This window comes from Myripristis murdjan, chromosome 8, assembly GCF_902150065.1.
Source record: "Myripristis murdjan chromosome 8, fMyrMur1.1, whole genome shotgun sequence".
Classification (NCBI taxonomy): domain Eukaryota; kingdom Metazoa; phylum Chordata; class Actinopteri; order Holocentriformes; family Holocentridae; genus Myripristis; species Myripristis murdjan.
This window is the reverse complement of record NC_043987.1, coordinates 20,640,486-20,784,664: the sequence shown is the minus strand read 5'-3', so window position 1 is coordinate 20,784,664 and position 144,179 is coordinate 20,640,486. Positions and strand designations below refer to the sequence as shown.

General features: G+C 44.1%; 1 protein-coding gene across 1 annotated transcript; it reads left to right on the top strand.

The window, feature by feature from the left end:
- The first annotated feature begins 84,429 nt into the window (after positions 1-84,429).
- Positions 84,430-142,265, top strand: adgrl1a (adhesion G protein-coupled receptor L1a). The gene is made up of 25 exons (XM_030057422.1): positions 84,430-84,520; positions 97,546-97,759; positions 98,938-99,047; positions 106,013-106,027; positions 115,583-115,790; positions 116,028-116,292; positions 117,228-117,555; positions 119,549-119,842; positions 121,355-121,458; positions 122,129-122,314; positions 122,557-122,595; positions 123,794-123,974; positions 124,794-124,916; positions 125,895-126,106; positions 126,219-126,392; positions 126,991-127,200; positions 127,944-128,164; positions 128,442-128,508; positions 128,663-128,754; positions 128,944-129,112; positions 130,664-130,792; positions 133,847-133,943; positions 136,036-136,158; positions 139,708-139,725; positions 139,869-142,265. Exons 1-25 carry the CDS (start codon positions 84,451-84,453, stop codon positions 140,780-140,782), a joined length of 4,563 nt encoding a protein of 1,520 aa, XP_029913282.1. The 5' UTR covers positions 84,430-84,450; the 3' UTR covers positions 140,783-142,265.
- The last annotated feature ends 1,914 nt before the right edge of the window (positions 142,266-144,179 follow it).

The window sequence follows — 144,179 nt, the reverse complement described above, 5'->3', positions numbered from 1 at the left end:
GAGCAGGACAGTAAAATCCTTGATATACACTCAGTGGCCACTTTATTAGGTCCACCTGCACAATCTAATGCAGTTCAATGCAGCAACTCTGCCATAAATTATACCTTTTAAGAAAGTTTTGGTTGACATTTTCAAGAATGTGTAAATTTAATCAAACGATTATTATTGAGGTTGTAGTTTGCAGAGGTCTTGTACTGGGCTACATTATATTTAGAGGTGTTTCTATATTTTGTCCTCCCTATTTATAGACATGATGGCAACAGAATAGTAAAAACACCTCCAGTCCAGTACAACAGCAGCACTGTGAGCTCAATGCCAAACATAGAATTAAACGAACACCTCTATTACTGTGACAAAAAGAAAACCTGAGCATGATAGGTATCAGAAAAACTTTAACTTTAAACTTTAAGGCAGAACAGTTAGATTGGATTGTATTAGATTTTACAGGTGTATAGTAAAGTGGCCACTGAGTATACATATACATGTACATATCTATCTATCTATCTGATACATTACTGATCCATTAATTAGACTATCAATAAAATTATCATACATGGCAATTGTCACATTTATATGCCTTTTATTGGCAAGTCAGTCAAAAATAACTGAGAGAAATAAGAGAAGTAAGAGATCTGGCGATAAGAAAAGTTAGCTTTGCAGTGCACGTAGTGGGTCTTACAGGTTTAGATTAATATTCAACATAATGCTTGTTATATAAGTCAGCAGCATTCTTTGTGTAACCCTTAGTGATTGTATAACTAATTGTGACCCGGTTGTGTGGCAGCGGCTCTTGGTTCTCGTTGGTTCTCGAATAATGCTTTGAGCTTTCTGTACAGAGGTTCTCTGAGGAGTCTGTTTCTTTCACTGATTTCTTGTGAGGAGCTGTAGGTAATTATTATTGTTGTACTTCCAGATAAATTAAATAATTTACATTACAGTTGCATGATCTACCCAAGACCTCCTTACCACCCAGTGTAAACATTTCTAGATGCACCATTGATACCATTACTAGCTAAAGGCTCATATTAGAATGAAGTGCTTTGCTCGCTCTCATCTCCTCTGATATAATGTCAGATTAGTAAAAGATTCCTCAATAAATGGTGGAGATCTATCCAGGAACAGCACAGAATTAAGTGCTAATGAGCTAACAGTTGCTGTTACCGCCATTTTGTCGAACCTAGCGGAGGATGACAGGTGCCACTGAAGAGTCAACCAAATGTGGGTGGGAGGAATAAAAGCTGAAGTCGTGCTGTGATTGGATCACTTCACTCTGCAAAACTCCTCAGGAGAAATCAACCAACAGGGCTTTACCAAAAAAAAAAAAAAAAAACCCTATTTCTCACAATCTCAGAATCTCACAGTTTCGTATTTTTTTCTGCACCCAGTCATTACAATGAATATGTTACCATCCCTTCTACACAAATACTTTTTTGGCTTGAGAACAAGTCTTTTTGACTTTTGTACCTGAAATTTCTTGAGACGCCCCTTGCTTGCTTGCAGCTCCAAGCTCCATCGCTGAACTATGAGCACAAGAAGGAGGGAGATGGGGAGGGTCTTTAAATTCCAGTGCCAATAAGTGAGTTTTGAAAGCCATGTTCTCAGCACCTGGTGGAGTAATTGTTTAGCCAATGATATTGATTAACAGCCCTATCAACCCCCATTGGATATATTATAGTCATGTTGTACCCTGGGCCAGTAAAATCTTCCCTATTGCCTATTTAAAATGTATCAATGCTTAATGCCTCTCACACTGTATTATTTTTTTATTTTTATTTTTTTTTTTTCCAATTTGTGATGTTCGTGTAGGCTAGAAGACATCCTGCATGTTAGGTGGTCAGTACTGCAAGTTGAAAACGGGATATGGCAACATTTTAAGAAACAAATTTTGTGTTCATGGCAGATGGTCAGAGATGCACAATCTCCACTTTCTCTCTCTCTTTCTGTCTTGGTCTCTCTCTCTCACACACACACACACACATTCAATGAGTTATTTTTGCCTGTGCATATTCAAAATTTCAGAGCTTCAGGCATGGAGCACGTGGGGGAGAGCTGGTTGAGTGGATGTAACTTTGTGCGGCAAAGCTGCTAATAAAGCCACTAAAATGCTTCACTTTTCACTCAAAAACATGTCATGTATGATTAACCTATAAACCTCTGTAGCCAAAAAACTATTACTAGGCTCAATATAACTCCACTCTTTAATGCCCATATCTGTTCCAGCAGAGAAACAAAGTTAGTTGATACAATAAACAACTGTGAAGGGACTCATAAGGAGCCTGTCCCATTTAGGCGTTCAACACCTGTTTCTCTTCCCACACTGAAATAATTCCTCAACTAAAATGTCTCTCAAAATTAGGCAAATCCCTCACAAGAGTATAGTATGCTGTTTTCTTTGAATCCCTGCTTCCAGGGAAAATAAACTGGTTACAGCATCTGTTATCAGTGTACTTGGCAAAATTCTGTCACCATTGTCCATATGGTCACTGCCACCCAGAGTCAGCCCCCCTATCACTTTGTTTCTGTTAATTAAAAGGAATATTTTAGCTTCATTTACTGTAATTGTAAGTAAATTGGATAAATGATAGCGGTAGAAGAAATAGCGAGGCAGGGCAGGCAGAGGCAAAAAGTGAAGGCTGGTAATGAAGGAAAAGTGGAACAAGCTGAGAGAGCACTTATTGGGTGGAGTATGGGTAAAAAAATTGAGTCTGAAAGCTTTGTCTGTGGCTGGCAGATGTGTTGAAAGGAAGCTTGTTTGCCATACTAATAGGCTAGTCTGTTTTGGGAGGCTGGAAAAGACAGACACTGAAAAAACTTTTAGGTGAAATGAGCTACAGTGATAATATAGGACCACGCCACAGCTCAAACAAGTAAAACTGTGGATAATACTACCGTTAGATATTGTGATCTTTTGCAGTAGGCACCAACTCACTGCAGGCACACACACAGATTAACACATGCATTTGTGTGTATGCCTGCAGTGCACATTTCCATACCCATGCATGTGTGCAAGTGTGAGCACAGTATTTTTCTCAATATGCTGTGCTGTGCTGTGTGAGTCTGCTTGCCAGTTCTTTGTGCAGGACAAAGAGGTCAGATTAATTTGCCAGGTTTTCAGGGTTAAGTGCTTCCCTTTCCATCCTCTTCTGTGGTAGGTCTATGACAGCTCTGCCAACCCAGGAAAGACATCTCCATTTCCCCTGCTGATATGGACAGTTTTATTTTATTTTATACATTAAGCCAGAAGAGCAGAAAGAAAGAGAAGGGGGAAATGCGCTGACACACAAACTTGGAATGCAGCCAAGAAAAACGTGATCAGACGTCTTCCTCCCGACAGGTGACAGTAGAAAGAAAGGCACTGGATCCACATATGCCATGTATAAATATTTCCTCCGTTTTTTCATTATTAATAATTGCTCTTGGGGATTTTCCATGCATGTTGGTTCCCTGTCAATTAAGTGCACATCAATGGAGACAAGCTCACCTCCATTGGCCCTCTCCTGCGAACATAACTGTTTTTTTTTTTCCCCAAGAATCAATTCTCAATGGTAGACTTTAGTAAGCTCATTAGGCTCTCACAAGGCACCGACTCCATTACGGCTGCATAATTACCATGGTTCTGCCTTCATCCCTCTCTCTGAAAGAAACACCTTCATTCGGGGGCCTGACAGTAATTATTGTTATGATACATCACCTGGGAGCTGAGAGCTGAAAACATTCTCGACGTTGTACGATATCATATCTGCATGTTGTGTGCTTGTGCACTGTATGTTTGCATGAGATTAAGTACCCACACAGAATACATACAGTATAACACGCAAAGCATACATTTTCAAATCTATAATTGTCATTGTTTGCAAGCAGTTCTGCAGTTGTGTTTAAAATAAGCGGCGCAACTCTTCCTCTCACTCTGAGCGCTCTGTGTACATTATGTCCTTGGTCATGATCACAGCATTGAATGCAGCTATCTTTTGTTTATCAGCCCTTGTTTGGTTTTCCGTCATGTGCAAACTACAATGGATATTTATTTGATTTACATATTATGTCTCCTCTGCTCTCAGTGCATGTGCATGATACGCATGTGCACGTGGTTGTACGCTCACGTGCAAGCACGGATGTGTTTGTGTGCCTCCACTGTATGTGTGCATGTGTGCAAAAATGTGCATGTGTGAGTAAATGCACAGATGGGATTTGGGTGGCTGGAGCAGGGAAGGCAGCAGTGGGAGTAGCAGCCACGCATTGCCTCTCTCTTTCCTCTCACAGGCGGTGCAGAGGAAGTGTAACATGACATGAAGATAATTAAAAAAGCAGATCCATATATAATAAAAAATAGCAAAGCCCACGGTGGGAGGACTGGCCCAGGGATCATTAGGATTCTGTCCATAATGTAAACTTAGCCTGAGCCTTAGCTAACCACCCTGAAGGCAGAACAAGCCTCTCAGAGAGCTGATATTTCATTACTCGAGTCGGGAAGGAGTGCTCCAATCCACCCCACCCCCTACACACCCCATTCCTCCTCTCTCTGTACACCCCCAATCCCTCCCCCCTCCCCAGCTCAGTGGTTTGATCTGTACCTGCCTTCTGGAGACTGGACCATTGGGAACACAACCCATACTATGCAGCTAAACACTGCACTCTGACTGGAAGAGGACATTTTCAGTCCAGCCCACACATGTAAAGGTGACTCAACTAGCACTTAGCACTTGATTCCACATCTGCAGATGCCACATCTTCCAAAAACTGTGATATTAAATGTTACTGATAAAACACTGGAGGTGGCTTATTTCTACCCTATATCAGCTGCTGTGACTACTGACAGAAAAAAAAAATCACTAGCAGTTTGATTTGATTAGTGTTGGCCCTTAATTCACATGAGAAAGGAAGAGCTGCGAGTTGTGAAAACAGTATGAAAGCTGACATAGCATAAGTGTAAAGCAACAGGGCACATTATTCTGGTAACATGTCACCACATCTGTGCCTGTCTTACACATCTACTGCTGTGAGCTAGGCTACCATCGCTTTCACATGGCTTTGACACTCCTCTGCCAAAACTGTTATATTTCCTGTTAAATAGGTTAGTGGCTGCAGTGTGCACGCGTATCTTTGCTCTACCGTGCATGCTTCTTGAAGTGGACTGTTTACACGGCAGCTCCTAACCACCCCGAGAGCACAGGTAATGACAGTCAGGATAACAACTGTAACAACAGCAGAATATGATCTAATAGGAACCCAGTTGTTTAGAGGTGAATATATTTCTTGAAAGGATGATTAAATGAGAACATTGCAGAGGAGGTGATAGATGAGAAGAAAGAGAGAGATAGAAATATGCTAGAAGGGAGAGGGAGGCTGCAGATAGTGAGGGAGGGAGAAGTGAAAATTAGCAGGTGGGAGTGGGAAAGCTGAAAGAAAAAGAAAGGAGAGTGAGGCGGGCTGGAGGTGATAGACAGAACATGGAGCAGGAGGAGGAAAAGGAGGAGAGGAGTCTGATTGCTGGGCAGAGAAGCTACAAGAATGTTAGCGGTTGACATTTTTATTACACAGAGTGAGAGAGACTGAATCTTTCTACATAGAAAGGTGTAAGTGTCTCCCATTACAGCACTCCGGGCTGCCAAAATACATCCATCATGCCCCTCATCCATGCCCGCTCACCCAGACCAGAGCTCTGCGATTGCCCCTAATTTTCCCTCCCATTCACTATGAAAGCCGGGGTCGCAGTAGAGCACTGAGCAGTCCTGCCTGTGTGTGTTCAGCAGTCTAGGCGTTTAATGTATGTTTACAGTACATCAGTCTATGTTTAAGAGAAGAGCTGTTCTTTGAGTCAGCCAAAGCTTTAGAAATTGCAAGTGAGATTACAAAAGCATACACATTTTGTGCTCCTCACACATTCTTTGCATGTCTTAGCAAACAAGGCAAAGTAATGTATTTGCAGGGACAGAAGGGGTGTGTACGCTTGAACGTGTGTGTGTCTGTGAGTATATGAGAGAGAGAGGGAGAAAGAGAGAGAGGAGAGAGAGCCGCAGGTGACTTCATCAGTCAGAGAGACGGGTGGGTTCCGTCAGTGTGACGGCCTCGTCAGCGGCCCATATTAAACACATTAAACACTGGGCCGGGCTCCTCATTAATCAGCCCAGAGGGATGACAGCCAGCTCTGCTATCGGCCCCGTACATCCACGCATGCCCAGGGCTGTCTGGGCCCCAGGTAATATACCTCTTCCGCAGATAACACTGTGATAGATCGACTGCAGTCCCTCTGATTGGGGTTTGCCAGTGTAATACCACCTTGTCTGGCTTTATCAGGAGAGCCCACTGAACAGTCATGGCAGATCAGCTTTTCAAGAGCTTAATGATTGAACTGATTTTTGACTGCCTGTGGTGGAACGTGTGTGTCTTGGTATTGATGCTAAAAGGCTGAACAGCTGATTTAGCATCAGAACTCTTGGGCAAGAAAGACATTTAAAAGGTATTGTCTTATTGAAATAATCATCCCTGCTCATGGAGAAGAGGAAGAAAACTGCATCCTCAATGTAACATGAATTTTATTATGATCCTATAACCGCTGGCAAGTGTGAATATTTCACTCATATGCCTCCCTACCGTTCATGTCAAGTTGACTTTTCATTTTGATCCGTCATGTCAACATTCAGCCTGGGATTTTTTACATAACTTGAACCCACTTGCTGACTTCTGTGTTATGAAAATTAAATTAGGGGAACAGACAACTTAATGTTTTGGTGCACTTGTTTTAACTAGGTGATAGTTCACTTTGAGAAAATGGGATAGTCAGCTAGATTTTAACTTTGAGCACAACCACTATTAGGCTGGCTTCTCCAAAAGAAAACAATTTGAAACTAAGTGATTCGTAATTACACCGCCTACCTGAAGGATAGCTTTTAATCATCCTTGGTCAGTAATATGAGTCTCATTCCTCCTATGTGCCACACACTGAGCTGATCAGCCACATATAAAGAGGCTGGCACCTCATCCATAACCAGCTGTTCTCCATTTTGTCCTTAACCACAGAACAAGCCCCCCCATTCAAAAAAAAAAAAAAAAAGTATTCTCTGGAAAGGCATTTGAGGCTGATAGCAGGAGATCTGTGAATTACACCAATAATTGCTGTAGTTAGTGGTTCAATTTGATTAATGCAGCTTCATTAAGGATCCTTTAAGAAAGGAACACGTGCACCGGTGATTTGCAGTGTTTGTCACTGGGGATGGGGAGCACTGTCCAAGTCCAGGAAAGCCGGCTGGTGGTTTACACTGCACCACTAGGTGTCTCTCTTCAGAAGGGCTAGACTTTGGGCTCCGAGCTGACAGAGACGGCTGAGGGGCTGAGAGAGGTCAGGCCCGGAGAAAAGGGGGGAGAGGCGGTGGAAGGAGGAAGGAGCGAGGGCAGCTCTACCAGGCCCTCTGCTTCTCTTTGTGCCCTTGTTTGTACACAGCCCTGACTGTTTTCTCGGCTGCCTGGAAAAACCATAAAGGCTTAGTGCCTAGCTTCCGAACTGTTGTTTGTTGTTTACAGTCTTTTGCCCAAGGTGCACTCCATCCACCTATTTGCCACAGCACATTTGTGATGATGTCAAATGCAGTATGCAGACCTGTGAACAAATTCTGTGGAGATAAGCTCTCCTCTAAATCCTTAAGCCGGCGAATGGAATGCCTCTTTTTTTCATGTATTTATTTATCCAACAAGTACTTTCTGTGCTTGATTCTTCTTTCGCTAAACTCCACACTCTCTACCTTTCTGTCAATGCACATTTCCCTTTCTTTTTCCCCCTGTTGTGCTTTCTCTCTGTGCTCAGTTGTTGCTGGTCTGTGTTTCCATCTCTCTGCCTATCCTCCTCTTCAACAGGAACTCACATATTTCCCTCATTCTCTTTATTCTCTGCTATTCTTTTTGCTTTGTACAAAATGCAGTCCTGTGATACAGGGGTTGTATCGCTGTGTATTGGAGGGTCAAGAGTGCAGCAATACGTTCGCCCACGGGCAGCTTATCTCAGAAATGCCATAGGACTAGATTCCAGCAAATCCCACTGAAACCGCGTAACATATTCGACCTCCGTGAAATACATGCGGAATGAATAGGCAGCAAAAACTACAGCAGGGATATATCCATAGGCTTTCCATTCCTTCTCCCCATCCGTTGCACTATTATATCTGGGCAAAAACAGACAAAAACCATTTCATTCCCTGGTGTGTCTCCGTATGAAAGTGTGCAGGCCCTTCCACAGTGATTCTCTGGAAGGCGTAGGGCTATGGCAGGGCAGCGGGCGTCATGGTGCCGCAGCCTGCCTGTGTTGACGCTGTGCCGGGGTTCAGACATGGAGCCAGTGTAATTACTTTCATTATCACTGCCACACAACACAGAGCGACAGAGCGACTGCAGAAGACAAGAATGGAGGGGTCTCACAATGGGAGATATGAAATCTGCCTTTAACTTGTGGAAACCAGCTCGCTCGCGGTTACAGTCCCACGCTGGCAAAATGAGAGAGAGGCAGTGATAGAGGGAGGCTGGGCGATGAGAGCGAGGAGGATGAGGATGAAGGAAGGAATAAGAAGAGAAAATAGTTTTCATCGACGACATCCTGTGCATCCTGCGGTTGTGTTTGTGTGTATGTGTCTCACTGTGTTTTTGGCTGAGTATGTGTGCCTTTTTCTGTTTGTAAGGAGAGGTGAGCAGTGCAATCCTGCTTCCCTCCCCACTTCTTAATCAGCAAGCATGTCAGTAAACACTGTTAATGGGGGTGGACGCTCTCTCCATTCTCACCCAAGACCCCTGCAGTGGCTAATTGGGATGAATGCAACACCATGCTTCATTTAGCCTCACTCTCCCTCTCTCTCTCTCACTCTCTTTCTCTCTTTCTCTCTCTCTCTCTCTTTCTTTCTGCATTTTCCCACTGCTTTTTCTTTCTTCTCTTCTGCCTTCACTTTATCCTTGTCTCCCCCTCTTTCCTCTCCCTCCTTCTGTTGCTCTGTTTGCTTGTTTTTCTCCACGCCTGTTAATGGCTTCTCGGCTCATTGATGGCCCAGATGTTTTCATAATCAAAACAGGAGAAATGGCAAAGTGGACACGGCGCCGTCTCCTGTCATGGGTGACTTGAATGAGCTGTTTGCTGTATTTAACATGGGCTCAATACAAAAAAGAAAAACAACTTCATTGTGCGGTGAGTCAACTGCGATATTGTGCGAACACCTGCTATTACAAACCATTGTGCTCCACGCGTTTCTGTTGCCTATGATTAGTGCACACCATAAGCCAGCGTTTCGAGAGCTCCTGCATGAATTTGTACTTCATGCACCTCGGAGCAAGGAAAAAACAGCTTAAGTTATTCCAGTTGATTTGTTATTATTCATTATGATTGATTATTTCCTTGCAACATTCATCCCTTGTCCTGTGTATATGATGGTGTAATGTATTCATGTGGCTTGCTGCACCATCATTGCTTTTGTGATGTAATCTCTTTTCCCCTGGCTAGGACCCCACCTGTGGGAGAAGGAGAGAGAGCTGTAAGTGCTGTGTGATGTAAAATGCCTAATTTGGGGGGTGATTGATGGTTTAATATTGCAGCCTGCAACCTTGCTGCCCCCACCTACCCAACGAGGCTGCAGGCAGGCACGAAACCGCAGCACTGTGTGTGTATAATGTCACTTTCCATTCCCACATTTAAACCCGGCTGGTGGAATTAAACCAATTCTGAGTTTGTTTGTTTTGGTCTGTGTGTGTGTGTGTGTGTGTGTGTGTGTGTTGTGGGCGTGCTCAGGCATTTCCCCCATTGTGGCACAGCTAAAATCCACTTAGATATATTGACTGTGCTCCAGAGTCAGTGGTCAGTTATTGCAGCCATTTCTGCTTTCCCCATTTTAACCAATCTTCCCTCCTCTCTCCTGTCTCCTCTGTTTTCCCTGAGACAGAGTGTGAATTTCCAGTGCCACTCATTACCATTCCCTTTGCCTTCATGAATAAGGTTCTCACCCCTCCTTCCTTTGTTGTTTCGTTGTTTCTCTCCCTTTCATGTGCCTGCACGCTTTTCTCCCCACGTTTCATGTGTAGGATGTCAGGATCCAACAAATTTGTATGCACATATTATACGGGGTATAAAAAATTGTAATGGGACATTTCCCTAAAACCTCTCGGCTTCTGCATTTGTTGATGTCTTCATTTGCCAGCCCCCGACAGAGCTGCCTTTTCTGGCTTTGCCTTTCCACTGCCCGACCTTCCCCCTCTCTCCCTCCAATTTTGGTTTCATTTGAAGATGGACGCTACCTGAGGAGTGCACAATGAAAATGATGATCAGTGCCAGTTTCAAAAGGTAGACAGATTGCCTTCAGATCTTGGTAGATCTGTTTATTGCCACATGGATGTTGCTGATCAGTATTCTCTCCAGGACTCAGCAGGGACCTGAAGCGTTCTGCTGTATTGTGGCTCCGAGTAGTCGAGCTATGACAGAGTGGTGTTTTTTTTTTTTTTTTTTTTTTCTCCGCATAATGCTAGGCTATACGGATAAATGTTGAGAAATACACTGAGGACACATTGTTTGAATGGTTGAATTTAAAATGAGTGCATGCAGCATGCACATGCACGCACACACACATACATACACTCACACACTCACAAAATATGTGCACGTGTCTGGACACAGTCTCAAACGGTTGTTGTGCTAATATGTTTTTAATGTCTTTGGGATGCAGTCGACATCTCTAATTTGTTTTTGTCTAAGCTGTGTGCTTATGTGTAAGGGGGACATCAAAGCAGTAAAAATAGCATTTCTCATTAACCAGCCTTTCCCTCTCATTTATTTTCCCCGGCCTCACTTGCCAGTTTGTCCACATGAGTGTTTTTTTAGGCGCTGCTTGTGAAGTTGTGAGGAGGAGCCGGTGGAGGAAAGATAATGGGCTGAGGGTGGGGGTACATCCGCTGCTTGGTATGGTTTCGTCGTCAACAGGCTTTCATTGTGGTTGCAGATTTCATCACCGTGTAAACTATCAACTGTAACAAGTGTTTGTTAAAGCAACTTACATAATGTGATTGAAAAACCAATTTTGTTGTTTGAACTCAAAGTTCCTAGTTTGCAGGGAATAGTGCTTTAGATTGAGTTAAGTGGCTTAACAAATAAGTCTATGTCTGTCAAGTCTAATTTTCCTGACTGTGGCACTAATTTTTACACAGCTTTATTTCCACTGTACTGAATTCATCTCAATTCAGTTCAGTTAAGTTCAGTTCAGGTCAGTACAGTTCAATTCAGTTCAACTCAACTCAATTCAATTCAATTCAATTCAATTCAATTCAATTCAATTCAATCCATGTAGGCAATCTGATTTTGGGCATAAGTAAAAACAGACAGGAAGCAGACCTATGTACTGACAGACAATAACAAGCAAAAGAGCTGTTAGGGACTATGTTGGGATGATAATGCAAATGCATTTAAAAAAATAATAAAGGTTGTAATAAAAAATAAGAGACGCATAAATAAATAAGGAAGGAAACAGGTCACAAATGTCGGATGGGCATATAAGTATTTCATGTGTCGAGCTCCAGACAGAGCACAGAGTTATCCTTTAGTTCCTTGTTCAGACAAACGGCTTCCCGAGCGCTCAGTTTGCGGAGCATCTGGGGAGGCATAAGGCTGTGTCCGACACGTAGCATCCAGAACTGGGGGTGAGGGACATGAGTACTGTCCCACATGATGCCCTTTGTCCTGACCTGCTACTCACAGAACGACACTAGGCTTCAGAGTGGCACTCCAGTGATTTTGGAACAGGCACTCTGATTTGGAGACAGTTTCTATTTTTGGCGATGGACAGAAACCAGCAAATTAAGAGGAAAAACAGAATACTGTTGAAGGAAGTATAGGATGGGTTTTTGAACACTGAGTGAATTCAGTTTCCTGAGGAGGTTCTGACGCTGACATGCTCTCTTGATTGTGGCTCCTGTGTCGTACTGAAACTTCAAGGTTCTGTAGATGACTCCAGCGGGTGGTTTCATTAAACTTTCATTTACTTACATAGCCCTTCATCATGGCCTTGTCTAAAACAAGTGAACGGCTCTGCCCTGGTGGCTCACTGTGCAGAGTTCGTCCCACGTACTACCGAGGGAAACTTAGCCACAGCAGCCTCGGTTCAAATTTGGTCCAGACCCTTTGCTATATTTCATCTCATCTCATCTCTCTGCCCTGTCTTTTCTGACTCTATCCACTGGGTCTGTCTAATAAAGCAGAAATGCTCAAAAAATAATCTTAAAAAAAAAAAGAAAGAAAGAACTGAATGAGTCTACACAGATCCAACTTGTCAAAAGCTGAACACAAAACAGAATAATTTAGCAGGGAAACAAACTGAAACGCGAGACAGACAACAGTCCCAGCAGGACACAGGAAGCCAGGCTATCCTACATAGTGGAGTCTACCTAAAGAGAGTTGTAACAGCTGAGAGAAGTTGAAATATTTGAAGTATTTTAATATTATAAATAACACATAATATTTTCCATTTAATAAAACAACAACAACAACATTAAAGGTGCACTATGTAAAAATGAAGGTTGATTCAAATGTGTAATAATTACGTAATTTATCAGTGCATCAGGGCGACTCAACTTTAAATTTTGCACATTATTCCACTGTTGAGTCTTGACAGTCTTCAGTCAGTCAGTTCAATGTAGTGTTACTTTGTGCAACTTAAAATAACAAAAATAAAAAAATAAACAATAAACAATAAAACTAAATAAATTTGAATAAATGTTAACAAAAAACATATAAACTGAACATGTAAGAATAGCGTGTATGTGTGTGTGTGTGTGTGTGTGTGTGTATGTATGTTATGTATAGTTTTTTTTTTTTAATTCTCTGTGCATTCAGGCGTGAGTGACTTCACATAAAAAATTCTCAAAGCTTTCTGTACCATTAATTTAATGGAAAATTCACAGCAGTGAGGATTAGCTGCATGTGAAAACACCTAGTGAGAATTGCAACGTGTACAGTAATTCAATTTTCAAAGCAGCCACAATGATATATTTAAATTAGTACACACTAATTAGTTCCTACAAAGTCATTGATTCATTATACAATGGTAACTGAGTTACTCTGCCATGGCCTAAACTGTGTTCAATTCATTGCCATTACTGTACATTTATAGATAATGAAATGTGGACCTAGCGTATCACTTCATGTGCAGGCAGATTGGTGAGGATATTTCAGTTTCAGAGTGTCTTTTGATGTTAAACTGCAATGTGTAACTTCCCAGGAAATTGCAGCCTTTGGAAAATGTTTGTTTGTCTTCTCAGGCAACGCTGCTAGAGTCTGTATCCTCTAAATCCTCTTTGTGACAGGAGCATGATGCATGTGCGCAAACCACCCAATCTACATTTTGGTCACATGATCATTATGAGCTTTGTGCCTTTGGGAGAGAAAGTTATGAGCTTCAGCTTCATGTGTTGTTGTGAACTGGACTTGTAAGTTTGTGTGTGTATTAAGGGAGGACCGTAGTCAGTGTTGGGGGAGGTTTCGCAGAGGTGCTTTCCATACATCATTTATCTATTCGTTTCAGTGCACCATAGCATCTTAGAAATATTTCACCGCTTAACAATCCTGCAGCATTAACATCAATACAATCCAATAAAACTTCATTAGTCCCCGAGGTGCAATTTGGCTTATTGGGCATTAAAAAACAAACATGTGCACAGAGACTTGAATTTATATCCAAATAAGTGCAACAAGTGCTTCTTTGGAATTTAAAGGCGGATCACTCGATAAAAAATGTTGGTTAAATTGAAAATTGTTGATTACAAATAAAATTCCCATTATATATTGTGGTATTAACATGGAAACTTGTTACATTCTTAATGGATGCTGTTGCCCCATTGAAAACCACTCCTGTTTCTCTTTGGATAAAGGAAAACATCTGCAGTCTGAAAAGCAACTGCAAAAAGGCAGAGTGCAGATGGAAAAGCTCGGGTGTACAAGTTCATTATTTATTTGAAAAGGCTAATGTCAGCGGTGAACAAAACAATTAAAGAAGCAAGAGCTGCAGATTTTTCTTCTCTCATTACTGTTAACAGTAAAAATGATATATTCCTATTTGACACCATTAACAAACTGACCAACAGAGCGCCCAGTGTCATCTCTCCCCCCTCTCAGCAGGATTGTAAAAAGTCCTGTGCCTTTTTTGTTGACAAATTCAACACCGTGAAAGACAGGAATTTACATCCAAGCTCCCCCAAATTTTCTTAAGGTCTTCTCTCTTATTTTACCCCAATTTCATTGCAGCATCCCTTTGATTTGGTATCTCATGTACATCTGACCACCTGTCCTCTGTACATCATCCAATCCAAATTTCTTTATTACATTGTAGTAGACGTTGCCCCCCTGGCTGTTCACTATCATGAATCTGACCTGTACCTCTCAAAAATCAATCATCAATCAAAAATCAAAATCAAATTTGTTGCTAATGAACTTTTTAGAAAAGACTGAGGGAAACAATATTTTGGATAAATTTAAATCTGGGTTTTGCAAATGGCATGGCACCGAAACCATGGTTTCAAATGCCATCTTAATGCATACTGACAACGGTGAATGTTCTGCCTTGGTTTTAATGGATCTAAGTGCATCTTTTTACACTGTAGGTCACAATACTATGATTGACAGGCTTAGACAATTGGTTCTGGTTCTGCAGTGGATGGGTTCTCCTCCTGTTTGTCGCACAGATCATTTATTGCTCATCCTAACCTGCGGCATACCCCATGGGTCAGTTTGTGGTCCCATTGTGTTCCCTTCGTATATGCTCTACTGGGGCACCTCATCAAGCGTTTTGGCAGTATTTATTTATATATTTATTTTTATTTTGCCATTGCTTTGTTGATGACATGCAGTTGTACCAGTCTGTGAAACCTAATAACATGACAAAACTATTCCTGTTGCGTGACTGTTTGGCTGTCATAAAGGACTGGATGGCTTTTAATGTACTTCTATTAAATTCTGATTTGGAAAGGTTACTTGTCATAGGTATTAATCACTAGACCGGTACAAACCTGGGTCATTTCTTCCCTTATGTAAAGCTGGCCCACAAAAACCTTGGTGCCGTTTTTTGATCCACATTTTAACTTCAATATATATGACAAATCTTTGGTTCAGGCCTGTTCCTTTCAGCTGAAGATCATTGCTGAAATCTAAACATTTGTGTTTTTCCATGATATGGAAATATGCTTTCACACCTTTGCCTCCATCGGCCTTGATTATTTAATGCTGTGTTTACTTGTCTCAGCCAAGCCGCTATCACTCGTCTACTGCTGGTGCAAAAGGCAGCTGCGAGACATCGTGAAGGTCTTACATTAGGCCAGTAATAGCCTCTCTGCACTGACTGCCTGTTAAATACAAAATTGATTTTAAGATTCTATCAATTACCTTCGAGGCCTCGCATGCCTTGGCGCCTAGCTCCATCTGTGACCCATTAACACCTTTAAAAAATGCAAGTTCTCTCAGGTCCTCTGATCAGGGTGTTTTGGCTGTGCCCCGCTGAAATATGACACCCAGAGGAGACTGTGGCTTTGCTGTTAGAGACCCCAAACTCTGGAATAATCTTCCCACAGCAGTCAGATCAGCAACCTCAGTTAAAAGCTTTAAGCAGCGTCTTAAAGCCTATCTTTTTATCCTGGTTTTTCAATGATTTTATTTCTTGTTGTTTTTTTTTTTTTTTGCGTGTGTTTTACTGCTTGTGCCATTGCTTTTATATTGTCTGTATATTTTATGTTTGCCTTGATGTTTATTTTTTGTTTGTTTCTTGTTTTTATTTGTTTTGTTTTTCTTAATGTGATATATTTCTGTCTTTTACAGTGACTTTTAATTGGCGTGAAGCACTTTGTAAGCAGTTTTAAAAGGTGCTATATAAATCTTACTTACTCAGTTAATGTGAAGGACATCAAATCCCCAAATTCCCCCAGAGCTGATCACTGGTTTTATATGGGCAGAGTTTAGCAGGCTGTGGCGGTACAAACATCCTCTGCTCTCCACTCAGCTGAATGATTGAATTCAACTGCTTTTTGTTTGAACTCCTTTTTGAAACATATTTGCATAATCTAATTGCGAGAGGTACTGTGTATGTATAGCTGTGGAAAACTGTCACAGCATCCAGTCGTTGCTGCCAGGACTGAAAACTGTTAATAAATATTTTACAAGAATGCATGCCCCTTTAATGGGTTAAAATTTCAATGAAAAAATATGATGTGTGCCAATGATGTTTCGTTTAGGTAAAATTGACATGAATCAGATAAAAACACAACGTGAATTGTGAACGGCTTGAAATTATGTTAAGCTGCTGATTTACTTTGCAATTGTAAAGTGTGAGAAAACACTTTTTTTTAATTTCTGATTTGCTGTTGGAAAACAGCCGGTTCTGGAAAATATGATCTGGTTGCCCTAAATTTCTAAATTGGATTGAGTTTGGTTTCCATAGTAATGGCGACAGACTAGTGTACACCCGTTGAATGCAGTCAGAGGACGAGCATTTCTATGAGAACTCACCCAGTCTCAACAGTGTTGCATCCCCTCCCTCTCACACCACTACCCAAGCATAATTGTTGCTTTCTATCTGCAGCTAACCTAGTGACTGCTCTGCCATTACTTCTCTGAGCGGGTTAAAATGCTCCCGTGCTTTTGCTAAAACGGCGGTGTGGGATGAGCAGTCTAACGCCGGTGTTGAAAAAGAACATGGTAATGAAAATCATGCTCAGCCATAACGGAATACATTATTCTTAGCCACTTCATGTTGCTGTGGAAACTGTTTTAGAGTCAGTAGGTCTGCCAAGGGTGTGCAGATAAACCTGTTATTGTATGTGTGCATGTGTGTACTTTTATGTATGTGTGTGTGTGTGTGTGTGTGTGAGTAGCTGTGTGTGCACGGCTGTGTGGATAAGCGCACGTGTTTTATCAATCCAAATGTTGCACAACCCTGGAGCTATACGTGTTTGACGGGTTAATTTGAAAAACAGATGAACAGATTCAGAAAGATTCATGGTGGGTGAGAAAGAAATGAAAAAGTAATGGTGATGGGGAAAGAAACCGACAGATGATCGGGGGGAAGAAAGACACAGAAGGAGGGAAGGAGAGAGGAGGGGAGGGGTGGGGGGTTGAATGTGACAAGACAGTGACACAAAAGAAGGCAGATAAATGGATAGAGAGAGAGAGAGAGAGAGAGAGAGAGAGAGGGAGGGACAGCAGTTTTGTATGTACTTTATATAGATTGTTATGGGGGCGTGCATTAAGCTGCTTGTGTGAGGTGCGATGAATTGATCTATTAATGAAAGTCTGAGCTGCTGTGTGGTCATGGACACAGGGCACACACACATACAGCCACACACATTCACACAAGCTGTGCTCCCTCTCCAGGCTCATATCATTACCCATCATTACACCCCCCATTTGGCATCAGCCGGCCAGATCGATCACGGCCGATAACTCTGTCTCACTCCAGGCCGGCCTATCTATCTCTATCTCTCCCCTTCTCATATCTTGCTTTTGCTGTATCTTTTTTTTTCACGCCGTAGCGCCTATCTCCCTGTTTCAACCCCCTCACACAACTCCCCGCTGCCTACAAACTGTATCAATTTCTAAATTACTTAAATTGCCTACCCACCCCATCTTTGTTTGCTTTTTAGGCTCACTCTCTCCGAAGTATCTCATCATCTCCTTTATACCCAATCTCACTATCTAACGCTCAGTCGTCTCCCACTGACTCCTTTCTGGGTTCTTTACCATATTTCCCTAACTCTACAAGTGTGACAGGCATATCAATCACCTCGTATTTCCATTTCTCACTGACCTGCTTTCAGCTTCACTATAATATGCCTCTTCCTCTTGCACTGCACCCTCGCATAGCCTTTCATCCCTCTCTGTCTCTGTCACCCGTCTCCCTCGCACTCGTGCAACCCAGTCACACCAGCTGTGCCTCCTCCTCTTTGCACATGACTCACCCTTGCTTCTTCCTCTCCCCATCCTTTTCCTCTTCTTCCTCCTCCTCCAGTCTTCTGAGAAAAAGTGGTAGCTACACCCAGACATGGAGGCTCAAGGCTGGGCTCAACTCTTGCTCAGTAAAGTGGTCAGCACAAAGACAGCCCGAGTTTGTGTGTGTGTGTGTGTGTGTGTGAGAGAGAGAGAGAGAGAGAAATAAAACAGACAAGAAAAGAGACAAAGGAACAACAGTGACAGAGAGAAATGAACATTTGAGCAACCGAGAAAAGAAAGACGAGAGAATATCATTTATGATGATCTCATTTGAAGCCTGGAGAGCACGGCCTGAAAATTTTTGAGATCAATCAGTTGCTTTCCCTCACTATTATTCTCCTCCTCCTCTACTGTCCCGCTCTTTGTTTATGTGTATTTATCTAACGAGGCTCTTATTTGTGTATGTTCCCCATTGATTCTAATTGAATTTGGATGGAGCGGGCCCTTCAGACAATTGTCTGCAGCAAGGGCCCCTGATGGATTTTCAGCTTCTTCTGCAGGCATTAGAGATTAATGGGAGGAAGGCCACACTGGACAGAGGAGGGGAGCGATCAATTCCTCAATAATTCCATATTTACACATTCTCATGTGAAGAGGGAGATGAAGAAGGGAGAGGAGGAAGGAGATTGAGAGGAAATAAGTACCACATTGTATTGCAGAGGGAGGTATCTGCATCTCCTCAGAGGGGAAAAAAAAATAATTATGGCAGTGAGAAATAAACGCAAGATTGCACGACGATTTGGTGCTTGTATATTAATGACATGCCTTTCTGTGTTGAGCAACTGGTGCTGTTGCATGAAACATGGGCAGAGGGCTCTGATGAATTAATATTCATAGGTGACTTACTACAACTCAGTAGTGCATAGCCTCACTTTAAGCACTGTGCAAGCCAGCCGCTGCAGAGATGGAGCTGTGGCTCTGGTTTCATTTGAACCCTATCATGCAGTGACACACAGCCTTTGCAGATTCGGTCTGACACAGTCTGTTCTCATGCCCACTGTTGTGACACCATGGCCACAGGGAAGTTACGGCGCGTGTTTGCCTTTGTGTGCATGTGTGCTCGTGTGTATCAGTATACTGCACTCCTCTCACATCAAAACACTGGTGACGTGCCAGACGTGAGCTGTGTAGTGATGTCATATAAAGCAGCCTACAGCAACCTGTGCTTATCCAGGCACAGGCCTAACAGAGTAGCATCCCGGGCCCCATAATATCTCCGACTGTCTGTGGCGGCTATTGTTTCAAGGCCCAGCTCTTTGAGCGTCTGGCTGAGATGGTCTCTTGGGGCTCTGCTCTAAGCCCCCAACTCACTCCCTGCAGGCTCTCTCACTGACAGGAGATCAGGCTACATCAGTATGTGTGAGAGGTACAGTGGGATCTGAGGGATGGATCCTATTTCAGCTGATCCAGCACACTGAGAGGTGGCTGCCAAAGACTTTCAAAAAAAAAACCTTACTTTGTACACCACTCTGTGTGTGTGTGTGTGTGTTTGTGTGTGTGCGCGAGTGCATGCATGTGCCTACTTGTGCGTGATGTGTGTGGGTTTTAGAGAAAGACAGCAGTAAAAGAGAAAACAAGAAAGAGAAAGCAGGGAGAGAGAGAGAGAGAGAGAGAGAGAGGGAGAGAAAGAGAGAGAGAGAGAGAGAGAGAGAGAGAGAGAGAGATGGAAAATATGTTTGCCCTGCTCACACCGATCTGTTTGTGTGGGAGTGCATTAACATCTATGTGGGCTGGAAGGGAGGCTGAATATGCAAAACAGTTGGAACAAAGGCTAATAACTCTAGAGCTGCCATGCAAAAGATGGTGCCTTTCCTTGACTTTTGCGGAAGCCAAACAGGCTTTTCTATTGTTTGGAGGAGGAACACAGGTTTATTTTATGCTCTAAGTAGTTTAGATAGCTTGTATAAACCATAGGGAGTGGTTTTCAGTCTCAGTGGCAAACTGACAGGGGTGAATCTAAAACTACTTAGCCTCAACACTTTTAGATTTCTTCTGTGCTCACCTCAGCAAGACCTTTTCAGATCGCTGAGGGGGAAGAAGAGAAGGACACGCTGTTGATATTAGCTGTATAGAGAAACTGTTGTGGAATATTGCACTTGTTTGCGCTATTGTGGATGCTGCATCTCAGTCCATTCTGAGTCTCTACGGCAATATCAATATATTGCACAATGTATTGCAGTGAATGAATGTACAACAGCAGTGTGAGTTGGACTTCAACCATCTTTTTCTTGTTTTTCTTCCAAGACAAAAATGAACTGTCGATACAGTGTTGGACACAAAATATGTCCTTGTTCATGGCCTTGTTCACTTGCAATTTATTGTGACAGTGTTTTCACACCAAGGCATGAAGCCCTTATTGTCTCTGTTCAAATCACTATTTTTGGTGGTGACTCCTCCAAGCTTCATTCTGCGGTGGAATACTCTTGTGGTTGATGCCAACCCACCAATGCTCAGATACACACATTGGATGGGTTAAATTTTTTGACCACAGTGTGCATGGAAAGAATGAGTGCCTCAAATCATCGGCTTGTTTTCATACTTGAAAATATAAGTTATTACTGAAGTATTTTTTCAATCAAGGAATGTGAAAAGCATTAGCTTTCCGTTTGTGTATTTGTGTGTGTTTGTGTTTTTGTGTGGGCACGTGTGTATGTGCCTGTGTGTGAAGGTTTTGTATGCTGAAAATGACACAGTTACCCTGCATTGTGATCTGTGTGTTTGTGTTTGTTAGAAGACAGATTCGGGGTGTGATAGTGTGCCGGCGTCTATGGGCAAGTGTGTATCCTTTATTCCAGTAGAGGAAGGGTGCTGGCAGTAAAGGGATTTGAAAAGCAAGATTTTGAACTTCTTCATGTTAGAAGTCAGTTTGATCAATGTCTGCTGCAGCTCTCACTTGCTTCAGGGCACAGTGAACCACTGATAGATGAATTCCTCTGTGTGAGCCCATGGACTGATGTGTAGGTGTGTAGTGAGGAAAAGAGAAGTGAATCAGAGAGTCTAAATGTAAGTGTGTGTGTGTGTATGTGCGTGCACTCATGCATTTGTGTGCATGTGCATGCATTTGAGCATGGGGAAATGTATTTGTGTGTGTGTGTGTGTGTCTGTGTGTGTCTGTGTCTGTGTTTGTGTGTGTGCATTCCATAAGCATACATGTGTACACGTCTTCCATTTCTGAATAAATATGGGTATTGTATATGTATGAGCTCCCGTACCAGTGAGTGAGTGTGTGTGTGGGTGTAGTATTCACTGATCGAATCACATATTCAAAGCCTCTAATTAGTATCTTCTTACTCGTGGGCTCATAGCGGCTAACGAGGACAGCGGCGCACTGAGTCACTGGACTCTATCAGCCAGTCCAGCCATGGAGGCGGGGCAGCAGTCAGGCCTCAGTGCACAGCCATGGCTCTGGCTCCGGAGCCCAGTGGCCTGGCGAAGACCTCATGTGCAGAAAACCTTTTAAGAGCTCCAGCAATCCGATTAAAGCAGCCCTCTCTCTCCTGCACTGTTGATGCTCAGATAAGTGTTCGAGTGGGCTCCTCAGAGCAACACTAAAAGCTCTATTTCATTAGGCCAAGAACTCAGATTTCTGAGTGGATCATTTTGTATTTCTTCAGATTTTTTTTTTTTTTTTTTTTTTTTTTTTTTTTGAGCAGAAGAGAGAGTAGTGAAGCCTGTACACACACAAGCACACACTGGCAGCCATCAAGATATGAAATAATGATGCTGGATAAAAGGCGATGAAGCCGCCACTGGCACAGTAAGCGGCGATTGATGAATAGCCTGCAAAGTGAGGTTTTATACGTTTGATTTGAAGAAATAGATGGAAATTACGAGTCTCTCTCTCTCTGTGTGTAGGCCTACTGAATATGTGTTTATGTTCATGTGGTATTTCAAAGACAGGTAGAGCTTGTAAAGCCTCCATATTCATCTCCCAGCGTCTTGGCAGTGTGTCAGTGGGATGATTGATGATGTCTTCATCAGTGGCCAATTCTGTGAAGCTGTGGTTTGAGCATTGGACTACAGAACAAGATTACATTTAATGGACATTCACTTCCAGCCAGAATTAACTGCAGCCTAAACACATACAGCTGCGCATAACCTGACTTTCAAGAAACAAATACAGTGTTCAATATTTAAAGAGCTTCAAATGGTTAAGAAACACCAAGATTAAACTGACTTACAGTTTCATGTATGCCATTTAGCACTAAATAAAAAATATACATGTGTTATGTTATGCATAACATTCTATACAAAAAGCATTGGCTATTTATTCTTCATTCAGTTATTTTCTGTGAAAAAGGATCTCATATCATTTTTGGAATACAAGGAGGAAGATGCTAAATACCGTGGGTGGACACTTGATGAATCAGATAGATGTCATTTTTGTTCAGAGGAAACTGAATCACCAAGTCAAGCTATTTTGGTGTTGTCATGCTGCAACCTTTTTTAAAACTGAAGGGCAAAAAATGCTCTCCAGAATTAATTTCTGCTTCAAAGAATTTTTTTTTTTATTGTAATGCTGTGACAACAGGAAAAATGAAAGTAAAATTTCACTGTAAGGGTACATGAATTATCATGAATTTGTGAATGACTTAATACATGCAAAAAGCATTAATTAATGCATGTAAAACATTAATAATTGGGAACATATAAGAATTAACAGCATCTCATGCATGCATACATGCAAGGATAGTACATTAAGTGATGCAAGAATGTATGTATTTCATGATCTCTGAGTTATTAAGCATTAAGACTGCAGGTAAAAGGAGTGACCATCGTGTTTGTGGGCCCTCAACTAATTAAGTAATTAACTTATTAATGAACTAACACTGATGAACTATGAGTTATATACATAATAATATAGTTATATATTATTATATGTTGTAATAATATGTTATATATTGTTATATGAGTTACATACAATATATATATATATATATATATATATATATATATATATATATATATATATATTATTTTGATTGACCTCATATTGTTGCAATTTCATAATGTTTTTTTTTTTTTTTTACATCCAATAACAATAAAAATCATTTGAATGAGAAATTACATATTTAGTTTACCACCCCTTTAATATGTTCAAACATTTGTCAAAACATCAGTTCCCATTGAAAGATGCATAACAGAATTATGCTGGTAAATGGACAAATATGAATGAGTTCAAAGGCTCATTTGTGTCAGAAATGCCTTCATAATGCAACAAAACCAGTTAATGGGCAATGAATGACCGATAATTATTAGGTTTTGCATTCATACAGGGAGCTAGTGTACGTCGAATGTATTGTATTTTGCTGCAATATATAAACAACCCTTCACATAATGTTGTATTGTTATGTTTGTGTACAGTATGCTGTTCTCCTTCCTTGATTTTCCATTGTTGACTCAGAAATGTGTACCTATGAATACAAAGCTCATACTAATACAAAGCAGTTGGAAGTCAAGTTGTTGAACAATTACTTGTCCACCATTGTGCTGAAATGAGCCTGGAGCATGAGGACATGGATGGATTTAGTGATAAGGTTGGCAATGAGTTAAGACAGTGATTCCTAATCCTGAAGGTAAATAGGTATGCTGATCCAGCCCCGGCTCCCTATCTCCATCAGAGGGTGACCTTTAGCACGGCCTGCTCCTGTATAGCTTTCCTCAGGGCGCGGGGACGTGGGCAGAGCTTGGCTATATACAGTAGGAGCACTCAGTAGGATCAATACCTCTCTCTAAAGCTGTTCCCAGACACACCTGCAGTGCCCGGGGTGGCCTTTGTGACACAGAGATAAAGAGAAAACACTCCCCAGGCTGTTAGTGTCTGGCCATCTCCTCCTGTCCCCCTCATCCCTCCTCCTCCTCAGCCACAACAGTGGAAGATGGATAAATCAAACTCGCATAGCAGGGAGGGAAGAATTGCTAATATTTTCGTGATCGACAACAATATTGTCATGACTTAACCTTTTCGTAAAGGAAGGAAAAATCCTCTGATCCACCCACGCTGGGCTGTGCTGAGGCAGCTGAAAGAGCTGGAGGGCGGGGCCCATGTATATTTACTAACTCTGCTCTCCATCCATCAAAAGACACAGCGTGTTGGCACCCACCTGTCCGTCAGTGTTCGCTCAAATTTCCTGGCCACTTCCTCTCCCCCGGCCTGGCCGGCGTCTCCTTCACTTGATATGTGCATGTTTAAGGAGAAATCTCCCCCTCTTTGTCTTCCCCTACTCCTATCTGTCCCGAGTTTTTTTGCTGCTGACTCCAGTCTCCCCTCTTCATCCTCCTCTGCATATCTGCCTTTCCTGTCCTCTGTGTGTGCAATACATATGTGCTCCTCTAGCACGTTGGAAAAGGTAATTTGAGCCTGTAAGGGTGCCAAGGGGCTCGGATGTAGAGGTGCGGCTAGTTTTGGATGGTGTGCTAAAAAGTCAGTAATTCAGCACTGATCACACCAAAGTTGCACAGATCGGTAACACCTTGTTAGGGAGCGGCAAAGTGTAAATGAGTTAAGGAGAGAGCACGGGGGAAAGGAGTGATTGCCGCTTTATCCACACAGACAGAGTCGACAGAGATGTCACTTTCCACCGAGGGCCATGTTTGCTTTTGAGGTGAAGTCCATTTGCACCTGACACGGTGTGGGAGAGACAGAGTTTTCTGCCTGAATCCACACGTGGGCTGCAGGAAGGAAGGGTGTATTCTTTGTGCTGTGTGCTGTGCATGTAGGTGAAGATGTGCATATTTGTATTTTAGGGAGATTAGGTTGGGTGTGATCCCATATTTTGGCGTATTTGCAGAGAGAAAAGTATGTGTCTGCACTGTTCAAGCAGGGGCTATTCAAGAGTGTGCACCGAGAGCCATACTTTCGCATACATTGAAAGGAAAACGCGCGAGCGAGAGAAAGTGTGTGTGTGTGTGTGTGTGTGTGTGTGTGTGTGTGTGTGTATGTGTGAGTGTATGTAATAGAGAGAGAGAGAGAGAGAGAGAGAGAGAGAGAGAGAGAGATTTGGAGCCGGAGTTGGAGTTAGAGTGAAGTAGACAAGCCGCTGGTATAGAGGCAGTTTTAATATGTTAGCCTGTCTCCCTGCTGGCTTCCCCTCCCCCTTTCAGGGACGGCACTAATGCCATTAACTGTGGGACAGATCTGTTCCATGTCTGCAGGCCTGCCAGTCTACTGGTCTGCCCCGAGACCACTCTCCATCTAATCCTATCCTCTCTCTCCCTCTATCCTCCGCCTTTCCTCCACGCCAGAGACAGGAAGAGGCGGCTGGGAGAAAAATCTAATAAATAAATGAGAGGATGCAAGAGGAAAAAAATATATAAATTAAGTTCTCCGTTCTCGTAAATCATGTTGCCAACTTCCAGTAGACAGGAGGGCGGAGCTTAGGAGAGAAAGGGAGATCATAGGAGGGCGAGGGAGGGAGAGGCAGAGAGCAAAGGAAAGAGAGAGAAAGTGAGAGAGGGGGAGAGAGAGAGTGAGAGAGGGAGAGAGAGAGAGAGTGCGGGAAGCGTTTCTGTTCCACCCTCAACCTAGGCTTGGCTCTGGAGACTTGGCGGCGAGGTGTTTTTAATTGATTTTTGATTAGATAGACATGGGGGGGGGGGGGGGTTGTCCATTAGCATGAGGGGAATGAACCTCTGAGAGGAAGTGAGTGAGAGAGAAAGGTTCAGTGAAGGAGAGAGAGAAAAGAGAGGGAGAGAGAGAAAAAGAGGATGAGATAAAGAATTGTCAAAGACACTGTGAAGCGAATGACAAGGAAATAAATGCATATGCATATTCGACATGCGCCACTGGGATAGAACACATTTTTTTCCTCTCAAATTCAAACTACTTTGCAACTTAATTGACTAAAATATTTGCTTTAATTAGGCCCTATTATTCCTGTGTGCGAGAAAGAAATGGGAACAAGTCACACATATACAAGTAAGTCTCAAGTCTAATTGAAAATGAGGCAAGTCAAGTCGGGTCCCTGCTAAGCATGAAGCAAGAAGTAAGTCAAACTGTTGCTCAGTCAAAAAAATTCATGAGAAGTTTAGAATGAATTAGCCCATAGTTTCCATATTCCAGTTTGCACATGTAATGTAGTCCCTAATTCTGACAGTAGGTGTCACTTTATGAGTTTCGAATGGCACAAGCCTAATAATAAACATATAATCACAAATTGAGATTGTCACGCTTTTTGATTTCACAGATTGATTGGGTATTATGCAAAAATGGACACTCCCATTTGTACTTACCATTTTTTTTATTTTTTTTTTAGATCTTTCAGATGGGCTCTACCTGTAAGCATCATTATTCTGAAAGCACCTGCAATTTGGAAAATTGTGCGGGAAAATTGTGCAGAATGTGGGAGGAAAATATTGGATTTTTGGATGCACAGTGGCGGTGTTTGGCTTCAAAACGCATCGATTCACTTGATCATTATTGTGCCTATAGACAAGCAAACTTCACCTGTGTTTCCACTTACTGTTGAGACTATGGGTGAGTAGCTAATAATCAAATTTTCGTATTATGGTTAGTTAATGATTCAACTCAGATTTTCTATGCATATCAGAGGAGTAGGCCAATGATGTTCAACTTGTAATCAGGTCAGTGGCCTAATTAAGTTTATGTGTGGCTAACTAGCTTGCCTGCCATGACTTTTCTAATACCATTAATATTAAATTAGTGATGTCAGAAGTCACTGGCCTTATTTATGGCTGTTCCTTGTTCTTATGTTGCTCAGTCAACAAAATAGTCTTTCGATACAAATTGCATGATTTTAGCCTCACACTTACGTGTTGGCTAGTCTGCTGTTTTGTTGTCAACGTCTATGTCCCAACATTAACGTAACATCAACGAGTGAAGATGGAAGCTTTTCTTTTCATACAGTTAACAAGTACAGCTCAAGGGGGGAAAAAAAAACTTAAATATTTAATTAAAAACGTCAAGTCAGGTCATTTATTAATCAAGCAAGTGATTTGGGATTCAAGTCAAGTCATGTTTCTTGAGTTCAGGGTATTAGAGGTATTCTCTGATAAGGAATATTTTCAAACATTAAGATGCAGTTATACAAGACAGGCTTTACTGCAGGCCTGAAAACTTTGAGAACTCAGGGTCTTTGATCTTTTAACACCATCCAGCCCCTCCTGATTGGATATATGCTCGCAACAATGCACACGGACTGTGTTATAGTCACATAGTCAGGCTCCAGAGCAGTGTGTTGGATGAGGAACAAGACACTGACACGACAAGGTGCTACACTGAGACCTTCCTTGTTTACTCTCTGGCCCTCAAACTGCAGATTCAGTTCTGTAGTCTCTTAAACCCTCGTTAAGCACAACAGACTTGTGTACTTGTGTAATTTACTTTCCCTGTTGTTCTTGAAAAAGCATGAAAAAACTAGACCACACTCCGCACAACGTAACTCTGCAAACAGCGTGCAGATGTCAAGGTATGCCATTTCCACAACTCAGATTTAAACATACAGTAAAAGATAATTCTCTCTCCACTGCCCCTAACAACTCAGGAAGTAAACACATTTTAATGACTGTACCTAGATATGCCTGGGCAGATTCTACCCTCTTTTAAGCATTCTAGCCACTAACCACAACACCATGGCCAATCAGCACTGTGCTTGTTAAGTGTCCAACAAGGGCGTCCTTCCACCACTGGACCAAGTTTTGGAAGAAGTGGCAGGGATGTTACATCCGAATCAGATTCAGAAATGCATCTTGTAATCCATAAGTTGCATCTGTTTCTGTAAGATGCCTATGCCCTCTTCCAAGCCCTCGTCTGGCCAATCAGCGTGAAAATCAGCTATTCCTTGCCCTGTGACCAACCTTTTCTCAAAGTTTTGTGGTGTTGTGTGAATCTGTTTCTCTTTTACGAGAAAACATAACCAGCATGCCCCTCTTTGGCTAATTAGTATGAAAAGTTAATAATTTCTTCCTTTCCCCATGATCAACATTTCTTCAAAGTTTACTGCCAATCCATTCATGCCTCTGAGACAGGTAAATAGACAGAATGGGACAAAAACATTACCCCCATTACTTCCATCTGTTACTCTGATAAGGTGAATGGGTAATATATCACATTTGCACCTCTGCACACATTTATGTCTACACTCAGTGGCCACTTTATTAGGTACACCTGCACAATCCAATACAACTGTTGTGCCATATAGTTTACTTTTATGATGCCTATAATGCTCAGGTTTTCTTTTTGTCACAGTAAAAGAGGTGTTCATTCAATTCTATGTTTGAGCTCACAGTGAGTGGTGCTGTTGTGCTGGACTGCATTTGATTGAGAGGTGTTTCCACTATTTTGTCCCCCCTCATGTATATAAATAGCGAGGACAAAAAAACAGAAACACCTCTCAATATAATGTAGTCCAGTACAAGGCATTTGCAAACTACAATCTCAATAATAAACATATAATTAAGTTTACACATTCTCCATAATGTCAATACAAACTGAACATTATAAACTTTCTTAAAGGGTAGAATTTATGGCAGAATATTTGGATTGTATTGTATTAGACTGTGCAGATGTACCTAATAAAGTGGCCACTGTGTATGTCACTACCACTGGTCAGTCTGATAGTGTGGATATTTACTCATGCACATTTCCTCATCTGTTCGTTAAATCTGCCAATGTGAGTACCCAGTAAAGCAAATTCTGTGTAAGTGACATTGTAATGCATGATAAATTTATAAATCTCTAGACTGAAAACTTATATAACTCTTGTCAAAGACCAGCATAGAGTATCTACCCCCTAGAAATTTGCTGTATATTGAGCATAATGAGGACACTATATGTGATTGTATTTTTTATTTATTGCAGTTCTGTCATATTCTTTGCAGCTGCAATGACCCAGTTTCCCGCAGGATCAGTTAGTTTTAACTTATGTTAAGAAAATGTACTAATCTGTGTATGCACTCATACCCAGAACCTGCTCGAATATAAGAAAACAAGAGGGACTTTACCATAATTGCAAGAAATCCTATATAGGAGAGCTGTGCTCCCATTAGAAAATATATGAAATATCCTCACACAGAAAAAGACATTGACAAACGACCTCTCACATATTGATTGCTGTTCACCCAGAGCCTCATGCACAGCATAATAACAACCAACAGTGAGCGCAATGGCGTTGATATTTTTTATTATTTTTATTTATTTATTATTTTTTTTGTATTTCCTATTTGTCCTCAGGTTTAGTTTTAATGGCTGAGTGAATCAAGGAGAGAAACACAACACAGTATTCTCCAACCATAAATTAGATTTGCACCTCCAGCAAACTTTCACTTTGCTACTTGGTAAGTTATCTCAGTTCTCATAAGTTTTCTAGTCTCCAGACACCCTCCCCTCCCCTACCCAACTCTCATCCTCCTGGTCAGTGAAACCGGTCCCAGCTGCACTTAAACACAAACCCAGAGCTGCGGACGTAGACACATTCACACACCCTCCCACTCCCTGACGGATCCCCTCTGAGGCACGCAGGGTTAGAGTAATATCCAAAGTGCAGGTGGGACCTCACTTTCTCACCGAGGCTGAACAAAGCAGGGCGAGAGGATGAGCCGAGTAATGGAGTGATGATCACTGCAGAGATTGAACAATCAAAGCGGGGAGGCCGGCGGTGGGGGCACTCATGGACTTAGGGAACTTGCACACTAATTGTATCTTATGACTAATTGGTAAATTAGTGAAACCTATTTCAAGGCGCCAGGCTTAGCTTTGGGGGACACCCACAGCTCATTATAGACTCATATTCTGGGCAGAGGAGGAGAAAAATAAAGGAAATTATACAATTGCTCAGGTGAGAATGGCAATTAAGCGAGTGCTTAAGAAGAGGAGGAAATGAAGCCTCATACACGCATAATTTACTATACTCTCTGGTGTCTGGCTTTAAATCACCACCGATCCAGGGCAGATATTTATGGCACAGAGCGGGAATGCGGGGTGTGTGTGTTTTTGCTTGCATTTGTATTTACATGCAGATGTGTGTTTGTGCACAGGCATGCATGCATATGTGATTTTCTTTATGGTGATATGCATGATAATATGCATATGTACACGTACATGATCCATTTGCACTGCTAGTGTTAATAAGGTATTAAAATAGAGCTTATTTATATCACTGTGAGGTCTTTAAGCTCTGAGTGTGCTCACCCTGTGAAACCACGAAGCTCTTTATTGGACAGAATTCATACAAGGTGATATTATGATTTTGAGCAGTGCATGTCTGATTCTGTGAAAATGATTTTTTCTTTAGGAGCTAAGATCCTTTCTCTGATGTCATCATCAAGGACCAAATCCTGGTCGATTTCAGGGGCGAAGATACCAACTTTGTTTACACAGCTAAAGGTATTTTACCAGTGACATGGACACATTTTTTTTTTTTGGTTCATGACAATTTTCACAATAGCAAATAAAACTAATTTGAGTATAATAGGCTCTAAGTATGGTTTCAGTGGCCTGATAGATGAGGTTTTCTTGCTTTAAGAGATAGTTGTTCATTTTCTCAAATATTGATTCAGCTGTCGAAGATCACACAAATAAAACAGTGGATTCTGGTTAAGGGTAGTTCTTCACCGCTCCGGAGAGTTCCACTCCTGAGAGAACTGTGAGCCAAGTAATATCCAAAAATACATACAAGACGATGAGGCTATGAGAGTTCAGCTATCGGAAGGGAACGTTTGCACTGTTAAGAGGCAGATGGAACAATAAAGGGGGGAGATATGTGTAATACAGTCATCTATATTTTGCCTGTGTCTTTCATCCACAGTGCACAGTTCACACTATCACAAACAGAGCATGCCTCCAAAAGCTGTCGAGGTGAGACAAATAGCTGGTATGAAAAATTCACTGTGAGTTCTCACCTGCAGTTTTGCTCAACTTATCCCTTCCGTTCCCTTCTGGTGTCATAGCATTTCCTTAACGCACTGCCACTATATCTTGAGTCACCTGGCCCTGCCTCCTCTCAAGTTTTTTTTTTTTTTTTTTTCTGTCCCTTCATCACCATTTGGAGGACATTTAGGATATTTCCACAAGGACACCATCGATCCCTCTAAAACTGCCTCACCCACCCTCCCCAACCAATTTGCCAGCAGTAAAACTAATATTGTCTTTAATCAGATGCAATTAGGACTTCAAGTTAAGATCTCCTCCCAATTAAAACTCATTAGGCCCATAATATCATTAGGGGAGTCTTGGGTAACCACCGCTTGCATGGGCAGCCCACTCGCCACCAACAACAGAGCAAGTCAATAGCTCTGACCCACGTAGACTGTGTCTTAAAGTGCTGTGCACTGAGGAGGGAAGTTTCAGAATTGAAATGTCTTCATCCTATTCAGGCAGTTTTACTGATCAAATCTTTTCCTTAATGTATTACCAAAAAACAGAGAGGAGTGAATGTCCTGTCTCTGAATTTCTGATGCAGCCCACGGAGAATAACCTGGAGAAGATGGAAATGTTGGCTAAGCATTGTTGCCAAGTCCACTTATTATCAGCATCTTTGGGTTTGTTCTCCTGTAAAGTCACTTACAATTATTGGTAGTCATGAGTTGCAGTTTTTTTGGAGTGTAGTTGCTTATTTGGGCATGCTCCCTCTATGTCTAATGGTCAATAAAGATTAACCAAGCTCCATTTAAGCTCTCAAGTATTGCTGCCTGCTGTCTCAGCTATACATACACTTACCGACATTGAAATCCCTTTGTTATGTTAGTTAAACCCTTTATAGTTCGTCCTGTTGCAGGATCCGTCCACTACCATCGTCCCCCCATACATGCAGGTGACAGCCAGTGAGTCAGACATTTTTAATTAAAACAGCTTTTAAAATCTATCAATCAATTTTATGATCGTTTAACAGTGCAGGATTGCATAGGGGAAAAATCCCAACAAGATATTTTTGAAATAATTACTTGGCCAGTTTGTTAGACACAACTTCTTAATTTTAATTTTCACTCATTCATTTATTCATTCTTTAGAACTTCTTTAGGGTTAAAAAGAAAAACGTGAAATGTAAAAATACAACTTATAGTATTTTTGAAATGGTTTCTCATGAATTGTTCATAAGCAATGTTCATATAAATTGAGCAGGTGGCCACTCCATCTCACATGGAGGTATTTTTTTTTTTTTTTTTTTTTTTTCCCTCTTGGATAGCCAAGTCACTTCGTTTCTCACAAGATCTGGCAACACTGTGTCTAAGGCAGAAATGAGGATGATATTCTAGGCACAAGTGTACAGTATTTTGGCTTATTCTGTGAGTGATAGTACAACTACAGTGTTCAGTGTATTTACATGCAAACGTTCAAATGCTGTATGAGTCCACATACTCATCGTGTCATTCACTGTTAATGGAGAAGCTGCAGGATTTACTCTGGTAGCTATATCACATAATAATCATAGCTCTGTGCTGATGTCTACTAACACATAATGGACTATCTTAAGTAACATTCATATGGCTTCATTTAAATTGAATGATATAACCCTTTTCACATACCCACACGCACAGATACACACACACACACACACACACACACACACACACACCAAGAGCAGGAATATGAACATTCATCGATCAGTGAATATATCAAGGTGTAAGCCTTTTAAATTTTTATTGTCTATGCTTTCACCTTATACTGTCCAAATATACTGTGTATGGCTATAGGTTGTGATGATGCATTAATAAAGCCAATATGTTAAATTTGCTGATGGAACAAACATATCAATAAGACAGAAAAGACCATGGCACTTGAAAAGAGCATCTCAAAACAAAGCAGCGGCAAGGTAAATTTTTACACTTTCATTCTTTGTTGGGGGTTAAAAAAAAATCAAATATATGTGTTTACTTTATACAAGCCCTAATAAAACATACAATAACCTCCAAAGCAGAACAAAATGAAAATGTATGAGGTAACTGATTCTCTATTTTGCCTCGCCTACCATAAAACTATCCTGAAATAATGTTGAACAAACCCAGACAGCACAGCTGCTAGAAGAATATTGAATTTGTGGAGCACACTGTCGCGCTTAGAAGCAGCTCATCATTGATTCTTATGCCTACTGCTGAGGACTTCTACGAAAGCCTTGAGACTAGGCTACCTTGAAGCTAAAGCACTAAAGGCACACGGGCACAACAATCTGGGCGGATGGAAGACTCTTTTTAATTTTTTTTTTCTAGAGAAATCTTTGAGTATGTCACTCCATAACTGTAGCAGCCTAATCCTGCCAGAGCAAGCTTTAAATGTACAACGTGTTGATGATAGGGGCTGGAATGCCTGAGTGGGGAAAAGTATGTTTATCGATACAAGGGTTTCAGTCGTGCAGATACTGCCCATGAAACGTCTGTGACACCAATCAGCAGTAATTACCGTGGGGGTTTGAGTTTTCCTCCTGCCTCTAATTGGCTCTTGCTGTCAATCAACAAGTCATCTCTGTTCACAATTGAACTTAGGGGGATGATACAAGCAAGGGTAGTGGGATAATTGAAAATAATTGAGCAAATTGCAGATTCAAGAAGTTGTCTTCATCAGCACTCCGGGGGCGGAATATGAGCATGTGGAGAGAAGAAAGGTGAACAGAGGAAAAGCCAGATCAGGGTGATAATGAACAAAACACTCAGCTCCATTCTGCCTCCACCCTCGGGGATAGATCTTCTGCTTATCTGAATAATCAGCTGATACATGTCTCAGTGTCACTTGCTTGGTAGCAAACGAGCGCCTTTTGATCTCTGCACTCTGAGCTCCGGCAACTATTCACCAGCCTCGGGGCTTACATCCTGGCCCTAGCCTGAAAGGCCCCAGAAGCGCAGAGGAAGTGCACCTCTGTGGGCAACAGTGCTTGAGCCCGTGCATATAATTAACAATATGAGTTCAGCACTGGGCATGTAAAAGCCTGAGAGTGTGTGTGCTCATGTATGTAGAAATATTTTTACATGTTAATTTTGGTTGTATGTTACTTAAAAAAAAATAAAAAAATTCTGGCTGAGAGGGTGTCCAACATCCATCCACTTTCATCTGTTACTGTACAATATTGTTGTTAATACATGCACTTTATACACAAAGCATATGTGGGCTCCATCCTGGGTTTGTGTGAAGCAGCATAAATCAACATATAGTATGTCTGCAAAATTTTCAGCAGTGGGTGTTTTAGAGTTCTATCTGACAAAGTAGCAATACTGACAAGCTATTGAGACTAAAGACAGTCCCTCAATTTCAGTTGTTTGTCATCTCTCCGTTTCTTCCTCCTACTCTTCCCATCCTCAAGAGCTGCTTACCTTCCACAGCTATGAAAAAACCCCATCTCACTCTGCAATTTACATTTCCATATGCTGCCAGTGGCGCCAGAGAGAGTGGATAATTGGGTTGAATGTGGTGACGGTGAGAGCAGGATAGAGAGGGATACAGAGAAGGCCAACTAACAAAAAAAAAAAAAAAAAAAAAAAAAAAAAAACAAGCCATTACAGGATGGTTTTATTTTTTTCCCCTCTACTCGTCATTTTGCCATGCTGCTCTCAACCACTTGTGTAGCTGAAAAGATTTACCTTGGCCTCCCGTTCTCTCTCACTCCCGCAGAATCACTCTGTACTTGCCTCCCCCAGAGCCTTGCTCCCTCCCTGTTTCTGCCTCATCCATATTCATCCGGCGTCTCTCTCTCCCCCCCCCTCTCTCTCCCTCTCTCTCTCTCTCGCTCCCTCTCTCTCTCTCTCTCTCTCCCTGTGTCACCCACAGCACGGCGTTAATACACCAATTAGCCCTGAGAGCAGATAATGGACTATTTCATATTGCAAAAGGGAGAGAGAGACACAGAGACACAGTCAGCGAGAAAGAAGAAAAGAGAGCAGAGTGCATGAGAGAGAGAGAGAGAAAGAGAAAAAGAGAGAGAGAGAGAGAGAGAGAGAGAGAGAGAGAGACAGTGAGGTGGCGGAGGTATCTTTATGGATGTGGACTCTGAAAATGTTGAAATGCTGCGTTTGCTGTGAACATCCATCCAATGGACAGTGCATGATGGGAAGAGCGCTTCAGCGGTCACAGGGTTGCTATATAAAAGCTGAGGTGTCACACCAACGCTTTGCTGGCGTGGAAACCCACTGTCTGTTTGGCTTTGTTAGACTCTTCAACTCTTTTCACTGGTCTCCATCTCTTTCACTAGTTGAAATGCCATGCGCTTTTTCCCTGCAGCCACAGTATTCATATCTACGCCTACAGGCCAACTACTCTACTACAGCATCTGTACAGGGTACGGATGAAAGACCATAAACACTTCCTCCAGTGATGGTGGTTCTGTCATGATGTGAGTGTGATATGAACGTCAGCACTCATCACAAGCGGCATGATGATTCTCAGTGATGCAAATCTATATTTATGCATGTTTTAACAACTTTAGCAGCTTTCCGACAACACAAATTTTGTTGATAAATTCTTCACAATACACACTGCCACGCACAAACATTTCACAATGCATTGCTGATTAGATGCTGTTTGAAGCAAAAGAATATTGATTTTGTCATTAGCACTAAATTGTTCACACATTCTTCAGTCTCTACAGACTGCAACATTATTTTGGAAAAGAAATGATAACCTACATAAGATTTGTTTCACATGTCTAATTTATCCCTTCACTTAATAAAGAATCATCTCCTGTTATTACAACCAAGACATGCCATTTTTAACCTGGTCTCCTGATTATTTCACGCAGTTCATTGCAAAACCTGATAGGTGCTGTATTAAGTGATGTGACAAGAAATATACTGTTTTGTGTTGTGGTATACAGGAGATAATTTGACAATAATTGCAAAGTGAGTAGCCATATTACTGTGAAATGGCAGTGATTTACAAACTGGAAATCTACATAAGATGCTATGTAAATTAAGGTGCCACAAAAACAAAAGCTCTAACTAAGAATAATTGGCAATAATCAAACATGAGCCTGAACAAATTAAAACAGCTCCTGTACAATTCCCCATATTTTTTTTTTCTTATTTTTTCCAATAACACCAGAAACATTCAAACAAATGGGACTACCCATGCTGTGTTAATAATGGTTTTGTCATCCTGGAAGGAAATGCAATATAGCATTTAAGTGATCAAAAAGAATCATTATTTGCAATGATGCAGACTTTCCTAGCCTTTTTAAACTTGACAGGGTTTTATTCTAAGCTGGAAAATGGACCCACACACCAGAATAAAACCACCGTGCTATAGCATTGCAGTACAATATGTTTCATTTTGACCTCTCCCTGTGTATTTTAGCCACTGCAACCATCTCACCTTTCACCACATACACCTGCATTGTCATTTTATATGGACGAAAATTGGGGAGAAATTGTGCTTTGGCATCTTGTGGATGACGTGTTTGAGCTTGTGATTCATGATAACAATCAAATGAACAGACGCACTGAACAGTTTTCTGTGGGTATTACTTGAACGTGTCTATTTATTTGATTCATAAGAACATTCACGCTTTGAATGTAAGTATGAATATAACTCGGCCAACCTGCAACATGAAAATCACAGAGATCATCTATATAGAAATCATCATGGAAATGTTTTTTTTTTTTTAATGATTTTAGGATATTGAACTTTGTGTTCTAAATGTTTTATAAGTGACTGTATAAATACTGTTCTGTATTTATAGAGGGTGGTAATATTCTGAACAATTTATGCAATTACAACAGTATTAATTCAAATATTTTCATGAATTAGTTATTGGGCTATTTCATACTGCATGGACAGTGCAGAGGGTCTGGCTTGAGCTTTTACTGTGTTCTGTATTTTAAGAGCTTTGTGCTGCCTTGGACACACATTGTACATTTTTATCCAGCATTAACAGAAAATACATTTTGACCTACAAAATCTCACACCATCTAAGTGATAAAGCAGTGAGAGCTGCAGTGTTTGTAATAGAGTAACACGGCTGGAGCCTGGGAAGCCAATCAGCACCTAATCATTTGTAGTCACCATTGTAGTTGCTAAGAGACTGTTGTAGGATGTATGACTGCTCCAACTGTGCAAAGCATGACCTGATGCTGTGAATCTAAAAAGATCAATTTCTCAGTGTATTACTGGACCACCATGTACAGTATGCGATGAAGTTTGCCTACAACCTTTTTCCTGATTACACAGCACTGTGACTTTGCATAAATGACATTTGATCTTAAAAAAAAAAAATAAAAAATCCTGATGGAGCGTGTGACTGCCATGCAGCACAAACTACATAATGCTGGCTGTTTATTGGCCCAGTGAGTCAGACGGCCCATGAAGGTCAATTGAATGGATTTGAGAGCAGCATAACTAGGTACCATGTGACAGAAGGCTAAGTGGTGAAGGCGTAGAGAGCCCATTAAGTAGAGCCCAATGTTAGCTGCCATGATAGAAACTGACAAAAGTATTTTCAGGGGAGGCCAAAAACTAAAATGTGCACCATGTACTGGTGGAATTTTTGAGTGTGTTCACTAGGTAACCAAAGCCAGAATTATTAGCACTATTGGTAAAGATGAGTTATAAATAAATAAATAAATAAATATATAAACACACACACACACACACACACACACACACACACACACACACACACATATATAGATAGATAGATATACATATATATGTTGGTATATATGTTGGTTGAAAAGCAGCTGTGCGGTGAAGTATGACTTATTTCGTAAAAGATTGGCATGATTATTTAAGTCTTTGTTGCAAAGCTTACAGCAATTCTCAAAGACTGCTTGTGTGCTAAATTTCCACCTTTATATTCAATAACATTGCTTTAAAAAAAAAAAAAAAAAAAAAAAAAAAAACCTCAGCTGCATTATGAGACTTGGATTCTTCACTTGGGGTGCAATTTTAAGTCTTTACTTCACCCTCTTGCATTTCAATGCATCTCAGTGGGCTTTTCATTCTTTTTCATTTAGTCCAGACACGACTACATGTCTGATTAATGTCAAAGAACTGAAACTCAGAGGGAACAAAATCCCCATAAAGTAACAATCTGCATCCTTTGTGCACAAAGACACAACTGATTATTTTTAATTAGAGATAATTTTGCCTAGCCTCTCTGCTGAGAGACAATATATAGGGAAAGAGACTGAAGGGATGACACACAACAAAGGTTGTGAGCTGAATTTGAACCCAAGGCATTGCAGGCACATGCTGCTCTTCAGCCTGCTGAGCCACCAGCTTGGCCCACAGATGGATACTTAATACTTAGTTTCTCACTTGCAATTTTCCCCTGGAGGTAAATGGAAAAATAGCCAGAGGATGCTTCTCCACAAAGGCCAGCTCTGTGTTAAAATACAGTGCCAGGACAGGTCAGTGCCATAGTGGGCTATCTGTCGATTGATTAATTATTCATTTAACCTGTAGTGTTTATATTTTGAAAAGAACAATTGAGTGAAAAAATCCCCTGCATCTCCACTATATGAAGAGTGTATGTGTCTATATAAATTTTGCTTCATATCTATCTAGATCTAAGTATACATACATGCATATATTCAGGCATATGTTTTGGGGGAAAAAACTGTATAAGGAATATAAGAATTCCTTACAACTATTATTCAACAACTAATTCTCTGTTGTAATCTTTTGTTTTGTACTGAACTTTAATTAGGCTTATACACATTATTAAGATGCATTGTCCCAAATGCTGCACAATCCGACGCTCATGACTTAGAGTCTTTGGCTCTAAATGATAACTGTAAGAGCTCACCCAGCTGTGTTCAGTGTGGTGCTGATGACACGCCATCACGTGGAGAAGAAACTGAAAAAACAATATATTTGGGAAGTGGTGGAGATGATGCATACTTGAGACTATATAGGCTATGTGTGTATATATATATATATATATATATATATATATATATATATATATATATATATATATATAAACTTCTTTTTGTGAAGCCCCCACTTTAAAGTGAACGCATTAAAGGCACAGATGTCTGAAGCCATCTGGTGAATCACTCAGTGGGTTAGACCAGAAGTTTTTTTTTTTTTTTTTCTTTTTTTCCCCATTTTAAGGTCCTCCCAAAACTAGGCAATAGACTATGGCCCCCATTCCATAACATTTTGAATTGTTTTGTTGTATCACTTTTTACCGAATTACATAACTGTCTCCACTACGGAGTGGATAACAGTAGGGGCAGTGAATTAATGAACAAGATGGTCATCCTCATTGTGTCACTGTGCTAAACAAATGTCTGCAATTAAATAATACCTTATTCTGCAGGATGACCACCCAGGACAATCTTAAAGACCTTTGGAAGTTCCCGGATCCGACCTTGAGAAACCACATGGGCTAGTCATCGTCAAAAAATGTTTGTGTTATACGAGAAGCGGTTTTCGTAGTGGGCGGGTAGCAGTAGCATTCCGCTTACAGTCACATAAATCAGGCGTGGTTAAAAAACAAACAATCTGTGTCTGCAAACTGTCTTTCAGTGGTGGGCTACCAAACCCTGTGCGAAGCAAAGATGAATGCGCTAGGTTGTTACAGGCCTGATACAGAGCTGCAATGGTTGAAAATACCTCCTGAATGGTCCTGGTGAGAGTGTGCGCTGCCTGCCGACGAAGAAGGAAACTAGAGACGAGTGATCCGCTCGGTGCGTCAGGACGCACAGGAGAACCGCAGATGGCCTGTTTAGACTATTCCAACTCGGACGGGTGATTTAAAATTGTAGTGTTTTGCTTTTTTGGCTAGTAGAGTGCAGGCAGGTGAAGGGGGGTATAGCTTGAAAATACAAAACGTCCCGTGAGCAGCTTATTCATTAGACATTAAAGAGTCCGATTTGCCTTACGCAGACGTTTTGCGGCGGTGGCACATTGCTCACAATCACCATCACATCACCAACGGACGGACATCACGATTACAAGTTAACATTTGTTAATATCCCACCACCTACTTCCGTCATCATCTGACGTTTGAGTAACTCGCGTATTATTCTTATTTTTAAGCAAGACAATGGTGGCGTCGCTGTTATTTATTTTGATGCCCATACGGGCGCTTTTTGGCGAGAGCCTACACTATCCGTGAGGATTTTTTGCCCCGCTGCCTTCATCATTTTTTAGTCGGGAGAATTTTCCTCTCCTGTTTCTCGTGGGTTTGTCTTCAAGATAGCAGGTTATTAATTTTTAATTCTTATGCATCCGCACGAAGACGGGACAAGAGAGGAGAAAACGAGTGATAACCAGAGGGGGGAAGAAGGAGAAGGAGACAAGTGAGGAGGGAAGCGAGATGAATGAGATACACTGAGCACCGAAGGAAAAGGAGATTGGAGGAATCAAGGTAGGACCGAGGCACAGTTTACATGTTATGTTTTTGTTACATATGTGGTATCACTGCGACCATGATACCGTGTAATGTGCACCACCCAGGCTTCCCGTGTCCAGGCTGCGTGAGGTGTAGAGGCGTGTAAGCCGATTTATTTATTGATATTTTATGCTGTGACAGATAACGGAGTTCATGTTTACGGTGCGTCAACAGCGGTCGCTTCGTATTTAAAAATGCGTGGTGGATGCTCTAAATTTGGCGATTTAACATGCGTATTTGAGAGTAGTCCCTTTTGCGGGCCTATTCATTGCATCATGGCCTATAGTGTATAGATTTTGGAAATGTTAATTCACAAATATATTCTGAGAACTAGCGAAGAGGGGGAGTTAAAAATAAGTGTTATCACATTTCTTTGAGGTCGTGCCTATAATTTATAATTACTCGTCATCTCCTATTAAACCAAAGCAGAGAGGGAATGTCCAGTTTTCTTTTGGGCTATATGTGGTCAGGTGACATATAGGGAAAAGACTGAGGCAGTTCATGAGGCTGTTAAATAGCTCACAGTATATATAGCCTGTAAATGAGTGAGTGGTGGACTGACAAGATAATTCTCGCCTGGATGGATTGTTTTGTACCAGCTTTGCCACACAGGGGCAAAAGAAAACTGTGATAAGGAGGAGAATAGGTAGCATGGGATGTTGGCTGTATGCGATTCAGCCAGCATCCCTCCATCTGTCTTTCTTTTTTTCATACAACACACGTTCCCCCATGGAGAGAAAGAGCTTATTTAACATCAAGTGACTCATCCAGTGTTTTACAGCACAGGAATATCTGCACCAGGGCACAATTGAGCTCCAGAGTGAACTGCTCATCCCAGTCCCCCTTGTCCCACACTAAACCATTAATCCTACACCATGTCAAATCATAACTTATTGGCCAGTTGTGCTCAGAGGGCTCCTTCAGGACTAGGAGTCCCAGCAAAATGAAGTATAGTTTAATATTCCTCAAATTTAATTCAACAGAATACAGTCGCAATCTCCATTAGATGACGTATAAGAATGACAGCTGTGGTTGTGAGTGTTAATGTTGCCCGTGTTAACTCCCAGCATGTGCGCTACAATTCATCTCCAAGTCAACAAAAACAGAAACCATCCGGAATCTGCAAACCTTTCCCCATCAGCAGAGGGCCTGTGGTGTAACGTGTGTCTGTTTGAGGATCCACGACATCAAATATCTGACAACCGCTCCATAACCTATGTTGAGATATTTCCCAGTGTAAAATTAACATGTGATAATAAAAAACAACAACAAGACAACGATATCAGTAGAGCCCTTTATTGTAGTTGTGATGGAAGAAATTAAAGTACTTTGTTTAGTCTTTGTCTATTATTATGATAAAATAGGACTTGGGGCAGCGTATAAGAAAGACATTGAAAGTTGTTATTTTCTGCTGGTAAGCCTTTCCCTCATTTCAGTTGGGTGCACTGTGTTTGTCCTACCAATTCTTGGGAAAAATTGGCATGTCTACTATTCTGAAGGGGCTGAATGAAATTCAAATTCTTCAGGTGGTAAAACAGCAATATTGCAACTGTCTGATTGCGTTATCTGGGCATTCAAGAAGCCAGACTTGGAATTGGTTTACTGCCAAACACTCTCCCCGGGAAGACAGAGGGATTTATATCCCCCCTGTCTGTGTGTCACATCACCATCAGAAAAATTATTCTTGGCTTTCAACAGATGAATAATAGTCATACATTAGCATGGTATTAATGATTATCACACTTTTAATAACCCACTAATCATGATTAGATTTATTTTATTGTCATTTCAACATTTTGGGTAGTTATGCAATGCTCTGGTCAGGTTTCAGCAACCCCATTATTCTGTTGATGGTACTGAGTGTGAAAGATTAACAAAATAAACAGAATTAATTTGACATTCTACATCCGACTTAAAAATGCATCTGTATCGTGTTTGCATACAGTGCATTTATGTGTGCTGTATGTGCATACATGAAAATTCATGACAAATACATACTCACACTATCATATTGACACATGTTTGTACGCGCGCGCACACACACACACACACACACACACACACACACTTGTTTGTGAATAAGAATAATAGGGCTATTTCCTCAAATTGAGCAGTCTTTCTATGTGTCCTTTGCATATTTTTTTCCACTCTGTGAAGTGTGTGAGATGTTTTTATCCCCTGCAGCTCTTTTAGAGGGGCTGACTAAATGGATATGTTAATACAAAATAACTAGGAAGATGGATCAGTGGTATGAATTTCAGAAAATGACCAAGGATGTCTCACAACAGCCTTAGGAGAGCTAAATGTATAGCACTCAAGCTGATTCAAAGAATAGTGTTAGGCATCAGATCACCAGATTTCAAAAAGCTCTGCTGAAAGCCGCTTAAAGTCTGGGGAAATGACATTTCCCAGTTTTTTGCACCGACATAGCTATTAATTACAGCACAGGATACATATTGAGTGCAACATGTCAATAAAGGATTCTTGATTTTGACATTGCTTGGAGGTTTATCCTTAACCTATGAAGGACACCGACACGGTGCATAGAATGATGCGAAATGAAAATGAGCATGGCTTTTAAGAGTCGCAAATCATTCTTCAGTTGCCATGGGCTCTAGTGTAAGAAATATGTCATCCAGATGCTTTAGCGAAATTGGCTCAGATTTAGAACACACACCACCTCGCACGCACACACACACACACACACACACACACACACACACACACACAAATGTACGTATATTTATATATCTGTATTTATATATCTGTCTGCTTATTTATTTGTCAATCTAGCTCTTGTTATGTTGTTATGTATTTATTTATCTGTATATACAGACACACACACACACACACACACACACACACCCGTATATATTTTAAATTATGTTATTTGCTAAGCAATTCATGGATTAATCACAATAAATCACATATTGAGTATTGAATGACTTGCTTACTTACCTTTTCACTGTTGTATAGTGAATTTTGGAAACAATTGTTTTTTTGCAGAGTTTATATGATGGAATCCAAGACACAATCTGTGTTTTTCAGCCCATTGTTTTCAACGGCGCTTTTGGGCCAACAGTCCATGGAAATCCATTTAGCAGCGGCATCGCTCAGTTCTGCTGTGTTGACAGATTTGCCCCTTATGCACTCCACAAGTGTACTTAGTAGTAGGCTACTAACATTACTACTAGAACTGGAAACGCTAGCAGAAACAAGTTTGGCATTTAGATGATATTTTAAAATCGTTGTGCACTGACTGAACAACATTTCAGTGGTGCAGTATGTCCATATGATTTTATTTCTGACCAGAGAGCCACTGGGAAGGGTCTTGAAAAAAAACCTACCATTCGGTGGGCCTCGGGTTTGCTTGTCATGACAGTGGCTTCCTGCTGGATGCATGCACTGTGTCAGCTGTGATGGTGTGTGAGGTTGAGAGTCAAAACTGGGTCAAAAGTTCAACATTGCCTTAATTTGCCTTCATTATGTTTACATTTTAAACGTGTTTACATTTTTAAATGTGTTTTGATATATCTATATCTATATATCTACAAATCTATATTTATATATAGATATAGATATATAGATATAAAACTAAAGTGTGTGTGTGTGTGTGTGTGTGTGTGTGTGTGTGTGGATACTGTATTTTGGATAGTCCTTTTCTCAACCTGTACTGATTTTTATCATAATTTTGAAAATGACATGCAGTTGTAATTTATCGTGAACAGCCTCTTACCTGGATGTCAGTTTTTGACCTTTTTTTCTCCAAATGTCATATTTGAATGGAACACTCAAAATCATGTTGATAACAGGACCTGGTTGCGACCTTTATCGTAACATATTTCGAACAGCATTTGCTGCCCCAGTGTCAAATATTTACTGAAAAGGAGACATTCATGACAAAATGGATAGGCAGACATGGATGTGTACATTACCAGTTTGGGTTGACTGCCGTAAGTGTAGACTGTAAATGTGTGTTGTATCTTTGCTGTGAAGGCTGATCAGTGACTCTCCTCAGACTGTTTCATCACGTCGGGATGGAGGTGTCCACTGATGGATGTAGCCAGGCTGGGATGCATGTATTTTTCATAGTGTGCTGCGCCGTTCTGCCATGCACCTACCTTGCACGTGCATAGGCACAGAGTAGTCTTTTATGCATTTTGAATTACGTCAAAACAGCATGTCTCTGTGGACCAGTTTTTTCACTGGTCTAACCTAGAAATTGTGTATTGTTAAAGGGAGGGTAACATTTCCCCACTCCCATCCTACACCTCCACCCCTCCCCCTCACCCCTCCACAAGCAAAGCTGTTTACCTGGCAGTGGCAGCTCGGGGGTTGTCACCAGGCTGATAAGACTTATCCTGACAGGAAAGCCATTATGATTATAATGGCAGTTATTGTGGTTTTATGTTTTACCACCTTCAACAAAACACACAGAAAATGGTTTTAAGCAGCTGTTGTTGGACTAATTATTGCAATCAAACATACCCAATTATGCTCTCTAAGACTATTTGTAATGTGTTGGCTGTATCCCTTTTTATGCCAGATTACATTTTGGGAGCATGGACATGCAATGATGGATTAGAAAGAGAGGGGAAGCAGAGGACAAGAGAGGCATGGAAAATAGAAGAGGAAGGAAAATAGAGAGCAAGACAGCATAATGGGCAACAAGCAGAAATTGTTTTAGTTGTGAAAAGGCACAAAGGCAACGGGCAGCGTGGCACTTTTCAGTGCGGAAGCTCAGTCACTGTCTTTGTGTTGTGGCTCTGTGAATGTGGCCATGAATGCAGCATTCTGTAACTGCAGGCTCCCAGCTCTTTGGCCTTCTTCTGCATCCAAGTCACAAATACTGCTTTAGCTTCAGCAAGAACCAGGTTGGAGGTGTGGGGTTTGGGGAGCCTATCTTACAGTATACCCCACCGCAGACGCTGATTTAATTCAAAATGCCGCCGGCCTTCAGCACATAGAGGCGCCGGTATGGCGAAAACGAACAGCAGCAACAAGAGCACAAGAACAGAGAAAATCAATGAGGACTCTTTTTCATAAATGGAGTGGGTGTTAAATTAGCTGGATGGGCCCATGTAGCAACACATTCAATTGAGTGCCTGGTGTATTTGGGTTGTGTCTATCGACTGAGAGACAACTTGGTTTACAACGATGAAAAAGACTCAGCAGTGCTCAATAAGTTTGACCAGTCAACCTCACCAACAGTTCATTTGGTTGTGCCCATATTCGTGAGGCTGAAGGGGGCTCTGAATTGGTGTTTTGTGGGTAAGTCACAATCAAACACTAACCACGGCTAGTAACAGCCAGCTTTGATTGCCCTTTTCAGTCTGACTGAATTTCCTATTCATGTTGAAAAAGGCAACTTTCAGCAGCAGTTATCAGCTCACCCTGTGTTTGTCATCTCTCATTTCCTAACATGTATTTAATGGGTATTCGAGGCCCTCTACTACGATACAATTTTGAAGACACTTGAGAATAATGATAGTACACAAATCAATGTGGGCCTTCCTTGCTGGTTGCCTTAACGACAAGTGGCATTTAAAGAATTCTGTTGTGGCTGCTTCTCCTCGGTTGAGCTGGACCACTTCTTCCGATGGTTAAACGGCAATGTTATATTTACAAAGTGAGAGTGATTCTGATGCTTTCGAGCCTCAAGAAGAGCATCCACCTACATTAGGGGTGGAACAGCTCAATAAACCCTTGGTTCGGTTTGTATTGCGGCTTTTGCAACACGATTTTGGTTTCAGTTCGAGAGAAAAAAAAAATACTATCTGTAATTTGTTCTCTGTATTTTGTCTTGTTTGCTAAAATAACTTTTTTTCATTTAGCGATTTGGGATAACAACATGAGATCAACAAATATTCGTCCAAAGGCAAAAATCTCCTTAGATAATTTAAAACAAACAGAAAAATACTCAGTATATTCATTAATTCATTAGCTAAGTGTGGGGTTAGACGGCTCTCATGCAGTGAATGTGTTTGTGACACTCCACTTTGCTGGTGTATTGTGTATTGAATGGTTCGCTTTTTTATGGTTCAGTTTTACACCCCTAATCCACAAATACACACTCTCTAACAAAGTGATTCATAAACACGCGTGTGTGCATGCATGCACATGCCTTCAGAAATACTACTGTCGCTTGGCTTCTTTGGAATTACGATGTCTTTTGACACAAATCTTACACTTGATTTATCAGGTTCAGTGAAACATTCAGTGCAACACTTCAAAAAAAGTGAGCAATCATTGAAGAGTGGAGGAGAGAAAAAAGAGGCTGAGACACATCAGGAGAAAGATGGAGAGGAGGTCCATTAGGCCGACTTAGCTATGCTCTCGTCCTTAGTTAATTGGAAGAGCTCTCTCCGTTCAACCTGTCCATCTGAAAAAGGAGGAGCACGCAGATGAAAGGAAACAGGGATCAATTGACCTAATAGCTCGTCCAATCAATCCTTATGTTTTTCTGATAGCTTAACGGAGGGTGCGGGCCGGAGTGGTGAAGGAGCTTCTGTAATTGGCTCGCTCGGAGCAAGCGGAGCGGGAGGCTGAGTGGTAATGGCAGAAGAAGTCGTTCCTCCTCACACCTGGCGCTCTCACTCTACCACTGTCAATACTGACACCTCTGTCCTCATTACCTTCAGCTTAGTGCCACATACAGACCCTTTATCTATCTGCTGGGCTTCGATGTACCTTCATTACACTTCCGTTTACATGGTCCACTTCTCACTCTCTGCCACTTACCATTCACACTCACTGACTAATGCAAGGGTTACTCAACATTGCCTTCGCTGTCAGTACGCCTGATCAGGCAGCAGAATCAGGAGAGACATTTATATAAACAGAATGTCTGTCTGTGTGCGCTCACATTTTTGTATGTTTGTATAAATAACCCTGTGTGTGTACGTATGTATGTATGTATGTGTGGATGAGTCTCTGTGTGCTCGTGTGTGTGTGTGTGTGTGTGTGTGTGTGTGTGTGTGTGTGTGTTTGGATTATGCTGTCTGCTGTCTTACAAGCAGTGACGCTCACCTGAGACTCACCTGAGTCATTCCACAGAGGACTGCTCTGGCGGGCTGTTATTTGTGTCAGCAAGACTCCCTTTGGAGTATATGGTGTTGGACTGGTGTGAGCATGTTTTTGTGTGTTATTTGTGTGTGTGTGTATGTTTGTGTCAGGTCTGGGAGCTGTGAGAAGAGGCACTGCAAGGAAACAACACGGGACCAAAGGCAGCTGTTTATTTGCCTGTCTGCCAAGATGGGATTTGGAGGGGGAAGTAGGGAGAGAAAAGAGAGAGAGAGAGAAGTAGAGGAGGAGGAGGAGGCGGAGGGGAGATGGAGCTCCTAGAAAGAGGTGTGAAAGGGCACATATATTCATAAACAACAGCAAAAACACCTAGAGCATAATACATACGGTAAGCAGATGCCAGATGAGACAGAGAGGGGGGAGATGCAACATGATGGAAAACAGGACTTGAATACCTAGAGCAATAAACTTGGGGAGAGAGAGAGAGTGAGAGAGAAGGAGAGAGAGAGAGGGAGAGAGAGAGAGACCATCCGGAGTGGATTAATTAAGGATTATAATTACGTTGGGACTATGTATGTCTCACCTGAGACTGCCCCTGTGCCGCTCCTCTCTCCAATCCTCTTGCCCTCTGCTCCTCTGCACATATGGATACAAACCACAGGAAAATATTACCCACATTTGTGGTATTATAGGTTCACTTCTCTGACACTGTGCACAGAAGTAAATAAGTACAACCATGTGTGATCTACATCTGTTTTTTTTTTTTCCAAATTGTTTTTCTCCCCCGTACATTACAGTATTATTCACATTGCACTGTGGGTTGCAATAGGTTACAAAAGGTCTTGTGACTAGAGTGGCACTGGTTTGAATCACTGTATGCTGGAAGTCTGGGTCAGGAAATTGAACAAGTAATGATCTCTCCAGCAGCTGTCATTAAACCTGCACATTCAGAACCTGGTAACAATCCCGAAACTGTGTGCTTTGTGGAGACTTTTTGAGACTTAATGATATAAACCAACACAAACTCCTGCAGATCAGCCATGTGCCTGTTTATCAGCTGTTTTCTCCTCTGCAAAGTTCTTTTTTTTTTTTTGTCAAACTCTGCACTGGACTAATGATAAGAGACGACACTCCACAGTTGGTTTGGTTTAGCTACTAGCCTGCAGGCACAGAGCTTAGCAAAGTTTGTCTGGTCATCTTTGAAAAAATAAGTGACACAGGCATCATACATCTACAGTATTTCACTGTGTTGAAAAAGCAGTGCACTTGTAGACATCCATGGTGAAGAGAGCTTATGTGAAACTAAAAATGGCAATTTTTTTTTAACATAGCTTTGGAACATATCAAAAGCTACCGCAACTAATCTAGAAATCAATAAGGAAGCAGAGTCAGTGTTAAAGCTGGACATTGTTTTATGCCCCGATTTAACTTAAGCTTTAGACTCTGTTTTCGAATTGCATTGGAAACTGGATGGATATCAAATCCCTTCTTTGATTAGAAAATTTGCATCACCCTTTCCAGGTTGATGCTGACCTGAAGGTGGAGAGACGCAGAGGATGGATTGAGAGCCGTGGCTTTTCAAAGAGTTTACGTACATAAGACATAAGAGTTTGCACATTTAAGGTGCCCTTTAGCAATTGAGCTGCTCCCTGGAAAACAACTGGGCTGCAACCAATGTAAAATAAGGTGGGCTACTTCTAAAAAAAAATAACATGGATGCTCAGCAAATCTTCATTGGTAATACAATTTCATTATTATTTTGTTTTGTTTATTTCTTGAAACTACAGAGCAACGCAGTGCAATAACCCTTAGCAGTATTGTGGTTTGGTACTTTTATTTGAAACAGGAATGGAAATTGGGGAGCATTTCATGTACAAGTCAGCAAAATGTGAAGAGGCTACGTGGTTGATAGTAAGAAATGTATTGTCTTGGAGTCCAGAGCCCTGTCTATCAGGATATTAATCCGCCTATGATCCAATAACAATATCACACCACTTCTACTGCCATACTGTGGTGCTGTTAGAGTATAAACATGAACCACATGTCATACGTCATCTGACCACAGATGACACTGGCCAGACCACAGCTTAACCTCTGGTCACCTCATAGCCATAAACACACACACACACACACACACACACACACACATCATGAACCCACCCCCAAATGCACTTACACTTGGCTCACAACCACAGACACGGGGCATTTAGAGAACCGAGTGGGATAGGATTTAATTGAGCAGGGGCGTTTGGTCTATTAAGGGTGCTGGGGCACTGCCCCTCCTGCAAATCCAACTGAGAAATACATTTTAATGAAAAATCATTTTTATTATTGTTCTGTTGTCTCTGTGTAAATTTGTGTTGTTTCATTCACATAAGCCACATTATTACAGAAATGTGCAATGACTAATGAAAAAGCACTGCCTACAATCTAAAGCTGGGTTTCCATTAAAAATGTGTTGCATATTTTATGTGCATTTCGAAAATTCCGTAAGAGAAAATGCAAATTAATGTTTGCATTAATTAGGTGTGCATCAACTATGTTGTATGAGTTATCCTGAAAAATAGAAGTTCAGGTTCAGGTTTATTAAGAGCCCAAAATCACTCCTTTCCTTGCCGCAGCACAATGCATACTGATGTTACAAATCGTCGATCCGTGTTGCCAGAACAATTATTGTGGTAAATTAATAGGCTAGCGATTACTGATGGAAGGAAGGTGCTCTCTGTCAGGTGATCCACGACACCACACCGGCTCAAAGCAGTTCACAGTTCAGCCTTTCACTGAGCAGCATAGTGCCTCCTATATTCATTCCTTGTCATTGTTGTCTGACTGAGGAATCGCTCCCTGGCTCCCCGATATGTCATTGTTATGCAAGTGAAGTGTTTCCATCTCCATTTAGTGCATTAACTCTTTATCGAAAAAGGCAATAGCGACCTCTAGTGTAAACGCTTTCGCGAAATTGAGGATTTAAATTTTTTTTTACTGTTTCCATTAGCTTTTTGGATTGCGATACTTCAAAATGCACATAAAAATACATTGATGGAAAATTGTCTGTGTGCTGAAGGGTGTATTTTTCTGTGGTGTGTGTAAAATACACTCGGCTGTCCTTGTGGGCCCCGACTGGTTGAATCTGAGGCTTGCTTGCATGTAATTTTTTCTGTCCAATCAATGCTGCCAGATTATGCAAATTTTCTGCTCAGTTGATCATTAACACTGGACGACTACAGGGAATATGATCATACTGGCATCTTTTTATTTATTGTTTTAGGTGTTGATTAATGTCCTGTATTAAGGTTGTGGTACTGTGCTGATAATTGTTAAGTGAAAGCAGTTGCTAAGTTGCCACCAAAAGATACGTTTTAAAAACGTTTTGAACCTTAGCCACCAGCCACGCACAGCTACATTGTACGTCGCATGCACACGGCCAAAATACACAGAGCCATCTAGTGCCATAGCCCCACCTACTGGTCAAGTCACGCCACACCACTGTAATTGAGTCTTTGATCATTATAGAATTACCACGTGCCTTCTTGGAACCCTGGTAATTGTCTCATGGATTAATCATTTTCATTCCACAAATTGAGGATTCCACATAGCAACTCATTGCGCTGGCTGCTTGACATAGATATGCAGTTGGAACAAGAGAATCTTAATGTGTTTTTGCCCTCCAATTGGCTCTAGCCGTCCATGCGACTTGATTTATTTGAAAGATTGGTTTTATTGATTTACTGAATTAATGTGGTGCCAGTTTAATCAGTGTATTATGGAACTATGCAGAATTTGACATCTCTGTGAACTCAAATGAATTGAGTGTACAATATTGATCTGGTTATCCACAGTATTTATTCAGCTATTTGTCTAAGGGCTGATTAATTCAGTTTGTACGAAAGACTGTAGGTATGTGTTTATTGGTGTGTATGTGTGTGTGTGTGTGTGCACCCTTCTCCCTGTGTATTTGCACAAGTGGTAATTGCATCTGTTATGGACTGCAGGTTTCACCCCTTTATTGGATTTGCAGCATTTAGGATTTATACCCTCTTTTGTGTACATGCAAAAGCAAAAAACATGCTGCTACTGTATATTATATTATATTATATGATGATGCACTCTCTGATATAGGGCAACACCTTGATCCTGATATTGAGACAATATTGCAGGGATGGCTTCTGTTGCTTTCACAAAATATTCACACAATGAAGTTTTTGCCAAGCAGTCATTAGTAATGTTGATAGTGACGACCGAGCCGGCAGAGGAAAATAATAGTACAGCTAACAGGCTAATGACTCAAGAAAACTGCACCCCTTTGCTGTAATGCAGCCTTTCAAGCCAGGAGGAGACACTTACGCTATTCCAGCGATATTATGATATCCAAAATCCCAATCGATATCTAGTCTTATATCATGATGTAATATCAATATATTGCCTAGCCCTACTCTCAAACGCAGGCGCTCAAGTATATGTGTGTATGAGCACTGTTCTTGGAGTGTGTGAGGTGTCATTGCATAACAGCACCAGTGTTCAGCACTGGGTGTTGTGATTGAGCAGTATCTGTCAAAGAGGGCTGGAGGAGGGAGAGTAGTTCTCTAACTAATTAGAGCTAACTCAGGATGGATATGGATTCTTTCTGACAGCTGTCTCATCTGATGCGGCTGCATGTGGAAGAGGAACATTTGTTAAGAGATGTTTGTTTAGGCTCATTATGGATAAAAGTAGAGACTTCACTTGCCTCCTATTCCATGTTATGGAGGACCACCCATGCTGATACTAAAGACGGAAACTGTGACTGAATCTATAGAGCTGTATCTATAGAGCTAGTTACATTTATGAGTCATTCTGCAGCTCCAGCTGTAATCCCACATGGTCATTTGAGTACACTGAGGTAAAAAAAAAAAAAAATAAACAATTGACTAGATAAGAGAGTACATTAGTAGGGAACTGGATGAATTGCTGAGGCTACTACAGTAGTATCTCATTATGGTATGCTACTGTTGATCCCAGCCTAACATCAAATGCGAGCATAAGTGTGATGTAAAAGAGGCTGCACTGTTCCTAAATTCAAGTTCCTGAGCAAAGTCCACTGAGAGAAGTAAGTTGCAAGTCTATTGTAGGGTAAAGGCAGCCATGTAAGGAAGCAGTAGTAGAATACAGCAGAAATTTAAATTTCCTTCATGTATTTATTTAATCAGTAGGTAAGGGCCACAGCCCAGGTCATGATTACCATATGAGTTCAAATAAATACAAAGGGAAACACTCTATGCTGTACAGGCATTACTGAAGTACTTAAGATTACACTTTATTTAATGCATGAGGCAAATGGTTCATGTTGGGAATGATCCTTAGGCTTATACTGGCATATAAGTGTTCATCTAAAGATTACTGGGACATTATTGCACTAGATCCATTTTTTAAAGGAAACATTACTGACTATAATTTATAAATACATGCACTGTGAGGTATTTTCCATGGGGAACTGCATGGCAAGCTATAACTGTTGTGGATCTCGGCCCCAGTGAAGCAAGGCCTATTTGTTTATTTGATAACTTTCATTATCCTCCAGTATTCCTGCCGCATGATTTTTATGCTTAATGCTAATGTCAAAGTACCACACTTGTACAAATACACAAAATATCTCGTGGGTCTCTGCTAACCTACGCCTTTAATTTCTTCTTTCTGCATTAACCCGCATGTTCCTCTCGCTACGAACATTCTGAAAATATCTACATTAACCTCTTTGCCCATGCTCTTTCTGTTACCCTCTAAACAATTTGTTTTGCCCTCACGGATTCTATTTGTCGACTAGCCTAAATAATTACAGTGCCTCTGCCCACTGCGCAAACATATGTACCTGTTTGCTCATCTACCCTGTGCAGTTTACACACCTAAATGTCTATGTGCTCACTAGTTCTCCTAATATGTGCCTGTTTACACTGTCGTGCTGTGCACTTACATGCACCTGGGTGGATTCCCCTTCCTCTATGTGTGTGCAAGCATTTGCCCTACACTCACCTTCTCTCCTGCACATATGCCCCCTCACTCACCTTTCCATGTTAGCAGATATGGATGGAAATACAAATGACCTCTGATGAACCCAGATATTGAGCTGTTTTAAAGCTGGAGGCTTTAGACAATATCCCTCGCTTGCTCCATCGTGCTGGACGGGGGGGACACGCAGTTCCTTACTACATCGGGGCTTTATGGGATTTATGACCCCCTCCCCTCTCCTCCCCCAGCGGCTATCTCTCCCTCCACTGGCACTTCTCCCACTGGCTAGAATTAGCAGGCGAGGAAAACAAACAAATTACAAGGAAACAAACACAACGGCTAATAAGCATGTAGTGACATGAGGAGAACGCTTTCAGTGGGATGCGGACCGGGGGAGTGTGAGGGAAGGAGGGGCAGGGTATAATCTTCTCTTCCCCCCTCCACCGTCTTCCCATTCTCCATTTCCTTCTAATTCTTCCTCGCCCTGCTGTCCCCTCCACCCTCTGCTCCTCACTGGTGGGGCTCTCTGAGGAGATCATCTCTGAGCATGGGCAGTGTGAGACAGATGGGCGGATGATGGATCTGACGTGATAGACAGCGGGGTGATGGATGGCTGGCTGGCTGATAGGGGATTAATGCAGTGCTGAGGCCGCTGCAGCACAGCGGATGGCTTAGTGATAGATAGATAAAACTGACGAGCAGATAAACAAGAGAGCGCTAATCCACGCCCCCTTGATGGACAGAAAATCAAAGCCAGGGAAAAGAGCACAGAGGGAGAGGTGGACCTTTTTATATTGCCATTGCGGGGCGTAGAGTTGTCTTGGGATGGGATGTGAGTGGATGCAAGGTGAGATGAGGTAGGGGACTGAGGAGAGTTTAAGGAGGAACATCATGTTGCAGTTCTGTGTAGGCGTGGGCCACTGTCTCACGCCATGATGACGTCTGGGTTGGCACTGGCATGATGAATGAAGCGGGGGTTTTGGTGATAGGGCGTAGTGGGTGAGACGAAGGGCTGGTGAGATTCTGTTTTGAGTGATGGTGAGCAGTTTGGCTGCGGAGGAGAGATTGGGCATCGTGGCAAATTGGCCATAGTGGGATATGATTGGATGATTGGATGACGGAGAGCGCGCCAGTTGAGAATTGGAGATTGGAGCGATTGTTGTCTCTGCTGGTATTTTTAATGCTCTTCCTCCAGTGCAGCAGCTTAACCTCAGATGTACTGTACGAATATGAAGGTTTTGGGTGTCTGTGTTTATGCAATTGCACCAACTGTCGAGTTGAAAAGGCCTGTCGTGATGAGAGCAAGGGAAAAAAAAAAGAGCGAGGGGAGCGGAGGACAAGCCCGGGGAGAGATGCTCTGAAAATCAAGTGCTAAGCTTTGTCTCTGTTCGCCGTTTCAGGGGACCCCAGGGGTGCTGGCATCGATCTGGTGTACTCAGAATGCACTTCGGTGTCACCTATTTAAACGCAGTGAGCCGCTAGCCAACAGAGACAAGCCTTTATTTATCAAGCCTCTGATTTTGGCTGCATGGATGACAACCTGATTAGCTCTTAAAGGAGCTCTTAAATCTTTTATTGGAATGGGAGGAGGCAATCTATATAAAGAGGGAGACGGCAGTCTTAGCCAGCGAGAGTTATGGAGGATGAATTGAGAGGCAAGGTGAGGGATTGTGTCACTCAGTGGGTTAATGAAGGGGAGGGACAGACCTGATGAGAGCGAGAGGGAGGGAGAAAGAAAGAGAGAGAGAGTGTGTGACTGAGAAGAACAATAAGCGAGAAGTGCAAGGAGTGAGTTGGTGAGAGTGACAGCAAGCATGTGATGGAGGAGTGGTGGCAGAGATTGGGGGAACAGATGAAAGCACAAGTGGCTGGGACAATGAAAGAATGCGGAATGAGTGGGTGAGAATAGTGCAAACACGTAAAAGGGCTAAGCAAATGAACAAGCTGTTTAACAAACAAGTGGCTGATAGCTGTGAGTGCGTATGTGCGTGTGGTTGCGAGTGCCTGTGCACGTGCACGTGCACGTGCGCATGCGCGGGTAAATGAATGAGTGAGGCATGATAGAGGAGACTAAGTGAGCGAGTAATGGGGGTTAGTGATGGGTGTGTTGACAGAAAGTGTCAGCTTTAACCACACTGACCCATGAATCCAGGCTGCATGCACAAGTGGCTGAATTTGAGTGCCAGCTTGGACGTGAACTGACTGTAAAATTGGATGTGAATTTCGGGTTGGATGTGAAATGAATGCAAATAGGAAAAGTAGGTGGATGGTGTTTGTGCATCTATCTCTATGTGTCAGTCTCCTGTCGTTTCCACAGTGTTTTTCAATGAGCGCGGGAGATGAGCGTCTCTCCACTCTCTTTGGCACATAAATGTAGCTACATTTGAACATCTCATTTCATCTTCCGTGCAATTTATGCAAGGAGGATTGATCTGTGTGTTTATTCCTTCGGGGAGGGCCCTTCATCCTTGCTTCTGGGTAAAAGTCATCATCAGGGTGCCAGAGCTACAGTTTTGGACCTTTAGCTGACTGATTAAACACCACTGAATGTTGATTCTAATGATAATACGAGCATCCTTGGCATACCATTTTGTTTCATGTACGCTAATAGATGAGCATATTTACTCTCGTAGGGAGAGGAACAGTAGCTGTGCCAGTGCTCGATTAGAGAGGAGCTGTTACCACAGAGCAAGATAATTTATTCTTGCTCTCTTTCCCTTGGGATGCCAATGGCCGCTTCACTTCTGATGCCCAGGTGTATGTGTGTAACAGAGCTGGCATGTTGATGTAGGAATGCTTGGGACAAGGCTATTGCCTCTCCTGCAGCCCGTGCTACCATCCTTCCCTCTCTCTCGCCACTTTTCCCTCAGCGAAGGCTGCAGCGAGACAATAATACCGGTGAACTGTCAAGAGATTTAGCACAATATAAACGCATGCACACTGTTTACTGTCCTCTCCACTCTTCCAGACTTTCTCTCTGTCTGCTAGCTTGACTCTCCCACCCTCTTCTGCCTCTCACCCTCCTGTCTGCCATGGCTCAGTCTGATGCCCTCTCTACCACCCTTGGCTGCAGCACGCTGGTCTGACCCTGTCGTAGTCTCCTTCAAGCCCTATTTCTTAGTGATCAAGCTCCATTATTTATGCTGTATCGTGTTTCACCATCAATTCATGCAATGGAACAATTGAGACAGATCTGCCTGACTGTCACAATAGCAGTGAGACCCAGCAGAGGTTGGAAATGGGATTAGCCCTAAATGGAATTTAATTTCACCGTCGCTGTCTCCGAAGCCTGTCTACCACCCAGACACCATGACGCTCTTGTAGAGTGCTTGCACGACTGTGTGCGTGTGTGTGTGTGTGTGTGTGTGTGTGTGTTTGTACTTCAGTATTGTGCAATAGCAGATGTAGCATTTGTAATGTGATGCAGTTGTGCAATGGTCTCTCATTGTTTTTTTAAAAGCACATTAGACTGCCTTGGCCCGCTGTAATGCAATTGTGCTGCAGTCTCACCCTGTTTTATTCAAGAGAGTCCATAGTAAAGGTTGTAAAACATCAGTGCCTCAGTCCATAATGCAGGTGAGAAGGACAGAATCTGTTCTGCTTGATAGAAAAAGAAAGTTTTTGTCTGGTGAGTTATATATATATATATATATATACATTTATGTGTGTGTGTGTGTGTGTGTGTGTGTATGTATATGTACATATGAGAATCTTCAAGAGTTAATCAATCACCAGTCTTCAACCATAGCAGCTGGCACTGCTTTGAGGTGAAATGGATAAACGAATGAATGAGTAAATAGATAAATGAATAAGTGCTGTCGAAGTGTGAATCAATGTTTATGGATCGGGATCCAAAGACCTGCTGTGCTGCAGATGAAATGAATGTGGTGGTGGCACTGTGTGTGTGTGTGTGTGTGTGTGTGTGTGTGTGTGTGTGTGTATTGGATGGTGGAGAAGTAGTTGTGTGTGCATGTGTGTGTGTTGGGGGTGTGTGCTAGGTTTGGGGGCAGCTGTGATACTTTGAATCCAACTCCAGTTGTATAAGTGTGCAAGTGTATGCATGTGTTTGTCCTTGGGGTTGGAGGGGGGTGTGCCTGTGTGTGCGTGCATGTGTGTGTCTTTCTCTCCCTGCCCATGTGTGTATATTACAGCAGTGTTTTTGTTTCCTGAAGAGCAGCGGCAGCGGGTGTTATTTCTGATGAATTCTGTTGGGTGTTTTTCTGACTTCCCTGCTCTCTTTTTCCTTGCACTTACACAAACATGATCAATACTTGAATTAATGGGCAAGTAAAAAGGCAAAACATGTCGCACTGGCCTTGGCACAGCCTGCCGACCCACTCCTACTCACCCCTCCCCCTCAACCCTGCTGGCTTGAAAGAAATCGAGAGGGGAGAGAGAAAGGAGACAGAGAGAGCAACAGAGCGTGTGGAAGACAAGAAATAAGAGTGTTCATTTATAATGAATACATTATGGAGGCAAATTGGAATGCTTTCAGATTTTAGAATCTTTCATTTTTTGGTGCTGTATTAATTATAGTAATTATTAGTTGATAGGTAATTACGTCTAGCTGCATGGGTGACGCCTCTTGTCAAGAAAGGCAGCGGTGTGGGGAATGAGGTGTGTGTTGGTGTGTTGGCGGTAGTGTTGTATGTTAGGTATGAAAAGCAGTGACTACAGAATGGCTAGACAGACCACAGGTGTGGGTGTTGGCTCAGGGGAGGGAGGCAGATGTAGTGTGTGTGTGGGTGGGTGTGTGTGTGTGTGTGTGTGTGATGTGACGTTTGTGATGTGAGTTTTTGTGTGTTTGTGTGCGATTGACAGGGTGTGAGGCTCAGGAGGCAGAATGGTGATTTGTGAGTATTGTACTCCTGTAATCTGCTCAGATCAGATCAACCAGAGCCAATAATGCAACACCGAGCCAAATACCACACTGCTCTTTCTTCATCTCACACTTCTCTCTCTCTTTCTCTCCCTCTCTCTCTCTCTCTCTCTCTGCCTTTTTTCTTTTCACTGCAGTGGGGAGCCAGCTTTGCTGCAGAGGGAAAGATGGAGTAAAGATGGAGAGAGAGGCAGCGAGAGAGAGTAGAAAGAGTCAGGAAGATGGATGGAGAGAAGTGGAGATAGGGGCTGAGAGAGAGGGGGACCAAAAAAAACAGGAGGAGAGAGATGGAAGGTGAATGGGATTGAACAATAAACAATGACTAGGCTGCGAGTGTGTGTTCTTAGTGGAGCCTGATGGCGAATCACACAGTGCTCTCTCTGTTTCGCACACACATACCCCCACTCGCACACACGCACTGGCCACAAGCATTTGAGTTTGTTTTTGGCCAGTGCAGGGTGGTGCTTGGCAGAAGAAATTAAGCCTAACAACCGTGGCATCTGTCTCAGCAGCAGGAGAGTCCCGCCTCCCCGCCCACACGTGACCTGCCCTGCTTTCATTCACTGAGCCGCCTGCTGCCAGCCTCAGGATGGGCCACTGCCACTGCCACTGCCCGCCACCCCCCTCCATCACGCCTCTCTGCACTGCCAACCACTCTGCGCCTGTGCCCGCTCCCGATCCCACGCCCATGTTTCCCCCCTTGAGCAACAACCAGGAGCCCAGCGATATGGCTGCTTCAAATATTCATAACAGCCACGCTGCAACACACAGCCCTCAGCTCCCCTCCATTTTGAGAGGCATTTCTTGTGCTGTAGCCGCCGCTAGTGCATACATGTGTACACGATATCCCCTGCCCTGAGTCATCTACTCTGCGGTTAGTGTGTATTAATGCAGTGCCTACTGTAAGTATTTAGCGGCGCTTTGAATCTTAGGTGAAACCAGTCCGGCCTCCCAACCGATTGTGCAATGAGCTAAATATAAACACCGATCCTTTCTCTTTGCCTTGTGCCCTCCATCCTTTTGTCCCTCCCCCCTCTCTCCAACCCTCCCCCTCTCCCAGGGCTAAGCACAGCCACCAGCCTGCTAAAGGGGTCGTGCTGCTCTGCACTGAGCTGAAACCCAACCGGAGACGGAGGAGAGCCAGCAGGCACACACGCTAACAGACACTCACGCTATACTTAGACGCACACACTCACACTCCACAGGCACACTTACCGAGCCAGCGTGTAACACGTGCAGGAGCTATTATGTGTAAAAAATTTTTTAGATTGTATTGCAAGGGGGAAAAAAAGAAGACAGCAAAGTATCTTGACTGTTATTTCCTCTTTATCTACTCTTTCTCTGTGCAGACAGAAACACAGACATGTTCTCTCTCTCTCTCTCTCACACACACACACACACACACACACACACATACATGCCGAGAGTCGGATGTGAGAGGCGGCTTCTGGGGAGAGAAGCTCTACTATGCGTCTCCCAGGAAGCCACAGGCTGGATAAACATCCATGTGGAGCAGCAGCAGATGCCTCCGTCTCCCTCTAATGCCCGCTCCTCCCTTCCTCTCCGCTCTCATCCCCACACATCCTACCTCCGACTCGCTCCCCACGTCTCCCCTCCCTCCCCTTCTCCTTTTTGCCTCCTCTAATGATGACTCTTCCCCCCTTATCTTGCTCTATCCTTCCCCCTCAGTCCTTCTGGTCCTCCCTTTCATTCACCGACCCTCCCTTCTTTTCCTTACTCCCTGCGTTGTCTCCCACTTTCTCTCTTGTCTCGGTCTCTCACTTCCTTTCATTCCCTTCCTCTTCTCATCATGCAGGCCGCCTGCTAGCCTTGGTCCCTGCTCCTTATCCTCCCTATTTGCTTTTTGTATCTCCCGATTATTTCTCTGGGGCTCATACTGTGTGTGCGCTTTCAAATACCATGTTATCTCTCTCATCAAGTGGGTTGGAGTGGATGAGGATGGGTGGGTGTCAGGGCTGATGCTCTGGCTTGTGGCGAACAGGTGGCCCATAGAGACTTGCACTAACAAAGATAAGGATGAAGGCGCGGGAGGATGATAGTGTTACTATAGAAATCTTCTCCGAACTCGCTTAGTTTCTAAACAACGAGTCATATTTGTTGAGGCGTGCTCGCAATATCATGAAGTTACAAAGCCACGCAGTCGGTCCACCAACTGCTAGTGAGCTACGAGATGGATGGGGCGGCTGCCGGAACTAATGTGGCAGCCGAGTCTCGAGCCGTGAGCCCGAATAAAATCTGGCTTAGCGGTTCAGTTCTGGAGTACGCTTTTATGCGATTATTTTAACTGCACCGGGGCACCTGCAAATGCATTGATGGCATTGATCACTGTCGGTTGACTGGCTTCTAATGGCTTCGCCGGTGTTTAATGTTTGTGTCAGAGAGGGGACATTATGTGGCCCTTTTCTCCTGCCTCCTGTCCTCATACCTGCTAAATGGCAAGCCATATCGAAAAAAAGAGACACAGAGCATGAGAACAGGGGGAGTGATGCAGCACGACACAGAGCCCTTATTAAAGCTGTCCTCCAAGGCTGCCCTCTGACTGATTCCCCCTGTAAATCTCCCCTTTAATTGGAGAGGGCACAGAGAGAGAGGTGCAGCCTCACTTACAAATGTATTCCATGCCTCTAAAGATGGATAGGGGAGAGAGAGAAAGAGAGAGAGAGAGGCGGACAGACAGACAGAGGGGGTGAGGGAGAGGGGGTCCACAGGATGTGTGGGTGGAGACCAAGAAAAAGTGAGAGATACAAACATGATGAGGGTTTGAGAAGTGAGCTGACATATTTACATTCGCCTGGCAAGTGGGAGGCAGTAGGTGAGAAGATGAAAAGGCAGTGCAGTAATGGAAGGAGACGGAAAGAGAGGTGCATCAAGGGTGGCGCAAGGAGAGGAGGGGAAGGACAAGGGCTGATGGAGAGAAAGTAATGGAGGGCGACAAATAGAAATGGCTGGTAGTGAAAGAAAAGGAAGGTGTGCGTGAGAGAGAGAGAGAGAGAGAGAGATAGAGATAGAAGAGAGACGGGCTGATTTCACCAGAGTTGCAGCCTGAGTGTCCTTCCTTAATGGGGTTGCCATGACAACAGTGTATAAGGGAGTCAGGCTCCAGCAGAGTGTGTGGTGCGCGAGTGTGTCTATGTGTGTGTACACACTGTGCTCCTCAAGTGTGTGAGACAGTCAACTGTTTGTGAGACATTATATAGCTGCCTCCAATACCATAACACAAGCACAGCTGAAGCATTTTTTTTTTTTTTTTTTTGAGAAAAATGGTAGGAGGGAGTTTATTTTGTTTTCACTATTTGTTTGGCGGCGTGTCCTTGTATGAATGACAAATGAAGAAATGGAGGGAGGGAAGGAGGGGGAAGGAAGGCAGCAGCTTCTGTCTCTGTGTCATTGACCTGTTCCTGGCAGAGCTGAGTTGGATGAGCAGTAGCTGTTGTGAGCCAGCCGTCATGTCCCCCCTGTGCCACGGGCGGCCATGTTGCACGAGGTTAGGTGATGTCATGCTGGTCAGGTGACGTTGTTTTCGGGGGCCCAGCTGTCACGGAGCAGAGGCAGTCCCACCGGAGCGCCAATCTGTCATCATTATATTAATGACACGCATAGCACTGCTAGCAATGTCATCTCTTGTGTGTGCCAAAGCTAACGAGCAGCCCTTAATTGTAAAATTAATTGAAAAACATTTTGATTAAAGACCACCCTCCCCACCCCGGGCCTCCTCCATCTTCATCAGCTCCCCTTTCACTCGGCACCCACATTTTTCCACACCCCCCCATCGTCCTTTTAAGTTTTCTCTCAGGCCCTTCACTCTCTCATTCCAACCCGATTCTTGCTTTCTTTTCCGTGTCTTGTCCTCCATTTGCATCTCTGACCTTCCTCCGCTCTCAGTTGCGCTCTGTTTCTCCTTCAACCTTTTCTAACTCATCACGCACTCCCAAACCCATCATTTTCTCCTCCCCTCAGCATACTCATTTTCTACTATCTGTCACTCTCTCCTTTCGTTAGGCCAATTACAACTCTTTTATGTGCTCGATCTCCCTCCTCACCCCTCCTTTCCCTCCTCCTCGTCTTTTCCCATCTGGCTCCCCCCTGTGCTGCTGTCTCTCTCGTCTTTTCTCCTCATGTCTCCATTACTGTCTGTTTTCCCTTTTTCTCCCTCAGTTTGTGTGTGGATCTTCCTCCCTGCGGGGGTGGGCTGATACAGGGTGCAGGGTTGCGGAGGTGGTCCTCTTGGGCAGTGCCCCTGGGGCCTTACCCAGCCTTGCCTTTTCAAGCCCTCCTTCTCCTCTCTCTCTCTCTCCTCCTCCTCTTCCCCGTAGCTGTTCTTTAGCAGAGCCTCAAGACAGGTCAGCCTCTAGTCTCTGGCTCTTGTTCACTCTCACTCTTTCCCCTTCCCTTTGCTTCCCTTCTCTCCAGATGAGCTGCAGAGCCAGAGGGAGAGAGGGAGTGATATGGCTAGTGTACATCTCCACTGCTCTGTCATTCTCCAGCTTCCCCTCTCATCTTCCCTCTCCCTCTCTTGCTCTCCATCTCATCCCTTTGTGGAGTGAGGCCCAGTTTATCATTCAGCTACAGACACCATGAGATGGTTTATATCTTTTGTGCAGATGTGTGTGTGTGTGTGTGTGTGTGTGTGTGTGTGTTTGCAAACATGTGTTCATTTGTAGGAGTGTGCACCACTGTGTGCCTATGTCGAGATCTAATTAAGTGAATTGCACATTAGGTTGACATAATATAGCTCTGGAATATACATTATGTGTGTGTGCAATACACACACACACACACACACACACACACACACACACACACACACACACACACACACACACACTATATGGACAAAAGTATTCAGGTGTTTCATTCAGTCACAGGTATATAAAATCAAGCATCTAGCCATGCAGTCTGCCTTTACAAACATTTGTGAAAGAATGGGTCGTTCTAAAGAGCTCACTGAATTCTGTAATAGTAATGTAATGTAATGCAAATATATTATTGTAAAGTGGAAGGAGGAGGAGTGTAGTGCATAAAAGTGGCCAGCGCTCAGCTGACTCAGTAACTGCAGAGCTCCAAACCTCCTCTGGCATTAACATCAAGACAAAAACGGTACGCTGTGAGCTTCATGGCATGGGTTTCCATGGCCGAGCAGCCGCATGCAAGCCTTACATCACCAAGCACAACACCAAGCGTCGGATGGACTGGTGTAAAGCACGCCGCCGCTGGACTCTGGAGCGGTGGAAACCTGGTGAATGCCAGGAGAACGTTCCCTGCCTGATGGAGTAGGGATAACGCTATGGGCTTGTTTTTCTGTGGTCAGCCTCGGCCTCTTAGTTCCAGTGAAGGGAAATCTTAAAGCTTCAGCTTACCAAGACATTTTGGGCCATTCTATGTTTCCAACTTTGTGGGAACAGTTTGGGGAAGGCCCTTTTCTTTCCCAGAATGACTGAGCCCCAGTGCACAAAGCAGCTCCATAAAGGCATGGCTGGCTGAGTTTGGTGTGGAAGAACTTGACTGTCCCGCACAGAGACCTGACCTCAACCCCATCCAACACCTTTGGGATGAATTAGTGAATGAATGAATGGGTATTATGAGCCAGGCCCTCTCATCCAACATCAGTGTCTGACCTCACAAGTGCTCCTCTGGATGAACGGGCAAAAATTCCCTTGTAGAAAGCCTACAAGCCTAATATGGGGGACCAACTCCATATTAATGCCTATGGATTTAGAATGGGATCTCATAAAAGCTCCTGTGTAATGTATAGGTGGTCCAGTAATTTTGTCCATATAGTGTATATGTATATATGTGTGTGTTTGTGTGTGTGTGTTTGTGTGTGTATGTGTGTAGATAGATAGATAGATAGATAGATAGGCTGAGATGATGGGAGCACCAGGGCTCATTAATGCCACTCTTTCAGTAATGACACAGACAATGGGGAGACATTGATCATCAGCGAATGATCAATAATGAACCGTATTGATAGGAAAAACTGTTTGCCACCACGCAGATCGAAATCCCTGCAGGACACCAGGATGCCAAGGGGAGGGCGTCACTGACTCACCACAGGCTTCTATGTTTATTTATTCAAGAGGAAACATGGGCTCAAACAAATGGCTTTCTGATGAATGTCTCTGTGCATAATTAGGTAAACATAGCTGTTAGTCAATAACAGAATGGATTCATGAGTTAACTTTTCCTTCATAGATAGCAAGCTGAGAACATGGGTATGGAAAACTGCAGGAGCATCCCCAATTTTTTTTCCCCTTTTTTATGAGACTAAATGGCTACAAAGAGAGAGAGAAAACAAAGAATTAGAAAGTAGAAAGCTGCATCCACACCTCGTTTAGGATACACTGACCTGCCCCATGTTCCTGTCCCAAACGCCGGACGGTGAACTCTCCTCTACCTTTAGCAGGACCCAATCCCGTAGCATACATGGCAGAGGAGGGAAAAAGACAGCGCAAAGGACTGGAACACAGGGTGGAGGTGTTGCCATGGAAACGCAGCGTCACAGCTCCTGAGCAGATTACAGATTCAGCACTGTTCCCCCGCTTGCGATTCCCACATTCAAGGATGGAGCTGGAACAGGTGTGATCAACACCTTCCTCAAATATTAGAGGGGAGGGGGCGGAGAAGTGTTTGGCACCCAGAGGAATGGTTTCTCTCTGAATTTAGAGCAAAGTTTGTCCTTTGCAACGACGACCTTGGGGACGAGAGTGGGAGACTGGTCTGTAGCCTCGCCAGCTGACTGTCGAAGTCATTTGGGATACACAGCATAGGTGGGCGCAATGGAGGCACAGTTGCAAAGCATTATGGCGAGCAGCTTCAATTCCATTTCTATGAGAACTTGCTATGCTATAGTCATGGTCATTATAGGAACATACCCTTTTATTAGCATTTAAATTGAGTCAAAGCTGGAATTCAATGATTTTACCGAGCCGAGTCTATGTCACTCTGCTGCTGTCACTTCCTACATACTACAGTGAGCCAACCTTCATGCCGACATGTGCACCTGCACTTGAAGCACTTTAGCAGATGGCACATTTTGTTTCTATAGTAGTTACCACTGTCTGTATAATTATAAGTGCTTGTAGCAATTCATAATTTCATCCCACCCTCTCCTCGTTTTTTTTTTTTCTCTTTCATAGAGTGGAAGAGAAAAAGAGGAAGGTGTAATCGTGATGTTTTGTGTGTGTGTGTGTGTGTATATATGCGTGCGCGCATGTGTGTGCACGTGGTGTGTGTGTGTGTGTGTGTGTGTGTGTGTGTGTGTGTGTTTGTGGCTGGCTCAAAGGCAGATCACCAAACAGCTGTGTATTAGTGCCAGTGAGTAGACATTTGGTCCACTCGACCCGTAACGCTGGCACGCGGGGTGGGGAACTGTGTCCAAGTCCTCCTCTCAAATCCTCGGTCCATCCGTCCATCCCCTCTCATTGTCCCCGGGGCAGCGGGAGGCCCCAGCTAAATACTGATCTGCCTGGACGAGCCACAGGTGCAGCAGGGGGTCTGTCCTGCTGCCAAATGTTGGGCTTCTGTTCCCTATGGGCCTGTGAGTCGGGCTGTGCATTTCACTCTGTCACTTATGCAGGGGCCAAGTGAGCTGCAGATGCAAATGTTTGATCAGCACTGCCACAACGGGAAATGGTGCTGAGAGGGGGAACAGTGCAGAAAGGAGACAGAAAGGGTAATGAAACAATGGAGAAGTACAATCCTGATGAGGATTTTGTAGGACTGCGGGACATGGCAGCAGTGATGCTACTGTTTCAAAAGTGTTTTGCAGCTCTGGGACATGCCAGAGATGGAGTGGAGGGCTGGTTGTGGGGATGGACACTGCAGCATGCCTGCAGCTGTCCTCAGGGAACTGTGTTTGGTGCGGATGTGTGTGCCAGGGGTATCTTTAGAGAAGCGTGCTGCAGGCATCCCTTTGGGAATGCGGAAAAGAGGAAGGAATAGAGCAGTGTTCTGGTTTCATGTCTCAATCAGGAAAGCTTCAGGAGTGCCTCTCAAGGCTCAAGTAGGAGTTAGCTTCCATTTGTAATATATTTAAAAGAGAATGCTTGCACTTAAGAGCTACTTATTGCCTCCCGTGCCACGACAACAGACAAGCAGAGACAGGGAGAGAAAATGGATACATGCGTAAAAGTCTCAGGTACAGTTAAAGAGAGACTGACACAACACAGCAAAGCGTTCTCTCTCTCTCTCTCTCTCCCTATCTGTCTTCAATGCCCTTGCTTTCTCATTCACTTTATGTCTCCCAGGACAGTGCTCAGATATGTTGAAATGGGGCCTAACCCACGAAGCAAAGAGTGAGAGTCGTTTAAGCTAAGTTAAACAAGGGCACTTAGATTTTAAAGGGCCATAATCTTCAAAAAGAGGCGCTTTAAAATCAATTGACAAGACATATAAAAGGTGAAGAGAGATTGAGAAGAAGAGGGCGTGGCTGTTGGCAGTTAAGAGACTTCTTTTTATGGACGAGCATGTTTAAGCAAGTGTCCCTGATTGTCATGCAGTGCATACATGAATCTATGTTTGAGTGCATGTGTCCATGTCTGCGTGTGTGTGTGTTCTGTGTGTGGTTTACTGTGCAGCGCAGGTGGGCTGGAGCAGTATCCAGGCCATCACTGAGCTACTGATTCAACTTGCAGAGTTTGGGCCAGAATCCAATCAGGGCGGCCATCTGGTGACCAATCAGGGCCTTGGTTGTGATGTCACAGCGACAGAGCTTGGGGTTTCATGGGAGCTGGGAGGGGTTAGCGCCATGAATCACATTGGACTCCTGCACTGATAAAGCTGGCTTACTGGGCTGCAGAGCAACCTGTCAGGCTGCAACTGTGGGGTGTGAGCGGATTGGATTGCAGGGAGTGAGGGGGCGGACCATGCTGCTGACCAGAATGCTGGGTCACTGAAACAAGGCCGGGGTGATTTGTGAGCATGTTTGTGGGAACGGCTCGGTTTGTGTCCATTCACTGAGTAGAAGCCACCTATGGCCTGTATAGCAGCCTCTGATTTTTATACATAGCTGTGCACGGTCTAATGCAGATCTTTGCTCTTTTGGGCAAATTACGTTCAACATCTAACATAGGTGATTATTTATTATTACTCCTTGTTGAAGGTGGTGTGATTATGCTCAATTGATTGACTGATTAATTGACTGATTGACCGAGTTTTTATTCAAGTGTACTGGACCAAGATGCCCAGCCCATAAAGCCTTACACAGCACTGAAATTAGAAATCATCTATGTACAAATACGTGTTGTCTTGTTAGGATACATAGAACACAAATATCACACCAACATAGACATCTCTGTGCATCCTCAAATGCATATAGCCTACATGCATACCCAGCAAAAAATACACATTAGATGATTACTATATGTACATAGCAACTCATTACGTCACTTTATATTACTTTCAGCTATGTGACAAACAATTGGTTGCAAGTATGTGCTACAGATTATCATACATACAGACACAGAATAATATTGCAATATTGTAGGGTTGACTACTGGTGCTTTCATATGATGTTTATATACACGATTTTTTGATTAACAATATTAGACATTTGGATAGACGACCAAGCAGGTAGAGAGAAAATTAGAACGTCTAGAACAGTCTGATGAGTTCAGAAAACTGCATCCATTTACTGTAATGCAGCCTTTAAAACCAGGAAAGGCAACACTTCACGATATCACGATATTGTGATATCTAAAGTCCCAGACAGTATCTAGGCTCAAATCATGATATTGATGTAATATTGATATATTTCATCATCATAATTATAACAAAAAAGAAAAAAAGAAATATTTTGGGTTCAGGTAGCATATTGCCCATGAGTTTACAACAGAAACTCTTGAAAAACACAATATTGATGTTTATAAAGCTGCCTCTTAAAACACTAGCCATAATTAAATTAATTACTGACCTTCAATGAGGCTGAAATGTCTTGTAGTTCAAGTAGTGCTTAAACATCATAATGAACAGGCCTCGGTGCTCCAGTGTTAATTTCATCAACGAAGATGATGACCAAAAATGTTCCTCAACGACCTTTTTTTCCATGAGTAAGACGAGCTAAAAATCGACCATAAGTAATAACAGCTATGATGACTTGTATGTTTGATTTTTGTTGACAAGATGAGACGGGACAAAAATGTTATTAGTGGACTATCAGACATTTTAAAAAAAATCCCTCCTCTTGTGCGTCTTTCAAAATATAACCTTACAGTATGCTGCCCTGTCATTGGTTGAAGCTCAGTGTGGGTCCTGTCATTGGTTGAACTGGTTGAATGAGGGCAGTGCCACCGACTCTGATCCACAGCCACACAGGTACGCAGAGTTCGCTATTTTCCCAGCACCGCAATTCAAACAGCACTCCAATCAAGCTCAATGGCTTGGTCAAAAAAAAAAAAAAAAAAAAAAAAAAAAACAGAATAGATCTATGGACCCACTTATAATGCTGCAGAAAATAAGACACGATGCACAATAGTAATAGTAATAGACCAATATGACCAACCTCAAGAGACAACCCGCTGTTTAGTTCAGACTGGAGTGCATTTAAAATCATCTGTGTGTGCTTGATAAACTTCTATAGATTTTGTTGTCTAAAACTGGACTAAAACTAACAATAATCCAGTTGACTAAAATGTGACTAAAACTAATATGCATTTTAGTCAACAGACTAAATCAAAATCAGCTGCCAAATTTAACACTGTCGTGCTCAGAAATAGTCAACAGAAAGTTTTAGCTTACATTAAGGATGAATAGTAATAATAGTAGGATAGTACTGATGTTTTGGTTGTATCTCATTGTATGTAACGGTGACCATAATAACATTACTAGATTTTAAACAGTAACACCACTCCTTTCCACAGATAACTAATAATATTACACAAGTTAACTTGCATTACTTGTTACCCACAGCACTGCCTCTCAGTGTGTGTGCTGTTGATGTACTGTGGACCAAGTTTGTGCTCCTGCCTTTGATTCAGCCCGCACATGACCACAATGACACCGGACCCCAGCCAGTTTCAGCATACAAACGATGCACTGTACGGCTGTGATTGACAGCTTTGCTAATTCTAATGCGATTAATATTTCAAGGCCGTCGTCAGAGTGAATGCCACTGTAATGTAAAGCAGTCTCAGAGAGCGCCAGTCAGGTCTCCGAGCCCGTGGCCCACTAGCCCCCTGATCGCGATGAGTCACCCTGACCCAGGCCCACAGTGGAAATCTACCCAGCTCTCCTACCACTTGCGGTTAGCAGGCCAGAGGGTGGGTGGGGATGGGGGAGGGGGGGGGGGGGGGGGGGGGGGGGGGCAGGGGGGGGGTGTTGGCTGGGTGACAGAGAGATGGAGGGTGCGGAGAACGGCTGTCAGCAACTAAGAAAGGCCCTCTGCAGGGCATCAGAGGGGGGAACAGGAGAGGCAGTCGGGAGATGATCCCGGTGAAACTTGACCTTAAAAGCTTCACAGCTCCAGATAATGCTGTAACACTCAGGTATGTGAATATTTCATCAGCCTCTTACAGCGGTGTGGAATATAGTAGGTTGTAGTAGTGGTGTTACAGCCCTAAATTTTAAGGCTTGTCTTAGGCTTTATAGAAAAAGGGCTATTAAATAACAGTTATTTTTGCTACATTAATACTGCAGCAGAATCTAAACTAGCCTACAGTATTAATGCAAATCCTCCAGCAGGGATGTACAGTAGCGTGAATGGGGTTGTGATTACTAAGACCAGTTAAATCCATTTGGCTTCTCCTCCAGTGCTTATCTGATCACTGGAGCAACCAGCTAGCCCACAGTGTGGGATTTAATATCAAACGCAGGCCATAAGCCGTGTTCAATAGGCATGACAAGGATAAAGATCAGTGGAAACATGCGACCTGTCGCTGGCCGCGCCTCCATATACAGGCAGCAGGGGTGAGATGAGTGGAGCATCTTGACATCATTGCAGACGTAAGTGAACAGGGAGTGCCCACGCATTGGGACCTCACATACAGTTCACACAGAGAGTGTGAGGGCACCAGAGAGAGAGAGAGTAAAATTTAGAGAAAGAGTGAGAGAGATGAGTGAGGGAGGGAGGCATCGAGGCAGAGAGATGTGTGTGTATGAGTGTGTGGCTGCTTGCGTACTTGTGTGTGTGCCTGCCCGCCCTGCCACCCTGGTGACTTCAGGTGTTATCTTCTTAGCCTCCAGACGTGACAGGGAGATAATTAGAAATGTTAACAGTCACTGGAGCTTGTACTTCTATGAATTCTCAGTTTCTCTTTCTCTTTCTCCCCCGCTCTCTCTTTCTCTCTCTCTCTCTCTCTGCTGTCTCTTTCTTTCACACATACGCACGCACACACACACACACACTCTCGAATTCCATTATCTCCCTCAATCCGTGTTATGAATCACACACTTAGAGCCTCGGAAGACTCAGCGATGTGGCACCAGATCACAATTAACGTAACACTACATCTGTGGAAATAATTTGTCATGGATTGATTTTGATGTGTTGGTGGAATCTATTTTTATATGGAGCTGCTCAGTTTTTCACTGAATTTGGAATTTAAGGACAGTTGGTTTTGTATTACGGCGTCTCCAAAGAAGGGAAAGAAAAAGGAAAAGTGAAAATTGAATGGAGAGGTGTGAAATTAATTACACTCGGAGGTGGAGTAATGAGACTCAAATCAGAAATCAAGCCAATAAATACCAATAACGTTTTATTAAAGCTAATGGATAGTCATTTGTTTTGATACCAACCAACAAAGTAGGCCCAGTTACTGAAGCAGTGGGAGGACAAATGCCAATTGGCTCAAGGAGAGAGAGAAAGAGAGAGGGAGAAAGAGAGAGAGAAAGAGAGATGCTCACTGGAGTGTTTCGCTTGGAAAAATGAAAAGTGACAGAAAGCTGACGGAGGGATGAGAACCTTGTTTGTCCTTTACTGGATGATCAACATGTGTTACGCAGATACGGGTCCCCAAGGTGGACATGGGGCGGCTGATACGGAGGGTTCCACGCTCCACTGGAATTCCCTTGCCTTTAAATTAGCATCCCAACTCCGCTTACTCAGCTAGCGGCGCGAGTTGTGGAACAGTGTGTGAACACTGGCGATAATGAAACTGCACACCGTCGACATCATTAAAGATAATCTTAGCTCATTTTGTGCTGGGACACATAATCGTAAGAAGATGCCGCTAACAACAGGAAGAGCTTATTTTACAAGAGGAGGGCGCATAAACAGTTTCCTACAATCCTCTCTCTTGCTCTCTGCAGTACTCTCTACACCTCTGAATCCTGGCTGGAGGGGTGCACAAGTGCCCTGGGTTGGTTTGGAGGGAAACAGATCCCAGGTCAAGGGAAAGGCTTGTCTGAGGGCGTCTGCAGCGTGTGTCTAATTGAGCGCTGTGTAGTTAATTGTTTGTGCGTGGGAGGGGAGAAATCAATCTGTTTTCTCACTGCTGTGACTTCTAGGCCCTGGGTGATAGACTGAAGCTGGCAGACACACACATTCATGCACACACACACACACACACTACTCTGGCTCTGCCAAAAAAGCAAACAAAAAAAAAAGACAAATCCAAAAGCTTGCCTTGTAACTACATACTCACTAATGCACACGCATATCCTCCCCCTGCTGGCACACACACTCAGACACACTCACACACACACTCCTCAGAGGAAGAGGATGTGCATGAGGGGTTATTGAGTCAGGGTAAAGTCAGATCCATCTATCGATTGGCCGCTTGCTGAGAGAGGAGTCAGGAACGTGAGACCTGCACAGGTCAGAGGGCCAAGAGACAGAGGGGATGAGAGATAGAGAGGGGGAGAGAGAGAAAGCGAGAAACCCTTGGAGCTTAAACAAGCAGCGCTCCCTTTTTACACCCCGCCACATACACACACACACACACACACACACTCGTAGCTCATAGTCTTTGCGAATGCAGAGCCAGCATTCTGCATTGATGAGAATATTCAGAGAAGATCTGCTCGGCTTCATGAACGTTAGAGTGAGCTTTCTTCAATTTGTAAATTAGGCCTGTGCCATATTTACAAATCAATGGGATAGAAACAGAAACTAATAATTATTTTTTAATCTTTTTATCTGTATTCTTTACTATAGCTCATTGTATACCAAATCTATATTATATGCATTTAATCTACACAGAGCCATGTCAATTTACATATAAATGCCTGGTATATAAATAATGAATTAAGCGGAGCACTGCGCTCAGTCGAGTGCCGATCTCCACCAGGCGTGTCTGTGTTATCACGCCAAGTGTTAAGTTAACCGACAAAGGCATTTCAGCAGCTGCCTGACACTGAATGATTTCAAACGACCACAATGCTGTAATGTTTGTTGAATGAATACAAGCCGCAATTTTCCTGTCTAGATTTACCTCGGCGTGTAAATCTGGACTGGCACATTTCTAAAAGACCAGCGATGTAAAATATTATAAAGTCAAAACGCCAACAAAAGTTTCTGCCAACAGCGTGCCCTGCCGCGCGAGTTAACTTTTGAATCTCTGGCAAGAAGACACGATTGTTGATCTGTGTTTTGATATGTTGCATGATTGGTTGTCCCTAGTGGAAAGAAATTAAAAAAGAAAAAAAAAAAAAGATTCCAAACTGAAAGAGTTGTTGATCATTTGCAGAGAAACGAGTTAGCACTCAGCCGTGCTATAAAACAGGCCTTTCAAATGTTTGAATCACCTAAACCAGGAGGGGTCCTTGATCATACAGTCATAACTGTGCACAAAAAACATCAGGTTGATAAGTTAGTTGTGGACAGATACACACACACACACACACACACACACACACACAGATACACATGACTAAACGCATGGCCTGGCGGAGATAACGCACGTATTTAGCCATCAGCTCATTTGCATTTAAGGGTTTTTCAAATAATGACTGAGTACTGCTGTTAGTGAATGCCTTTTTGCATTTTATATCTTTTACAGGGAGAAAAAAAGTAAAATGTTTCTTTTAGAGCACTGATCTCCCCCACAGAGCAAAAATCGTGTGATGGTTTAGGGAGAATTTGCAGTCAAAGAGTGTCATCTAAATAATTTACTCTGCCTTTAAATGGGATCAGAGCGCCAACTCACTTCTGATCTCATTTGAGCCCCCCCAAAGTCCTTTCCTATTGGCTGACAGAAGCTGCTGGAATGGGTGTAACCCCCCCTTCAATTGGCGGAGACTTATTTATTTTCGCCCAGTCAAAAACTGTTCCATTATTGATGGGAATGAAGCATACTGGGATATGATGATGAGGAGATGAGAAAATAGGATGGAAACTGCAGGCGGGGAGTGTGTGTGTGTGTGTGTGTGTGTGTGTGTGTGTGTGTCAGGGGGGCAGCGACATGAGGGTGCAGAGATATGTTAAGGGGGAGGGTGATAAGGTGGAGGAGGAGTACAAACAGTAGCATCCTCCACTTGGATAACAGCAGGCACCATGAGATGTCTGTTGATTCATTTCCTTTATGTGCTCGGTTCCTTTTCTCTGCCGAACCTTTATACCCGAACAAAGGCAGACGGAGGGAGTGATTCAGAGTGACCAGACGCCCGAGACTCCCGGAACGGAGGGGGCGGGGGGTCACATGAGACAGGAGGCTCCGTGGAGACTGCCGACCAGAAAGAATGTGTCGATGAACTGATGTACTCAGGCCTCCGGGGACAGGAGGAGATGAAGGAAAAAATGAGTCGTTGAAAAGAAAGAAAAAGGACAGAGGGGAGGTAGAAGTGGAGCTGGATGTGTAAAATGTGTGTGTGTATGTATGTGCACATAAGAAAGTGTTGATTTGGCGTGTATTTGGGTGCACACACTACATCTTCAGGCGTAATCATTAAGCCAGCACATAAATATATAAATCCAGACATATTGTGCATGCTTGTACGTGTGTTTTTCAGCGTGTATTTGTATTTAGCTTCAGTGTGTGAGCATTGGTGGCAGAGGCGGCCGGCGCAGACCCTCTGGATCCTCTCCATGCACTAATGGGTGCTCACCTGGTATGGGTCCCGGCAAAGTGTTTCCAGCACTGCACTGTTGGTAATTAACAGAAGCAGGCAGTGGAAAGCAGCACCTGTTACGGCGTGACTGACTGGGGCTCTGGGCTCTGGGCTGTGTCTCCCACCGCTCCTCTCTAATAACCAGACCACCACCGACCATCCGTCCTCTGGGACCACACAGCATGCATGTATGTATGCGTGTGATTACGCGTATGTTGTTCAAAGTGAGGGGGAAGTAGGTGGAGGAGGAGGCGGGGCGCTTCGATGGTAATTTTAGTGGTAACGGTGGCTTCCCGCGCTGCCCGAGGCTCTCTAAAGCGTTTCCTGTATATGTGCGTGCGCTTTATATGTCGAGCATGTATGACGGGGTTACATGCACACCTGTCAGCACCTGCAGGGCTGCACAGTGGACACATGCGCAGACTGCTGTGTGTGGGCTTAACTATCACTGTTATTGTGCTCCATGGAGCCTGGCTTTTAGGCCACATTATTCTCCTTGCTGTGTATCAGCAGGCCATTTTCCGCATTGTTATTCAGATTTTTTTTACAAGAGAGAGTAATTTCTCCATGACTGATTCAGTGGTTATGGATACAACAAATGAATAACTGAGGCTGGCTGCATTTAGCATTAAGTTGAGATTCGACAGAGAGATAAATACAGGCGTGTGTGTATTCTTGTGTGTGCTTTTCTGTCTCTTCGGTTATTCCTGAGTGATAGTCACGATGGCTGCCACTATGCCGTATGTGGGACAGTGTCGGTGTGCCTTGATATATGTGTGCATGTTTGTGAGAGACAGAGAGGGAGAGGGACATGGAAAGACAGAGACAGAGAGAGAGAGACTGACAGCCATGTTTGAGAACTGGGGCATGTCAGCCAGGCCTGCTGTGTCAGAATCTCCTGATGCCCATCCTGCCCATCCCGGAGTTGGATAACCTTTGCAGGCAGATTGGGGTCACTACTATCTAACTAGATACATCACACAGACACACACACACATACACACTACAACACAAATCATTGGGACATGTGCATTTGGCAGAGGTAGACATGCACATCCACGTAAACAGATGAACACCCACGCAGCGCTCCTGCTGAGCAAAACAACGGCTCCCGTGTGACTTCAGAGATGCGGATACGGAGGGTGGGACTCTAAAGTGGCACGTTGAAGATGTGACAGAATAATTAGTTGATAGTAGTATTGACACAAAAGATGGTTAGCTCCATTGTATGGGTCTAGCAATGGGATGAAAAGAATGTCAACCTATTTTTAAATGTCACTGTCTCTTTTTGTTCTGGATCCCTGCTCCACTTTGTGCCACAGATCTAAACTGGGTCAACATCACATGTGGCGCCCCGGTGGGCTCCTCTGTGTGTGTGGATATGTGTGTATGTGTGTGTGTGTGTGTGTGATCTGTGAATGCTTCAAGCCATGATGTATTCATGTGCGTCTGCCGTCTGCCATGCACCAACACCAACACTCAGAGGGTGGTAACAACTAGACTTAAATGAATCCCAGCGCTGGCTAAACAGTTGCAAGTTTAATTTCACACACCGTTATTGTGTTGTTATCTTCAGATCGGAGTGAGCATGCACTGTCTGCAAATTCTTAAAGCCTGAAGCCCCGCTCATTATTGGAGAGGAAGGTGGAGCCAAGCATAGAGGGGACTCTAAGACAATTGTGTGTTTGTGTGTGTTGAGCAAGCTTGTATGTCTTCATTTGCGCCTACAAATCTGTGTTTATGTGGAGTGTGTCTGGCTACAGTGTACTGTGTCAGGACTGAGGTGGGGGTTGCCCTGTTGGAGCTTTCAGATTAATAGACACTGATGATAACACACACAACTCACAGCTCTTCTGTCCTTAATGAAGATGGATCTAGCCGGGCCTGGCGGTGCACAGCCACTCAGGGTGGCAGCATGCCAGTCACAGCCAGTGACATCTGGGAACAGCTCAATGCACAGGGCAGGAGGGAACAAGAATTACTGCAGAGTACAATTTCATAACATTATCATGTTATGTCATAATCCATCGTTGGTGGCTCATAAGATTAATGTCAGGGACGGCAGTTATCACTCTTGTTGTTTAGACTTAATGGTCACAGTGAATTATTCATTTCCTCCTATTGATTTGCCACACGACTCATGCTGACAAAGTAGACTGTGCAGGTTGAGGGATATAAAGTATATCAAATTTGACGGTGGCGTTGGGAAGAGAAGGAAAAAGAAATGAAGCGGAAAATGTGAGGGAAAGAGTCAAAGGCCAGAAACTAGCAGATGTCAGATGTCAGGCCACAGACGGAGACAGCTCTTAATCTACGGGAATGTTGCGCCAACCAATTTCTCTTTTCCTTCTCTTTGTTTCCCTTTGTAGTTTTTTCTTGAAATACATCAGAGTCCAGGCTCCTCGCTCTTATCATCGCAAATTAGCAATTTTGAGACTAAGCTAGTGTAAAATTATCCTCAGTGAGCAAATTCTGAATGGTAGCTATTGGCTTGGAAATGGTTTGGAGATGGCTGCCAAATTGGGTCAGAAGTTCCATTCCTGCATAATATTACAGCCCATTAGAGCGGGGTTAGGGCCACTGTTTGTGTGAGAAGACAGGTGGGTGCTGAGGTCACTTCCTCTGGCAGCTGTGGCGTGCATCACAGGGCAGGCATTGATGGGTGGTGGCATGGCCTCCTGTTGCATCAGTAATAATGAACAGTGACAAGCTCTCCCCCGCCACAATAAATCATAGGCCACACTGGAGACACAAAATACCAACCCAGGGAGCATGCTCTCTCTGCTGCATGGTGTCAGTGCTGACTAACTGACTGACTGGCTGGTTGGCTGGGGGCAGACTATCTCTATCACTCATTCACAGATGCAGAGTGCTGCTGTTATTACACACAATGGGCCACCCTCAGGTTGTGGGCTGCACGCTCTGATTAGCATGCACAACTGTCACTCAGAAATGTCTGACTCCCACTGGCTGCTAAGGCAGTGAGAAGTTTTTTTTTTATTATTATTATTGTAATCATCAATATTATTATATTTATTTTATTATTATTATTTTTTGAGAACTACTGCTGCTCCAGAAACATATAATAGTTAAAGTGTAGACTCTAGAGATGAGGAGGCGTGTGGGTTGGGGTTTGTCGAGAGCTGCAGCCGATGCTGAAGCAGTAAAAAGTGGTTGGTACAGGAGCATCTATTGAGTAAAGTGAGCAGGTCTCTCTCCCTCCCTCCCTCTCTCTCTCTCTCTCTCTCTCTCTCTCTCTCGCTCTCTCTCACTCTTTCCCCCTCTCTCTCTTCCCCCTTCCCTCTGCCTCTACCTTTTTGACAGCCACACTAGCCCTGTTTGATATCGCTCCACTGTGTTCTGCAGCTCTGCAGATTCCCTCGTCTCATTTGCATTCTCTTAAAGCACACTTCCATTAAAGTCTCTCCCTGTTTTTTTGTCTTCCCTCTCTTTCCTTCTGTTTCTTCAAATAGGTCTTTTTTCCCTGGGTTGCTGTTTTGGAGGGAGCCGTATTCCCTGTTGACTACACAGCCTATCCCCATTCTCCCGGAGTCAGTAATCAAACACATTGGCCCTAATACACGGGCCATTACAAGAGCTCTGATGTTCCATCTGCACATAGCCGGCACAATGGTGTCATTATATAAACAGCCCTGCTGCTGCAGCCAGCAAGCTACAGCACACCACACCAGAGCTCCGGCCTTAACTGACCCGCCCCAGTAAATGGAGGAGTGTTAGGATGATCTGACCTGAATGTGCTTGTGTAGTCGCTGTTAGCATAACAACATTATCCATCCTGAATGAATGCTCTACTGTTAGCATTACAGTAGGCTATCAGTTCTCACTATGGACAGGGCCGCGTGGGCTGCTGAACATCAATGCAAATGTAATAGAATCAGGTTGTTGTGAAGGAATAATATCTAATGCTATTATGTTGTCTTACTAGCGATAGCCTCACCAAAAAGGATTAGAGAGATTAGCGATAGGCCCTACCAGAGGGAAAGCAATGTGGGGGGGATTGGAAGGGGGGAGGGGGGATATTACGGTGTTGCACAAGCGGGTCTCATTTTTGTTTTTTGTTTTTTTTTTCTTTCGTGGATGATAATGATCTTATTTTGGCGATTGCTTGAGTACCAAGATGTGAGTGTTTGTGCAAAAGTGTGCTTAAGCTTTGCTATATTTTTTTAAGCATGTGGTTGTAGGGCGAAAAAAAAATGGCAAAATAGCAAAAGGGCATACTTTCCTGTTGTTTTGAATTTCATAGATAATGGTGTCAGATAGTGCCATGCCTTGCCCTTGATGTCACTTTTAGCATAGCGATAGAAGCGAACACTCTCATTATGAAAGTAATCCGATTCCAAGCGCTCAGGTAATGGGGGATTTTGACACACTGCAAGTGGAAAGTGTGTCCAAATCGTCACTTTGGCTAATTTGAATAATCATTGAATTAAATTCGACTGTCATACCTCAGCGTCCTGGAAGGCAGGCTTGACAGTAAAAACACAGCCTCCCACTCAGCAAAGCTCAAACGCAGATGGTGATGGTAATGATATTTCATGGTATGTCTGTTACGTTTCGAAAGGAAAAGTAGGATAATTATATTCATTTTGGCGAGTGATTAGTTTTATGGAGGTGAAGGAGTAATTAATGAATTCTATCTCATCTACATTTATTGTTACACTTCCTAGTATTGCTCCCTCTTGCCTAACTCTGGTGACAAAAGGGTATGGAGTGTGACAAAGCTGCAGCAACGATGAGTCAGAGGGAGAATTACTTAGAGGCCCCCAGGCAGAGCATACATTTTGTCATTCTCTGCAGTCTCATCAAACTCTAATACTACATGGCTAGCCTTCACTGAGCCTAGTGATACTTTCCTCTGAAATAAAGTGCCTGTCTTAGACCTGGAGTGAGACCTAATCCTAATAGCACTGTGTCGGGGAAAAAAAAGAAAAAAAAAAACAACAAAAACATTAGTTGTTTCAATTTATTCCAGCTAAAGTGACGTTAAAAGTTACTTTGAGCTGACATTTTATTCGACTTCAAATATTTAATGCAGCTGCTTGCATCATTTACCGATTTGTAAGTGAGATTTGATTGCCGATGCATTTTGTGTATTAGGCTATGCTGGTTGCTGGGAGGCAATCATTTACTTTATAGTGTAAGCTTTGCTACTGAACCAACTAGGCTGCTGTTTGTTGTTGAAGCATCTGAGGCATAAACATCAATCCTAATAGCATGGGAGATGCCAGTGCTTCATCTTAAGACACAAAGATTTTGCTTTGCATAAAGCAACTGGCCGTCATAATATATGGCTGTCAAATTTCTAAACTCTAAATCAATCAGGAGTGTTTTCCCACACGAATAAATTTGTTTGTTTATATTCCCTGTTCCCTGCTCTACCCCCTATTGCCCTGCATGATTTCCACTTGTTCATACAACATACCTCATCTTGAAAGTTATTGAAATGCTAATTAAGTTGTTAGCGTTTGCCAGAGCACTTTACGTGCGTGAGGCTTCTTTGGCAAGCGTTCAGAAGGAAATTTACTTTTGAAGATGCAGTGTTAGTCCAATCACCTGTGTGGATCTATAATACCTTACCGCAGGCTTCCCAGCCGCCACTCAGCAATACCCCCGCACACACACGCGCGCGCATGCATGCGCACACACTCGCAAAGTCCACTCACACTCATCATGCTTGTCTCTTCCACCTCGATACCAGATTCCCCTCATTGGGGAAAAAAACAGGAGAAGAAGGCCTAAACTGTACAGCCGCTTTCAGAGCTCCGCCGGCTCTTGTAATTATGCAAGAAAAAGTGTCTACGTAAACTCTTTGTTCTCCGTCCTTTTGATGCCAGTTTGGTAATGTTCATAAATGCTTCTCTTCCACAGAAATGGCTGGGGTAGTGGGAAAAAAACATGAATAGTTCCCATGACAGAAGTGTGCAGCCATGAACAGTCGCTGGTAGATGAAAAGTCCCTGCCCCCCTGTATTAAAAAGACTTATGGTGCCCCATTCTTGATGAGCATGTCTTCTAAAGCAAATACATCGTAATGATCATGGTGATTATCGTAATGATCCAATAGACATGGATAATGAGGTTATTTGCCTTGGATCAAGGCAGGCTGTAAATTAATAGCCAAAGAAACAGAGGGTAGCATTAGAAACAAGATGACAGAGCTGTGTACTTAACCGTAGCTCCGCCGCCACCGCTTTGTTTTGAGAGCGGCGTGTCTGTCTTTGTGTCTGTGTATTGGAGTGTCTTTTGCCCTGCCTCCCTCTCGCTTTGCCTCCTCCTCGCCCTCCTCACCTTTCCACCAGTTCAGTGAAATTGCTGTCTATTCTCCCATTTTGCAGTCTCCAGTGTCATAGGGATATGATGTTCCGCTCTATTAGAAGAGAAACAGTGATGATAATAATGGTGGATATGATCAGAGCAAAAGGTCACTCTCTGGCCCCAGGCATGTAACATCCTCCGAGTGAGGAGAGTGCAGAGGGTGAAGACACCCATCTCACACCCTCCGAAGACTTCTAACCTTCCTCCACCCAGAGGCAGACTGACTCATACAGTACATACAAGCAGGCAGGCAGGCAGAAGAAATACTTTGCAAACGCTCAACCCATTCGTCCCTGCTGTCTCACGATTCCTTTGCTTTTCTCACTTAGCTATTTTCAGTAGTTTCCACTCCCACTCTCTTTTCGTCCTGCTGCAGAATGTCATCCCTCCTTCCTTCCTTCCTTTATCCCTTCCTTCCTTTGCTCCTCCTTGCCTTTGTTCATTAGTTACCCGAGCTTTTTTTGAATCTTCATTTGCTCCTTCCTTCCTTCATTCCTTCCTTCCTTTCTTCTAAAAACCAATTTGGGAAAAAAAAAGTGATGTGTAAAACTATCATTTTTTTTTTTAGGCACAAAATGAAAATCAATCAATTTCTCCACCTCCCACCTTTCTGCTTCTTTCCTTTTCTCCTATCTTTCTGTCTCTCTCTGTGTTACTCTCTCTGGCCTCCTTCATCTATTGAGACCACAGGAGAGCTATTGTTGAGAGCACAGACAGAGGCACAGTCAAAAGAGACAAGAGGAAAGACAGATTTTTCTTATTAAAACCGCAAAAGCCCCAGAAAAATAGAAAGACCCGTCACCACACAGAGGGGGATCAGTTTTTGACCATTAATAATACAGCGAGATCGGGTGGGAGGGGGGGATGGAGGGAGGGGGCGGGGGGATGGAGGGAGCGATGCAGGAAGGCAGCGAGAGTGCGGAGCAGTCAAGGCTTCTACTGTACCTCGCCACATCTCCATTGCTGTTTGTTTACCACTCTTCTACTCTTTCTTTGTCTTTCCTGCCCTCCCTCTGAGCGTGTCCTTTTCTCCCGGCCGTTGGTCATGGAGGATGGTTGCAAACAAACTGAAATTAAGGTCGAGGCTCGACTGATGCAGAGGTTATGTGTGCTTGTATTGTGCGTACAATAAAAAATAGACGCTGGTTTGAAGAATAGCTTGTGATGAACTCCGTGTTCTGCTCTCTCTCCCTCCCTCCCTCCCTCCCTCTCTCTCTATCTCTCTCTCACTCTCTCTCTCTGGCACTTGCTCTTCCTCTTCAACATCCAACATACTAATCCACACAGCGTCACCCAGGCAGGTTGGTGGTTGTGGGCTGGGCCTTGCCACCGGGGAGGAGGGTAAATATCAGAGAAGGTCAGGGGGAGGAGGGGCTGGAAGGGGCGGGAGGGATGGGGCGAGGGTGGGGGGGCGTAAGTCGAATTACTGATGACGAAGAGAGGAGGTGAAGCCACCCAGTCACTCAGAACCTGCCATCTTGGCTGCAAGTGGAAAAGAGCTTGCCCTTACCTGCATGTTGTTGTGTATGTTTGTGCTTTTTCTTTGTGTTTGTGTGTATGTGTCTGCACACTGGAGAAATGTCTTTTTGCCAGTTCTCACTTTTTCATTGGTGAGGTTTCGGGGTATGGTTCAGATTTGGGATGAAGTTTACATTTTGGAGATTAGGATGAAGTATGGGCTGATGTTTAAATTGTAGAGTTAGATCACAAGTTATATTGATTTTTATTTTGGGACAATGATTTGATACGTGCAGCTATCACAAAGTCATGATGCAATTTTCATTCTGTTCAATTCAATTGAGGAGCCTACAATCGATATGAGACAATATCGTGCCCATTTCACACGATCAGTTACATTTCTATTACCCTACAAAAAAAAAAAAAAAAAAAAAAGACTAATCTATGATATGGAATTATTCATTTTGAGCACTTGCAGACATTTTAAATTAAAAAAAGTCTTCTTTTTCACAGAAAAAAAATAGACCTTTGAAAAACAAATTATTCTCTTTAATAGAAAGAGTAAAAATCAACCTTTTGTAAAATGCCACATTTTCAGTACAAATGTTCAGTCAACTTAAAGAACCCTTGATGGCCATTCAGTAATGAACATAAACAGTGCAGCTCTATGCTTCATCACCTTGGATTCACAAAACAACAACATACCAATATTTTATCTCATAATGATTTTGTTTGTAAATAGCATGTGTTTTGTCTGTCGCTGCTTTTTTTCTGAAAGCTGGAATATTTCCAAACTGTTGGATTTATTCCTGAGAGTGGAGTAAGTTTCCTAATTTTTTATTGTTGGATCGCTCATCATTTAATCAGTCCATCAGTCCAGATTCATGGATCATTACACCCCTATTAAATAGCGACCAATGCAATTTAAAACCTTGGTTTGGCAATTAACATTGCATTTTGGATGCCTTTTTGTCATTTGATGTTGTGTTTTTGTTATTGTGGGGCTAACTAGCCAAAAATGACTCCAGTATGAGATATTCAAAGCACAGCGTTTAACGGGGGGGAAAAAAAACCTTCAGCGATGTAAACCAGAAGCCTCAGCTGTCAGGTTTCAGTGTCAATTTGAAAAATAAATCAACAAGGGCCTCTTGTAGACTCGCCAATTTGCAGCAATGTTAAACAAACATACAGAGAGAAATCCAGTATAGAAGAGGGAGAGCTCACGTCCTTCTCCCATTAAGCTCCACGGTAGCTGCAGCTGCTCTCTGTGTGCAGCACATTTGATTTGTTTATCAAGGCAAAAGAATTACACTTTGAAACAACAAATTATGGAAACAGTGTTAATGTGTTTTAGGCTAGATTTTTAGTGGAAGGTTAGTCATTTAGTTGAGATGGTAAACTGTTGGACAGTGTTATGAGTGAGGGAATGAATTTAGTCAATGGAAAGTCCTATAGCCCCATTTCTATTCTATGCACAACCTATATTTCCCTCCTATGAGTAGGTAGGATAAATCAGATAAAGGGGTTTGAGAGATCAAAATAAATCCTCTCAGCTCTACCATCCCACCCCCACCCCAAACACACACACAGAAACATAGACGCACACTCAGACACACAAACACACACACAGCCCAATCTGTCTGTTTCATCAGCAGGCTCAGCAGGACGATTAGCTCTAACAATACCGCCTCTACCGTTTTCTGTGAGGAGCAGGCTTTGCGTCTGCCGGTCAAAACCACAGCGAAAGTTGCAGATTGTGATAGATTTCATCAGGCAAGAGAGAGATGTGCGAGCCCCTTGGCACTCCTGACTTAGTCAACACAATTCACTGTCTCGCAGATGTGCGTCATGCGTGAACACACACACACACACACACACACACAAACACACATGCACGTGCATACATGAAAGCAATGTATTTTTCACATGTTGACTATAGTGCCGTTAACAGCCCCAAAACATATGTAGCATGTCTGATGCAATCAAGCATCGAAACGCTGCAGAGTGATGAGCTGGTAGCGGGAACATCTGTTGCCATGCCAGCCTGCACAAAATGGCCTCAGATCTCCCTGCCTGATCATTCACCTAACCACCACAGGGGGAGTCTCTCCTCTCCACTCCACTCCTCTCCTCCCTCCTCTCCTCTCCTCGCCTCTCCTCTCCTGTTTAATATGCTATAGCCGTATCATACAGCTCTGTGGAGAGTTATTATCACACACCCCAATACTAAATGCATAATGAATTAGTCAGCACTGTCGTCTTCAAATGACACATTGACAGGGGAAAGAATGGAAAATAGGATAGGAGCATAATTCATCCATACAGACGTTCAGTAACAGATTGTTCTGAGTCACTTAGCCACCTATTATCTCTCTGCCCTTTTCTGCCTACAGGATCACCCTCTGAGAGGGTGTAAGTGGAGGAACTACTGACCACTCACCTGTGCCTGCTGACTGCATCTGTGTCACCTTAGCACCACCCATAGCCCCACCCCCTTGGTCAGTCTTCAGGATGGCTCTCGCAGTCTGGCTCATCTTCACCTGTGCTGTGGTTTTCAGCAACATTGCTCCGTCGTCTCAAGGTAGGTGTTCAATGTTTAACGTCGTCACAAATCACAAAACGCGTGTATTTCAGTTCACAATATTTACGGCCTACTGCCAACATGCCTATATACAGTCTCCTGTATATTGCATCACTTAACCTGTCTTTAATGGTGCATGTTAGCTATTGTGTTTCTTTCACTGTGCCTCTTATGTGGCCTGACCAGGTTATTGGAAATGAGGATGTAATATTTATATCCTGGGTGATGAAGGTTGTAAGTGTATTGACTTGCTGACCAGGCTAGAAATGCTGCACTTGATTAACCATTAGACCAAACTGTCTCTGCAGGAGACAGAAAGAGAGAGAGGGAGAGAGAGAGAGAAAGTGAGAAAGAGAGAGGGAGAGAGAGAGAGGCTGAGACTGTATGTGTGAATGTCAATAAAATTTCTTGTCATCTTGATGTTTGTTGGAGCGTGGCAACAGTATAAGGGGGAATCCGTGCATGTAATGGTGCCATATGTGTGACCTCTTTAAATGTGCCATGTACCATGACATATTTCATTCTCTCTGTATGTGTGTGGCTGTGCGTGGGTGTGTGTGCACGTGTGCTTGGGTGTGTATGTGTGTCAGTGCACGCGAGCTGGTGTAATCCTGGCAGCAGGTGACCTGGTTGCGCGAAAGAAGTGATGCTAGAGGGAAGTGTGTGTGTGTGTGTGTGTGTGTGTGTGTGGGCAGGGATTGCGGGGGAGGCTGAGGGCTGAGGCGGAGGAAGAGGAGGGGCTGTTGGGTGTCCTGCTAGTGGCCTGCAATACAGACAGCAGCGCACCATCTGCTGTGTGCTCTCAGTCAGCTCTGTGCCAAGCAGCCAGCCGCTGGGTGATGGACAGGGAGGAAGAGGAGGAGGATGAGGCAGAAGAGAGGGAGGACTGGCAGACGAGAGGAACCGTATTGACAGGGAGGTTCTAGTGATGAAGTAGGAGGGGTCAAAGGAACGAGTAGAGGTGGAGAAAAGTTAGGGAAGAGAAGGGGAGTAATGCGTTTGTGTATATCTGCGTCAGCATCGGTTCTAGCGTTCCCTGTGTGTAAGCTCTGATTGGCCAGGTGTGGTTCTAATTTGAGTAGGTGCTGTTTTTTCCAGCTTAATTTGGCTGGCTTTGCAACATTGGATTTGTGTAACGTGCTCGCTGTCCCATTGGACACATTTGGCCTCCGGCACTAAGTTGCCTTGTGTGTATGTGTGTGTGTGTGTGTGTGTGTGTGTGTGTTTTTGTATTTGTGTGAGAATGAGCCTGCAGCTGTCTGTGTGGCTTGGTACTTGAGGAGTATTAATAATGCATTAATAATCAATTGACTGTTATCTGTATTCAGCCCCAAAGCAGAGGCGTAACATTTGGTTTGGTGAAATTAAGAAAACCTTTTCTAATGGATTCATGCACATATGCTTGCATGCACGCACGCACGCACCCCCTCACACACACACACATGCACGCACACCGGCATGCACCATTTTGGCAGCTGTATTTGAGCTGAGATGGGTTCTCTCAGTCGTACTGTGACCAGAGGAACATGAGGGGGGGAAAGGAAAGAGATCCAGAAAGGTAGAATTTAAAGGAGTGCAGGGTTTTGATGTTACCTGAGCAGGGTGCTTGACTCTGAGAGCTGCTGAAATCACTCTAAGGCTAATCAGAGCTCATTTGGAAACCTGCAGGATCATCACACATGGCTTCACAGTCTAATGTGTACCCCTGCTCCTCCTCAGTGTTCTCAGTAATCTGCCACGCTTTAACCTCACGCTACTCCTGGCGGCTCCTTCCAATATTTACCCCTGACACTCGCACATTTTTTCCCTCCCGAGGAACCCACAAATCTTTAACACAAATGTTCCCAACCAGCATGTGGTTGGAACACACTGCTTTTATCTGTGGCACTTCATTCCCCCGTCACACACCATATTCATCTCTCACTGTAAATATACATCGTAATAAATCACTTTGCAATTCTCAGCTGCCATTCCTGTTCTCCACTCTAACGGTTGTTGCAGTGGCGGTGTGAAACAAGGAACTATATTGTCCTTTGAGTATGTAAACTCATACCAACCTCGGCAAATACAGCCATGCTCGTAGTGGTATGTACAAAGCGCATTGTTCCCGGCATCCTGGCAGACTCCATGTAAACAGACTGACATGCGTACCCTGACAAACAGACTGTTCCACTGATTCCAGAGAACGCTCGAGAATGTACAGCCCTTCGTGAACAGCGTTGTTGCTCTGAAAGCCCATTAGGCCTGCTTAATGTGGCAGGCATTGCAGGCAGCTGCATCGTACGTGATGAAGCCCTGACACAAAGCTTTCATTTAGCACAGAGCGAGCCATGGCGTTTGCATGTGTGTATGTATGAGTAGTGTCTGTATTTATGTGCACCGGTGACAGAAGCAGGACCATTACAAGGCCATTTGTGAGGCTTTCAGTTTATAATGTATGCCTGTAGGTTTGTATGTTTGTACGTATTGCGTGTGTTCTCATGTGTGTATGTCTGGAAATGCACTGATTTGTCCATGTCAGAGTTTTTTTTTTTTATGTGTGTGTGTGTGTGTGCGCGCGCTCACGTCACCCATCGCGGGATGCCAGGGCCAGCTGACTGGTGGAATCTGTTCTCATCTTCCCTGTATTTAAGCCTTTGCTCTCAGCTCACTCGCGTGGAAAGGCCCCTGGTCCTTTGGTGCATGCGCTTATATTTTTATCTGTCTTTGTCTCCTCTCCCCTGCTTCTTTCTTCTCGTCCTTTTCCCTGAGTGCTACACGTTAGTTTAGGATGGTGAACCAGCTGTTTTTACACATCTTTTGAACAAAGTACTTCAGCCTCTCTTTTCTGTCCTTGGATTGTCACAGAATGACTGAATGGGGATTAAGCTTTATGCAACATTTTTCATTCCATAACGCAGCAGTGGGCAGTTATTTTTCATGGAGGGCCACAGGAAAAATTCACAATGCTTTTGTAGGCCAGATGTTTTTTTTTTTTTTTTTTTTTTTTTTTTTTTATGACTGAATTAACACTTATTTTGTGTAGAGCAGTTCAACCCCAGATTTTAAATTCTGAGTGAAGATCTTAAACAAATACTTGACTGAAGACCACATCCGATATTGAATTTTTTGGCAGCGGGAGAGTGGAGACCCACGGTCTCGCAATATTGTAATATTAAAATGATAATTTCCAAACTGCAGCCTACTCACTCATTCATAAGAGCTGATTCTCTGACGGGCGTGTAGCAATAATATCTCAAGAGGAGGCAATAAAGTTGGGGAGCCACTAACCTTGCTGCATGCATTTGGCTTCTTGCTGTTGCCTCATTTGTTGAGCAATGTATTGTATTACCTAGAAAGACAGATAGACATATAGACATAGATAGATAGATAGATAGATAGACAGATAGAAAGGAAACCACTTACTTGACACTGTAGTTTTATTTTGAAAATGCAAGACTATGTTGACATCTTCCATTCAAAGTATATAACAGCTTTAAGTTTTTTTCTGTACTTAGACCAGTGAGCGCTAACTGCCTATATACTGTGTTTATAGAGAGAAGACTAAGACTTCTCATTTTGTGTGAGAATGACCTTTGAATATGTTTTACCATGTTTTCACTCTGCCATAAAACTGAAATCCATAGTCTTCTCTGACACTAATTGCTAATCTAGTGGCTCGTGAATATTGCTGTGTATCATCTGGATTTTGCAATAAAAGACTGCCATAAAGCCTGTTTTTTCCCTGTTCCTCTGTCTCTGCCTCTTGTGTGTGTTTTCAAGCTTTTGTCCCACCAACCCCCCCCCAACCTCCCACCCCCCGCCTTATTAGCAACAGCCCCAGCTCCTCAGTTCTCTCACTCCCAACACTCCCTTCTCATTTCCATCCAATCTCTGCTTCCTCGGCTCTAGCCCCTAATCTATTACTCCTTTCCCCTATCTTCTCCTCTCTCTGCACCATGATCCCAGCCCTACTGCTTCCCTCATACCTCGTCTCCTCTCCACCTTTTCTCCGCCCTTACCACCTCCCTACCCTCTTTCCCCATCCACTGCCTCCCTCCTGTTCCTCCCTTTGCGTTGCCCGATTTTCTCCTCCACCTCCCTCCACATTATCCACTTTTTCTGACTTCTGTTCTCCCCACCTCTCCTCTCGTCTTTACTCCCTACACCTCACCAGCATATCACACTCTTTTCATTCTCTCTCTCCTTTTCCTTTTACTTTCACTCTCTTTTTCTACCTGCCTCTATCTATCTATCTATCACTCTCTCCTCTCTTTTTCCTCTGCCTCCCTCCCTGGTGCCGAGGTTGCTGTGCTCTTCAAAGCCCTTGGCTGAGAGCAGAAGATCACAGAGAGGCTCGTGTGAGTGAAAGGTTAATGGATGGCCTTTGAACATATATTGGGAGTCGGGGGCGGGGGGTGGAGGAGGGGGAGGAGGAGGGAGAGGCCGGGGCGTAGTGGCAGTGTGTTCTTTCAAATCTCCCTTTGAAGATGGCGCAGGCCACTCTCATGTGCCTGCGCCTGTATACAGGGGCTGCGCTTTCTTGTTTATTCATCTGCGTTTGTGTACGTGTGCGTGTATGTGTGTGTGTGGCCATTTGTGCTTATGTGTTTGTGTTTGCTTGTAGTAGTGTGCGTGTGGCTATGTTAGCTTGTGTACAGTGACTTGTGTACCGTAAACAAGCTCCAACGTAAAGGATGGGGGGCTGTGTTCCTGTTTGTGCAGTGGTGTGATAGCTGCTTCTTTTCTCCCAGGGCCTGGCTGTGTAACTTTGAGGCTTTGTAGCCGTGAAGGACTGTGTATGTGTGTGTGTGTGTGAGTGTGTATTTGTGTGTGTGTGTGTGCGCGCGCGCTTGAGATTGTGTGCACTTGCTCCTAAAGGGTTTTGTGTACTAGAGATTGATAATTACCAGCAGCAGCTTACGGCTGCCAGCCAAGGGCAGCAAAAGAGAGAGAGTGAGAGAGAGGGAGCAAGCGACAGAGAGACGTAGAGAGATGGATGACTTGTAGAGACTGGTAAGCAGCGCGAGAGAGGGAAGAGAAAGAGAGGGGAAGGGAGGAGGGGAAGACTGGAGGTGAAGGGTCAGGACTAGAGGGAGAAATGAAGACGCAAGGAGAACGAGGATAGAGGGTGCAGAGAAGGGGATTGGGGACAAATGAGAGAGTGTTTCCGGATGGATGAAATTGGACGGGGGATCCAGGGATGGAGCTGAGGTGAACAAGAAAGAACACAGAGGGGGAAGTGTATATGTTCACTGCACTGTACGTAAACAAGTTGCATGTGATTATTAGATGGGTTTAGTAGGGCTTAATGGCAAAATGCATCTACCACCTATTCAAATCTGCTGCAGCCATGGGTGGGTTTGTTATTGCTGCACAGCAGAGCGTTGCTTGGCCACAGAATTTTCCCTTAAATTCTAGTGGAAAGGTAATGGTGCAGCAATGAAAAAAAAAAAAAAAAACGGCATCTTGGGTTTGAATATTTCACTCATATGAGTGTGATGTAGTTTCAATGAAGTGTTGCAACCAGCAGATACTATGATACTCGCAGATACTTGCATACTATGGAAAATTTTAAGCTGTTTAAGGGGAAATTTAAGGGAAATTGAAGAGGTTAATGCATAGCTATACATATGATGCAATCTTTAGGGTGCCCCCAAAATGTCATATATGGTAGCTGCTGAGGTAAATCCAGTGACTCAGCAACACGCATGTGGACATGTACATGAACAAACAGAAAACACACACACACACACACACACACACACACCGAATGTTCACACCTCCAAGCCTTAGTGTACAAAGAGGTTAATTAAGTGTCCACTGCAGTGGCAGGGCAATGGTTTGACACTCATCCTTCCTAACAGGTCTCTGGATGCAGCTCACAACTCTTACAAACACACACCTTTCTGACAGCAGGCCTCGATTTATCCTCGGTCAGTCTCTCTCTCTCTCTCTCTCTCTCTCTCTCTCTCTCCCTCTCTCTCTCTCTCAATTCCACATATTCTCTCTCACTTTCCCCCTTTTTTTGTCACTTCCTTTTCCTCAGCTTCTCAGCATGTTTCACGCTTTTCCTTACTTTCGTCCACTTTGCCCACATCCCCATGGCTGTTTCCCTACAGTACCTGCACTTTTACTCCACCACGGTGTTTATATGAATCTAGGTCTGACTCACTGTCTGCCGGCCTGCCTGTTGTGTTGTGTGCTGAAAACAGAGAACAGAATAGCTGGGCCTGTAGCACAGCTCCCCTCCCTGGGGAGATGGAGGATATTTTGCACCGGGTGAATCTCCTACTTTTTAGGCCGGCTGATTTTTATTTTGGGCTACACTGTTTCCCCCCGCTGAGGCGCTTTTATTGCATAATTAGGTGCCAAGGCTGGCAATGACGTGGTTTGACAGTATGAGCACGTCCCGTCTCGCCTCTCTCCTCAAGACTGTGTGTATGGGTGTATGTGTGTGTGTGTGTGTGTGTACGTGTAGCTGTGTGTCTCAGTGGCTTCTTAACCGCCTATCTTAATCTCTCTGCTATGCCTTCAAGTTTCCCCCGCAGCAGAGTTTGTCAACACACTGTGCGAGTTCTTGGGGTTGAGGATGGATGAGGGTGAGGATGGTTTGTGTGGTTGTGTGTGAGTGAGTGCCTGAATTTTGGGGTGTGTATGTGCGTGCATCTTTACAAATACACAAGTTTGTGTATCCCGTCTACAGCGGGGGCGCATGTTATTCTCTTATGAATGATGTAATGTTATGGTCTATGTTGTAATTTGGTTCATTTAGAGGACTGAGCCGCTGAATAGAGGCTGCAAATCAGAACAATAACAAATCCTCCCTTATGAATCTCTTTCTCATGCTCCCTTTATGTCGGTGACCTTGTGGCTCAACAATGAATGATCATCATATTCTTCTTCTGCCAGCATCCAGTTTGATGTTTCTGTCTTTTTTTTCCCCTATTGTTACCCTGTCTCATTCATCCATTCTCTTTCATCCACCAACCTATTTCTCGCCCCTGGTCTGTTTTGTTGCCTCCATCACAGCGGATATGTGTCACTTTGCCACTGCTTTGTGTGCTGACCTTATAGCGTGGCTGGTGACTCCCAATACAGTCTCTTCTCATTTCATTTCCTTTGTCCCATCCGCTTGTCTCTTGCAGGCCTTGTAGCTGTGAGGCCAGTACCCCCCTGCATTGCCCCACAAGCTCACACCCCCACTCCAGCCCTGTGCCCTCATGCCAGGCCCGTAGGTTTGTCTCAGCATGTCACTTTGTCACAACTCCTCAGCTTGAAGACTGTCTGGATGTGACAGTCCTGGCCGCGGTGCCTCAGCTTGTCTGTAGTGACAGGCCGGGCTCCAGCAAATCGTTACGCTAACTCACAGCGCTAAGTGAGTCACTAAGATGCAGCGCTAAGCTGATAAACTACTAAAGAAATTGGTGGGGATGACTCTCTGCTAGAGAGGGATTTCCCACGACTGAGATTTCTTCAGCTATGGCTTCTGACTCTAACGTTCCTTGTTCCCCTGCAGCAGCTTCAAGGAACTGAACTCTCTTGGCCCATAGTGAAGCTGAGGGCACACAATATTGACAAAATCAAATATCTCTGTATCTTTGAGCAAACTCCTCAATATCAATATTGTGACAATACTGTAGAGATGGCTATTGATGCTTTCGTAAGATATTTAAACACATTTTAATGTAGCCTAAAATGATTAGCAATGCAGATATGATGGCCAAAAGGTCGAGGCAAATTACCGAACAACTAGAACACTCAAGTGTGTTCAGAATGTTGCATCACTTTACTGTAACACAGCATTTAAAACCAGGAAGAGAGAACATTTATGACATGTCACGATATTATGATATCCAAAATCCCAGACATATCTAGTTTCATATTATAATATTGAGTATCATTATATTCTCCATCCTTACTGTATAATGTACTTGTATTTACTTCTTCAACACCACTCCTGGCAAAAATGTGTATATTCACCTATTGCAGGGCCACTGAAAACAAGTTTTAAGGGTGCTGGAGTAACAAGAATCCCATTTCATCAGCAGTATGCCAAGTTTCGCAACTAGCAACACCACTTGGCTAAGAATGTTCTCTGGCACTATGCTTCAGCACTATGCTAATGAGTAGCATTAGGAGATGACCGCTGGAACAGACAGAAGGGCTAAGAGGGCCTGATCACATTTCGGACCCCAAAAGACAGTTAGCCAGCCAGCTAGCTTGTCAGCCTTGGGGCCATATAGCTCCACAAGTATAATCTCCTAGTGAGGCTCCATTGCAGAGTCGCTATCACAGCGCGTGGCTGCCTGCAAGGCCAAACCTCCTCACTCAATTATTTCTGAAAAAGCACTACAGAATGTCTGTGGCAACACAGTCCAAGGTCAAACTGTGGCTGACTCTGAATTGGAATCAAAGTGCTTTTATGTTTGACTTTGAAAGCGCACTGCTGATGATGGAAAGTTGATGTTACAGTATAGACGGATGAAGTCAGAAAGTTTTGTCTATTCAGTTTGTAAACATTTTAGTCTCTGAGTTGGTGGTAGCATACCAAAGTATGTTTATGCATGGACTGAATGAAATGTTTTCTTTTTCTCCAGCATTGATCATGACCCTTTGCGGATTGCAGATCCTCTCCTCTCCAAATTATTTTCTATTTTTCCCTGACATTCATGCCCACTTGTGTCTGCTTGTTTGCCGCTGCTTGTTTGTGTGTCTCCGTGTTTTACATACCATGTCTTACCTGTCTACCTGTTTGAATGAATGCATGTTTTCTGTGCATGTGCATATGGTGTGTGTGTGTGTGTGTGAGAGAGAGAGAGAGAGACAGGGGGAGGGGGGGGTGAATGAATGAGGCAGATAAAGGAGTCGATGGAGACACCAAAAGAATTAGAAAGAAAGTGAGTTTGTGTGTGTGTGTGTGTGTGCGTGTGTGTGTGTGTGTGTGTGTGTGTGTGTGTGTGAAGACCGTGCCTTCGTTGTGTGCTATTGTCTTGTCTGAGGGCCCTAGCCTCTAACCACCCTCAGGCTTTAATTACTGTGTGAGGATAATGAGTCAAATCCAATCAGTCCTCTCCCTTGCTCTTAATTTGTATAGAGCCTCCATTATGAAGCCACCCGCTTCTGCCCCTCACACCAGCTGCCCTAGGGTGACACCAGACCACTGTCCATTACGTGTGTGCATGTGTGTATGTGTGTGTGTGTGTGTGGGTGGGTGTGTGTAATCCCTGTCAGTTACACACTGGCGTGTGGATGTGAATGGGATCATATAATTATCTCATTATCAGCACGTGTAGCAATGGGTAACCATTTCTTGGGGATGACAGGCATTAACACAGCTTTATATACCACAGGAGATGAGTCATAGTCTCAATGTGAGACGTAAGGACCTGCCTACATATGGCTGCTGCTGAGACAGACACTGTCCCATCCAGCAATTATGAGTCTGACAGACAAGTCTAAATTGCCACGTGTGTGTGTATGTGTGTCTCAGTGTGTGTACATGTGTGCGTTGGCTTAAGAGACCCTGAAACCTTGATGGATTCCTGCAGAGTGAAGGACAATTGTAGCCCATGGCCAGTCCAACCTTATCCCCAGCTCATCTCATCTCATCTCAGCTCAGAGCCAGCCACATCCACAGCTAGGCCTCAGGCCATCTGGCTGACTCACTGCCACGGTATACAGTAGACAGACTTGCCCACACACACCCACACACACACACACACACACACACACACACACACATGCACATGCACACAAAGACAGTACAAATTCCTGCACTTGGAATTCACACTTGTTTTGTTTTGTGTGAGCAGGCCATTCAAAAACATGTTCTCCACATCAACCTGAACGTGAAGTGGTGAAATCCACTTTAAAACTGGCACATGTCAAACTGTGGGAACGTGGGTCATGAAATACGATAGGCAGAAATAGAGACTTGGCAGTTGCGCCAGAAATTCCCTAGCAACCAACGGCTGGCACCATCGTGGAGGTCTGCTGCAGAATCGCCTGTACACAAATAATGTCTACATTTACATGCAGCTGTAGTCGAAAAAAGAGCTGTGGTGTTGATGTTGTCGGATCATACGTGGCTTAATGTGGACCGATGAACTGGTATATTTTCAAAGACCTTATTGTGACGGTGCTTTGCTGTAGCTTAAGAGTCAGCTCCGTCATCCTACAGTAAGTAAACAGTTTTGGCTAACATGCTTTGAAATTAACACCTGCCAACCTGCCAAATGCTGATAAAAATTAACTCTGGGCTTAACGTTGTGATAGTATGTGTTGTAATAATATTTATTGGATTAGATACAGTGGGTCTCAATCTTTTATTTATTTAAAGAAAATAATTTTACCTCACGGAAATTCCAACAAGCTGGTAATTTCGAAATCCAGATGCCACATTGGCTGGTGATACAAAAAAAAAGTTAATTAGCCTGTAAGCTAATATGGCAAACCTACTTGTTATGTTAATGTTAACATGCGGCCAGTAGTCAGCGCTAATGCTAGCTCTGTAATGTTTGATAGCAAATCACATCAAATGATCAGTATCAACCAAATCAGTGATCAGTATCAGTGATAAAATCACAAGTTCCCAATCAAAAACAGCAAGCTGAGAAATTATTTTTAATATCATTGAGACAATCTGCACTGTCTGACATGGGTAGGTTGTATACTTGTAACGCAAGGAATTCGCTCTGCCATGCCATAAAAACTGTGTTGTGTAGTATGTAAAGTGAGTGTAGCAGTAGGCTGTGATCTGCCCCCCTCCAGAGAGGTCTAATATTCCTGGTGTGTAGACCCACAGTGTGAGTGACTCGGGTATAGGCGCTCCTGGTGGTCCCTTTCAGTTGTACTCCTCTCGGCTCACTGTGATGATCTAATCGCTGGCCAGCTGTATGCTGCTCTGTACTTACACCACAGGGGAGTTAAGAGAACAAGGCCACACACTGACACTATATACTATAATCCCACTGAGGCTAGGACTGTGAACCAGGACTGTGTGTGTGTGTGTGTGTGTGTGTGTGTGTGTGTGTGTGTGTGTGTGTGGGTGGATGGTTGTGTGGCTGTGTGGGTGGTTGTTTCTTTGAATGTGTGTGCGTGTGTGTGTGTGTGTGTGTGTGTGTGTGGGGTTTGTGTAATTCTTTCAGCGTTTGTGCTCACGTATGAACGTGCACGCACATCGGCCCAATACATCTGCACGACTCTGTCTGCGTACGCGCTAATTTGTCCGTGTGAGTTTTTGCATTTTGTGTGTGGACTTGTCTGGCCTTGCATGCTGTTTGCATCTCCGTGTGCTTTAATTAGTATGCACTTTTGCATCTAGGCCTTTGTGATTTGGCACTGGCGCTGCATACTGGCGAGGCATAAAAGATTTGAAGTCTGTCTGTGCTAGTCATTCAGCCTTAATGGCGTTAGTTACACAACTGAACTCAAGTCCCCGCTGCATAAATGGGTGGCATTTAGAAATATGAGCAAGTCCGATGGCAGTGAATCATGTAGCACACTGCTGCAGAGCATGTCTGGGATGACTGACATTGACATTGACCCAGATGGGCACTCCTCCTGAATGGACAGTGGCTGAAATCCAAGCAGTGCTAGTTCAGTCTCTGGCAGGGAGAACAGCTCCACTCTGTGGGTTTCAGCGCTAACAGTGTGGGGGGAGGGGGGTGGGAGTAGGGGGGGGCACTGTTTGACTTAGTGTCCTCATCTACCGCTAAGCCCGTCTGGCAGGGAGGGGGTCGTGGTGAGCAGTGAGGACTCAGAGAGCTTCTGCTCGCTAAAGAACGTCTAAATTCCAGCCTGCTTCAGCGGAGCCGGGACCGCTCTGCTGAGAGATTTGACAATATGCCCACCATCAGCTTAATGTGCACCGCAGCCTCCCCACTGACAGCACAGAGGAGAGTTCTGTCAGACTTTGCTGCTCCTTCAGGACCACGGACAGCTCCACACCTACCAGTTCAGCAGTCTGTGATGCAGCTCCAGCCCTTTGGATTTCACTCTTCCAATAGAAGCTCAGTAGATGCCCACTGCTGTCAGTCCAGCACCATGGACAGCTCTCTCCCATCTCTCCCAGTAGCTGGCAGTGCTTTCAACACTGGGACGGCCCCTCTTCTTAATACGGGCTGTCCTTCAGCACCATGGAGCAGTTCATTGCAAGTTCATCCTCTGTCTTTCTCTCCCTCTCTCCCTCTCTCTACCCCACTCCCCCACATCCACCTGGGCCGTGAAGAAACCCGGCAGCCATTTTGTTTTTTTTGTGGGAGACTGTTGGGAAGTTATGTAGTTATGGAGAGAGCTGGAGAGACAGAGAGTGTCTCTCTCAGTGCCTCTCTGCAGCCCTCTTTCATGCCTCTCAGCCTGGCACAGCGATTAACCCTGCGTGCCCCGCCGTCCCTGCTGACCCCTCTCCACGCAGAACCCTGCTGCTGGCTGCAGTACACTGACATGCCTCTCAGACAGCTGATTAACAGGAGTGGGTGTGTAAATGGTTTGCGCGCCACAGGTGAAGGGGTACACACACTCTCTCTCTCTCTCTTTTTCTTTCTTTTTTTTTTTTTACCGTTCCTCTTTCTCTTCTTCAGAGTGAATCCGAAGGTGCTCCTCTGACACCCAGCAGAGGTGGGATAGTCTGAAGGATGCTGGGAAGGACACACACACACACACTTTCTGTTGCGAGGATGAGCAAGAGAAGCTGCTGCCTGCTTATGTGTCTGTGTGTAGGAGTTTGTTAACATTAGGAACTCTCACAGTTTGTTTCGCAAGTGGTGAAATGTCTCACTGGAGAAGCTGGTGGGGCTGCTAAGCCTTAACGTCAACATGTGACAGATAGAAAACTCCATTGCCAGGCTGTGCATTAGCAGTATTGAACAGCTACTACTCCAGTGGCTTTGTGTTTTACATGAGGACTATAGCAACCATTCTCATTCCTCTTGTGCTTTTCAAGTACTGTACATCATATTTACAATGTGGTTGAATAATAAAATGGGCTCTAAAAGTTCATTGAATTATCAATAACGTTCCCTCTCTCCCTCTCCCCGCTCTAGCCCTGAGTCGGTCAGCAATGCCCTTTGGCTTGATGCGTCGAGAGCTGGCATGCGAGGGTTACCCAATCGAGCTTCGCTGCCCAGGAAGTGATGTCATCATGATTGAGACGGCCAACTACGGCCGCACTGATGACAAGATCTGCGACGCAGACCCCTTCCAGATGGAGAATGTGCAGTGTTACCTGCCTGATGCCTTCAAGATCATGTCACAGAGGTAAGTATTGATCTGTTTGGATACTGCGTATGTGTTCATAGAGTGTCTGGGCCTGATATTGGCTAGGGAAACATGATGCTATTGCACAACATAATTTGTGAAGTGTTGATGCGCTGTGTGGAATACTGAAGTTTGCACCTCTGTGCCGTGCAAAAGCGCCACTGTGTACTGGCAAAAAAAAATGCCTATGTGTGTACATGCATGCACAAGTGTGACTGCGTGTATGGGTATGTGTATGCTTCGGATTGGTGAGAGAGTATTTGTAAGGCTCCGTACAGCTGCGCTCTGTGTCTGTGCTCAGCGTCTGCTTCCTCTGTGCTCAGATCAATGGAAGCCCTCTCCCAGCTATCCATCACGCATGTAATGGAAGCACAGGGTGCTAGCTTGGGGAGAGAGGGGGAGAGGGAGCAAAAGAGAGAAGCGGGAGGAGGCGGAGGAGAGAATTGAGGTGGTAAAGGAGGAAGAGAGACTGCTCAAGATGATGGGATGATAGAGTGAGTGCAGCAGAGGCGTGAGATATGAGGGGAGGGAGGGAGAGCACAGGGGAGAAATGCTAAAAGCTGGGATAGAGGAGAGGGATTATGTGGTGAGAATGAGCGAGTATGTGCACGTGCAGATGTGTATCTTTGTGTCTCTGTGTGTATGTGTGAATGTGTGTGTGCCGATCTGTTTCTCAAGCGTGCACAAACGTGAGGAGGCATGCATAGATGCAGCTTAGATGTAGGTATTGTGCATATGAATGTTTTCCCTGTGCGTGTGGTGTAGAGTATTTGCCTTAGCCCCCTCGTCCTTCTCTGTTCTCTCACCTCTAATTGCTCCCACTCACAATCCCCCAGGAGAGGGACCTCTTACGTCACTCGCCCTCTCTCTGCCTCCCTGTACCCCTCCTTCCCTCTTTCTATCCTTCAACACCCCCCCCCCCCCCCCCCCACCTGCCCCACCCTCCCTCCCACTTTCCCGCCTCCCCTCGGGTGCAGCTGTCACATGATCTAGTCTAGTGTGAAATTACTCCCTTCCCAACCGTTCTCTTCGTCTTTCATAGCCCAGAGGTGTTTTTTTTTTTTTTTTTTTTTTTTTTCCTTTGGCCCCTTCTCCTTTTGTCTCTCTTACAACGGTGCTTGTTTTTGTGGCAAATTTTTTTTTATCTCTCTCTTTGCTTGCTCTGTCTCTTCTCACAGGTGTAACAACCGCACCCAGTGTGTGGTGGTGGCGGGGTCGGATGTGTTCCCGGACCCCTGCCCAGGGACCTACAAGTACCTGGAGATCCAGTATGAGTGTGTCCCCTACAGTGAGTACTGAGACGCCCCCCTCACCCCTGTCCCATTTCCCCACTCCTCACCCTCCTTACCCCTCAACCTGTTCACTGCTCCTCCCATCCCTCCCTCTGCCCCTCCCCACCTGAACCTCCTATTCCCCAAGCTCCCAAAAACCCTTGACGAATAACGTTCACACACACACACACACACACACACACACACACACACACACACACACAAACACACAGACACATGCTCTCTCTGGCATACTTCAACACAAACAAGCAATCAAGACAAACAGCCATCCTCTCCCTCTCTCTATCTCTCTCTCTTTCTCGCTTTTACACACATACACATACACACACACACACATACATACACACACATCCACATACTCACACACAGCGCTAAACCCTTTTTCTCCATCGACAGAGCGACGCACCAGCGGCTGAGAGGGATTTTCACATGGGGGAAGGTGCTCTACAAACACGGTGTCCGATAAACACTTCACACATGTGCCCGACGCAACCGTGGGGTCAGTCCTTATTGGCAATCACAGCGGTGTAACACACACACCGCGCTCACACACTGATTGACCGAGGGGCACGGTGCTGCCTTTATCTGGTACCAAACACCTTTGCTGTCCCTCTGATTTCCAATAAAAATTAAAATTGGCCACAGTGAGACTGACTCGCAGGGGGTGTTGTGTGTACGGTGTTCCTCACAATAGGACGGCAAAGGGCTTATTTTAGACCACATGACCCTGGAACACCACAGATTTCAATATTCCCATGGTAACAGCTGATTTCCTCAGGGCGCTGCTCACAGCTCCGTGGCAGGTGTGACACACACACACACACACACATACACACAATGGCAGTGTACCTCACACTCACGGAAAGGACACGCACAGTGTCTCTCTCACTCTCTCTCTCTGTCTCTCTCTCTCTCTCTCTCTCTCTCTCTGGCACTTCGCACACGTGATCACTCATGAACAAATGCGCACACACACAGCCAAAGGAGCAGACACAGCAAGGATTATGTGGTGTTGTGTTGAGCCTCACTCATGTGAAAATCTCTGCTCAGACAGTCTCCCCTCCTCCCTCTCATGTATTATTACTCTCAGCATTGATCCCCTCACTGTGCAGGAGCACCTGGCTGGAGGGGAGGGGCAGCCTCACTCCCCTCCGCCGGGCAGAAGCAGAGGTGTGGTGCAGGAAGGGAAGGAGGGACGGGTGAGGGTGGGCGTGGGAGTTGATGTGGGTCTGTTTCGGGAGGGACGCAGGGGCTGTTTGGTTTGCTTTGATTGATGGGAGCGGGCGGGCGGGATGGGGTTGGGCGAGTCACAGAGTGGAGATTTGGGGTGAATCTCTCTGCTTTTTCCTCAGGTCCAGATGGCGAAGGCTCAGCCGCAGGTGACGGGTCGACATCTAAGCCACTAACCTCCTTTGCTCTCTTTTTTCCTCCTCTCCTCCCCATCTCTTCTCCTCACTGAGGTCTCGCGTGCTCATCCTCTCTTCACTAAATATCTCTCGCCGTGGATACCACTTCTTCTTTTCTCTCATAACTCCTCCGCTTTCTGTCTTCATTTCATGCTTCTCTCTCTCTTTCACTTCGCATCTATGCTGCGAGGTCTTTAATCTTCATCCATTGCCCTATTTCTCTCACTATTTCTCTATTTCTCCTTTATTCACTCTCCGTCCATCAATCTGTCACAATATATTACCATTACATTCTCTCTCTTCCACTGTCTCTTTCTTTTTTTTCCTTGCAGGTGGGGTAGATATCCAAGTATCTGTCTCTGATATAGAGGTTCCAGGAACCTTCTAGCATCCCCTTCAGACTTTGTCCTTCCTCTGCTCAGCGCTTTCGTGCCCTCGGCTTACCTTTTTGAGAGAGGTTGTTTATCAAGTTGCAGCCACAATCACAGATAAGGAGTTAACTGGGGTCCTTACAGTCTGGGATTATTCTCCGGTCTAAACCTTTTCTCCACAGCTTTCCAAATGGCACAAGTTCTTCTCTAGTCTCCTCTGCCCTCTCTTTGCCTGCTTTTCAGTTGTCCCTAGCTGAGGTCAGTGGTGGGACTCTTTGTTGGTCCCTTGGTGATCCTTTGGTGTTGTAGCGGGGCGTCATCCATCAAGGTTCAAGGTAGTGTCACTCTCCAGCTCTTACCTGCCTCCTGCTTCCTCCTCCTCATGCATTCTAACCCTGTCTTTTTCCCTCTGACTGCACACGGGAGCTCGTTCTCTCTCCTAGAGGCAATCAAAGGGATGATTAAATAGCTGCTGACTTGCATTTTTCCTCCCCCTATTTTGAAAAAGTTTGTTGATTGCGTCTGAAGGATGGCGAGGCTTAGAAAATTGGAAGCTGATCCCTCTATGATGAAAAGTTCCGCCTGTCTAAGGTGACAAAGAAGAGCCAATTACCCCCGTCCTCTGCCACTCTCCTCTGCTGGAGGAACACAGCCACACTCCCTCACACACCTGTTTGGAAATAGAAACAAGTACGCTTGCACAGACACAAACATGCACACACATGCAGGCACATATACACACGTTAAAACACACACACACTGCAAGCCGCTCCACATGTTTGTGCCCGACTGACAAACTAAATATGACCTGACACATTCAGACTTGGAGCTGGAGCTGTTCATCCAAAAACGTAGTCACCGTCGCACCACACGCCACTCAACTCGGCCACTTTTAATTACCAGGAGAGGGGGGTGCGCCGCCTGCTTCAGCTCTGCCTCAGCAGAGATTTGTCAAGATTAATTGAATTTGCTGCTGCTAATCGCTCTGGTAATGCCCCATCGTTCACGTCTGGCTGGGAATGCGAGGCATTCTGGCATCTACAGCTGACACGCATTTTTTTTTTTGTTGGTTGTCTCAACATGAAAAGGTGAGCAATAGAGAGATGATATGTAAAGGTTGGCTGTTATGGCAGTTGAAATGGTGTGTGCAGCCATGTTCATGTATCTCCGTGTGTGCGTGTGTGTGTGTGTGTGTGTGTGTGTGTGTGTGTGTGTGTGTGTGTGTATGTGTTATGTTTGCATCTGACAGGGTCCTCTGTGTGCGTGTCACACAGGCACCATGTTACCACTCACCTGAAACGCCAAGGTGACAGCCGGAGCCGAGTTGACACACACCGCTGTCGGCTGAGCTCAGACAAGGGGCCGGAACGCGCGTGTTGCTGTGTGTGTGTGTGTGTGTGTGATCACCTCGGCAAAATACAACAGCCGCCAACAAGTCAAATCATATCTCACCGAGCCAAAAAGCCCTGCGAGGCCTCCCAGCGACACAGCTTTGTTTTCAGCAGCCAGAACAGAGCAAGACAAAATGGCTCGCCCGAACTCTCATTTCACACTGTCACAGCCTGCTTTAGCCTGCTGGATCCCATTAAGACATCACAGATCCACACACACAGCTACAGCTTGTATTTACTGCAGTGGAAGCCCCACACTGCAGTGTTAACTTAGACGTATACAGAGTCAAAGTAAATCTACCCTGCGAGGGAACTCTACCTGTCCCCCCCCCCTCCTCCTCCTCCTCCAGGACACAGTGCTACATCATTATTGATTCCTAATGCTCTCCGTTGGGGCGGCCCATGCTAGCCATGCCAGAGCCATTAGGCCCAGTCCTGAGCCTCTGCTATTTCATCGCTTGTGATTTATCTTGTTAATATGCACAGTGCAGGTAGCTAAAGAACTGGCTTTTAAAAGGGCCTCCTCAGACTGTATCGTGCGGATTCTGCAGTGCTTCCGAGGTAACTCCATATTCCCCTATTTTACATTCACACTCTGTCGTTCTGCCACTGTTTCACTTTATAAAATTGATTCCCTCCCCCTCCCCCACACACAAATGTATTCAGGACAGCCTATTCATTACGAGACATCGCTTTTTGGACACAAAGCCGCTGGAAGTGATAGTTGACTTGTCGGGAAGAGTTTGTCAGTAGAAGGAATAATGGCGTTGTAATATGACAAGTTTTCAGGGGAGGAGAGGAAACACTTTGATGTAGCTGAAAAGGAAATTCCATTAATATGTATAGGGGCACCATTAGACGTGGGGCTCATAAATGTTTGGCGAATGACAAGCTGGATGCTTTGCTCAGGCCCTGGATGGGATGCCTCTTTACTGTGAAAAAATGTAAAATAAGTGAGAGAAGGAGGAAGAGAGGACAGAAGGAGGAGCAAATAGGGACTAAAGCGGACACGCTATCTCTCAATGTAGTGAAAGAGACAGAGGAGGCTAAGTTGTCTTGCTAGTGCTCCAATAATGTGTGTGTGTGGTTGTATGGGGTGTGTATCTATTGAGTGTGTGTGTGTGTGTGTGTGTTGCGAGCTGGACTCATTAGTGTGGGAGTAATTGATAGGGTTGTAGAGAGCGCTGAGCAGAGTGAGCAAGGGGAGCGAGGGCAGTGGCTTATTTCTCAAAAGGGCCCTGAAAGAGAAATGCTGAATGAATCAAACAAACAGCCAAGGTGGCCTTACACTAACCTCTTGTTCATTTTGAGCACAACTGGATGAGTGTGTGTCTCTCTTCTCTCTCTCTGTGTGTGTTTGCGTATGTGTGTGTCTGCTTGATGTCTGTTTTTCAGGACAATGAAGATCAGAGGAGCGCACGGATCCAATGGAAGTCTTCCACTCTTCCTCGTCCTCCTCTTCTTCTTCTCCTTCTATTTCTTCTTCTTCTTCTCGTCCTTCTTCTTCTTCCTCCTCCTCTGCTTCTTCTCTGCAGCATCAAAGGAGCACTAGTGCATCCCTTTCACTCTGCACCCACTCTATCTCTCTTTCTCACCACATACCACTGCAGTGCATCACACCCCCCACCCCAAAAAAAAAAAGGAGGAAAAAAAATTACACACTCCCTGTGGTAGGTCAAACAGGCTCAGTGGTACATTTGCAACATTGCAGATGGAACCCCCACCTGTGAAGATAGGAGCCTCCCTCTTTTCTGATGGGGAAGGAGATTGGCGTCCCTCTCCCTCTCCTCTGTTAGCGGCCCCATCTTCAGAAAAGTCTCCATGTTTGTGTTTGTGCTTCCCCGTGTGTCACCGTGCTGTTATTTCAGCGACGGTGCTCCGGACACCCTGTCCCTTCCCTCGCCTTGGCGGTAATGACTGTACGAGCGGTGGAGGTGGAGGTGGGGGTGGGAGGGTTATGTCATCTCGCCCCCTGCAATGTTTACCCATCCCGGTTTGAAAATGGTTGCCATTCCCTGGGTCCTGGTGGAGGTTGTTTGTCCAGTTTGATCTTGGCACCAGATGATCAGTGTTGCTGCTGATGATACTAAGTGCCGCTTCTCCTGTACTGCTGCCAAAAGGCAAGGCTGCACCCCCCGCGCCCCCCCGCACACATCAGGCTACTGCTGCTAACATTCCCCTTTTTCTTTTCATTTTCTGTTCCATTTCTCTTGTTACATCTCGCTCTCACTCGTCACCCTCTGGGGCAATACTGTGTGAGGAGTCTTGACGACTTCACAGGCCTCCCTGGGGAGGTCCGTCTCTCCACGACACGCACACACACACATACACACACACACACACACACACACACATGACAGCCTCGCTCATCGGGACTCACTAACCCTGTGCCTTTTGACACGTCTGCTCCCGCGAGACACGATGATACACACATACAACACTCGCTCCACAGCCACCACAGAGGAGTCGCATGTGCCTGTTGTGCTATAATGCGAAAGGCAGACATGGGATATCCTCGCTCACGCCGCCTTCGAATCTCCAGCTGCTCCTGTGCCTCCCAGACATGCCATTATGCCGGCGACATGCGCAGGCACCAAACAGTCTGTGGAATCACACCTTTCCTGCTCGTGTCAGCCAAGGCCTTGGTGTGACTCCACACACCAACCCTATTGATTCCTGTGTGATGAGCCTGCTGTAGACATCACTCTCATCTCTTTTGTTTCTTCCCTGTTTTTTTTCCCGACAAACTCACCCGCCCCGCCACTCCACCACCACTCCACCTCCCCCCCCGGCCCCCGTTTCTCGCTCTCCGTCTGTCTTTCCGAGGCGTTCCACTCTGTCAAGCCCTCCCTTTTTCCCTGTTGTTTGTTCTCCCTTCCTTTGATGAGCCAGCCTTGGCCAGGCAAGCCGGCAGCTCCCCATTGATTGGACGGTCGATGGGTTGAGTGTTTTTGTGCTGGCTTCAATAGCGAGCATCCTGACTCTGTAAATTGAGCAAAGTCAAAATCACCGCTTTCTTCAGATTAAGGTACCGCTCTAATGTTGACACTGACTGTATTTGGAGAGAGAGAGAGAGAGAAAGAGAGAGAGAGAGAGGAAGCGAGAGGGATGCAGGGATCCCGCACAAGGCAGCGCCCCACAGATACAGACATCTTCAGCACCAGCACGCTCCCATTCCCTCCGACCTCGCCACCATCCCCCCATCTCTCCTTTCTCTATCTTTTCCACTCTTTGTTTACTTCCGCAGCTGAAGAGGACCACAGTAGGAAGATGCACTTTCTCTCCGTCTCTCTCCCCAGCAGGTCCCCGGAGCTGGAATTTGAATGGAGAGAAAGAGGGAGGGAGAGAGGGAGGGAGGGATGTCGCGATAAGAGAGTAAATGGGTGGAGGCGGGGGTCGAGAGTGTGTGGTTGGGGGGGGTGGAGTGTGTTGTTGGGGGATTATTGATAAAGCTGAAATGAAATGGAAATGGACTTAAACCCAGGTCAGGCCATTTTCCCTCCTCATTTTCCATTTGAACCATCCTTTCTCTGAGTAGCCAACCATAACACAGACAGATAACATGCTTTAAAAAAAAAAAAAAAAAAAAAAAAAAACAGAGAGAAAGGACAGCATTTTATTTAATCTCAATTTTCTCTTTTTTCCTGCACCTGTTTTTTCTTTCGTTCTCTTTACTTTCTCTTTCTCTTCCTTACCCTGTCTCTCTTTCTTCCTTTCTTTCTTTCTCTCTCTCTTTCTCTCTCTCTGTTATCTCCCTTTCTCTTTCTTTCTCCTTTTTCCGGTGCTTGAATAGAAGTGGATCAAAAAGGTAAAGACCACAATGAACATAAAAACCACAGCTCGCCCCTTCCTCCCTCTTCCTCCTCCTCCTCCTCCTCCTCCTCCTCCTCCCTTGTCTCCCTTCCTCCCCTCATATCCCCTCCTAACCCAGCACCTTGTGTAGTGGTCATGTTTGATGTTGATATCCCTCCCTTTTCTCTCTCTCTCTCTCCCCACTTCCTCTGCCCCTTTCTCCCTCTCTCTCTCCCTCTCCCTCTCTCTCACTCTCTCTCTCTCTATTGATCTTTGACTTATAACCAAAACTCTAAGATCCTTCTAGATTTCTTCCTTCGTTCTGATGACACCAGCCTGACCTGCACGCACGCACACACACACACACACACACACACACACACACACACACACACACACACACACACACCACACAGTCACATCTGCATATATTCTCATGTACATACGAGCATGCACAATCATTTGCACGCACAGTGGCATCATGGGAGGTCAGTCCAGTATCTGTGAGAGATAAACGAGAGATTAACTTCATTCCTTCTCCTGTACAAAGTAGCTGTACACATTTCAGACTTACAAACAGACAACATGCATTCATATCACCTCATGGATGGTAATCTCTCTTTTCTTCTTCCATCCCGTCCTCTACTGTACAAACATCTTCTCTCCTCACTCCGCTGCCTCACGCACAGCTGATGATCCATTATCTCTCATTGATTTCTCTCATTTCTTTATTGTGTTGTTTACAATTTATTTGTCCAAATCGGTAACCTGTCCCTCCAGATCCAAGTGATTCCTCTCCTCTCTCTTCCTCACATTTCCTCACCAGCTCCCTCTCTCTCTCCATGCTGTATCTTCTCTCCCTATGTTATTATTTCTTTGTTTACTTTTATTTTTTATCAGGACCAATTCAAAGTTTGTTGTTGTTTGTAATCTCAAAAACAGAAACACTGTGTTTAGGTTAATACAGTAACTGGCCAAAGGTGCAGATCATTTTACAGTATCCCATTTCCAGGTGCTTCAGTGTCCACTCTCTCTTCTTCTCTCTTTCCGTTTCTGTCTCTCTCTCCCTCTCAATCTGTCACCCACCCAGCTAACTCTTCTCTTCTCTCATTCTGTCTCTTTCCTTATTTTCCTCTCTCCATCTCTTTCTCCCTTTCCTTTTCTATTTGCTTCTCTCTGATTGGTTTATCTCTCAGATCACATCTGGCCATCACAAGCAGCCGCAGGCTCTTTTGAGCATCTCCTACACTTCCTCTTCCTCTCTTTGCTGTCTCTCTCTCTCTCTCTCTCTCTCTCTCTCTCTCTCTCTCTCTCTCTCTCGCTCTCTCTTTCTACAGTTTGTCACTGCCATCCCTCTCTTTTTTATTGCACATGCACTGTGACCTTGTGCCCCCTTTCCCCTTCCATATCAGCCAATCCCTCCCGGTTGTCGATGTTGTTACAAGAGGCTCCAGAGGGGGAGGAGAGGGGAGGGGACGGGGAAGAGGTGTATCTCCAGCTCCTCTCCCAGTAATGGCCTCTCTGATGCAGCGGGACCTCGGCACTAGCTTTCTAAAAAGCCCCAATCAGCAATCACAAGCCCCTCAAACAGCTCCGCAAAGGACCCGGGCCACGTCCAAGGTCGTGACTGGAGTAGTGGCGATCAGCTCCCCAAGAGCCTTAACTCCCCCTCTCAGGTCCCGACCCTCTTCACCTCTCTCGGAAACCCCCCATTCACATCTGCCATCTCCCCATCCGGCCCCATGGCTGGATCCATATGTCGGAGGAATTAACTCCTGTAGAGACCGCCATTAACTGGTTTATGGACCACTCTGTCTGTCTGTGTGTCCATGGCTTCTCATTGACATCGTTCATTGTCTGACATTTTTTTCCTCCCACCGTGCACAGCCATTTTGGTTCTCCCTGCTTGTGGTGGAGTAGCAAGCAACAATTCTTAACCCTTTTCCTCCTTCTCCTCCTCCTCCTCCTCCACCACCTCCCTCCCTCTACTGCCTCACTCGACTGGTTATTTTTATTTACTGCTCTTCCTCCCACTAACATCAAGATGAACAAGCCCTTCCTCTGTCTGCACTTCTCCCCTTAATCCACCTCGATCCATCCCTCCACTGCTGCTAAACACACTTCCTCTCTCCGTTTGTGGCTGAACTCACATTTCAGACTCTGTGTTGCCCGTGTCTCTGTTGTTAAATTAATCCTCACTGATTTATGGATTGATCAGCGGATCGACAGATTGTGACTGTGATGACGCATGTGGCACGGGCGGTGGTGTCACGTGCGGGAGATCCTGTACGATGATTGTCCAACCTACCTACCTACCTACCGTCAGGCTATTTTAAGACCACATTGGCTGCAACGGTGTCTCCTTCCTTCTTCCTCTCCTCTTTTTCCCTGCCCCCCTTGCGCTTTCTGTCCCTTTTCTCACCCTTTCGCTGACAGTCTAGCAGAGTGCGCTCCCCACATCATTATTTCCTTTATCACTGCTGACAGGATCGAATAAGCGTCCATGATATTTCTCTCTCACCTCCAGCCTTTTTTTTTTTTTTGTTCCTGAAGGGAAGGAAAGGAGGCAAGGAAAGGAAGCGATGCTAGACTGCTGGTGCACCTCTCTTGATATTTCAGTGGAGGGGGGTGAAGGAGAGAGAAGGGGTGCCAGGATGAAATCATCTTTCACACTTACAGCAGTGAGACAAACAGCTCTCTAACTGTGATTAAGAAGAAAAACAAGGAAAGAGAGAGAGAGAAAGAAAAAAATAGAGAGAGAGAGAGAGAGAGAGAGACCACTGCATCCTGTGACAGGAAGACACAAAGAAAGACTGCGTATCGAGATAGAGAAGAGAGGGAGAACGGGAGAGCGGTCGCTATAGAGACGGAACGAGTCAGGCAGCAGAGCCTCATTAGGAATGACCCACCACACACAAGCCTGGTCACGTGACTTGAGGCAGCGCAGACATCCTATTCAATGGCGTAGGGAGATAGGGAAGAGAGTGGGGACTGACTGTATATTGAGAAGTCACAGCATTGTTAAAGCTAAAGCGAGGTGTGCAGGACGGCAGGTGGTGATGAATATAAATCATGGGGTGTCCTGGGCTGTCTTAAGGACCTTTATGGACAGACAGCACCGCTGGGAGGCCTGACTCACTCACTGGGGAGGACAGATAGATGGATAGAGAGAGATGGAAGGAGGGAGGAGGGGGAGAGAGGGGCAGGCAGGGTGGCAGCAGGCTAGGCTAGGCCAATGTTATTGTTGCCCAAACCGATGAAGCCTCAGTCAGTCAGCGTAGAGCACTCCTGCCTGTCTGTCGTCCGCTGTATCAGCAGCCTGTGGCCTCTGTCGCCGTGTCCGACCAACTTCCCTGTCACTCAGTGTCAGCTCCCCTCTAAGACAGATAAGACTTTTCTTTCACTGGACGCTATCTCTAGCCATTGCCAGCTTTTGGTCTCAGTGAAGGGTATTCTCTGGGGTGAATGTTTGGGTTGATAAAGGTGCCAGGATGACACCTGCCTCTTTCACTGTCTGGGCAGTGTGTGTGTTTCTGTGTGTAGATGTGTGCACTGCAAAAAATGTCCATCTTTACGAGCCATTTAGTCTCATATTGAGTCCTGAAATCTTGTTTTTTCCCACGGTGCGTGCAGCACTGCTGCCGTCGACTCTATGTGGCCAATCGTGCTCACTGACTCACTCTCTCGCTCATGAATGAACGGCATGTGAGAGATGGTTGGCGACGGACATTTAGTGGGACACAGTATGGGTAGCAAATATGTGGCGCTGCAGCCTGTCAAGGTGGACACTGTCTGTGCACAACCAGTAAATGCCAAGGCAACACTCATCAAACATGTATCATAGTTGATAATCTGATCAGAATCTCTGAAGTAGATCTCTTAGTATTGTTCATGTGAAGCAGCCATTTTGCGAAGGCCTGCTGATTTTTTAAAAAAAAAAAATAAAACACTTGTGTGGGGGCCTGGAACAGAAGGGAAGAAAAACTACTCAACACATCCACAAGTGACAAGTATGACTTCACCGTGAGGGGGTACTATCTGCTGCAAAAAAAACAGCATTAGTAGGATGTGCGCAGGTGTGCCGTGGGTCTGCACAGTTTCATGCTTGTTCTTAAAACAAGTAAAAAAAAAATCTACCATCGGGATGAGATAATCCCACTTTTTTCCGATGCTGCTCAACATGTTTCCCAATTTTCTTGAATTTCGAACCATTTTCTCGATGTTAGTTGGCTGATCTACCTTACTCTGCGTTGTTTCAACATATTTATACGTGTTCCTAAACTCCTAAAACGAGTAAAGCTGTTTTGAAAACAAGGGATTATCAAATCCCAGTGGCAGATTTTTTTTAATTGTGTTTTGGAAAAAAAAAAAAAAAAAAAAAAAAAAGATTTCAAGACTGAATATGAGTCTAAATTGAGTGTTAGAATGGAGATTTTTTTTTGCAGTGAGTGTGTGTGTGTGAGTTTGTGCGGGTGTGTTTGTGTGTGTGCGTTCTGTGTAAGTCGGTGTGTGCCAGTGGCATATGTTTGTGTGTCTGCATTTGTGTGGATGTCTGTGTGTGTGCGTTAGTGTAAAATCAGTATTGTGTTTTTGCTCCCATTCCTTGACCCCCCCCTCCCCTTGCGGTTAAAGAGGATGCGGACACACAATGGGAACTCCTCCCTTATCCCTCAATACTGTATTTCTCTCTCCCCCTCTCTGTCGCTATGTCTCCCTCACTCCTCGGCAGATTAACTCACTCCTAATTCTCATTTCACAGGAAATAACCTATTTACTCTCTCTTTCTCCACTTCTCTCTCTCTCTCCTTGTTTGCACACATGGTACACGCTCACATCCTCCTTCACGCTCTCCTCTCTTTCTCCCTTTCTCTCTCTCTCCCTCACTCTCTCTCTCTCTCTATCTCTGAACCGCACACATGCACGCCCACACCAACATATGAACCCACACGTACCCAAACAGACACATCACAAAACACACACACACAAACACTCACAGGCTGATGAATGCAGATCAAGACACCATTGTGGTGACATACTGTACACTCATGCACACACACTCTTACCCTTACAGTCCATTAACTGTCCAAGCAAGGACAAGGGGTTCCATGCCATGCTCCATTCTGCCCCCTGCTGCCTGTGTGCTGCACCTGCCAGTAACAGGTGTGGGATTCAATTAGAGCAGCATGTTCTCAGCAGTCAGTCCAGTAGGCAGGCCATGACCGTAGGCTAGGCTGCGGTCTGGGCCAGCAAAACCCTCATCTCCCTGTAACTTGAACACAGAAAACACATACACATTTGCAAGGAAGCCATTTGCAGGGGCTGCCAAACTAGCGGCATAGCAGGGGGTGCTTAGATCATCAAAGTCTAATATTATTCATTACCATGGCGCCGTCACATCAGACATGAAAACACCTTGAATTGCAGTAGACAGACAAATGAAAAGTCTAAATTTAGCCTAAAGCTGTCAGCGCTCACTTTTAATTGTGTTCCCAGTCAATCAGAAATTGCCACTCCTGACTAATGGCAAGATATTTACTTTTCTGTCATTTCCATGAAATTTCTGAGCCTTTCATCATTTTACGCCACAGCCTCATATTGACAAGTAACAGCTGACCTGTGCCTAGGAAAGGGATTATGGAGATAAATAAACAGTCAATTATTATGACAGTACTTGCCTGTGAGCATGGCAGTAATTGGCATGCTAGGGTATGATAGCTACAGGCAGGGTTTTAATCCCTGATAAGGTAAGTTTCATTAGCCATTTGGCTAGCTAATAAGGTAAAGAAGTGTTATGTCTCTGCTGCCTGGTGACTTCACCGGGATGATCACGGCTGCAAAGATCTCCATCCTCACCCCAGCAGGGATTAATTAATCTGTTAATCTAACAATCTCACATAATCCCAGTTGGCTCTTACTACAGCTAACCTGCTCTAGCCTGACTAGGATAATGTCTAATACCAATCCTCGATGCTTAATATCTAATTCCTAATACCTTATTCACACTGTGGTCGTAATAGCCTCTTGTACTCGAGACCATATTGCTCGGATTCGGCTATTCAGGCTTCCCACTGCTACAGTCAGTCTTCCCAGTTAGAGGGAGAGAGAGGGAGTGAGGTAGAGCGAGGGGTGAACAGAGTTGGTAAACAGGAAGGCAGCAGGGAAGGCTGGGGAGCGCAGGTCAGAGTTAATGAAGCCCCCCAGGCAGGGTGTGCAGGGTGTGAAGCGTGGCCACTGTTTGTGTCTGCCCTGTATAAGTCTGTGCGTGCATGTGCGTGCGCATGTGTGTGTGTGTGTGTGTGTGTGTGCACTCCAGGCCTGTGAGTACAGCCTGGAGGCCGCTGATGAGCCCCTCTGACACCGGGCGTACCCAACACTCACTTCATTAGAATAAACCGAGGCTTGTAGACAGGCGGTCAGCAGCACCCATAGAGGAGAGGAGGGAAGGGAGAGGAATATGGGGAGAGGAAATGACAGTCTGTTAGTCAGCCTATGCTGCAGTGTTATAGTAATGATGAGTCCAATAGGGAACAGACTGATACCAATTTTGTATCTTCCAGGAAGGTTAGGTGCGATAATGAACAGCATCACATAGTATTTAAGGGGAACATAGAGGTGGGTAGGATGTGTTGAGAGTAAATTGTATTGCAGGTCTGAACAACTAAATTGCTGCCACAATAGACTGTAGTATATTCTTGCCTGTTGTGTCTTACCTATCAATTATGGCCAGTCCTGGCTCAGCGAATTGTCCAGCACCCTGAGTCCAATTGTAATCGCTGGACTAGACAGTTTGGGCCAAAAATGGGAGGATCGTTATCGGGTGCCAGCCCGTTTCCAGAATCCTACTCGTGTTTCAACTAAGTCGCTTGAGAAGGCACAGGCCACCTCATTGGGCTCTTCCATGACCTTTTTAGGCTTCATGGTTTAACTTTCCCAAGTGTAAATCCACTGGGTATAGCAAACTTTTTTTTTTTTTTTTCTGTTTTAAATCTTGCAAGCCAACAGAATGCAAACTAGACTAGAGTTAGGTGATGCTGTATGTCTGTATTTATTTATTTATTTGTGTGTTTACTGATTTATAGACATACTGTACATTTCCTCCTCTTCTTCTTCTTCTTCTTTGTCTTTTTCTTCTTTTCTTTTTGCACAACTGGTTAGAAAGCAAATTGCCTCACAGGGGCATTAAAGATTTACTCCGCCATATTTTACTATACAGATAATAGGTTCACTATATCATAGCAGCAGATTAGCCGGACACTGGCTTGCATGTGAATACTTTTCGCCTCTAGTTGTTGATACTGTAGAGGATAGGCTTGCATGCTCGTATTGGTTTGTCCTTTATCCTACCTTGAGGCAGATTGTTCCTGGCTTTGTTTATGGGTCACCTACATGCAGAGAGTCTGCATTGCTTTCTGCATGCTGTTTATTTCTCTATTTACAGTACAGTACCTTTGTACTTTTGTGGCAGTGTCCCACTTTTTTATTGGTTGTTTTTTTCCACTGTGTGGCTTGCTGCTCTGATAATACTTCACCCTTATGGCCCTCACTCCATTTTTTGAGCACAACTTCAGCTTATTTTCAGCGCACACACCCTCTATCTGGATTGATAGAGATGTAATTTGATTGCAGCGTGAGCAGAGTTGGCATCGCTGTTAGTCAAGCAATTGATTGTTCTGTTGCCCGAAAGTGTTGGCTTTAACCATTGTTCTGAACGCTACTTAGCATATTTTAGTCACCCACGTTCATATTTGCAAACCAAACACCTCAGGCATCCCTGCATTGTAGCTAGCATTTTGGTATGACAATAGAGCATGACAAGCCTCCTATCAGTGAAGAGCCTGTATTCAGAGTGTTTGTTTATGCCTGAGCTTGATTAGATTCCTGTTTCGCTGCCAGTCTCCATCCCTGCTGGGTCCCCTCAGACAGAACAAGCTAATCCCAAAGTGGCCCAACACCACAGATCACTAGCCACTATCAACAGACAGACAGAAAAGAGAAAGCTGGATTTCCTAAAGCCTGCTTGCACTGAAGTAACTCCTTCGTCTCCCCATTACAATTCTCCCTCTGCACTGGGCTCCATGCAATATTCAGTGCCGTTTTTCAGCTGCAGTGTTTAGACTAGGCTGATAAATCACTCTTACAGCCACTGTGTGATACGGTGTGTGTGTGCGTGTGTGTGCGTGTGTCTGTGTGTGTGCGCGTGTGTTTGTGTGCGTGCACATTTGCATGTCATGTGTGCACTGGGATTGTATTCATGTATGCATGTGTGTATGTGCACGTCTGTCTGTGCATCCATGTGTGTCTTCTGTGTCCAAATGCCCCTGCAGTGTCCAATTAGTTCAGGGATGCGTTCAATCATGAGGTGACCAGCAGGTGCCTGGTTCAGCCTCAACTCGGAGCCAGAGCTACATAAATAAGCTGGCAGAGGAGACACGGGGACTCCTCTGCTCTTTTATTCTGTAGTACCTCCAACTCTCTCTCTCTCTCTCTCTCTCTCTCTCTCTCGCTCATGCTCGGCTCTTTCGCCGGGTCCCCTGTGATGTCAGAGTGGCGAGGATGCTAGCAGCTCTCTCCATAGATCACCTGACACGCCCTGTTCCCAGGGCACTGTCCCTGTCTGGCTGGGATACACTGCGTCAGCCAGCCAATTTACACCAGTAGATGTTCTATGTGTGTGTGTGTGTGTGTGTGTGTGTGTGTGTGTGTGTGTGTGTGTGTGTGTGTGTGTGTGTGTGTGCGTGCGTGCGTGCGTGCGTGCAAGGGTCTGTATCCGTGTGCTTTTTTGGTGTACAGATTGTGCGTGTGAGGGTCTCAATGATTATTTTGTGTGTGTGTGTGCATGTGTGTCTTTTTGTGTGGACGAGGGATTGTGTGGGCGTGTGCATGCGTGTGTGTTAATAAGGAGTATTGGTTGAAGTTGCAAAGAAACCCGAGGCCTAGCCAAACTCATCTTTACCCCAGGATGCTTCTTCTGTAAGGCATTACTCTTGACTGAGAGCCAAATTTCTGTCCTAATAAAACAAGTTCCACAATTACTGTTTTACCACCCAGTAGCAGAGCAGGGAAGCAGAGCCCTTTGAAACAGAAAATGCACAATCAAATAAAAAGTAGGCCAAGATAAATTAGATTAGTGACTACATCTAAGCAGCGGCAGCAGCCAGAAATCTCCCATTTATCATATCCAGCCGCTCTCCGACCACAATGCTGATGTTCTACAAATGAGCTTTTATATGTTCCTTCATTTTAAATCTGATAATGTACCTCACCTCACTCCCCCCTCTCCCCCTCTCTCCCATCCTTGTCCTACTCTTTGTTTCCTTCCTCTTGACTCTCGACTTATTTTTATCCACTCACGTCTCTCTTTCGTCCCCTCCATGTATCTCCTTGTTATGTCCTCTATGCTCTTTGGCCTTTTCCCCTTCACTCTCTCGTACTGCCCCCCCCCCTCACTCCCCCAACCCGTCATCACCACGATGTCTTTTTTAATTTTACAATGCTTTGTTTTCATTTTTTTATCTCTCCCTCTCTCCCTTCCTCTCCTCCTCTTTCCTCCAACACCCCCCCTCTGCTCCAGTCTTTGTGTGTCCGGGGACGCTGCTGCGTGTGCAGGCGGCCAGCTCTCTGCAGGAGGCGGAGCATCAGTCGGGGGCGTGGTGTAAGGACCCTCTGCAGTCAGGGGACCGCCTGTACGTCATGCCCTGGACCCCCTATCGCACCGACATGCTGTACGAGTACGCCTCCTGGGAGGACTTCAAACAGAACCGAGCCACCACCACCTACAAGTGAGGGCGCCTCCCACCGTCTGGGATGATCAAATGGCATCTGCTGCCGTATTGATTTATTGGCCTTTTGCTGTGGATATGGATGTTTATAGCATAAAGGTCCTACTGTGGTGTCAGCTTGCTCACCTTGAGGCCATCTTGTAGGACTGTGCCATGCGGAGGGGATGGATTGACTTGGTCTCGTGGACTAATACGTGATGAGACTTCTGCATGACTCACAGTCTTCTCTCTTTACAGGTTGCCGAACCGAGTCGACGGCACGGGCTTCGTCGTGTACGATGGTGCAGTGTTTTATAACAAGGAACGCACGCGCAACATAGTAAAATATGACCTGCGGACACGCATCAAGAGCGGCGAGGCCATCATCACTAACGCCAACTACCATGACACTTCGCCCTACCGCTGGGGAGGAAAATCAGACATCGACCTGGCCGTGGATGAGAACGGCCTCTGGGTCATCTACGCCACCGAGGCCAACAACGGACGACTGGTGGTCAGCCAGGTGGGAGAGTAGTGCTGAACAGAAGGGGATGAGACATAGATTGAAAATCCAGGAGTGGATTAAGTCAAAGCTCATCTGACTAGTCAGGGGAAAGGTCACATATCATAAATGGTTGACTTACTATTGAGATTGTACAAGTACACTTACAAAAAAAAAAGATACAAAGTTATCAGGAGTGCAAGGAAGACAAAATGAGTCATGTAAACATAATTTGCAAATGGTTAAACCATAATTTCAAATCCAATCACAGATCCAAAAACTAATCTTTAGAAAAAAAGTCAACATTCACTTTGTATTGTTAACGTGGGTGGGGGGTGGAGCCATCACAGACAGTTTCCCTCTGGCTTCAAACAGTGCTGGAAAGATTCAATTTCCCAATTGGAACGCTTGATTTATTCAGCTCTAATACTGTCATAATCACAAACTTTTTTGTTGATGTTTCATAAGTTCAGCTTCAAAGCAGCAGCTCTAATCTATGTACAATTACAGGAAAATCCTGATGTCACGCAGTTGTTTGTGCATCTGCGTCAGTGTTGCCATACCTAAGACCCATCTAGATAATTGTTTAAAACATAGCATGTGTCATCTGTAATCCAAAGTCACATTACTGCATTACCTCACCTGACTCCTACTCAACACAGTCCATCACTGGTAACTTAGCAACATCCATGTTTTTAATAGCAACTGCTGCCCACATACACAGAGTTTGAATTAATAGTTCAGCTCACAGCTCACACCATGTTATTGCTCTCTTAAACAGGATATTATATTTCACAATTTAAAGGTATCCTAAAACATCAAAACCTATAGGGCATATGGATTGTACAGAATAAAGAGTGAACAATGATATTTTTCCTCTGCAGTGTATATATATGCTAGGTTAATGAAGTTTTAACTTTGAAGAGTAAAATTTGATATTGCCTGTGTTCTTTCAGGTGAACCCGTACACCTTGCGCTTTGAGGGCACCTGGGAGACCAGCTTCGACAAGAGGCTGGCCTCCAACGCCTTCATGGCATGTGGGGTGCTGTACGCAGTGCGCTCTGTGTACCAGGATGACGACAGCGAGGCGGGCGGCGACCTGGTGCTGTATGCCTACAACACCAACCGTGCCCGCGAAGAGCCCGTCCACATTCCCTTCCCCAACCCTTATCAGTACGTTTCCTCTGTGGACTACAACCCTCGAGACAACCAGCTTTATGTGTGGAACAATTATAATGTGCTGCGCTACCCACTGGAGTTTGGACCGCCAGACCCCACCACGGGTGAGGAGTGAGCCCACATAAAACTGCTGCCGTAGACAGCGAGTGTAAAGAGGAAGCTTGTGAAATGCATGTTTGCACTTTATGCAGGAGCCATTTACAGTCAAGTGATCTGAATGGACAGCTAAGCCAAGCATGTCTGATGAGCCCATAAATTGTTTAAGTTTGTGCTTTACTGGTGTCCTTTGTGATTGGGAGTGAGGCACTTGTTAACTACTCTATCTATCTATCTATCTATCTATCTATCTATCTATCTATCTATCTATCTATCTATCTATCTATCTATCTATCTATCCATCTATCTATCTATCTGTCTATCTGTCGATCGATCCCTGTCTTGTCAGATGAAATGTTATGTATTCATTATTTGGCAAGCTCAAGCTCTAATTATTTCAGATATTGAAAAACTGAGAAGTTAACTGACGAATTTGTGGTCTTTGGTTCGGGGAATCATCACTGACATTTTTGTTGATTGGGCTCTTGTGCTCCACATGGAGGCACGGAATCAAATACCACATGGCATTTTTCAAAAAGAAATTTCATTACATACAAAGAGAACTGATTACAGTAAAATAGTAATAGTAAAATGCAATTATGTTGGAGGCACACTGGTTTAAATAAATCCACTCAGACACAACAATATATATATATTTTTTTTAAATGGGAAAGAACATACATATAAATGCCATGTGGTGAAATCATATGCTTTTGGAACAAGCCATTTGTTATTATTATTGCTTAGCTGACAATAATTTCCTTTCATCATTTTTATTATTATTATTATCATTTTTTTTTTAACTTCTGATTTCTTGGAAATACATAGAATTTTTTATATCACACAAAATGTGTGGTGTATTGGCAGTGAATGCCCGTTTCATGTTTATCTCTCGCTCATAAAAGGAAAATAATCAAAAGAATTTATAAATAAATAAGCTCATTTTGTTGTTTGTTGGCTCATTAGAGGATTGCTGTGATTGCAGTCAGCCAGGGGAAAAACAGTGTGTTCACTGATATCCAGTAGCCTAAATGATAGTTTCTGTAATACATAATGGTGGTATTTGCTCAAACATGGCCATGTATGAAAATATTACAAAGAGAACAGAACCAAGATTTAAAATAGATGCAAGATACATCCCACACACAGGAAATTATTTCAGAATTAGCCTCCTGTTCTAATGTATTTATCCTGCAATACGCTTCCATAACACCCTTAAAGATGTTCTTTAGTGTGATGCGAGTGCCTCACTAGTCAAATCATCATATTATCTTCCCTTCCCATAGTCACAGTGAGGAGCAGCCTCTCAGGTATGATTGCTATATTACTGCATGTCACCTTCTCTGTGTAATGGTTGGTGAAAGAGTCACGCTCAAGTGATAAGGGAGAGGGTAAAGTGATTACACCACGCTGGCATTTTGACAGTCCATCAATATCAGAAGGAGGTTTGGGCGCATGAAGGCCTGTATAAAACTCGGATTAGGTCCGAAGAGGGAAGAAACACAGACAGATGGGCGGCTGCACCCATGCAGTCAAGAGCCGACTCTTGCGTTTGATCAGTTTGGATTTTGTAGCCGGGATGTGTTGCTTTTATCATCACATTAGGTTTGGTTGTTAGCGATGGCGACTTCTTTGATACATTTGATCAATTATTTACTTCTCCCCGACTTGTGATGATGCTTTCTCTCCATCTTCTCCTGCGCTTCTCCGTCTCTCTGGAGAGCAGGAGGGAGAGATATCAAGACACTGAAGCTTTGAGAGGCTCAAAAAGTATTTGTCACCCCAATTATTGTCGAGCTAACTTTTGAACTCAACTTCTGAAAGACATCTAACATTCACATGCCTCTCTTTTTCACTCCCTTGATCTCTTTTTGGCTTTTTCACTGTGGCTTTGCTGCTCTCTAACAAAATCCCTTACATCCTCTTATAGTTTTCTAAATGTCTCTCTCTGGCTTGATAACTAACTCTCCCTCTTTTCCGTCCTCTCTCTCCGTTCCCCAGGCCCTCTGACCACCACCCAAGTGACCACCACTATTCCAGCCAGGCCATTCACCTCCAGTGCCAGCCCCGCCACCGCCCGCCCTCTAGCCCCTACCTCACGCCCCATTGGCTCTATCAACAAGGGCCCTGACCTGCGACCAATCACGGCCACCGTGCCTGTGACTCGCCGACCGCCGCGCCCTCCTCAAGGCCCTGTGCCCCGCTTTTGTGAAGCCAGGGTGGCTCGGGGCGTCCAGTGGCCCGCCACACAGAGAGGAGAAACAGTAGACCGCCCCTGTCCCAAAGGATCTTTAGGTAAAGGACATTTCCGGTAATGTATGTGTGTGTTGGTGTATTTTTACATGTGTTTTTCTGTTCTTTGAAGGAGTAGTGTGTGCTTCCTTTCCATTTCTTGAAGAAAACATCATGTTGTGTTTATGCATTGAAGTGTATGCATATGTGTGGGCGTGTGAGTGTATGTCTGTGCATGTGCCTACATGTGTTTGTGTGAGATCAGCATGTTTGTGCACCCACACGTTTTTTTTTTCCGCTGTTGTCCTCTTCCTCTATCCCTGTGTTGGTCTCACCAGCAGGCAGAGTCCCTCAGGACTCCCAGATGAAAGCCCGTCCTCTACAAATGAAAGGCCCGTCTCCCACAGAAACAGAGATAGCTGATTGAAAGTGGCGAATAATAAAATGAAAGGCTAGACAACACAGGCTTCACCTCCCTTCATGCTAGCTTCTATACCTCTAAACCATGCAGCCATCAAATAGCTCTCTCTAGTCCCAGAAAAAAGCATCTCTCCCCATCTCATCCTCCAATGCCTTTTTGCTTTTTCTGCCTGTTCTCGCCGTGAAAACGACAGTAACATTAAATTAGCAGCTGGCTTAATTGCCGTGTCTTGGCAGAGCTCTCAAACCCAATCTACAGTCGATGGAGGAGAGAACAGAGGAAAGTGGGAGATAGCGGGAGAGAGAGAGAGAGAGAGAGAGAGAGAGAGAGATAGAGAAAGAACTGTGGGAGAGAAAAAAGAGGGTGTATGAAATGCAACGCCACATCTGCTCTGATCCCCCTACAACTGTGAAGTGTTGCTGCATTGTCTGTCATCTCTCTTTTTCCGTTCTTTTTCCTTCTCTCTCTCTCGGAGCCCCCCCCCCCCCCCCCCCCCCCCCCCCCCCCCCCCCCTCCCTCCCTCTCGTTGCGAGTTGACAGTGGTTATTTGTGTTAGCAGCAGTGGAGAGACCCTTCACTGGTTTGATCCCTGGATGGTGTCCTTTTTCTGAACTCTCCTAACTAAATAGAAAAACTTAGCAGGAAATGGGGGTTGTTGGAAGGTGCTTCCCTTCAGGTGCTCTTTTTGCCAATAAAAGATCATACCTCGCCACGTATTAGGTATGTGTGTGAGTGCGTGTGCTTGCACAATGTGTTTTGTACATTTATTTTCCTTTTTAAACCGCGCTCTCCACCACTTGAAAGCCTGCTTCCCCTCACTACCACTACCACCAGCCCACCACTCCATCTCTCCCACTTGCTTTCTCACTGCCCTGCACTCCATTATTTAACCTTTTCCACTTCTGACCCATTTTCTCGCACACACTTTTCTCCACTTCCTCCCCCCGTCTTCCGTCTCTTCTTCAAACGCTTTGAGTATTGCATTTTTAAAATTCATTTCATTTCATTTTTCTATGGGAGAAAAAAAAAAACTATTGCACTCTTCTTTTTTTCACCCGTTCCTCTCCTCCACATATTTCTTTTTAATTGCCAATACCTAACGCCTATTATCTCTCCATTACACTCTCCCCTCGTCTCCCTCTGTTGGTCTCCAGGTATTGCTTCGTTCCAGTGCTTGGCGGAGCAGGTCATGTGGAACCCGCGGGGTCCTGACCTGAGTAACTGCACCTCCCCCTGGGTCAACCAGGTGGCCCAGAAGGTGAGACCCGGAGCCATCCCCTTGGCCAGGGCTGTGTCCCCTTCCTCTGCCCCACGGCCCCCGCCGTCCCGCCGTCCACCTCCACACATACACACACACATTAACATATCTCCAAGGCTGGCCTGATTAAAATATGGACTCATTTCAACTGCCCTTTCATTACAAGACATCTGCTCTTAATATTTAATTAAATCGCTTCTTTGACTAATATACTATAATTACAGCTAGGTCAAATTATTTTAAAAAATTGTGCTTATCCATGGCTTTGGAAGGCATAATGCCAGCACAATTACTCCCTCGCAGTCTGACATGCTGCAGTATACCTGTGCATTGGAGTATATTTAGCAGTCAGCCACAAGAAAACTGTGGTTCATTGCATCCTGGAGTGCTGCGTTTATAAAAACAGAGGTAACATACCATTGCCATTAAAAAGGGGTGTTTTTTCAAGAAACCATCCGTTAGTCAATAATAATTAACTGTTATTATTCCTCCCAGCAAAATAGTTCTTGAATTGTAGGTAAACACTGTTAGTCAACACACATGTATGAGTAGTTATTTTCAATGAGTTACTGCAATTAATGTGTAAAAGAATACCGGCATGCATCGAGCAATTAGACAGGAATGTTTTCTAATGACTGTCACAAATATGTGCACGTGTGTATATTCGTAGATAAAGAGTGGTGAGAATGCTGCCAACATAGCTGGTGAGCTGGTGAACCACACACGGGGTCGTATCCACGCCGGAGATGTCAGCTCATCTGTGCGACTAATGGAGCAGCTGCTGGACATACTGGACGCCCAGCTACAAGCCCTGAGGCCTGGCAACAAGGAGTCGGCTGCACGCAACTATAATAAGGTAGGATACAGTATGAAGACACACACACACACACACACACACACACACACACACACACACAGGCACGCATACATGCAAAGGCATAATGTATTTAAGGCATGCTGCTTTTAAAGAGAATGCATAGGTGGATGTAAAATTGCCCCCGTAGTGCATGTGCAAGGATGAGCGTCTTTTTTTTTTATTATTATTTCCAGGCTTTTGTTTTGCTGTTTAATTCAAGGCTTTGTTTTCCCCCCTTGCAGCTTCAGAAGCGAGAGCGGACCTGTCGGGCCTACATCCAGGTACCTTTTTTCCTTTTATCTCCCTGCTTTACATGCCCCTGGAATAAGACTGCCCTGTGACTTAGAGTAATACCGGGGAGATAAATCCTTGAGTAGACTAGGTTTGTGGATGTGATTCCTTTAGCCAGTGGCGTAGCGCTTTGTGCTCTGTATTATGATTTATGTAGCCTTTGGTATCGAGTTTAGTGCATTTATAGTATTTCTGGTTTGTTCTGGAGAGCAGCAAGAGCACATTTTGGTATCACTCTTGGCAGACGGTATGTATTTAAATGTTGGTGTGGTATTTCCCAAGGCAGTAAAGCTTCTTTGTAGTTGCTGCATTGCTCATGTTGTACACATCTCTGAAATATAGGTCAGGCTAACGTGGAACTCATCTCTCTGTGACATAATCTTAGCTTTGTTGCATTGTGATAGAGCCTTACTGTGTAATATTGGCCATGGCTGTATTGTGTTGCACAATAACGTACAATATCTCTGGCTTGGAGAAAATGTAATTTGATGATAGTATGAAAGGCAACAGCTTGTGTTACTGCACACTGCTTTTTCAATATTTGTGTAATATCTCTGGTTCTGAGAAAGCTGTAATCTAATAGCTTGAAAAGGCCTTGTGTATGCGTTTGCTGTAATGATGAAATGATGCATTCCGCAGCACACAGTCTTTTCGGTGTCTTGACCTGTCTGCAGCATACTGTAATATGATACCAGATCACCTGATCTCTGTTGGTGCCAGATGAATGTTAAGACTGCTGTGTATGTAGCTGAACCATTGTTTTTGTCATTTGCTGTAGCAGCTCAATATCGTGACATTAATTCAGAGGACAAACCGAAAAGGCAGTCGATCCTTTTCTTCTCTAGCACAGGGAATGCATTCTGATACTAAATTCATTTTGTGACTGCAATGCTTTTTATTCCACCCTGCAGTCAATCCTTCATTTTGAGAGGCCTGAGCAAGAGAATTACATGATTCATCAAGCAGGCTACTCCAATAAATTGGATAGCCGATAAAACCATCAAAATTGCCATTAAATGAATTGTAAGTGTGAAATAGAACGGTAATATGTCTGACATAGCACAGTAATAAATGTAGTGCAGGGGAGTGGTGAGTTTTTAGGCAATAACAGTGGAATAATAGTGACTGTGGGCTTTGTGGTGGTCAAGAATTATTACTAATAAATATTGCGCCCCCTGTACGTGCCAGGCGGTGGTACAGACAGTGGACAACCTGCTGCGTCCTGAGGCTCTGGAGTCGTGGCAGGACATGAACAACACAGAGCAGGCCCATACCGCCACTATGCTGCTGGACGTCCTCGAAAAAGGAGCTTTCCTGCTGGCAAACAACATGTACGGGAGCCGCTTTTCGGACCGAGCCCCCAACATTGGTAAGGGAGCAATATTAAAGGGTTATTTCTCCCACAATGGATTTTATTTGCAATCAAGTACTTACTCTGTGCTGCCTTGAATCCCTGAAGAAGAACGTTTTCCTTGCAAGTGTTCATGGTAAATTGGTTCATGGTATATTCCAAACAAACTCGAGCCATATCTGACACAATGGAAAACTTGGGTCCATGTTTTTACAACAGCCAAAACAGATTCATTCAAAGTTCGATTTGAAAAACCTCACACTTGTCATGCAGTCTAATCTAAGCCTCAAGTATACAGTCGTATGCGCAGTACTTCACAAACACACATTATTTCACCAAAATATTGCTGCAAAAAAAAAAAAAAAAACACTTCTGCAAACCCTTTCATGAACAGCCAAGTGGTATGTGGGCATTTTACATCTACTCGTCTATTCTTTTGAAAATCCGCCTCCAGCACCTTCATTGGACAGGACTTGTGCTCACTCAGAGCTCACTGACTGCCAACCCGGCGCAACAATTATTTTTAATCTGACACACCATCAAAACCCACCTTGTAAGGTGAGCTGCCATGCTCTGCTCTCTTTATATCAGGTGAAGTGCCAGCAGTGATAGAAGTGATCTCTGCAACAACATTTTTGTGAAAATACGTAAAGTAAACCTTTAATGATGCGTATTGTGGCGTTCATACTGTACGGATGGATGGACAGCCAGACTGCAGTTTGTAGAGCTGTGCCACAGAGATGGGATGTTGAATTTTTGTTTGACTTGTGTTTTGGGCATCTCCAACAGCAGAGAATTGTTCATCCTCTTATTGCCTGCTGCGTTTCGTCCCATCAGATCTCGAGGTACATGTGCTGAACACAGAGATGGACCTGCAGGACTTGTCCTTCCCACAGAACTACGCCAGTGACAGCACCATCCAGCTCTCAGCCTCCACAGTGAAACAGTACAGTCGCAACGGTCAGCAGCCTCACTCTCAGCATGGTCAGATGCCTCCGCACCCCCCGCTCCCACCATCACACCCCCCCCACCCCACCCCCCACCCCTCCAGGCCTGGCAAATAGGCTTTTTCCTGTGCAGCACACTCTCCCCTGTTTCCATTTGCATTTTCATGCAAGCTTAAAACAATCTGCATGCAGTTGACTAAGTTATTGGTTCATAATAATAGGCTAATCAGATTAACAAAAGCGCTGAGACAATTTCTTTTCTTGATGGTTTCTTAACGGCAGCCTTAATAGAATAGCTGGGGAGGCGTGTAGATTACTATCGGCCCCAGCCTGACAGAGCAATCTCAGCACTCGCTCTCCTCTCTCTTCCCCATTCCATTCCCTTGCTTCGTCTCTCCACCATCTTATCCCCCTCTCTCATCTCTCTCATTTCAACCCCCCCGTCAACCCCCTCTCCATCGCTCCCCCTCCTCCTCCTCTCCCTCTTTAGCCCCCCCCCCCTCCCCACCCCCCAGCCCCCTACCCTTTTCTGTTTTCTGTCTCCGTTCAGCTCTGCAGTGGGAACGAGATTAGAATGATTGAAACAAACGCACATGAAATATTCATATGGAATAATAAGAGATCTGTGAATGCTTGAGGGATGAATGTTCCATTGCCCTCCACATTAAATCTCGCTCTCTTCCACCAGTCAAAATGAAACGGTCCTTACCATCATTCTAACCTTCACTAACTCTCTGTCTCTGTCTCCCTCTCTCTTGGCCTGTCACTCTTTCACTCTATCTCTGTCACTCTTGCTGCCATTACCATATTATGCCCCCATTTCTCTATTTGGTCTTTTTTTTTTCGCCCCCTTCCTCTCATCTTCGCTCTTTCTCCTGTCTCTTCTGTCTTTCTGTCTGTATCTCTCTGTTCATTCAACATCCATCTTTTTTTGTTCCCTTTTCTTTTCACTCTCCCTCTCCCCCCCCTCTCTCTCTGTTTCTCTCTGCAGGCCAAGTGAAGGTGGTGTTTGTCCTGTATAAGAATCTGGGTTCTTTCCTCTCCACTGAGAATGCCACCGTGAAGATGGAACTGGAGGCGGTGCCAGGTCAAGATGGGCGGGTCCTGGCGGTGAACTCCCATGTCATCGCCGCCTCCATCAATAAGGAGTCCAGCCGAGTGTTCCTCACTGAGCCGGTGGTCTTCACACTCAAACACCTGCAGGTGCCCAAAGCTGCACTTCCCTCACGGTGCTTCAGTCATGTCCTGACTTCTAAATGCCCATCATCACTTCTCCTCATCCCTTTCTCTTATTTTTTTTTTTTCTTAAACCCAGTTGGAGAATCATTACAGCCCCAACTGCTCCTTCTGGAATTACTCTGAGCGCTCCATGACGGGCCAGTGGTCGTCGCAGGGCTGCAGGCTGCTGGACACCAACAGCACACACACCACCTGCTCCTGCAGCCACCTCACCAACTTCGCTGTGCTCATGGCTCACCACGAGCCCGACGTAAGTAAAACAAGGGTGTATAGCAGAAACACGCTTAAAATGCAAACCCAGTAATTTATGCAGACAGCCACTCATGCGAGCATTAATGTTTGTGCACACACACACACACACACACACATTAATTTACCCTCTCAGTCTGACTTGCTCTTTGTTTTGAATTTTCTCTTTCCTTCCCTCACTCCGACATTCAGAGAGGCACACACTTACAAATTCATGTCCTGCTACTGCAGCTGACATTCACATGAATTTGAATGTCATGTATTTTTTCAAGGCGTCTTGTCTCTTGTCTCTACACTTTAGCTCCGTGCATATATTTACAAATATTAAATGAAGCAGTCTTGCTCTTTCTCTCCTTTCGGTTCCCTCCCTCTCACTCCCTCTCATTCATCTATCCCCTGTATTGTTCCTCCCCTCTATCCCTCTCCTTCTCTTTACTCCTTGTCTCCCGTCCCTCTGTCGCCCCTACACCGTGTGCCGATCATTTCCTCCTCTGTTTTTCTGATTCCCCCTTATCTCCTTGGACCTTGATCCTCTTCTTCTTCCCGTTCCCCTCCACACGTGAACCTCCCACTCCTACCCTGCGCTGCAAATGTCTCAGTACCCGGGACGAATGCATGAGCTGATCCTGTTTGTGATCACCTGGGTGGGGATTGTCATCTCCCTCGTGTGTCTGGCCATCTGCATCTCCACCTTTTGCTTCTTGCGGGGCCTGCAGACTGACCGCAACACAATCCACAAGAACCTCTGCATCAACCTCTTCATCGCCGAGCTGCTCTTCCTCATCGGCATTGACAAGACACAGTACCATGTGAGTTTGTAGCCGGATGCTGGTCTAATATTTGCCCAGGGCAGTATGAGTTTCTTGTGTATGAACAGTGTTGCTCATTTCAGAGGAAATATAATTACTTATTACCGCATGGGAGCGGTAATTTAATATGATACTACTTATATTACTTTACTCTTACACCCCCAAAACGGATGACTGCATCGTCTCCAACAAAAGAACTCACTTGTCTCGCCTTTGCACTTCCCTATGAATGATCAGGGAGACAAAGTAGCATTTATGTCCAATGTTTTTACTATCCATTAATGGCGAAGATCAAAAATGCTTTCACACAAAGGCAGTTACATTTTTTTCTGGCTATTTCAGATCTAAGCTAATTGAGTGTGTGCCCACATTAACAGAGAGGACAGCGAGCAATTCTGATGAAAAAGAATCAGTGGATTGGGTACTCCATGGATGTAATTCGAATATGTGTTACTTAAAACTAAGATTTGTAGGGTGTCATAACAAAGGTAATGGCTTATTTTATTGAATGGTAACTTTAAAATTACTGCTGCAATTGAAGCAGTGTTGTGGTGCACAAGCAATAATTTTAATACATTACCATTCAATACTTCACATAAAGCCAGCTTTTCATTTCTCCTCTGTGGATGTACACAACTGCTGGCCGATAGTGACTCTGTTCTCTCCTCCTTCACCCTACTCCTCTATTTTCCTTCTTCTTCCTCCTCCTCTCTTTCTTCTTTTTCCACGGCTCCTGTCGTCAGATCGCCTGTCCCATCTTTGCCGGGCTTCTGCATTTCTTCTTCTTGGCTGCCTTCTCCTGGATGTGTCTGGAGGGCGTGCAACTCTATCTCATGCTGGTGGAGGTGTTTGAGAGCGAGTACTCCCGCAAAAAGTACTACTATCTGTGCGGCTACTGCTTCCCCGCACTGGTGGTGGGCATCTCCGCGGCCATAGACTACAGGAGCTATGGGACCAAGAAAGCGTACGTGTGAAGCCAGGCCTTTTGCACCTGCAGATTGAGAAGTAGGATTATGCTATTCCCCCAGCAGGAAATGTAATATGCGGTGCTGTGTGAGCCGCTCGCGCACCTCCCCGCGGACTGGCTTTCTCTACACACTTAGCCAAAGCCTGATGATTAGCCTCCATAAGATAATCCACTGAGACGGGGGAATAGTGTGTGCGTGCATGCGTGTAACTGTGTTTGTGCGTGTGTGTGTGCATGTGTAACTCTCTTGTTCTTGTTCTCTGTGCCTTTCCAGATGCTGGCTGCGAGTGGATAACTATTTCATCTGGAGCTTCATTGGACCTGTTTCATTTGTTATTATGGTATTAGCCTTACTCTCAGATAGTATTATGCCGCTCGCTTTTTTTTTGCATTATACATGGAACCAAAACTATTTCATCGCACTTGTCTAGTGAGGATTTTTATGACTGCACAGTATGGTGTACGGCAAATTTACTCAGTTTCTCCTCTCCTCAGCTCAACCTTGTTTTCCTCATGATCACTCTACACAAGATGATCCGCAACTCCTCAGCACTCAAACCTGACTCCAGCCGCCTGGATAACATTAAGTGAGTTCACCTTATTGAAGTTAAGGCATTGTCCCACTGTGAATGCAAAGATAAAACAACTGAAAACAAGTTTTTTGAAGCATATTGGGGGATGGTTTCCAAACTTGTTTCAATTTCTATATATGTCAAGTTCCCTTATTTTTAGTCCTATTTGAAACTTGTGAATGTCATTATGTCCTCTCCCCTCAGATCATGGGCTCTGGGAGCCATCACCCTGCTGTTCCTGCTAGGGCTGACATGGGCCTTTGGTCTCCTTTTTATCAATGAGAACACAGTCATTATGGCCTACCTCTTCACCACCTTCAATGCCTTCCAGGGCATGTTCATCTTCATATTCCACTGTGCCCTGCAGAAGAAGGTACTGTTTCATGTTCACCTGGTAATGGAGGAATTATTATATTTAATGAGTGTAATTAAAGAAGGAATAAGCAATTTTTCTTGAAAAAGGTGTTCTTCTTCTATGTATTCCTCTTTGCATTCGAAAACAGCTATTTCAGGGTCCTTTACTGGTTTAAATATATAGCCTTATTGGGGTGGGACATTTGTTATGCTGACACCTATCAGTTTGGGTGCTTGATATGGAAGATGGGAGGCATCCAACACCACAGGCATTCCACACTGTCTCATAAGGGTGCAGATGGACGGCCTTCCCTTTTCTTAACTATAACACACAAGTAGTTCTTACGCTTGATTCATTAGATCAAACACATTGCAGTATAAGATGCATGGCTGAGATATCTTGATGAAAACACAGTGCATTCCACAAGAAAGGTTACTTCATAACAACCAGCACTGACCAAGGACATTTTCTCTTGTCTTTTTTATGCTTTGCCACCGGTAAAGTGCAACAATGACCTTCCATTCATGATTTTCTCTCTCATCTGTCTCCTAATGCAACACGAAACTCACTAGATAACCAGCAATGCACTTAACAATGCTCAGTAAAGGCACAAGTACAAAGCAAGGAAGAACATCTAAACAAAAGTGGCAGCCTCCTAAATAGGGTGACATCCTAACTTATTCTAAGCCCACAAAACAGTTTGATTAGACGAGTATATATTATTTAAAACATATTTGAGAAATTAATACTAATTTTAAGGTTCATTATATGCACAAGTCAGTTATTTCTATTTATTGTAAAGGTCTCTTTTAATAAATCTAAGGCACATCATAATTCTTAAGAATAAAATGCCTCCATTTTGCCAAACATTAAAAGACCAAGTTATTTCAATATAGTTGTCTTGCTCAGGGTCATTGTATACACAATGAGAGAGATAGCACAGCAGTATGGAGTTCTTTACTTTCCATTTGCTGCTTTCACATTCCTTAGTTTGATCTGTTTTTGTGATAAAAAAAAAATAAATAAATACTTACCTTACTTACCACAAATACCACACATATTAACACACTTTAACACTAGAATTGTGCGATCAGTATGTAAAGTAATTGGGCGGTTATTATGAAGCTCCTGATCCATCCAAAGAGAACCTGTAGTGACAGTTGAAGACGCACAGGCATGTCCTTCCTCTTTTTTTTTTTTTTTTTTTTTTTTTAAACTTGGTTGAATTAATTTGAATGTCTTTTGGTCTAAAAATCGCCACCTATTCTTTTAATACAAGAATGAGGAGATGAAATGTTGATGCATGGATGGATGGATGGATGGATGCATGGATGGATGGATGGATAGACAGCTGACAGACCATTTCTCACTTTGGTGGTTTGGAGGTTTAAAGTGATTGCAGTAAGTACATTTTGCTGTAGCTGTGCAGTAAAAGCCTCGGGTGCTCTGATGCGGATGCAGGCTAGTGGATCTAAGTGTATATGTTTATGAGCGGCTTTAAACTCTGACCACTCTGCTGGTGGTGTGTATTTTATTATTTTTTATTTATTTATTTATTTATTTTTGCAGGTCCATAAGGAGTACAGTAAGTGTCTGCGTCACTCCTACTGCTGCAGCCGCACCTCCACCACCAGCTCCCACGGCTCCCTGAAGAACTCGGCCCTGCGAGCCAACAATCGCTACTACAGCGGCAGCCAAGCTCGCCACGCGGCAGCCCACAGACAGGTGAGGACAGGCGGGGAGAGCAGCGCTGAACTTCTCACACACATGACTCACAAATCAATACAGCCTTTCATGCACACCTATTTGATCATTTTAACACACAATTCAGTGTAATATTGAATCCCATTTTTCTTAAATCAAGTGAAAAAGGCCTGCCAGCGGGGTGATGATCTCACTTGTTTGTCAGTGGAAATCAACTTGTTTCACTGGAATGGAACGGCACTTTTCTTGCATCGAGTGACATTACCTTGTTACCAGTTGAATTTTCTGCCTTGTTTTAAAATCTTGTCACCTTAGAAATTGAAATGGTATTGGAAACCAGTGAAACTATCCCACCTCACTGATATATTTTCTGATACACTGCAAAAAAAAAAAAAATGTCACTCTTCACACATGTGTTTATTTAGTGTTAAAATCTTGTTTTTTTCCCATCAAGTGAAAAAAGCGTATAGTGGGGTGAAATAATCCAATTTGTTTCCAGTTGAGTTTCACTTGTTTCATGATTTTTTTTTCTTGAAACAAGTATAAATATGCTGAAACAAGATAGATTAAGGCAGATCAAGAAAATGGCACTTGATTCAAGAAAATCCTGGAAACAAACTGATTATCAAGGCAAACGTGTGAGCTTATCTCATCAATTTTTTTCCCCTTATTTTAACAAAAACTAGATTGTAACACTGACTATGAGACTAAATGATTTAAGTGACTTAAGTGAGTTAAGATAGAGATTATTTTTATGTTGCAGTGCACACATTTTCACCGGTCGATTTTTACAGAACATAAGAATAACAGCAGGGGTTCAATAGGTTCACTGATCAATACCAGTGACTCAGCGATTACTATGCCAGGTGCTGAGATTTCCAGCCTTCAAACCCTTCTGGCCCACACTCCCTGTTTTGGAAACAGCTTCCCCTGCCCCCCACCCCCTTCTCCAACCTTGCATTTCCAATATTTTCAGTGATGGAGGATGGTGCTGCCAGTGAACCCCCAGCATCTCAGTGCAGTTTGATTCTCAAGCCGAAAAAGCAAATTACAAAAAATTTTGCATCACGATATCACCTCATGATATCACTAGACATTTCTGTCGACTCTCTGCTCTAATAGGCTAGCTTCCTCGTCTCTGTTATGATAACGTCAGGATTGTTTTTTTTTTTTTTTTTCCTATCACCATTAATGGCTATAACAAATCTAAAAGCTCCAGTGTATTTACCACAGCCAACTGTCGCAGGCTCCCATTGTTTTCAAAAATACATTAAGAACGGCTCGCAGGGACATACTGCTGCAATGATGAACGCAATCCATTATTTTTAATGAGACAAGCATTATAGTTTCTTTTAACATGATTTTATAATGCCACAATTATTGCAGTAACAATAATTTGAGAAGTAATTCCATTCTGCAAGGACTGAAAGTGAAGAGATCATTACTCGCCTCCTGCTAGATGTTGCCTTCCACGCTGCCTTTGCCTCTTTTTTTTGCCTCTTCACTGCCACCAAAAGGAAGTAACAGTGTTCAGTAATGAAAAAAAAAAAAAAAAAAAAACGAAAGAAAGAAAAAAAAGGAAATAGTCCAATTAAACCTAATGGTTACCTGCACAGTTAAGTCATGGATTGTATTTGTCAAGACAGCAATATGTTTCAGTGAGCTGTTTTTGTCAACGAGAGCCTACACTGCAAAACAATCTCCACCTTAACAAATCAGCCCAGTCTCTATATTTAGTCTTAAAATCTTGTTTGCACAAGGGGAAAAAAAATCCCTCTTATTTTCCAGTGCAGTTTCACTTGTTTTAGCTATTTTTCTTGGAACAAGTATAAATATCTTGAAACAACACAGAATAAGGCAACAAGAAAATGACATTTATTTTAAGAAAAACTCTGGAAAGAAGTTGATTAGCGGTGGAAAAAAATGAGATTATCAAAAGCAAGATTATTTTAAGACTGATTATATGAGGTTAAATGACTTGTTAAGGTGGAGACTTTTTTGCAGTGCATGACATCCAGCAAATGAGGCAAACCTGCAGCCAGTAGGAGCTTCTGACTGTGGTGAATACATGGGTGGGTTTAGACACCTCACAGTCATTAATGGTAACAGGAGAAAAAAAAAGTCAAATCACGCTGGTATTATCCTTAATGCTCCTTTAAAGACAACAAGATTTTAAGACCAAGTACCAGACTAAATGACTTCTTAACCCTGTAAAGCCTGAACTATGAAAAAATTGGCAGAAAATTCCAATTTTTTGAAATCGAACCCTTTATTTAGTACTATAACAATATATATATATATACATATATATATATATATATATATATATATATATATATATATATATATGTATATTTATTTTATTTATTTATTTATTTTTTTCAAAAAATCCTTTCTGGTGTATGATAAATGATGTGTACTTGAAGTGCCAATGGTATGGTCCAGGGTGAACAGGGGAAGTGCTCAAAGGTATACAACAGTATTTTGGTCAAGTATTGATTAAACTGAAAACGAAAAAGGGAATTGAAAATGTGTATCATATATGATACAAGTGGCTTTATAGGGTTAATCAAGGATAGACACAACGTACACTGACACAATGCACAACACATTCACAAACACACGCTGGCAAGTGCACAACTGCACACACAAACGCACTCGCATAAACGTAGTCGCAAATGTACGGCACAAACATGAACTGCTGCCGCGCGCACTGACAGCTTTCCACACAATCAACAAACAAAGTATGCCACAATGTAAGGAGAGGCTTCCAGATAACAACGGTATCGGCGAGTGTAATCATGTCTTCTGCATCTCGAGTCTATTAGCTCCCCTCAAGTTAACATGACTTAGCTGCGTGCGCCGCTCTTCTATATGCCTCTATCTCTTTGTCTGTTGTGTTTGCCTATTTGTTCTTGGCGGATTAGAGTGAGCCCCACAGTTTTGATTACGGTAGCCCCACTGAGTAACAAAGTCTACCCGCCGCGTTTCTATATTTAACTTGTTGTCTGTTTGCTGCCACTCACTGCGCCCTGCTCTTTCTTCCAGAGTCGAATCCGCAGGATGTGGAATGACACGGTTCGGAAGCAGACGGAATCTTCTTTCATGGCAGGAGATATCAACAGCACCCCGACACTCAACCGCGGTGAGCCCTCCCTATTACTGCTCTGCTGCCCCCCTGCCGCTGGCTGCTGAGTTATACACCCAGCGCATGTGTGCGTGCGCATGCATCTGCGTGCACACACCCAGATGCACAGAGACTCGTGCACATGCAGGAAACACGCCTTCTTTTCCTGCATGCGGAGACACACGTGCTAACCTGTGCTCTCTACACAGCACATCAAGGGAAAGTTATATAAAAGCAGAAGAATTGAAGTTGAGTCAGTGATTGTTTTTTTTGTGTGTGTGTGTGTGTGTGTGTGTGTATCAGCGGTGGGTCGTAGCCTCAGCAACTGGTGGTGTCACTACAGAGACATTTTGATGAGAGAGGTTGGCTGAGGTTGGGTTTGTGTGTGTGTATGTGTGTGTGTGTGTGTGTGTGTGTGTGTGTATGGGTGGGGGAGGGTAGCTGATGATGACAAAGAGGCAGTTGCTAAATCAGCCGTCACTCTCTATGCTAATTTCATCCATTTTGTTTTTAATGAACTGATTAGCGTGTGAGCGAACAGGGGGTAATTATTCTAATTGAGGAGAGTGACAGGAGCTAGGTAGGGGGTGAACAAGAGGGGTGCTCGGAGTGAGCTGGTGGCTGAGAGGGGTGTGTGTGTGTGTGTGTGTGTGCGCGTGTGTGTCTGTGTCTGTGATTGGGCGGGTCGGTTTCCTGGGCCTTTCATCAAGATAGAGCAATCACTAAGCCTGGAAGAGCACAATGTAGATCATACTATACGGCGCTGTCAAACACAAACAACTGTGCCTCTGAAGCTTTTATTTTCCTGCGCTTTTGAGAAAAGTTTGTCAGTTGGCAGAAAGTGAAAGACAAAGGAGAGAGAGAGAGAGAGACGGAGGCAGAGAGAGAGAGAAAGACGGAAAAAGGCACTATCATGGAGGAATAATTAAATAGGCCAAATCTGGTGGAGAGACGCGCTGTCGTTATCATTGGCATCTCTTATCTCTTTGATTTCCCCACTTCACTTCTTTATGAAGCACGGTCTCTTCCAGAAGATAGTGATGTGTCCAGAAGACGAGGCACATGCTGCACACACTCACACAAACACACACACACATGCACACATGCACGCACGTATCCACACAGGCTCCCACGATTCCCCTTGCCCTACTTTCTCTCTCCCCACTTAAATCTAGTTCCTTTAATTTTCTGCAGGATATTCCTATGAGGTACACGCAGACAGCTAATCCTAAGTAATTTGGTGGTGTTTGTGTGTGGATAAAAAAAAAAATAACGTTTCAGGCAAGAGGAAGAGAGAGACAGAGGCTGAGTCAAGCAACGGCAGAACAAGGCAAAAGCTGGAGCGAGAGCGATTGTGAGGCATGCCAGAGAGATGGACAGGGGAAGTTTTAGAAGTAGAAAATGGATAAATAAATAGCTGTGTGTTAGTCATAAAAAATCTTTTGGAGAATTCCCTTCACCCTGTCTGTATGTGATGAACGGTGGGCGTGAGACCTGAAGGTTGCACTTGGCCTCGGACCACTCTCCGTCATGCTGTCCTATTTTTAATTTCATGGCATTTCTGTTCGAGTTGCCTGGGGCTGGAGCCATACATGGACATTATACAACATTCTCAATGTGCCATTTCTTTGAATTATATTTGTCTTGTGGTGGCATTCACATTTCACTGTGAAATGAACTGTGTTTCAATGGCTGCACCCCTAGACTACATAATGGTATGCATTACTGTTCCCCCCATCTGACTACATTGTGAGAGGCAAAGGGGAAAAAAATTGAATGGCTGTGCTCCAAACAGCACCTTTCCCCCTGCAATTGTATTTTTACTCAAAGGTTACAATCAGGAGGTATAAACATTCAGGAGAACACTGTGAAATGCATTACACCATAAAGCATTGGCGTAGCAAAAATAACCCCATCTGAATAAACAGTAAATATTTGTATGATTCCAAATGTTATTACCAAGTTTGGAAACCTGAATTTCAAAATGTTACACCTATTGTGCCCGATGTTTTTGCTTGTGATTGTTTTGCATATGTTGCACTCAAAGAGAAAACCAGAGACTTTTTTTTTATGATGGATGTTCACAGTTTATGATGTTTGTGTCTTGCAGCAACCATGGGCAACCACCTCCTGGCGAACCCAGTATTACAGACTCGCACCGGTACCTCTCCGTACAACACTCTGCTGGCTGAGAGCTTCACTCCGCCCTCACCTGGGGTTTTCAACTCCACCGGTGAGCTTCTCTTAATCACATGTGTCTCTGCTGGGGATGAACGCTGTGGTTTTCAGAGGCTGATACTGATATATGATATATAGTACTACTGCACATTGCTACTCCAGCAGAAGTATGGTTACTTTGCTGATATTTTTAAGAAGAAGCAGAGGTGCATGGTAGCTCACGTAGCTCACAAGGTTCAAATTAGATTCTTTCAAAGGTGCATTCTGCAAAACTGTTGAGGGTTTGATTGAAATGTGGAATAAACATGTAATTATGATGTTTGAATCTACATGGGTCTCATCACCAGGCCAGCTCAGTGGTATTATTCCTTCTCTTTCCACACTTATTCTACAATTTTTGCCAGTTGAGTCGAACCGGTCCTCACTTCTCACTTCTTGAAGCAGATTCCTCTTCTTCTGTTTTTTTTTTTTTTTTTTTTTTATAATTATTTTTATTGCTTTCATCGAGAGATAATACATATACCAGCATACTGTATACTTTTGTACTCAAAACACAATACAGTTCCTACCAGTAACAGTATTTCTCTACTCCACAGGGTCTTAGACCACACTCATACTCATACTCATACTCATACATACACACATCTACACATCTACCCACTTAACATAGTAAGTATCTTCCTATCCCATAGGTTAGCCCATACATATACCCCCACACATATCCCCATACTCTCCACACTTCCTCTCATCCACATACCATTCAGTTCCACAAATACTATTCAACCTTCCCCAGACACACATACACAATTACATACATACTTCCACACACACTTGGTTCCCATTCTTTAGTCATCATATCCAGTCTTTATTCTTTAGCCAATATGTTTACAAGGCTTCATAGATGTCCTGCCATACTTTGTGAAATTTTTGTTCCGGTCTTCATACATTGATTTTTCTATGTTTAAATAATATTTCATTAGTCCCTTCCATTCTTGTAGTGATGGGGCCTGTGTATCCTTCCAGTACTTTAAAATTATTTTTTTTTATATACCAAAGAGGAGAAAAGGGCCTTTCCGTCCTATAGGGTATTTCAGATTGTCTGATTCCTCTTCTCATCTTTGCTGATTGATTGTTCAAGTTACACAATCTGTCACCGATCATTTGTTCGCTGTAATGAACATGATTTAAAATGTGGTGAAAATATACTTAAGTAAAAGTAAAATTGCTGACTTTAAAAATACTTACTTAATACTTAACTGACTAATTGATACCAAAACCGATACCAATATGAATTTTTGTAAGAACATAGTGCTGCTGTTTGTTTAGCCTCTGCCTCTCATACTTTGTCATATGGTGCTTTTGTCTTAATCGACAAGTTAGCTAATAGTAGACAGATGGATGAACCAATCACCTGCTATGTATTTCTAGAAAATGCCGGTTAGATATTTTGACGCTGTTGTAGGATCACAACTGGCACTTTCATACAATATTTACATATATTTACATGCAAAACAGTACATTTATTCATTGATTTATCTATTTAAAGATTATTTTTTGGGCATTTCTGCTTTATAGTCACAGTGGATAGAGACAGGAAAGACAGGGCAAGAGAGGGGGAGAGAGTGGAGGGGATGACATGCAGCAAAACATCTGGGCCAAATTCGAGCTGAGGCTGCTGCAGCTTAGCCTTACTGTTACATGGGGGGCAGTCTGCATACTGTAGCCTTTAAAACCAGGGAACGACAACCTTTATGCCATATCATGATATTACATTGTCCAAAATCCCAAAGTCTTACATGATGATACCTGTATAATATTGATATATTGTGTAGCCCTACTGTGAACTGAACAGTACCCAGGTTTGTGAAGTAGGCCTAAGAAATTAAATCAGAGTATGGCTGTGTAAGGCTAAAATTTTGCAGTAAAAATGTTTTTCAAATCAATATCAATATTGCATTTTAAAGCTGATAACAGTCGAAACTGATAGTCTGCGAATATCTCAGTCCATCCCCAGTCTGTATGTACTGTACACCCCTGTGAGCATGTGAATATACATGTTTGTGTCTACATAATCAGCCTGCTGTCTCTCTGGCTGATATCCTGCATCAGTCGTTTGACACCGTATAGGAATGCCGGGGTGTTGGAGTGCTCTCATGTGCGTGTGTGTGAGCTTGAGTGTTTGTTGTTTTTTCAGACCATGTAGCTGTCAGACTGATTCACTAGACTGAGCAGAACAGAGCCAAGCAGTGCCTACAGCCTAACCAGCCATCTGGTCAGATCTCTAATCTCGCCGTCTTCATGAGAATAGCCACAAATTGATTAGAAGTTTAGCTGCATCTGTGACTGCCAGAAATTTTGAGGACAGTTCTCTCGTTCCCTGGCGAAAAATTAGTCAGTTTAAATCATGACGGCCGTACAAAGGCATCAGACAGCTCAGTGGCCAGGGACTGCCCATCTGGATAGGGGCTGTTCAGGTTTTTCGCTTAGTCTATGAGCCTGTGTGTGTGTGTGTGTGTGTGTGTGTGTGTGTGTGTGTGTGTGTGTGTGTGCTGGCGTCCATCTCAGGGCAAGTTTTGCTTTTTTTCCAAGTTCTAAATGCCCTGGTAGTTGTTTTTTTTTTTTTTTCTCAGTGCTGCACTCGCCACTCTCCTCTCTGTGTGTCTATAAGTGCTAAATTAGACATGTTCTGGTAATAGCTCCGCTACAGTACCAATATTCACTCAGTAAGGGAGAGCCACGAATGTGTGTGGCTGCACACCGACTGAGTGTGTGCCAGCAGAGTATCAGGCCTGGTGTCTGAGGACTGAAATTTAAGGCGGTGTTTCTGTTAAATATTTTAAAGTCTTTCTGCACAATGCGTCAAGCCTGACGGCCACAAGCCCGGCAGCCGGGACATTTTTAGAAAAGAGTGGGAGAGGAAGTAGAGAGAGTACTTCATTAGAATGTCTAATTACACCCACCACCACCACCACTGAAGAAGAACGTTGATTTAAATTATACTACACATTAAATTTTTAAAATGCACACGCTTATCACTTTTTTGGGCGTCTGTGGCTTCAGCTTTGCCGGGTAAAGGCAATTTGGGAGGAAAATGACAACATCTTTGGCGTGTTTAGGGTGCATCGTAAAATAAACATTACTGCTACTGTATGAGGTTGTGCATGAATTATGTATACCACACAGGACTTACTGACAGTAGTAAATAAATACCCAGAGTATTTTCTGTGGCTTAGGTGTAAATGGTGGTGGGATATGGTGTCAAAGATACAAGACATAGGTGTGAGTCTGCATACAGCGGAGTTCATTTGCTTTAATATGACTGTGTGTGTGTGTATGTGTGTGTGTGTGTCTAGTGGCTGTAGTGTGTGGGTGTGTGAGAGAGACAGACAAAGGAAGGCGGGGTGAGGGCATTCATTTTTTTTTTTTTTTTTTTTTTTTTAATTTTCTTAGAGGTGAGTAAGTTAGTGACCATCAGTAAACTTTTTAAAATGAAAGTAAACATGAGTACCTTGATGTAATTAAATGCAGTACAATCAAAGAGCATGCTGACTGACCAGTGTGTTTCCTTTCATTCACTCTACATGGCCTCCGCTCTGATGCGCAGGAACCTTCCGTGACCCAAGTAAGTACATCAGTTCACTCACCTATACCAGCTTTTATTTTACCAGGCGTAATTCTACTTTTCCCACTGGCATTTGAGCCTGACCTTATGATAATGATGCCAGAGCCCTTTGTCTTGTTTATTCTTGTGTTGTTTGTGTCTAGAGAGCACACTATCTAAGGCACGTGACCCCTGTGGGATGGAGACTCTGCCCCTGAATGGAAACTTCAACAACAGCTACTCTCTGCGCAGTGGGCCGGGTGGTGGCGGCAGCTGTGACTTCTTGGGCAGCGGGGGTGGAGACAGCCCCCCTCCTCTGCTCAATCCCCGCGGCTCCGAGACTCTGGGAGGTGGAGGCATACGAAGAAACCTCTCTGATGCGGCGGCCTTCGAGAAGATGATCATCTCTGAGCTTGTGCACAACAACTTGAGGGGCAGTGGTGCCGGAGTTGGAGGAGGAAGTGGAGGAGGTGGCGCAGACAGGGTATGCGGCAGCCTAGCAAGGGGTCGTCCACATGGTGGGGTTGGGCGGGGGGCGGCGGGAGTCGGGCCGGAGCCGTCAATGAGCATGGATGAAGATGACGACTTCCTTAGGGAGAGAGAGGGTCGCCAGCGCACGCCACAGGATGTAGAGCTGCTTTATAAAGCCTTGGAGGAGCCCCTGCTGCTGCAGCGTGCCCAGTCGGTCCTCTACCAGAGTGATCCGGAGGAGTCGGAGAGCTACACAGCCGACCTCACCGAGAGCCTGGGCCACAGCGGCCACAGTGCTGGCGGGCAAGGAGGCAGCGGAGCACCTGACTCCCCCGCCCGGGACTCCCTGTACACCAGCATCACCAACCTGCGAGACTCACCATACCCGGACAGCAGTCCCGAGCCCCTGGAGGTGGTGCCCCGCTCGGCCCAGCCCCCTGAGGAGCTGTACTACAGCTCCGGGAGGCCCGCCCTGGGCTCCCGCGGAGCCCCCATGCAGACCTTCTACCAGGCCCCACCCCGCAGACCAAGTGGGGAGGGACACCCTGCCCAGGAGCCTGCCCACAGCGAGGGAGATGGACAGATGCAGCTGGTCACCAGCCTGTGACTGGAGCCTGGAGGATGAGGGTGGGGACCCATGTGATGAGAGAGCCAGAGCAGCCTCCTAGCCCGCTCTCGCACTCGCTTCTCTCCACTTCCTGCTTGTTTGGTTGCCTTTCTTTCTCTCAATTTTTATTTATCTGACAGATGAGCACACAGAGTGACCTTCAGGGGGAGTTGTGGCTGACTCCACAGAAGTAGCCACTGTCTTTGACCTTCCCCTGTCGTATGGAGATGAGTGATGGGTGGTTTTCTCCAGAGCATTCATCCACTCTCTCCGACCCTGGTACTCCCCAATCCCCTTGGTACCCTAAGGCCAAGTCCAGCACTCTGAATGTACCTATCCACCCCCTTTACCTTCAGATATTCAAAACTTTAAAACTTTGGTAAAGTTTTTATGTAATTTCTCTTCAGACCTGCCTCCGGAGATGGGAATATCATTTTATAATTCCTCTATTCTCTCTTCTCCTCTATATTTACATTTCCCATTCTTACCCTCCATAGGTCTTTTTTTGAGTCATCATCCAATAGGAGTAGTTAGCTGTGGAGACAGGGAATATAATACACCATTATACCCTAAAAAAGTCTAACAGAAAGCTCTTCAGTGTTGCCAAAAATACCTTTTTTTAAGCCAGAACAAAAACTGGAACATTCACCAGGCACATGCACACACTCACTCGCACTCACTCGCTCGCACACTCACACACTCGCGCACACATACACACACACACACACACACACACACACACACACACACACACACACACACACATACAGTAACACACACTCACTCATACAGAAGTGCTCATTACTGAACATCAAAAATGAAAACAGCACTCCATCCAAGTAAAAAGGGAGCAAGAACTATTGTTCCAAGCAGGCAGTGGGAGCTGCTTCAGTGTAGTTGCCTTCATTTTCTCTTGCTGTGAACCAACGACGATGTACAGAAGTGGAGTAGAGGCAGAGACGGAGACTGAGGAGGTGCTGAGCCGCCCCTCCAGAGCTGGAGAATATTATTGTCAGCCTACACCCAGAAGACTGGCCAATCCTCTCTACTCTTCTCCCTCTCTGGTTGTTTTCTTAAGGCATTTGAAAAATAAATGACTGCCTCACTATCTTTGGAAGAGAGTATCTATCTTGTTGACTTTGTGTCTGCATCCTCTTGGGGCTGTGAGAGCGGACTGGCGTTGCCCCCTCCGTACTGTGCTATTACAGTAGATCCTAGCCAGTGGAAGTGGACATGTTTCCTGTATGTGGTTGTGACAAACACACTGTAAATGTTGCAATCGAATTGGCCGGCCGATTGGTCTAACTCTGTACATAGGAACCACACACAGCGAAATGACTTTATTCCTACTATGTAAATAGAGAAACCAGACGATCAAAAGCAACAAAAAAAGTAACAAATACTATGAAAAATGACTTCTTGTACTGCAACAAACTGACAAAAGAAAAAATAAAATGTTTTGGAGTTTGTGACCTGAATGATACACTCTATCTCTCTCCCCATTATTCTTCCTCTCGCTCTCTCGCCCTCCTGTGCCCCAGCGCTGTGCCATTCTGTGAGATTCCTCAAAGCGATCCAATGCAGAGAGAAAAAGAGAGAGAGAGAGAAGAGTGTGATGTGTAATAGATTTTATTTATACAAATTGAAAAAAAAAAATGAAGCCCTGGCGCAATTTTTATGTAATATAATCCATTACATGTTGTTAATGTTGGACCTTTGACATTCCCATGGTGGAAGTGCTCAAGGCAGGGGAGGGGGCTGGGGAGTAGGAGAGAGGGGAAAAGGAGGGGCTGGAGCAAGCGGGATGGAAGTCGTCAAATGTCATACTGTGCCTCATGGGCACTGCTAAGCATTGTGGGTGAGGGACAGCAGCCATAACATCAGTTGGTTGGCTAATGTATTATTTGGAAGATGTCAGATATAACCAGATAACATACTTTTAACATGGGTTTTAGCATGTATGATAACGTTTGTTTTGCTATAAGAGAATATTGCATTTTGCTGTTTCTAAAAGATAGTTTCAGCATTATTCCAGAGCCTAATGTGACAATTCATTCATTTTCTGTGTGCATATATGTGTGCGTGCGTGTGTGTGTGTGCAGGGGGGAGGGACGCGTGCAGGGGTGAGTGTGTGTTTGTGTACTCTAGTGTGCAGCACGCACGCGTGTGTGTGTGTATGTTTGCCAATGCACCAGACTTTTGTAAGTGCACGCACTTTTTGAGAGGTTTTTTTGAGATGAAGGGGATGCTCAGCTCAGAGAGCTCCCATTTCATCTGTACCACAAATGAAAGTTGCTGGGACTGCTCTTACTGTGGCGTTCAGGTACAAGGAGGAGGACAGGAGAAATCAGACCGTCTTGGGAGACGCGAGCTAACCACACACTATCAAAGGTACAAGCAGGTTTGACCGATCAGGAGAAACACGTTTCCAATATGTCACCTTATGCAAGCGATACCTACATTTGAGAAATTAGCTGTCAAGAGAGAGCAGCACATGAGGCTCCTTTCATTCAGCTGAAATCTGTAGTGACCTTTAAGAAAAAAAAAAAAACGGAGAGTTTGCCTTTTACGCTTTATTTATTGCTATTTGTGATGCTTTATTTATAAATTTGTATGTATGTTTTTTTGAATATTTATTCATACCTTGATTTATTCATGACTTTTTTTTTATTATTATTATTTTACTATCTCCCCTGTAAACCTGCGCAGAGTGAAGGAGTGCAATGTGGATGGGACGTGAGCAGGAAATAGATTCTCCAGCATCCACTGCAGTGTGACATTTGGCTAGGGCTCGACTGTCCCACTTCTAAGAGAACCCAAAGGACAGCATTTAGTTGTGGCTCTTGGGGCTGAGAGAGAAAGAGAGCGAGAGAGAGAGGGGGTCAAAGAGGGATAGAGGAAAAGGGAATACAAGGATTTGTCACCATTTATTCTTGGTATTCAAATTACTTGTGTCGGGATATTATATGGGCCACGCAGCGCCTTGAGGCACGGAAAAGGCCCGAGTATCATCACTTGAGGCGTAGGGGGAGCATGTGCAATACTCGTTTAATGGTACATGAATTGGTTTTGCAGTGGATGGTTGCGCTGAACCTGAGAGATGGGTTGTGTTTACAAGATGATAATATGCACATGTATTCTGCTCTGCTGCAGTTCTGGAAAATGTGAAGCACTGATCCTGTGACTGCGTGCTGGGACGCTGAGGCGGGACTGACTGGTCAACTAAGGACACGTGAATGTATTTTGACAAAGCGGGACTGGAGATTACACAGTTCACTCCAGGGCGGTAGTGTTAATGGGAGACACAGGCAGCCATCATCATCATCATCATCATTCTTATCACTCTGATCATCATCAACTCCATCCCTCCCTCATTGTATCTGACATAATGTGCTGA

Coding starts and splice junctions, on each gene's coding strand:
- adgrl1a (XM_030057422.1), top strand. CDS start 84,451: ATGGCTCTCGCAGTCTGGCTCATCTTCACCTGTGCTGTGGTTTTCAGC. Junction 84,521..97,545: donor CATTGCTCCGTCGTCTCAAG/GTAGGTGTTCAA, acceptor TCCCCGCTCTAG/CCCTGAGTCGGTCAGCAATG. Junction 124,917..125,894: donor GAAACAGTACAGTCGCAACG/GTCAGCAGCCTC, acceptor TTCTCTCTGCAG/GCCAAGTGAAGGTGGTGTTT.